At 39.2% G+C, this 144179-nt stretch overlaps 2 protein-coding genes across 5 annotated transcripts; one reads left to right on the forward strand and one right to left on the reverse strand.

Annotated features, from left to right (window-relative positions):
• Positions 1–436: 436 nt before the first annotated feature.
• SEPTIN7 (septin 7) lies at positions 437–64198 on the reverse strand (the record flags this gene model as incomplete). Its single annotated transcript, XM_059819082.1, has 14 exons — positions 437–1458; positions 2000–2139; positions 4147–4282; positions 6953–6973; positions 11483–11608; positions 12545–12596; positions 14697–14793; positions 16009–16101; positions 17894–18011; positions 20996–21130; positions 21711–21811; positions 27691–27797; positions 61130–61232; positions 64172–64198. Coding segments are annotated over 14 exons (1296 nt in total), but the record flags the coding sequence as incomplete, so codon positions are not given.
• A 51900-nt stretch (positions 64199–116098) lies between these two features.
• HERPUD2 (HERPUD family member 2) lies at positions 116099–137614 on the forward strand. Of its 4 annotated transcripts, XM_009820724.2 has the most exons (8): positions 116099–116336; positions 122105–122182; positions 125508–125621; positions 127712–127869; positions 133656–133778; positions 134104–134427; positions 135633–135747; positions 136088–137614. In XM_009820724.2, the coding sequence occupies exons 1-8, from the start codon at positions 116190–116192 to the stop codon at positions 136247–136249; spliced, it is 1221 nt and encodes a 406-aa protein (XP_009819026.2). In that variant the 5' UTR covers positions 116099–116189; the 3' UTR covers positions 136250–137614. The 4 variants fall into 4 exon arrangements, with proteins under 4 accessions (XP_009819026.2, XP_059674407.1, XP_059674406.1 ...); XM_059818424.1 differs by lacking the exon at positions 125508–125621; XM_059818423.1 differs by lacking the exon at positions 122105–122182.
• Positions 137615–144179: the final 6565 nt, after the last annotated feature.

Here is a 144179-nt window from a genome sequence, read left to right on the forward strand (position 1 = left end):
CACCTAAAAAGAAAGAGAAAACAAAAAACCCCACCCTTGCCAACAAGCCTAACAGAAGCACCCAAAGAGACTGCAAATGTGTTATTACACAGCAACCTCACTAGATAGGCAAAAAGGCTTGCAGAAGGCGTAAGAGGCAGAGCGGAAGGGGTGACTGCTGAAACCGCAGCTCGCGGGACGCAGCACAGCGGCATGGGCACTTGGTGCCCTCTCCCGGGCAAGGCAGACTCATGTCTTACCAATCCAGAGCACAGCCACTGAAACGGGATTCTCTAACAATTCCACAATGCAAAGGCATTTTCTAAACCTTAAGCTAATACCTCGGACAAATCAAAGTCTCAGGTCAATCCAGTCCAGATAGAAGACAGAACGTTCAAACATTTCCCCGAGAACTATTCGGCTGTTTTAACGCCTTTAAATTTTCCTGACACAGCAGTGTGTTACATCACAACATTGTTTATTATGTGACTTTTTACAATACAAACAAAAATACAGAAATGCAGTATATGAATACAGCTAAATGCGAAATGGTGATGTTTTTCTTGAGGCCATATTCCCATTTCTAGTAAAATAAAGAAAGACTGCACACAGGTAGAAACAGGTTGGTAGTTAACTCCACAATTTTGCCTAGAAATGACCTATAAATGTATTTTCCTGCTACTTACCATAAAATGTAAAAAGGGAGTTAAAGGAAAGTTTTACTCACTGGTTCCTACCATATGAAAGAAGCTATATTCTATTTAGGAGGGCCAATATATGGAAAAATATCTAAATTAAATGTTATTACAAAAAATGAAGCAGTAATGAGATCCTTCTGGCTAAAGAAGTTACTAAATGAGAATAGCATATATTTAAAGATTCCAAAACATAAAAGGGTTGTTATAAAAAGCTTAGGTGCACTGTAAGCCTACAACTTTTGTTTTTCCATGTGTACTTTTAAACAATGGAAGTGTCAAAAATAGGGTCAACTGTGTTAGACTAAATTACATTATTGTATATGCTGCACTGAATGGAATTCTTGTATTATAATAATAAAGAAGCATTGTTTGCATCATATTATGGCAATTTATCCTCACTAAAAACCGTCTAGAGTCCTTGCATTTTTTAATATCCTGTAAACCGCCAAACCACCAGAACATGATTGTACAACAGTAAAATGTTTTCTTTTGCATTAAAATGACATCTATTTAAAAAAAAAGAAAAAAGGTACTTAGAGCTGTTATTTTTCCAAGTACACAACACCCTAGACAATTCAAGGCATCTCATTCTCCATCAAAATTAACAAAAATTTGTCATGCTGTTAAATCCATTACTATGGATACAACTGGTGCAAAATTGGTCAAACGGTTCCAACAAACACTGATGTCCAGGCTGGCATATTGGCAACTAATACATAACTGGTGGTCAAAATGATGTGTTTAAAATATCTTCCCTTTCTTCTTATTCTTTTCCAAGGTTCTAAAATGATATAAAAAACAAGTTTGTTAAATAATGCCTATGTGCTCTGATTTTTTTTTTAAAATCACTACTGTGTATCTTTTAAAATATTCATTTTATAAAGCTTTACTGGTTGCAATACAATGTATGAAATTTAGTACACACTACTTGTACTACCTGAAGTCAAGCAATGCATTTATCACTAGATTTCCCCTTCCAAGGACTAGGAGCATTAAACGCTTTTATTCTCAAAGCTTTAACTCTTCATCCCTCAGAAGTCTGATGCAATCTAGCTTTCAAATACGAACATAATTTTTTTTTAGAAAAACCTAAATAAACAGTGTTTTAGCAGATTAAAATCTACTTTAGGAGCTAATAATCTTCCCAATATTTCTGATATATGCTCATTTATAACAAAAAGCAGTTCAAGATTTTTCCTGGTTTTTAAGCTACGCTTCCCTTCGTGGTCAACCACCATCGACCATTATTACTACAGAAATTGCCTTTTAGCAGAAAGCTACAGAACATTTACTGTGAACTGCAGGACAAGACTCCAATTTACCTGGAAGAATTCTGTTGTTCCAAAATACGTTGTTGAGCTTCCCAGTTTGCTTTCTCATCCTCAAACTGGCGACGCTTTTCCTCTAATTCTTTGTGTTGTGCCTCCAAATTCTTTTTCATTTGCTCGTGGCGTCGCTGCAGCTATAGAAAAAGTTATGAACAGAGTCAGTAAGCGCAGAAAACACAGCAACTTTTGGAGCTGTAGTAACGAACATCAGCAACTATACCAATGCAAGAAAATGTAGTATTATATTTTCTCTTCACAGAAAGTAACCCAGACCAAAACCTCTAAGGTTAAAGGTATTGCCAATAACAGAAACAAAAAGCATATTAATCCCATAGCCACATTTTACAGTTAACAGAAAACATCCCAGCTGGCCGAGGTACAAATAGGAGTTTTAAGCAGCTACATGTGGCAAACAAAAGAAAATTCAAGAAAACATTTGCATCAAATATCAAAGTAAAGAAGCAAATTGGAGAGCATGTGAATATCAGTAATACATAAATTAGCAGCCTCTTTGACTTTGTGTGAGGAAAAAACCCCAAACATTGGTTTCATCTTACAGTATTAACTGTATTAAGGATATATTTGGGACAACATTATTAAATGGATTAATTTATTCACAAATTAAATTATTATTAGTATTATTTAAGTGAATTGTCTGCGCTGCCAGAACAGTATAAGAAGTCTCTCCTGCAAGTTGATGGGACAGACTGACAATCAAACGTGTTGCATGTGAGAATGGAGACATCATCAGGAAAAGTGATTCCTTTTGCATGCTGTAACACTTTTTTTTTTTTTTTTTAATTGAGTTAAATAAAACTCCCTCTTTCGTGACTCTCTTGCAAGTCCCTGTCTTACACAAACCCTTCAAAACATATGTCCTTTTACAGATTTTTTTTTTTTAAATGCTTTATACTCAGCACTGTCTATTGCCTACTCTTCTACATTTAGAGAAATACAACAGAAGTTTACGAAGTCATGAATGGTGAAGAAAAAAAAAGGACTGAATTGCATGAACGTTTAAAAACTGGTATCACAGGATGCACTCAGTCAAAAAGTCATCAGGTAGTACACGAAAAACAAAAGAAAGATTTTTGTGTGTTTGGTTTTCATATAACAAAAGAGAGTGTGGAGGCCAGAAGTATAAATGGGTTCAAAAAGATTTGAGACAGAAATTGAGGAGGATAAATCCAGTGACTAATTCAACACTGTGATCCAGACAAAACATATAGCTTTAAAATCCTCAAATTGCTGATTGGTATATCTTAGCATTTATATCCTTATCTCTTTGCTTCTCCAAAAGAAAAAAAAAATCTAGATTGATTTTTTTTTTTCCCTCTGATCCAGTATGCCTTGGCTCCTTACAACACCTAGGCTGCCAAGCATTTCAACTACCCTTCCAAGTTTCCTCACTTTCCCTCAAATTTGGAGCCAAACTTTCTTTAGGAACTTTGACAGTTTTGAACTTCTCTATTAGGCTTCTTGTGAGAAGCTGCCTTCTCAAAACTTAAAATTAATTTTCTAATTAAATGTAATTTTATAATAGTCTCTTAAAAAGGTAATTTCAAGAGCTGCTTGAAAGCCCATAAAAACAGTTTCACTGTGAGGACTTCACCTGGAGATGACAGAAATTAGGGTTAAGGATCCATAAAATTTATGTATGTTCAAGTGACACCAAAACACTGACAACAACATATCCCTGATTCTTTCTTAGTGTAGTAACTCTCATTTAGATGTTTTCTTACCGACATCGTATCAAATTCCTGAAATACTTTTTTAATATGCAAAGCAAATTATCATTACTACATTAGCTTATGTTAACCATTAAAGTCTCAAGAAGTTTAAAGCACATGGAAAAAAACAGGCATAAAATATTCCAAAGAAGAGAGAGAAAAAGAGGGTGAGTAAGAAAGTGAAGGAGTATTTTAACATACTGTGAAAATAAAAAGAGAATGCATGTGAACATTAAAATTACATTTTAAGTTTGGGCTTATACCATTTTCAGCAAAGACAACAAGCTGAGAAAGAATAACTGAGTCGACTCAATTCCTAGACAGAGGTTATGTTGCAAAGTCTTGACAAAAAGAGCTACCTCTACACTTGTTCAGCCTCAAGCATATTGATGTTTAAGACATTTCAATTACCTCAGCTTCAGAGTCCTTCAGTTTCTGAACTTTTTCTTTTACTTTCATCTCAAACACCTGTTCCATTTCCATTTCCATTTTTTTCATTTTGGCTACATGCTCCCTCCTTTCCTCCTCCATCTGTGCCAATGGGCTCCTGTCATAAATCCAGAAGAAGACGTTAGCTAATAAGAACTTTTTTCCTGTCTGTTACATTAGGGCATCTGTAAAAAACAAGATAAAAATGCTGAAGCATTAAGATAAATAACATCACTGTATGCACTGCTAGCTTAAATTCAATTTGCATTATTATATGAACTGTTTAGTTAAGCTTTCCTCAAAAAGATATTTCATACAATATCTTTTCCTCCCCCACAACTGATCTACATTACATTTAGGTCAACAGAAACTCTTAACTTTCTATCTTTAGTAGAACCTGGTCATGGGAAGAGAGGAAATTAAAGTTACAACAACAAAAAAATAGTATCTTCCAAGGGATCTTCAGGCTTCTTTTTCTTTCCCATTCAAATATATACAAAAATTAATGGACATAAAAAAAAACTTTAAGAGCGTTGCAGACAAAAGTCCCATTTCTTCTCTAACTCTTCACTGTTCAAAGTGAGCCCAAGAGTAAGTTAACATTACAACTGTCTTGAATGCTGTGGTCGTACTTTTGAAGAGATAGCAACTTTGCAAAAGAAGATTCGGGCAACTGAACATCAGTATTTCATGGAAGTGTTAGTTGGAAGATTTTCGTTTAGAAAGCTATTAATAAAATTTTTGTGTAAAAATGTACATTATTTTTTATTTTTCTATACACTTTATGGTAACAACTTCCCTGGATTCTACTGAATTTTTAAAGTTGTGTAAGTCTGCTATCCTTGTTATGGCGATACTGGTTTTAAATAGCAAGTTTCACATTAAATATCTAGTTAAACAAGATTATTTTTATCAAGTAATGATTGCTATGTACAGTCTTGTAAGACTCTTCTGCTGTTCAACAAGGAGCAATCAAAACAAATCACTGGCCTCTTGTTTCAGTTTTGAGTATGTAAGTCTTAAAATGACAACGTTTTAACCATTGTGTTCGTAAAAATGAAGAACTGAACATATTTGGAACTGTTACAATCAACCAGCAGAGGATATCTACTGTAATGTATGCAAAAGTCACTCAGACCAGCAAATTGTAAACTAAAGGTGGAAAGCCTAAGCCCTATAAAAAAGTAAAATCCTTGTTCTCAATTTCCTGAAAACAAAACAAAAAAACCCCTGTTCTGATTCAAATCATGCAGAAAAAGCATTCTAAAAGGAGAAAGAATTTATTAACTTTCAGTGATGATTGAAACATAATTAGCAACGTCTATTTTGATTCAGAATTTGCCACACATCCTTAAAGGAATGGAGGTTATATATCAAACATAGTTAAGATCTGGTTTGACTATTAACAGTTCATTTTATCCTTCCTGCTTGCCCATTTTCACCAACTAACCATACAATGAAAGTAATCAATGTCACATGAACTTTTTCCTCAAATAACAGTATTTTAAAGGTGACAAGTGGTGGGGGGCGGAGAGGAAGAAAATGGTGTTCCCATTTAAAAAAAAATCTGAACTAATAGTTGCAAAGCTTGGATTGGTGAGTAAAATGCTGTATAATATATGGAACTGAAACTGATCCTCAGTCTAATGTTTACTTTAGCCCTTTAACAGGCCAACTGCTAGCAACTTTTTTCAAGAAAAAAAATGGTTAAACACAGGTGAAGTACAACAATACACAAAAATAAGAAAAATGAAGAGGTGAGTAGCAGTACTTGTGGAAGCTAACCAGCTGTCAAAACAAGACTATTTTCTTGTTGTTACCTTTTGGAAGTGTAAAGTTCTCAAATGTATCTGCTCTTCAAAAATAAACCTAGGAAGTAGATCTGAATACTGAGAAATCATTGCTGCAGTTTCTACAGACTTGAAAGGGGAGCAAAACTATTCTTCTATTGACAGCTTAATAATCTAATGGGGATGTCATGCAAGCTGTACTTGAGAAAGTGGTAAAAATCAGTCTGCACAGAAAATTTGGTAAACTAATAAGTGAGCATTTACAGCTGAGAGCTTTACAACATAGGTCACAACTGGTTTTGTTAGGTCTTAAGTACATCACGTGGGTAAAAGCACATCATCCTGTATTTCAGGATAAAACTATACAAGGGACTTGGACAAAAAAGAGCTGAAGGAAAAAACCAAACCACTAAACAAAGATGTAAAACATTTAACTGATTTAACAGGATGTATGTTAAAACAGCCCTCTAAGTTAATCTGCAAAAATTGAAAATTATTCTAGATATGCGCAAAGTGGAACCTCTGCAAGCCAGTAATAAGATAAAACCATGGTCAGAAAAGACTGAAGTAACTAATATTCCCCAAGCCAATGAAGAGTTGTAAATTTACAGATAAGGATGAAAATTCCACTAATTCTTTATAAGCATCTTTATAAAGGTGATGGAACTACGAATAGAAACTGGGGGAATTTTGCAATTTGTGCACTTCTACTCATTGTTGAAGTTTGACCAGATTTGTCTTTAGGCTTAGCCAAAAAGTTTCTAAAGAGGATAGGTTTTTACAGAGATATTTGTCACTGAAAGTATTTATAAATTCCTAAAGTTTACATTAGCACAACTTTAGAACACAAAAAAAACTGCTAGGAAAAAAAAAAACAATGCCAAGAGTGGGATAACAGGAAACTGTTTTAAATTTGAAACATTAAACAGTGAAACCCTTTTTGTGTTTATAAAATTTTTGTCTTTAAGTTTTTTGGAAAAATTTAAATGACCACTTACATGCCTTCAACTGTGTCAAATCTAAAAAACAAAAAATACAGAGGCTTAGCTTAGCATGCTTAAATAAAACCACAAAACCAAAAAGCAATAATTAAAAAAGTAAATTCATTATTAATAGATTCCTAAAGCTAATTATGTGCTCCCCCAAAAGCAAATTTTTCACAGTAAGAGGAAAGAGTGTTAGTGAAAGCTTGTTATATTTATTTCAAATTCAGTTAGTTAATCACTACACCATGTAAATATTAATGCAGGTTTGATGTGCACATACTGTCAGGAATAGTTTCCCTAGAATATGCATGCTTTTAAAGCAGTTTTAAATCTTTTAGTGACATGAACAACCACTTGCTCTAAATAAGTTTTCGGAATCCAATGCCATATCAAGCCTTAGCTGTTCATTTAAAAATTGTCACCTAGTAAAGGAGATTGTATTAAAAGCCCAGGAATGTTCTTGTGCTACAAAAAGAGCACCTGACTGCAATGGCCAGCAGAGGTCTCACCGGCGGCGGAGCTCAGCTCTGAAGAAGGCTTGGCTGCAACCTCGCCTCCCCACCGCCTGACGCCCAGCCCGAGCGCGCCTTGCCCTAGCACCTCACTGGTACTGCAGGAGGGGAAAAAAGTCTGAAAACAAGATTCTGCTATCAAGCCTCACCGTAGAATGGCTAATAACATTAGAACCGATTCACAGAATTCGCTAAGAATATAGGCAAAAGGAGTTAGAATCTAAGCTAAGCAGTTAGAAGGACCTCTACGCATTGTGTATTTTGTTACCCTGTGTGACAGGTTATTGAACACATCGGTAGATGGATAAGGCTCATCTTTACAGTGTACAATATGACTTTCAGTAAAATAATGGTTTACTTTTAAACTCACTAAAGATATCAGCTTAATGCAGCAAACTGAAAAAAGATTTCTCAAAAATTTTAAATTTCACAACTAATGTCGATTTTCACACGTCACACAGTACTCGTGTGAAATTACAATTACCACATAGTTTGAAGAGACAAGTTACCCATATATGTGAAGATTACTCTTGACATTTTATTTTATTTTTTAATGGATCGGATGATGTTGAAAAATTGAAGGAATCAGACACCAAACCTAAAACACAAAAAGCTACATAATCATGGAAAACACATGCTTCAGATTGCTCTCAGGTCGACGAGTTACTTGTAGAACAGTCAATCAGGGTTTCACCAAATCAAAGGAGACAAATCAGAGAGAAAATTATCAACTGGACAGAAGAAACTGCTTCAATTCATCCGCACAGTATTATTAAAACTTGTAGTACATACTTCTGTTTGTTTTCACGTTTGCATTTTTGTTCAAAGAAACATGTTAACAGTTCCATGAAAAACAAAGATCTGCTAAGATCACAAAGATACAGCTGTTTTAAAGGTACAAAAGGTCAATCCAGTCTCCAACAGCTGCCAGTAGGAGATACTTGTGGAGAAGTGCAAGAACCACTGCATGTACATCTCTTACGTGTACCCTCCCAGCTTACAAAAGAACAGCAGCTTAGGAGTTTCCAGAGCCAGAGGCTGTATCTGTGTTTACCAGTATGCTTGTAATACCACCAGATAGCATCAAAGCACATCTCCATTCTCATATAGAGCTATAGGATCTGTCTCCCTTGAAAGAAAGCAGATTTCCAGAGGAAAAGTCAAATATTGCTCCATTTTGAGACACAGACACTTCTTTCAAAAGGCAAGCAGGCAAGCATAAAATTACTAAGGGATGCAAAGAGAAACTGTTAATATCTGTTCTTCCCTCTTTCAGTTAATTTCCAGGAAGACACATGGTTATTAGGAAGATTCCTTCTATGCTGCTTCAACTATGCTAGATTCAAAACTATCAAAACACACTGAAGCCAAAAAAGCATATTAAAGCTTAAAAAAAAATGCTGCAACTCAACATATGGATAAGGCAACAAGACAAGAATAGCATCAGCTGCTTCATAACCAGTATATGCATTCAAGAATTTTATTTATTTACTTATTAAGTCACCCTGTGTTTGGGGAAACAAACTCTAAGGAAAGGTTCAAAATATTTATTGCAAGTTTGGAAGATGGCAAAATCTACTGCAGATGGTTAAATCAAACAAACTGTGATAATTTATTTCTTTTCTTGAAAAAAAAGAAAACCTGATAGCTAAGAGCACCGGTTCTGTTCATTCACTTCCAAGCTGCAGTACCGCAGTGTTTGGAGTGACAGATTTCTTATAGAGAAAATTGTTCCAAAAGGCATGTTTACCTAGAAATATTCAGGTGGGACAGCACAGCGACCTGAGATGGCAGGAGATGCAAAAGTAAGCATGCTTCAGAAAGCATGAGAGTAATTCCAGAGTAAACGCTTCAGAGAGCATGACAGTAATTCCAGACCCTCTTAGCATAAGTTCTAGCTAAAAAGGAAATGCTATCAACAGTTGATTGGGGGGGGGTGGGGGGGGTGGGGGGTGGAACGAGCAACATGAAAACAGTTTTGAAACCTTCTGGCAGACGCTTTTTTGTATAAATGCATCTTATGTTTGCAATATGGGAATAAAAAATTTTAAAAATCATTATTCTTTAAGAAGAATGCAGAATAATCAATTCTTACTTGAATTAGGTAACAGACTAAGTCCGTAGGTGCAGACTAACACAAATCTAAGCAGGCACAAAACAAAAAGTGGTGAAAGTGTTAACGCTAAAATTAAGATTTTTCTGGATCTAAGGAAAACATACTAAGATTCAGAAAGGGATAAAAAAATAGTATTAAACAACACAAAGAAAAAAATCAAAACAACTTCCTCTGATATCCAAAATTGCAATGAAAAAGTTTCACTTTTCAGTACAGTAATAGCAAATAATAGTACAGTAAGAAGTACAGTAATAGCAAGTTAGAAGTCCTGGAGGAAATGCAGAATTATCTATTCTGCACTACTAGCAATACACTATCACCTCAGCAAAGAGAAAGTTGACTCAAGTTCTTGCACTCAAGCACATTTTCTTCTCTGATGTGCCCACCTGCACCGTTTTGTTCTCAAATGTGCAAACTACCTCACATGCCCCCCACCCCAATTTTTCCACAGTGACTACCTCATTTAGTAATTTTACTTCTTAAAACTCCTCCTTTCCCTACCACCAACACTGTACTGTTGTGAGAAGAAGCGTAGCCTGATAAGTATTTCTAACATACTTGCTATATGCTTTCAGAAGCCTTAAGATGCAAGCCAGGGATAACATGACGGTAAGAAACATGACAGTGAGAAGTAGTAACAACTGTGTTATGGATACACATATTTGAAGACTATTCTATAAGACTTGACCTCACTACAAACTTTACCTAAATTTAAGTACACTCTTGAAGAGTTGATATAACTGACATATACTATTACATTTTTTGTCAATGCTGAGGAGGGAAGCCTCATGTAGGCTCACAGTAGATGAAACTAAATCATGTCCACTTAAACAATTCCCTCACAGGCACTTTCAAAGCATTAAGTTAGTGTAGAATAGACACTGCTTTAGTGAAAAATGGTTTTGTAGCTGTCATACAGGTGGGAACAGAAGATATTTCCATCTAATTTCAGGGATCTTTTTCAGGGAGAACAGCTATAATTTGGCATATCATTAGCCAAAAAGAATACTACTCTATATTTTGGTTGAGAAATTTGTATTTAAATATAGCGCAAATAAAAAAAAAAATAGTATCACTAATTACTAATCATTTAATCACTAGTTATTGTTTATACAGTTGACACTTAGAGCAGGAAAAACACTTAAGAGTGTAGCTATTGTCAAATAGCATTAGAAAATGAAAAATACTTTAGAGTCTACTTTTAAATCTTCCAATAATTTCATCAGGTTGGCAAACAACTTGCTATCAGAGGTAATTGAAACGACATACTAGGGTTAAAAAACCCAGCAACAATAAAACCCAAAACCCCTGCATTGCAACTCTCCTCTCACAAAAGATAAAGATGTTGCAATAATTTCCCTGCCATGATAAGCAACCCTAGAAGTAGCTAGGGCAGCATTTCAAAGACAACAGTGGTGAATCTGGATTTTCAAAGTTTCTAAACAAATGTTAACCCGTTCTTCTCAAAAACATGCCTGACACTGAGTATTGAGCATTCATACCAAGAGCCAATAATTCCAAAAGTAGTATATATGCCAAAATAGAAACAATAATGCACAACAACTTTGCAAAGTAAGTACCAGTGAAATAAAATTTATAAACTGAAATAGTAATGTAAGGATTCTCTTCAGAACTGAATCTAATTAAAACCCAGTTATTTAACATGTTCATATAAACTAGTGCAAACCTTAGTGAAATAAAAAAAACCCCAAATCATAAGTAAACCAGAAGTCTAGAGTGTTCAGACCAGAACACAGTGAAGAGGCAACTGACTGGAGGATAAATACAAACAAAATCACCACCCCCCGAAAAAACCCACAAGCAAAAATCCCACCACACATACACAAAACCAACCAACAAAAAATAAACAGAGGAAAAAGACTAAAGAGCAATACAACCTTAACAAGAACTTACTTTGTTAGCTGCCCTTTATTTTTGTTGTTGTCAACACCGTTGTATGTAACAGCTGCCAGTTTTCTGCTTCTGTAGTTCTCATAATGTACATTGTTAGTGACATCCTTCAGGTCCTGCATATGAGTTCTGTCAATAAGTGTAATTTATCAACTTAGTGCACAAATATAAAATACTATCTGAAAAAAAATCAGTCCATGTTCATTTTGCAAATTGACTTAATTATAGCCCTCCATTAATGTCCCATTCCCCACAATGTTGTCATTCTTCCATTTAAATTAGAGCTGTCAAGACAGCAAAGTCACAGAAACGCCAGATTATTTTGCATTGAACTATGTCAACTTTGCAATATTCCAAACACTAACTTACAAGACCAATTTTTGGAAAATTTGAGTTCTGTGGATAAACTTGCAAGTGTTTGGAGAACAGATATGAAAAGTCTGTATTACTACTGTAGTAGGTGTGCCAAAGCATGTCAGGCAAGAAACAACAAGCAAGCCAAAACTTCCTAGTTTTTATCTTTTAAGTCTGCAAAAGCTAAATGTAAAGTTCAAGACTAAAGTAGAAACGTTAGCTTCCTCTAATAATTTTCCATCGTCAGCTTGGAGAAAAGTGAAGCTTAATAACCAAACCAACAGTTGTTACAGTAGATGTCCCTTACTGAACTGCTGTGAGTATAGGATTCAGCACCTAACACAGCGAAGCACAGGCAGTCTTGCTTTAGACAACTGCAGCACTGAAAATTTTTAAAAAATCTCTACAACTAAGCACACACCAGCACTACCAGACAACTCAGGCTCCTATGTTTTATCACAATTTTTAAGAACAAGTAATCAGAAAGTAAAGAGAACTATTTTTAAAAAAATCATCACCACCACCGCTTGCTAAATATGTGGTTAAACAAGATATCATACAGTGTAAGATACTGTTTACAATTAAAAATATGGGGATTAATATGAACTCACTAGCTCAAATCCTTTTTTCTCTCCAATATATGACTTTCCAATCTCTCAGACATACTAGAAAACTTAATGTTAATTAATTAAGTTAATATAAGTTACTTACCTTATCAACATGTTCCTCAGAATTGTGAAGTCACAGTGTTCACCATTTTCAACTACAGAAAGAGGTAAATTTTTGTTGAGATGCCAACCAAAATAAGTGCCTTACACAGAAGTAAGGCTTCTTTCTAGATGTCACCCACCTCCTACCCCCATTTCAACAACAGATTACTTCCAACCTTTCCTTACTCAAACAGTATGTGTTTTGGCGGTAGGAGAACATTAACGATATAACTATACCAATATATCTTACCAGCAAAGTTCCTGTGCTCCTCTAAGCCATAATGGCAAACTGTGCTCCGAGAGTCAGTACAGCAGATTAAGCTACCGCAACAGAAACAGTTTTGCCAGTTTAACTAACTTCATCATCCTTTGGAGGCCCTGCCTGCACAGTTGTTTAGTTAAGGATCAGACACTAACTAATGACCTCAATCTAGGTCCAGCTATATGCAAAACCTTTAGAAGACAGACTTAACACAATCTGTTTTTCCATGCCCCACCAAATGAGTTGCAAAAGTCTTCATTTTAATTTTAATTGAATTTAGTTCTTTATTAACTAAGGAAGGGAAGGTTGTATATTTAATTTGATGCACCTCCCTACAGACAAAAAGAGAGCATTGGCAGCCGTCATTAGGTGTCACCTATTCCACCGTGCCTATCATCCCATTACTGTAGAAGAGCTGATGCTGTGAGTGGCATTTCCCTGACGGATAATGAAATGACACTGGAGAAAAATGCACACCCCAGAACTCTCCGGCGTGCAGACAGAGAAAGGAACACACAAAGCTCTCAGCGCACACAAAAGAAAGGCATGAGGTATGTTCCAATGTGCCCCTGAGGTAAAGATGGACATTTTCATGGGAAGGAGGAAGATAAACAGGATGAAGGAATTTAAATAACCCACGTAAGTTCAGTGAATCCTACAGAAAAATTAAGCATGTAGCCTCTCTGTGTGTTCTTCTTGTATTTGTACCCCTGCATTATTTTATTGCATGGTTTTACACAAAATGGTAAGTTCCTCTCTGATAGTACATGAAGACATACTCCCAAAAAAGCATCATCTCCAAGTATTCTGTCCTTAGCTGACAGACTCAAAGCCATTTAAAGAGGTTCCTTTCAGTTAGGCTAGTTCTTCCCTTCCAAAAGTTGTACAATCACGTGAGTGTGAAACATTTATGAAGTTTGTTTTAAAATAAAGGGAAGCAGCACCATTTTGTACATCTCCAAATGCTAACACAAAAGCCTTAAAAGAAGCTTGATCCTCTCTGGTGCAGATGGTTTTTACTTTCTGCCAAACCTCATTTCCTGCCAGACACGCACTTCAAAGTGCTCCAGCATTTCTCTTTAAAGTATCGGTCCATGCACTGCTTGTCGGTTGGGATTTTTTTTTTTTGGTCTATTTTACACTGCATCAAGTTTACAGTCCATTGCCCTCGGAAGGCAGAAATAGTAAGAAAAAAATCTTCTCTTTATTCAATGCATGTGCACTACAAGGGAAAAGTTCAATGATCATGGAAAAAACAGTTTAATAGTGATTGTTTCACTATACAGCATGGTGCAAGCCATGCCATGTGCTGCTTGAAATAAGTGAATAGCATTAAAGCACAAGCAATGGTTGCCAGAAGAACATGCAGTTATCTTCAAGCCTCTATAACAGAAGAAACTAAGTTTTAAATGAATATTAAACCCCCCAAAAATATCAGAAGTATTCAATTCATTACCAGGTACCTTCCTGTTGCTACACCCCAGCAATTAAGACTCAGATGTTTGGGGGAAAAAACCAAATTCTTCCAGAAACTTTAAATTGAATTTATGCTAGTCAAGCTGATCAAATTAACATTTATAACGTGAATACCCTAGAAAGAAGAATTTAAGAAATACATAGTTTTTATATGAAGAAAATTAGAGTAAGAATGCTAGCAAACAGTTGTAATCTAAGCCTCATTAACTGCAGTAAGTTACTACAGGTTTTACAATTCCTCAGTGAGGCTTCAACAGGAATCTGCTTGCGAAGTCACATGTTGCTGAACCTTTACCTTGTTCCAAGACTGCCAGCATAATAAAATGGTATATTCAAATTAAGGATTTCAAACATTTCAAATACAGACTAATGTCTAATAAGTTTTAAATGGATAAAAATCATGAGAAAGCCTTACCTTCTGCAACACCCCACGGGTACTGCCTTCCTCTAACTCTCTTGCCGTTGACTTCAATGATCGTATTACTACCTACCACAGCAAGAGGTAAACGGTCCTACAAGATAAAGTATTACTTTAAAAATCAAAATTTCTACTGCCAAAAGATACTGAAAGTATGTCCTTGTATAAACTTGATGTAAGCTAGTTTGGTGCTATAAACACTGCACTGCAGCTTACCCAAAGTGCAAGAATAGTTATGTTTAGTGACCTCTGCCTAGTTTATATACACACATCCCCCTTTGAAATGCCTTACATTGTTGTATTCTGTCTGTTTCTTAACTAGATTTACATTACTGTTACTTAGTAAGCTAAGCAACAGGCAAACCATTTCCTATTCACTCAATTGCACAGTAATTATTTATCAATTCATATTCCCACTGGCTACAAGGACTTTTACTTTGACTGGATCTTGTACCCAGTTTTCAAAGGTTTGGCAAAGAACTACTTCAAGTTCTTGTTTTCAGCTGAACCAAAAATCCCTCCAGTGTAACAAGCAACAAAGGAGCCAAGAGCAGCTTCAAGTAGCTGAAAGGAACAGTGTACGAAGCTAAGTATTTTGGACTTTTGTCCTTGCTTTTATTCTGCTCTTCTCCTTTAGGCTTAGCCCCAGAATATCTTCCATTTGTGCTATTTGTGATTATCTATCCTAGGTGATTCCCACAGTAACAAAAAAATTTAAAAGCTCTTACAGGCTGTTAAAGCTACTGAACAAACAGAAGCAAGGCTCAAGAAACATATACAAGACGGACTCAAACATAAAAGAACAAACCAAAAACACAAGTAAACAAAGAAAAAGCCTTTCAACAGCCTGACAGTCCTTTTGATTTTCTTTAGCCATTTGTCTCCATTAAGGTTTCAGTATATCAATTAGTCAGACAGCTATTAACTGTAACGCACACACTCTGTGCCACTGCACACCTCTGTCTGAAAGACAACCCTCGCCTCCTTCAAAGCTCAGAATCAGACAAAATGTGGTAAGTGGATAAAAGTCAAATAGAGATGGAATAAGAAAGTGATCTTTTAAGAGTTTATTAAATGAACATGTGATCTAGTGCACTCATTCTGAATTTTAGCCATTAAAGGACTTAAGTCACCTGTTTAAGAGTGTCATTCATTGTCTCTGCTGAGAAACAGTGACTCTTAGAACAGCCTCACATCCGATTTTTATTTTCTAAATGTTTTGGTGGGCTCTTCATTAGTGACAAAAACCTTTTCACTCTCTACCCTCCCCTCCCCCCAGTAAGCAGTTTTTCAAAAGAAAGTTATTTACCTTTATCTTTTTAACAATCTTATTTTCTTCTTCATCATCTGTTTCTGGAAATTCATATATTTTAATTTTATGTTCTTGGATTTCTTTCATTATCTAAAAACCAAAAATATGTTATTTGTTTGAGGAAGTCATACTTTGTAATAACTATTTCTTGCAGTAATCTGATTCTCCCTCCTTTTGTTTGCTATGTAAAATCCTTGCATATTAGGGCGACTAAGTTACATCACAAAACTTGCACGTTTAACACCACCAGGTGACCCCAAGGGATCATTAGTATGACCATCTCTCCTTATCCAGGAGAAGACAGGATCAGAGCCAGAGCCTCACACCTAACAGAATACTATCCATCAATACAAGGCAGCAAAAATCAACGTCAGTTTTCTACAATGGGGCAAACAGATTTACACTAATAGGAATTCTACCTGTATATGCAAAACCTAATACAATACAGCTTAAATTCTCAGACTAGTCTCGCAATTGAGTCCCTTAAAAAAAAAAGTTAATAGATACCTGCAGGCACACTTCAGACCTTTGAGTTCCCACAACAGCTACTGTTGTCAGTCCTTTTCTTTTCTGTTTCTAGCTCACCTGAGCATCAGTTGCTTGAAGCAGGATCACATGCTTATTTTAACAGAGCTTGTGACTGATGGATTGACTAGCAGTTAGTTGTGTTGAAAAATATTTACAAGCACTAATGAAAATTTCAGAATAACTGACAGTGTCATCAAAAATGAGACTGCGCTGTTTTGGTGCTTGATTTGTCTGAAGGGTATTTTTAAAAAAAGCTGATTAGTTTTCCAGAATTTTAGAATGGAAAAATATTAGACCATTTAGCTGACAGCTACACTGCAGAGCCCTGGGGAATATTTCTGGTTCATGGGTTTGCAGTCTTATAAAGAACATAAGTTTCTAATTGATGTAAGGACTTATTTTCAAAGTTTGATTTGGGAAAGTCTCCCCTATTTAACATGAACTCATTGATAAAGCTGCTTATATATTAAGAAATATTCTGCATTTTACCATTTTTCCCCCCTTTACATAAAAAAATCAACCATGAAATGCAACCAAAACAGACTTCAGGTCTACAGCACCTTGCTTAAGTTTCTCCAAGGCAGAAAATGTCCTTTAGTTTTTAATCTTAAATCAAGAGTTTTGCACACAACATCTCTTAATGCCAACTTCTTTGCAGAATTTGCGTTCTTCTAAACTAGGACTGGACACAGTTCAATAAAACAAACTTCAAGCCTTGTCTTGTCCTGTTGTGGGTGCTCCTTATCTTCCTCATAGAATACAGCAAAGCCTAAGTGTTCTACTCTGATTATGTAGTTGAAATAAAACATAAACCACTTGGAGACATTAATACCAAATTTATTCTACAAATACAAAGAAATTATATCAGTTGTATCAATGTTAGAATTATCTCACCATCTTTAAAATGCATTAACACAGCCCAAGACTGAACAACAAGTATACTGATTCTCATCTAATACCTGAGGCATCTTTAATATAGTGCATCAACATGAAAGCGAATACCACTATACAATCAATAATACTGTAATACCTTTTTTTTTTAAACACTCAACTTCTATTAGGCACCTAAATCTTGAAAGCTCCCTTCTTCCCTTACTGATTTTTATCTCAGCAGTGAATTATTTCACTTGCCAAGAACCATACTACACTTGAAACCTCTTCCCCTGAGGATAGAAACAAGATTATTTCACCAAGAAATATAATTAAATCTAGAGATATAAATTACTTAGCTTTGCTCTCTCAAGTCGTTGCTTCAGGGTTTAAACTTTGCATGTAAGAAGTTAAATCTCAGCATTTCCATAGGGACCAACTTACTAAATTATTCCATGTTGTAAATATTAATCTTTCAACTCACCTGTTTTTTAAACTGTTGGCATTCCTCAGGTGTAAGTGTGTCTGCTTTGGCAATAAGTGGAATGATATTCACTTTTTCGTGCAGGCGCTTCATAAACTCTATATCCAAAGGCTTAAGTCTGAAAGACAGCATTAAAGCTTTACAATTTATATTAATTAAGCAAGAATGTACAAATGATTTGAGATTTGTCCTGACAACCACTCTTAAGAAACTGATTTATGAATGATAGATGCTTGAATGAAATTCAAAAGGCTACCTGCACCTACTATAGGAAATCCCCTAGAACTGTACAATACCAGAAGAATAAATCGTAAGTTAATATTACTAGCAGTCATGAGACTTCTGCTAGCTGAAACTACACTCATTTAAGGAAGTGATAAGAACTCTCCTACAAAGGTAGTAAAGCTCATGTCATTAGCTGGAAGATAGCCCCATTTAAAGCCTGACTGAGAAGAGTTTACAGTTGTGAATCATGCTCTGTTCACATGCGCAGTTTCAGTTTCTGAAAGTAATGTTTATTTGTATCCTTCTTCCTGGGAGTAGGCTGTGAGATTTATTTTTTTTTAATACATGGGATTACTGAAGACTGTAAATTCTGTGGCCTGTGTACGAATGAAGTAGAAATATCTCATCTCTAAATGGCTATATATAGCAAAAAGACCATTATGAAAGTGGATGACAGTGACATGAAAACTAAAACACCCACCATATGGGTATACAAAACCATCAACTAAAGTAAAGCCACAGAGGTTTTGATGCATTAATGCTTCAGAAATACAGCAAGTTTAGTCAGGCTTAAAGGATTCACTTAAAGGATTTAACAAGATTATTTCTCATATAAAAGAAATTAGGATTAGGAACATTAAACCAGATTCATTTGGTACTCAAATTTAGCTTCTTCTCCAAACCATATATAAAAGAATAAAAGAAAATGTTTAAGAACACATACTTAACTTCACTTGAACATTTTCTACCTGCCACTGAATTTCTCAGCTTCTCAACACATTTCCATTAAATAGCTAACATTAATGCACATTGATTAAGAGCACTGGTTTGGCTATCCATTCAACTTAATGTGCTTTCACTCTCCTCGCTTCAAAAAGCTACCTAGGGCAACACCAGGTTGAAGGACAGCTGCCAAAGTGGAATAGTTCAGAAAGACAACAGTGCTCACCTCAAGGTCTTGAGCTTACAGTGGAGACTGAAGCAGGAAGCCTTTACATAAAGATCCTAGAATTGCAGAGAGAGGCTGCAATTCATTATCACCCCACTCACTTACCTGGAAGGCTTCTCCAGCCCCTTCACCTTCTCCACCTACCCCCACACAAACTAACCCATTAGTTCAGATGTTTATGAGCATACCAGCTAAAAATAGTGGTATATGTTAAACGGAAGGACCTAACCTGCATTTTTTTTTTTCTTTATAAATTGTAACAAGCTGGCTTTTACAAATAATGCAAGTCATAAGGACAAAGAGAAGTAAATTCACCTACAAATGCTTTATTTCAATGTAAATACAATCATACAGTAAGAGTAAAGAGTACACTACTTGATGGGTTACATGTGCTGCTGTCTGCACAGGAAACATGACCGAAGACTGCACCGCCACAAAAATCAGGTAGGAAGTGAGCAATGTCCTTTCAGAGAAGACAGTATCTTAAAAGAGGAAATGAATGCTAACAGCAGCACCAATTTTCTGTGCTCCATTCATTTCCTTAATTAAATGACAATTCCAAACATTTACTCCAGTAATTGAAAAACACTATGCAAACCTAGCTCAACTTTACACTTTATTTTCCCCAAGAATAACATGAAATACCTGTAGAAGGAACATACTTTTCCAGCTTTTAGCCTTACAAATTTAGTGACCAAAACTTATCTAAAGCAGTACCTTTATTTTTCCTTACAAACAATTTGTACCTCCCACTGGTTTAGAAATTTTTAACAGATAAAAGGGGGGTGTGAAGGGAAGATGAATGCTTTTTGAAGAATCTGAAAGTTAGTTCCAAAAAGATTGACTAACACAAGGAACGGATCATCTTCCTTTCCCATTTTGATTTCGCACACTAGTAAAGCAGTGTATGCCAAGGATTCAAGTGTTTGCATTTAATATTGACATGCGTGTTGAGCAAAACTGATTATTACAAACATGCGTGTTGAACACGCAATTAAGGCAAGTCTACATAAGAAAAACTCTTCTCCATCCGCCAATATTTCTTTCCAAATTTGAGAAGTCTGTCTAGTTCAAAATGACTAGAACCATTCCAGTGCTAGCTACAGAAGCTGAGCATCATAGTTGGCATTTTTCACTGCCTGAGAAATATTCCTCAGAATTCCTTCATTACTCCCTTCAAGTTTTACTACTTTTGACCCATACAATAGAATAGGCTACTTAGCTTCTCCTCCTTCCAGTTTTGAAGGTGTAAATTAAGAGTTTGAGAAATTTAATCAGTTATAATACCACGATAAAATGCTAAGCAACCAATTCCAGATACAGTCAATCTGCATCTAACACATCCTGGAAATGCAGTTCCTTCTCTCTACCACTAGATAGAAGTCTGATCAAGTTAAAAACTAAGCAAGGGTGGAAGACTGCATAATAATTGAAAAAATCCAAAATGCCAATATTGGAATTGCCACTACACAAGAGTTTACACCTAAAGTGAATTAAATCATGCTTATAAGGATGCATGAAACTTCCCATCTTCAATTTATCATTAAAATCAAAGGGAGGGAGGAAGAATGAAAAGTTAAAATCATGTTGCTTGAAGTATAAACCAGTTTCTCCTTCAAATGTGAACAAAAGACATAGATACAAATAGTCCTGGCACTTATGAACACCTGTGTATTTTTAATTGTTCTAATACTATTTTTCTTGTTATGCAATTAATGTGCAATCATGTTTTCTGGTGTTCTAACTTATTACTTGTCTGGCTTGCTGATGTTTGACAAGCCAAAGTAAGCTCATCTTTGAAATTAAGCATGGTCCGCAGGCCACTAAGAAAATCCTATTTGGAACTTTACATAACTAAGAAAGCCAAATTTGGATGTTTATCTTGGTAAAAGACAGAGAAAGGAAACATAAAATACATTAATACAAACCCATGTCCTGAAGGAGCAATGAAGTATAAACAACACTGCACTCTATTATCTGGCATCTGACGTCTGTTCACTCGAGATTCTGCATTCAGGTAGTCCTCAAATTTACTGTCAATGTAGTCGATAACTGGCTGCCAACTGCAGAGGTTAAATGAATAAAAACCTGTGAGTTATATCATTTATGTAAAAAAGTCTGTCTTTACTAAGAAATAGATGTACACTATTTCCCCATGGCTTGCTTTGTTTGTTTGTTTAAAATTAAGAGACTTCAACACAGCATATTTTGAGTGACCAGCTCCTCAACATACATAGCTCTAAAGATACAATCTGTGAGTTCACTGAAAAACCCTTTCAAACACAATTACCTTCATTGTAATAGCATTAAATAGAACACTTAAGAACAGTAGCCAAAGGAATACGCTTTACTGGTCACATCTGGTGACAGCACAGAAGTGGGTTCTGCACACTGCATGTGTGGTTAAAGAGCCAAATGCTCCATTCACTTTAAAGGGAACAGCTGACAGCATTTCAATTGAGTTATAAAGGTACTTGGAACTACAGTAGTTACAGTTTTCAGCTAACTGAAAAGTTTAAAAGCGTTAATATTTTAACTGAAGATCGAAGTGTGCATTTTAAAAAAAGTCACAAGGTATTACATCTCACACACAAAAAATACAATTCGGAATTACTGCGGGAGAAGATAAAAAGAATGTCTTACCAATTACTATTATCCACAGCATCTCCAAAGCCTGGTGTGTCAACTATTGTAAGTAGTAACTGAACACCACCCTCTTTGATTAAAACTTTTGACTGCTCAACCTGTAAAATGAATAAGGTAAGATTAAATTTTTAGCAATTTAGTCACCCATCCTAAAACACTGGGGAAAGCATTCAATGAATAAGAAGTCTCACAAAGAATTGCTAACTTTTCTGTTTCAGAGGGATACTGGGTCCATGTTCTACTTATAAAATCCCCATAATTTGATAATCATTCATTATTTTTTTTAAAGCAAAAAAGGGTAATTATTTAAATAAAGTCAGTGATAAAAGAACCCATCTAAGTATATAGGATATCTTAATATTTTAACTTCTGTCAAAACAGGAAAAACCCTAACCAACAATACTAATGCCAGTATTAAAAAAACCACATATGTTCTGAGATATCCAGACATTCTGTAAACCAGGCATTGGTTATACTTAAAGATGTGAACTTTGGTCACGTCAAAGAAAATTACACTTTTCAAAACTAATCCTCCCCCCAAGCACCTTAGACACTACACATTTCTAGTCCTGTTAATGTATTTTTAAGAATACATTTATTCTTCAGCCAGTATAATGCTTGGGAAAGGAGTCACAGAAAGCGATGGTTTCCTGTTACCATCAGATTGATATTGGAAAGTAATACAATCTAGCTGCAATCTGCTGAGATAGACTTCACGTGACCATAATGGATTGGTTCCTGTTAGCTCGGGTCACTGATGGAAAGCTGGCTCAGAAGGTAACTGCATCAGCACAAGGCACGATGCAAGATCTGGGCGTAAGAACGCGTGCATCGAGTTGCGACTGTCCATCTGCAGCACAGCTCAGTCAGTTTGCAGTAAGCATGTCAAACAGATTAAGCATATCATGACAGAAAATTTAGGCTAAACAGCAAATAGGCTGCTACCCCCTTCTTTCTACTAATATCTCAGTAATTATTAATCATGCCAATGTCAGGTGTATCTGCCTGAGAAAGTGCTGTACGCCACTGTCGTATCCATCAGTCTGATCCACAGCAGTAAGAAATTACAAACTCATGTTAGCATGTTGGCTCTTTCCAATTGCTCACACATTTAATGATAGTTTTTTCCCTGATTTTAAGATAATTTCTATTAAATCACTAGTGACACTGTTTTCTAGATATGGATTCAAGGAATCAACCATGTAAGCCATTTATTCAGAGCCACACAGAAGTTGGCAGACATTGATGCCACCTTGTTGCTCATTGCTTAACATTTCTTAAGTCTCCTGAACCCTAACTGAGGACAGAAAAGAAGGTTATATTTAACTAGGTGAACACATGCTAGAACATTCAGTAATGAACTTTCAAAGAGAGTAGAAATTTGGATAATAAATACTATCTGGATGGTCTCTTGACCAGCTCAAGATTTGAGAGAGATCACATCTATGCTGCTTAAGCGCTTGTACATGCATAGTTATATAGATGAAACAGACTCTCTCACAGCCACACCTGAACATTGTTGTAAACATTTTGCAGTCACGGGTTATGTGATGCAATGTAAACCTAAGAGATAAATTAACACTCTGCAGAAAGTCAAACTAAATACCTCTTGCACAAGCAAAACACCAATTCTAATTCAGAAGAGAATATACAGAAACACAGAAAACAGTAACTAACTGCAAAGAAAGCTCCACATTTAACCTCTGAGTATGCAGGATGCTGTTTTTATCTACTAATCGGTAGGGATCCTATCCGAGCTAGATCAATAGCTTTCACTGCTTGGTCTCAGAAAGTTAACTCAGCTACACTATGGCTGTCTGCAGCATGCAATTGTCATGAGCTGGTTCCTCACCTAACCAAAAGACAAAAACCCATCATTAAGGCAGCTTCATAAAACAAGACTCCCCAACACTGGGCTACCCAAATGCTTGTCACAGAAGAATCCAGGTTGGGGTGGACTTCAAGGCCACCCAATTCCATTTCCTACTTGAGCAGGCCTTACTGCAAGGTTAGAAAGGTTTAAGAAATAAAAAAAACCCAACACACCAGTGTAAGACACTACCAAGTTACCCTTTCACTAACTGTACAACACCTATCCTTCCTTAAGCGTCCAGTCCAAAGCCATGAGAAACTAGGAATACATTCAGTGCTATAAAAACTTCCATTTTAATTGTGGTGAATGTATTTTTCACCCCCCAAGAGTTCCACAGAGAAATTTTATTGTACACAGTCAATGCCAGAACTCAAGACAGTAATCCCCAGCCACAGAGTCAACTCAGCCAAGAGTTTACTACTCACAAGCTTTAGCACACAGGAGATTAACTTCTGATTCCTCGCATTCTTTTTGCTATCTTGCATATAGTAACCACAAAGTCCTCCTATAACCAAGCTCTCAGCAAGGATAAGAAACCTGTAACATTTTCAAAATACTAGAGATGACAGTGTTAAGAGCCGTATTCTTGCCAAGTGCTAAAAGGTATTAGCTTTATTCTCCAGCACAAAAATTCCCAGCAAAAACCATTAAATTATTAAGCACTCACAGTGGAATGCTTTTACAAAAGAAGCAATTAATAAAACATTATCTTGAATGTGTGTTTATAACAAAGGAAAAGGAAGGTCAGGAGATCCTCAGAAATGCCACGCCAAACATTTTTCCTGATTCTGTATGCTTGTAAAATGTAAGTGTGGCTGAATTTGTGGAGTCACCTTCTGACAAATGGCCTGCAGTAACTGAATCTCTGCAGACAGTGCTAGTAACTTGCTGGGTGATGAGGATTTAAATTTATTCTTACTTTTAATAAATTCATGTAGGTATCCTGCTATCATAGCAGGGTTTTCAAAAACCTACAGAACAAGAAACACTAGTTGATCAAATTCAAATGTCCTATGCTTGTGTTGTGGACAATCAGACTATATCCACCATATATTGTAAGTGGTAGAGACTACTGGTAAGACACCGTAGGTGAAGAACCTGCCACAAAGCTTCTGTAAAGTTGCATTTTTCTAACCTAAATGGATGTGTCCATACATGGTCAAAGACAGAGAAAGCAGCAACATCTGGAAAAGATCCAGAAAATCACTGTAAACTAGTGTCATTCATAGTTAAGCATCTAACTGCATCCTATCATCTGTTTTACAAGTATTCCTAAGGGATTCATGGAAAACATTAGCTCAACTCTTGGAATTTAAAACTTTTTAATAAAAGTCTCCTCCAAACAGCCATTTTCCCATGCACTGTAGTCAACTGGGTCACATGGGTCTCCCTGGCAGTAACTACACAGCATTCATGACATGATGCTTGTTACAGCTTGACTACTTTTAATGGATTAAACAAGCCTTTACCATACTCCATTTAAGACAGTCAAATAATGATCAGAGAAAACTATTTCATACCCCATCATTTCTGAAGTTTCCTTTGAATTCAACTGACATCATATCACTTACTAGTAACTGTTTTTCTATGTTTTCCATGAAATTAATACAAAGGACCTGCCTCACAAAACAACTTCAAACTCCAATTGTTTTCAAGCCCAAACCACAGTTTGTATTTATCTATGTGAGACTCTGTTACACAATTCCTGATCAATAAGTTATTCCCACCACATAAGAGCAGGCGATTACCACCAAGATTTTAGGATGCTCTGGTGGTCTGTCTCATCTCTACCCCGCAAAACCCTTCGCACCCTCAACTTAGAAAGGTTTACACTGGCAAAGAGTAAAAGTCCCATGGATCCAAAAAAGCAGCTCACACTGTTAATTCTTTAATGTTTGACTGGAATCACCTCTACATCATACACAGTTGCTAGCACACACAATTTTCAAGGTTGTAGGGGGAAACAATTTTATCCTCACTTAGACATTGACACTGAAATAAGACTGTTTCAGTTTCCTTCTTAAAATACTACACTTACTGATTTTACATTCATCACAAGTAACTGAAAGCAAAGCAATGTTGCACTACAAGTACAGTCAAAAAAATACTCTTTAAATAAAAGTAAGCAATGGTTTCTAAGGGAGCAGGTGGTCTTTAAAATATATTTTATTCCAATTGTATTATTTGCTAAGTCATGATAGACCCCAATTCACTACTAAAAATGGTTTTGGCTCGCTCTCGGCCACCCTCAGGCTTTCGCCCACCCAGTGGAAGTAGGAAAAAATGCAATGGCTTTTCAGCCAGGGCTCTGTTCAAGCCCTTTTTTCCCTTCAGTTTTACATGCCTAAAAAAAGTTAGGTAGAGCTTCCTGAAAAGCATGGGGGTTTTTCTGTTTTTCTTCAACCAGTACATTAATAAAAATTAAACCACCTCTGAAGAACTCAAAAAGTCAGGATGAACAGATCATCTAATCTTGCCACCTAACAGATGAAAATACTTAACTCAGATTCCAGAAGCTACACACACACAGTTTTAGTTTAATTTTTCTTACACTGATCCACCTTTAGCCAAGGTGGGACTGATTTATCTTTGAAAGGTGTCGTCTTTTTTTTTTTTTTTGTTAGTTTGTGTGTAAATTCTTCCTGTGACTTTTCCCAATATAAAAAAGTCTTCCAATGACAGGGAATCCAACCCACTGTTAAGTTATTTAAACTATAATAACAATGAACAGAACCTGAATTGGTTTAGCTTCCTCTAAACCAGTGTGTAATCAACAGTAATGAAATCACACATCTCTCTTCCAATAAAAAAGTAGTAATCCTTCTGCTTTGTTTTCCAACAGTCACTGATTATTTCATTAATATATAATAAGTATATTATACCATAACTTAACTATTTGCACACCTTTTCCATCCCACTTAACATGTCTTTGAAGCAGGTACATAAATTCAACCCTTCTAATTCAAATAATGGTTAAATGCCCCTGCTAACAAGCTTTAAGTCCATTTTGTCAGAGTCACTATGGTTTTACATTAAGCTGATAAAAATAGCCTAATAGACATGAGCAAAGATCAGAAAAAAATAAATATATTGTTAATCAAACTCAGGATGTTCAAAAGATTTTTTCCTAATTAGAAAACTGATATTCTGCAACAAATGTATTTTGTATTAGTATTCAAGCTTTTGATGTTGAGCTAACAGACAAGCAATGTCATTTAACCTTCATAGTATGAGCATAACTAACTTTTTCCTGGCTCTGTAGTAATTATTCAGTGTTCCGAGATTGGAATAAAAAACCTTACCCAAAACCCCAAACAAAAACAAACCAAAAGCCCCCCAAAACAGTAAGGTCAGTGGATCATAGCATCAGAGCACAGTTATTCAATTCCATTGAATAAAAAATGCATTCAGTTTTACAGCTTCTGTCTAGCACCTTTTGCATACGCTCCTAACTTAACACAAGGCTTAGTCACTTTATGACAACTCTGTAATTGCGCAATCACTTCAGCCACAGCTGAGGTGGTCTGAGTCTGTCATTTTGCAGCTGGAGGAACTCTGCTGGACAACAGCAGCAACGGTGAGCATGCCCAGTCCCCATCTGTTTGAAGTTAGATTATCACATGCTATCTTCACCGAAATCTTAAACAAGTGTCTGATGCGCATCAAGAGAGATGAACAGAGCTCATGCATCCTTATTCAGCTGCTCACCCGCAGAGGCAGAAAATACCCCACTGAAGCGTAATGATCTCCTAAACTACCCACGACAAGGGGTTTTAGGGCACATCTATATATTTCTACAGATATACTCAATATTTTAACAGATAATAAAACATTCCATTTTCAAACAGGACTGCACCCGTATGAGGTTTCTAAAGTACAGGCAGCACACAAAGTACTTCACTTCAGGGCTCCCACACTTCAACAGGCTACAAGTTTCAGAACCTAGAAGTTTTGTATAGCTAAGGTACACTGAATATTTCTTAGTGGTTCACATCATAGCTAAACTTATTTGAAATATAGGTGCTTATGTGACAACTGTATCACCCTACATTACTAAATTGCAACTTATATTGTTCAAGCTGCAGTTTTCTCCCCCGAACGTACCTGTACAGTCTTCTTAATTCTGTGTGAAGGACCTGGATACTCTGGGGAATACAATTCTGTTAAGAATAATGAGTTGATTAATGTTGATTTTCCCAGTCCAGATTCACCTGGAAGAAAACAGAACAGTTTCAGTAAAACCAGGAGTATCACACTGAGTATAAACATTTAGATCTACATTTCAAATACCCTTGAAACGTAGTACCTGAAAACATGCACTGCGCTCTAAGGCTTTAAGAAACTACCATCTTTTCCAATTTCAAGGAAAACCCTGCAAATCCAGCTGTCACTGTTGGATTCTACAGACATTCATTTTTCTGATCACATTAACTACTGAATGCATTTAGCATTTCTCCATTGCTCCTATTACAACACACAAAGATGATATTACCCCACATTAAATATTATAAACAAGCTATCTTCCTGGTATGACTTCCTATCATAATGCCAAAGCAGACTAAGCTATCTCCTTTACTTCAATTATTATTTGAGAGTCTTATTGTCAGGGAGGGGATAAAAGATGAAGGGGGAAAGGGGGAAGAGAGATTGAGATTAGTCTGGGCTAACTACTAAAGCCACAAGAGCTAAAATGAAGTTTCAGAACTATGTGGTTTGCCTGGGAATTTTATTGTTGTTGGGGCAGGGAAGGGGGATAGGATTTTGTTTGTTTTTTGGTAATTTGTTCATAAGCAACAATAAGTCAGCCTTGCTAAAGAATCTGGAGACACTACTGTCATGACAATCCAAGCAAATACAGTTACAATTCCCACAGCAAAGACTACTCCCCATTTACAGCTCCACAGAGACAGGAGCAAGAATTTCAGATCAACTACTCACTACAGTGTTTAAAAAGACAAGTCTTTTGCTTAGTTTTGGATTGTAAAGAAACTACTTCAACACAATTCACACTGGTATGAGAACTAAGGGAAAAAAATATACAAAAATGATGCTTTCTGTTTAAGTTTTCATATTCATGCTGTTAGTACATTGACCTAAACAGAAACAGTCACACAGAAATTTGCTCTTAAGCTAATGAATTTTGGTGCAAACTACACACTTTCACTGAGGAAGGAGAATAAGCTACACTGCCCCCACAATTTGAAAAGACAAAACCTAACCCGCTAATCCCTCCATCCCCAACAAATAATGGTTGATTTAGAGACTAAACTCAGAAAGCTTCAAAACTTGTCTCAAGATAAACATCCTTGCTTAGTGCAAGTAATCGAGAGTTACAAAACAGAAAGTAGTTACGAACCTCAGTAGACAAGACCTTGTCTCCACTGTAATAGCCGGCTCGATTTCATACACAAGCTAGCTTATACACATCAGCCATCTCGATTACAATGGTGTAGCACAAAGTCTGCAGTACTGAACAGAGCAATCTGATTAGCTATACTGTAAATGGATTAGCAGCTGATGAAACATTGCAACTAGAGCTCCTGCAGGCTGGCTACATTATTAGTAGTGCTTGTTCTTGAAACCCCACCCTGTCCAACAGATGAGCTAACCCATGCTGCGAGCAGGGTCTGGCTGCAGCAGGGAAGATGGGCTGCAGCAGCCAAGGAACAAGGAGATACTCAAGTTATGACCTCAAGATAGCCGTGCTGGGAACACTAACCCCAGTGTGACAGCTCTGTGTGAGCCAGAAGGGACAGGCTTGCTGACAAGCATTTCATCACTACTGCTGTAGATTTTGCCTTTTTCTGTGGTCAGATGCATTAGACATTTCAGAACTACGCAGTAAATACAGTGCCTAAAAGTGTCTGGTTGTAAGGGACACACGTCATGTACTCTGCGCTTGCAAGATCTTTAGGGCAGGGTCAGCTGCAGCTGAGAGGCTTCCCTACCAAGTTTGCAATAGAAAGAAGCTTCTGAAAAGCACAGCTTTCCAACCTCATAGCTGCAGCCAGTTTGAAGCTTAACTTTCTCCATCTCACAACTCTGCTCAAGATGCATGTATCATTCCAGTTAAACTGAAGAGTATTTTATCCACTCTACTGAACTCCTCAAGAGGAGGGCTCTGCTTTTGCAATGTACAATTCATATCCTTTCAGCGAACACCACTTTTTTAGTTGACCATAATATTGCAAAAGGCTCTCCACTATTGAAGAAAGACTTGTGTATCAGATTCTACTTCAATACACAAAAAGTGTTCTCCCTTCTATTAGGGTTATTGCTGGTCTTAACATGTTACAGAATTTGAAGTGGAAAACTCTCAGAACAACCACTTCTCCCAAAAATCACAGTGCTTGTCAAGTTGCCATTGAAATTCAACATACGGAAATAAGATTTTCAGCTTTGAAATCACATGACGGAAAACCAACAACTCGCCCTAGATGGTTCCTGCAGCTGTGGCATTCCATACCAAGTAGTTTCCAAACTGCTCAAGCATTACATCCTGATAGATTTGAGATTTGTTCCCCCCACATACACCCCTTACGGTAGCAAGAATGGAAGAGCAGTTTTGAGCTGAAATTAGTGAAAATACAAGTATGCTAAGGATATTTATGCACCACCTTGTTCCCAAAGGTGCCCAGCCTCCTAGATACTCCTACCCATGCTAACTTTAATCAATCAGTGCAGATTGTAACAGTTTAGACTGCTTAATTGCTACCAGTAATTGAGGTATTACGTGTAAGAGTTTGCATCAATATATCAATCCTGGATGCAGTTGTGCCTTAGACCATGTAAAAGTCAACACCTATGACAGTAGTAAAAGGCTATAATATCAAATAAAACAATTACACTGAAACTGCAAGTAAAAACCATAACTGTAACATTCAATATTGTACTATGTGGAGTCATGTTGCTTCCACTGTCATCAAACTGGAATTTCTCTTCTGACTACAGGGGAAGGAGAATTAGAGAAAATAAGTGTATTCGAACAATTCTAGCAGCCTTTTTGGACACATTAAAATATTCTGATCTTAGCTAGAAATAAGGGGGGGGGGGGGGGGGGGGGGGCAGGCAGCGGGAAGAAACACCCAAACAAAACCCTCAGTTATTCCCATGTAGAACCTTGCTCAACCGAAATTCACCTGAAAGGATTCCCTACTGGAAAGACTGGGAATACAGATTCCAAGGATACAATAGGCTACGAATATGACAAAAAAACCCCACAAGAGAACAGGGAAAACAAGTGGAATTTACTTTGCCTTAACATTAAAAAAAAAACAAAGACGCATCCCAAATAAAATGCATCTTCCCACTCTCAGTAAGCATTTCTGATAAGATTTTGCCCTTTCACCATTGCATGAAGTGGCATAAGGATGCAACATAACAGAACCATTTCAGCAGTAATAACTTCCAATCACTCAGTGCATCATCATGCAGTTAGATCTAGCTGCCTAATTTAGAGTGAGTGATTTTTAGAAAAATCTTACATCTTCTGTTTTTGAAACAAAACATTTCATGTTGAAAAGAAAAGAAAAAAGATACTTTGACTTTGTAGGGTAATCCTGAATCCAAGAGTTTAATTATTTTTGATATCTAGCTACTGCTTTTACCTTGCCCTCACTCGCCCACTAAATGTTTCATATACACTTCAAGTTCTCCTGAACAAATACACTGTTCTTTTTCACTATTTTGTGTCTCATGTTTATCAGCAAATTAGTGTTTCAAAATTTTAACATTTTCTCAAGCTGTTTTTCCTCTATAGTCACATACAAATACATGGAGCTGGCCACTCTTGTTGGTAGAAATAGTCATGTACTTTTACTAACACTCTCCTGTCAGTCTTGCAAAGAACAGAATCTTTTGTCAGCCCTTACAGGACTAGCAAAAGTTCCAACTCTTCTTAAGTCTACGAACTTCTAAATGGCTGTACAAATATCGGAGCTTTTCTTATACACTTGTGTTAACAATTACCTGTCGCCAATTAGCATCTTTATACAGATGGCCCATGGCACATCATTTAAAATTAACCTTGGATAGCAAAATTTCTTCTTCTGTGAAGAAAACACTGATGCAGTACTTCCCTTTTTCTCTACATAGATGAGACTAGCTGTAACATAAGAAGGGAGACGAAAAAACCCCACCACCCCAACACATTCTGCTTTTTCTTTTATATCTCAAACACCTTTTTGGGGGTCAAGAGACCACCGGCAACGGTATGCAAACCATGGTAAATACTCTCCAGAATAATATTAAAGCAGATAAGTACGGAGAATTAATAATTAAAAAACTGGAACAATGAAGTGCAATCCATGGAAACGGGGGGAAAGCAGTGCTCCAAAGATGAAAAATAAGTAACTCACTCAAGTGAGTAACTCAGGTTGTTCTCAACTGAGCTACATAAATCTTTCACCTTCATTTCTGAATCACTCCCTGTAAACGAAATCCTAATCTGTGATAACCAGTTCGAAAATATACTCACAGCTAAGTTGCAAGTGTTCAATACTTTTTTTTTCCAGTTCAACTTCTATCCATCAGCTCTTGTTATGACTTCATTACTACAAAGAAATTTAAAGTGCAAGCATCTCATCCCTATGATAACAGAAGTGAATTGTTATCCTTAAATCTTAATGCTGCTGCTTTTTTCACCATTTCACTGTTGTGGCACATTGAGAATGTGGCTATTTCCAACCTCCTCCAACTTTTCAGCCTCCGCCATGCTTACTCAAATACCTACAACAGAAATGGACAAGCAGTCCAGTTCAACCCAGCTTCCAGCTTTTTATGTAACTCCTATTGGAGACTGCTATTTTCTCATTCATATATTACATCTCCTGATAATGCACCACACTACATCATCTAGCTACCACACCACTCTGAAAATCCAGGATCAGTTTTCTACTGTATTTTTAGGTTCTTGTTTTCTAAAATCCAGGCCCTGAACTTAAAAGCATGCCTTACATTCTTAGATTTATGACCCCATGCGAGAGTTCATTAAACATATCAAGTGATCAAGATCACCAACCAATATGGAACATTCTCAGTGTGCTCTCTGCATGTTTTATTTCTTACCTCTTCATTAAATAAGGAAGAAATTACTCTTGCAGAAATCACCAGAAGTTTTTCTATTCTTCACTAACAATTACTTGGCTATCTACCAGTCAAACAACATCTCATGCTCATACCCTGTGCCAGCCAACTGCACTGCTGGGAATGTGACCACATGTGCTATCTGTACTTAGGAATTTCAAGTTGTTTTCCCAAGCCCCAGGTGGGACTACAAGACCGCCTAGGAACCACGCCCCTGCAAGGAAAAAGCTTTTGGCAATCGTAGCATCGTAAACCAAGACTTCCGTTAAATTGCTCAAAGTATGCTTCATGTATTGTCACCAAGAAGGTGACTCAAGTCTCCATCGCTGTCTCTCTTAACTGAGAACAGTAGGAACTGCAGATTCAGAAGGTGCACTAACTGCTAGCAAATCTGGTGGGTGAGAGAAGGTAACTCATCCCAGGGGTAGCTTATTAGAGACAAGCCACCAACACCGTATGTCCCAGGATAAACAAGTTTTTTTACAAATTGCACAACTTTTTTCAAAGCTTCCACTGCATTCTAAGTAGAAATCTGTACTTAGAGTTACTTGATGCAAACAATCAAAAGACAAGCTGCAGTTGCTTTACTGTTTTATCAGAATTAAGATATCCAACAACACATTTCTTCTCTGATGTGAAGGGGCAGATATTTTTAGTGCTTTTAATAGCCCCAAAGAGTTATTACAAAGGGATCAAATTCAAAAGAAAAATGTTGTACTTCTCCACAACTTACATATACAGAATGTTTACATCAAAGCATATTTTATTTTTAGCAGGTGAGCCAGCTTTTTCCATAGAATTTTTTCCATTTTATAAATTCTAATTATTATGACAGTTTTTGCTTAAAATAGAATCCCATCAGTTTGATGCTGGTGACTCAAAGAGGGGTAAAAAGCTTGTCAGAAGTCAAGAAAATAATGCGTTCCATTTTCTTTCAGCCTTGTACAATTCACAGCTTATGTGCACGACAGCACCTGCAACTTTATGTAGACGCGCAATAGCTTTGACGGCACTGTAACACAGTTTTTTGCTTTTATACAGAAGGGAAGCTACATGAATAATCAAAGAGTCTGAACTACACCAAATAGTATGATGGAAATGTCCTCTCGCTGAGGGGGAATGATGCTCTGCCATGTCATTATAGATGACCACAAAAATGGAGACTACAAGATGCTTTTAATTTTAAGTCTGATTTTAGAAGCTTTCGTAAAGACTAGTTCCTGCCTTCAGCGCTTTACAAAATACGAACCAACATTTCGATAAACATACAAAAACATCCAAATGAACCCCATCAGGAGCAGGGGTGGGAGCAGCACTGTGCTACACAGCTGCTCCCACATATCTGCAGTTCCATCATGTAGGACGGTGTCCTGTGAAATCCTGCAAAAAGTTCAACTTTGTATTTTACAGACTTTTATAAAGGAAAGAAAGCCAAGCTCCACCATTTCATAACTTGAATTTGGAGCATAAATCATGGACGTAGCATCTGTTAGAGCCACAAAGCTGATCCTAGCAAAACAGAGTAACAGGGAAGTCTACAGCAATAAATTCACTTTTGCCTATGAGCAACTGCATCAACAGCAACAAAATTTCAGCATTCAGGATGCAACAAGACAATCTAATCAACTTTCTTAGAGCAAAATTTAAGTTTTAAGTGCAATAACTGAAGACAGACTCTTGGCATATCGTTCTTGTCACAGATACCCTTTAAATAATTCAGAAAAGCCATTAAAAAAGCAGGGAAGAGAAGTACTTCAGAAGAAGATTGTAAAAGATTCTAGATGGCATTTTTCAAGTACTGTTATTTCCCCTCAAAGCAGAAACAGTTCATAGCTTTCTGTAACTGGCAGATTAAAACAGCCACGAAACAATGACTTAACATCACAGGTGAGATTTTGGCTGCTGCCAAAAGAAATGGTCCCGTGCTCCCAACCTACCACTTGCACTAGAATTACTAATGCAGCATGGTGAGGCAAGAAGCAATCGAACGAACCAGGGCATTAGTGGCTTGAGGATGGGAAAATGAGGGAAAGAAGACACCAGGCAGATGAGGTAAGTCAAATCTACAGATTTCCAAAAAGAGAGGATGGCAGATGTAAAAATCTGCATTTAAAACTAGACCTCTTCTCTGCAAGAAAACAACCACCAATTCACAAGTAAAAGAATTTGTGGCACTTCACAAAAAAAGTCACATTTGTTTTAATTACCTATATAGGCTTTGCTCCTGGTAAATAGCATGTTTGCAAAGTAGCAATTTAAAATAGGGTATGTTACTTCTTTAAGCATGAGGCAAAAGAAGCAAGTTTTCAGCATTTTAAAAAAAGTTCTAGTCTAGTAAAACCAAGGAACCAAATTCACAAGTTTCTCTTCATTTTTAGTTCTTCAACATGACTGCAGATGAAAAAAATACACCCCAGGGCATTAGTCCACCCATATCTAGTACCAACAACAGCTGAAATGTGACAACCTGGGCTTCAGCATCCAACCCTGCATGGAATTACAAGTATGTAATTAGCAGCTGCAGCCCAGGCTTGCCAAAGCTTACCTTGCTTTGTTTTCTGTATTACTTAAAAGAAAACTCCTATGTCTGATCAAGCAGTAGTCATACTGCAATGCAGTTTCAGAGGCATTAGAGGCAACAAGAAGTTGTCAAAACTGACCTACATGGAAAATCTGAATGCACAAGTTACCCATGAAATAACTGGGTTAAGAGATTCAACTGGAAATGACAGAAGCTGCAGAGCTCCAGGACAACAAATCTTTTATGGTTAAACTCCGTAACGAGCATGTACCTTGAATTTTCACAGGCTTTTATGAAGCCAAAATAAAAAGCCTTCACAAGATAAGACAAAAACCATATTGCTTCAAAATGAAAGAAAGAGGAACAAAAACAGTTGTGAAAGATGCTGAAGGAGGAAGGAGGACACTCTCTTTAAGACTAAGAAAACATATATCCAAGACCACCACTTGGTCTGGAAGAATTACCTGTCTAGAGAAAGCTGCAGAGCTGGACTTACTCTCTGGAGACATACACAGTGACAAATGTAATTTATTAAATTCCCCAATTTGCCATCTATACATTACTATTGACAACTAATTCTACAGCATTTCCAATACATAATTTCTAACTTCTGCTGACTCAAGCATGAAAGGTATATTAATCAACAGATCACAGATTAATTAGTCAAAGTAGGATCTTTCATTACTCGGGCAGAAATAAAACCCACACAGCTATCTGCCTGCTGATATAAAAATAACAAAAGAGTGATTGGGTTTACTTAACCTTTTAGACTAAAATACTTGGTACAGATACAGGGTCAACACCTTGAAGACAGTATAGCTTGCATTACTCACATTCTACTTAAGAACAAGAATTATTAGATCAACTCAAGCAAAAGGAGAGAAAGGTGAAGCACATCAGGCAGGATGTTACTCAAAAAACCACTCAAGTGATACATCTAAGGCATGAATATCACAGAAAATTTCAAAAGGGCAAAAAAGAAAACTATTTTTATTAACATGGAAACTAATGAGTCTCTACATAACTCTACAAAGAGCACCTAGCTTGACTTACTCAACACTGCATCAGCTCTTCCCTTGAAAATTTATGCATGAACACAATAAAAACTACCTGAAGTAAGTGTTGAGTGCTCTCAAAATAACTCAGGTGGGACATTCTGCTATTAAGCCAATCCACAAAAATCTGTCAGAGAACTGAACTTAGAAGATTCCTAGTGCTAGTCAAAATTTCTTTCAATACCTTATACCTTTGTCTCTTGATGCCTTCTCTCCTTAATGTCTTTGGAAGCACTTGTTATTGCAGGCAGCACAAAGGAAACTATGTTAGGACAAGACACTTAGCTGGCACAAGTGGCATGAGAAAGTTACAACTAGCGTGATAGAGTTCTGCAAATTTACCCCAGTGGTATTATTTTGGGGGCAATGAGGAATGAAAAGTTAGGGCAATGCCATTTGCAAGTTAGGATAATTCTGCTTTTCAATATTTGATGTAGTGTTAAGTCAAACAAGGAGTGAAAAGATCGCAGAGATGTGCTTTGCTGGATACACTGCTGCCACTTCTAAGCAACCTTGACAAAATACACAAATTTGATACCTCAATTACTTGGGGGCGGTTACATGCTTTTGTTTCCATAAGACAGCTTCCATTGTAGTCATAAAAATGGGTACTTTATCTCTAACAAAGGCTGAGGTAGGCTGGAATAAGCTTGTGTTGTCAAGACTACACCCTTTTAATATGGAGAGAAGAACTGTTTTGCTTAAGTGCTAAGCCATTGCTTCCAAATTGCTGCCACCACTATTTAGTTTTCTAATAATTACTTAGAGGAAAACTGAGCCACTTTTGTAGCCAACAACAGAAGCATACATTTACAAAGCTGAAAGGAAAACAGATAGGTTTGATAAGGTGATATCCTAAGACCTGCCTAGTGAGCTTGCTGTGTTTTGCAGTGGATGAGCTTGAAGGACAGACACGGGAGGTGGACCAGGACTCCTTCTGGTATTCCTGCCAGCTAGGGAGGACACAGCCCAGAGCCAAGGACGCAGAATCGGGTAAGTCACAGGCTTGTCCTTTACAGAAGGTGAGGATGATATGCAGTAAGTTTAGGCAAAAGAAATACAAAACATAATTCTTAAAGTATTTTCTCACATAAATTCTTAAATCATTCAGTCAAATGCAATATAAAAAAAACCACAATACTGACTTGGTAAGTTAGTGAAAATCTGTCATCCTCCCTTCTCTCTCAACATCTGCTGAGTGCTCAGCTATTGGTTTCTGCTATGCCTGGCACTGATGTAGCAGAAAAGTGGTGAATAAATACTTGCCAATAGTCAGTTTTCTCTAAATTAGCAACTTTGTATATATTCCACATTTTTGTCAGGACTGTATGCTTCCAAGACCTAAAAAAAATAAAGAAATCTTGCAATTTCTCCTCCACTACAGCGTAACAGTATTCCTTTAAATTAGCCTTTTAAATGTAAAATATCACAAAAATCTCACTTCATCTCCTATTTCAATATTTATGCTACTCTAAGGCTCTGAGTTTCACTGTGCATTTTAAAGTTACTTGCTTTTGTAGGGCTAGCAGCACATAAAATATTTAGTAATTTCTACATTCAGTAAGTTAGAATATGAGGATACTACCTTTGCAGTACCATGGATTTTCATTTTATCTGAACTTCAAAATCTGAATTGAAAAAGTCTCATGTTGCTCTCCCACAGCAAAAAGCTTCCCACTCCTCACGTGCCATCTTTAAGAACTTGCTTGGGTAATTGTCAGATTCCTATTCAAGTTTGTTGTTGTAAGTGGTATCTCATATACTTGTTCATACTGAGATAGTGATTCTACTAGTGAGACTTTTTAAGAAAAGCTTCAGTGATGCATGGAAGTCCAAGTAAGATATATCTGATTAATATGTAGTTATTTATTTACAGTTTAACATATGTGAAAGCTCCCCATTTAATAAAAACTTGGGAAGTCATTTGAAAATATATACAAATAACGTTTCCATACCCCGCAAATGTTTCATTTGAAACACACATCCTAAACAACTGATTTAAAGCCAAGACTGTAAGCATGCTAAATGATGTGTCATTTACAAAACTAAGTTGTTCTTTTTAAGACAAAGAACAAAGACTTGCCTTCACCCTACATCACACTGGGCAGCTGCAACAACCAGTATTTCAAAAAAGTGTCAACTCAAAAGCATGTCGCCAAAGTGTAGAGTTATGCATCCATTAACATCAGCCAATCTGATGCATGACTTCAGCTGAGCAGTGCTACAGGTTGTGCGCTTCCCCTGAGCTCTTAATTTCAGACACATACAGAATCCACAAAATACAATTTTTAAACATGTATCTAGGAATATTTTTCAATCACATCCTCCAAGACTGACTTGTACATAGCTTCATTTAGTATTTTTAGTATGAAGGTATCCTTAAGATAAGCTGCTCTTCCAACTATAGAAATCTTAAAATTCTTAAGTAAAACTCTCTCAGGCATAAACATAGATCCTTCATTACAACCACCACAGTATAGTTAGTAATTACAATGCTGAAGATTCTTAGCCAAAAGCAAACATTATTTCAATGCAACCGAGGCTCACTTTGACAAGTTTCTGAGACAAATACCTCACTGTCATATCAACCAGTACTGCCACCAAAAAAACCAAGTTAAACCCCAGCCTCCATGCCACCCCTTCTTCATGCCAACACAAGATTTTTCTTTTGCCATGCTGCAAACTGACTGAAGACTAACCTTCCTTGGAGCTCCTAGAAAACTCTCCAGCTGGATTCGCATGCTAGTGCTATTAGTTTGGCCCAAATTATTGCCATTTGGGCCTAGTGCTATTAGTTCTTTCAGCAGCAGCAGGGACTTAGGCCAGGTTAAAATCTGAACTTCAGCCTAGAGGAACAGCTGCTATTGTTGGATCACAGTTTTTCCTAATTAAACCAGAATGACACTTCATAAATGCCACTGAGGCCAGTACGCCTCTTCAAGTACTTAAAAATTATGGTGAATCAGTTCCATACTCTTATTTACGCAAGTGACACCCTCTACATCAACCAAACTTTCCTATTCAAGCATCTCCAAAAGGTTGTCCACTGTATTAAGAAACAGTGTGAAAAAGGAATTCCAGAATCTAAAAAAAAGACGACTCAGTAAAAAAAGCTCTACAGAACAACTAGTCAAAAAAAGGCTAACCACATATGGAATGCAGAGTTTAATTTTTTCCCCTTCACTTTGTTCTGTTTTTCATTAAGCAAGAAAACCCTTCAAGTTTTTGGTTGGGGTTCCCCACCCCCACCCCAGCAAACAAAAAGTACTCAAGTCTCATTTTCCTAAAAGTCACTGTAACCTGGTTTGGGAAAAGACGCTGACAAGTACACAATACTGAAATGAAAATACTCATTTAAATTTTACAGTTTTTAAAGATGTGCAATGACTGAAAAGTTAGAAAAAACGAGAAAAACTGCAAACCTTGAAATAAACAAGTCTAATAGTGACTCCACTGCCACATTAAAAAAGTGGTTTTCTGTACAGTGTTTTATCCATTAACATCTGTGACGCTAATCGTCCTTGCCATGTTCCAATGGGAAACCTCCCAAAGGAATCAGCGATCTTGGAGACAGCAGCTCTAGTTATTTTCCAGTGGTAACTTCATGCTGGTCACATTACAGATCTACCAACATTAAAATGATCGAAAGACGACTAGAAAAAGGCAGTTTGCTGCATGAGATTGGTCGGTGGAAAAAGAGTCGTGTCAAAGAAATTCACTGGTATCAATACGAAAAAAAAGCAGTCAGATGAGGTAAAGAATTGCAAAAGAGGGTCATGGCTAAGGCTGTGACTGCCAAGGAATTTGCATTGATTCTAAGATTTTTGAAAAGGAAGATGCTAGTCTGGACTCTTCCTAGCTGCTTCCAAATGCTACAGCTAAAATAGGTCATTGTGTAGTACAACATCCTTGTAAAAGGGGCGGGGGGAACTTTTATAGTTTCCATAACATCAGTTAATTCAAACTTACTATGATGAAAAAAACAGGGCAAGTTTTTGTACTTGAATATCCATAGTGTTATCAGGAACTCTGTTCTCAAAAGTAAAGGCAAGACAACAGCCAAGTCAAGATCACAAAAATGAAGGCCTAAAAGAAGCAGCCTAAAAGGCAGGGAATTAAAAGGATGAAGCCAGCAGATTTAGTAATGTTGCACTGTAAGGTGTCTCAAACATCAATACTCATGAGAAGGTAAAGCAGCATGCAAGCACACACCAGAACCAACAGAAAACCTGGGGTTGGGATGAGGGGAACTTGGAGAAGAGAAAGTTGGAAAGTCTTCAAAAAGTATAAGGAAGTTTGAATAAAATTGAAAAATAATCTGCTAGCTATATCTGAAAATGGTAGCTATGCGTAGGCAGCCCAAATCTACACTGTTTCTGAACACAACTTCTCAACAGCGAAGCACTTAAGCCATGCAGACTAATCGGAGAGAAAGCAAGGACAGAGTCCTAAATCAAGTATCATACCAGGAGAGCAGTACTAGTTACCCCAGCATTCAATTATGCTGGACTGAAATAGTCCTACAGAAAAATCAAAGCTGTGGAAAATGGTTTTAGGCAAGATTCAGACTTCAGCAAAAAAATCTCTGCTGCACCGAGCTGTGTTACAGTGTACATCAATAAGTCCTCTGCTCTCCCAAGAATATTCCTTCCAAAAATAAACTCACCATGAACAACCACAGCAAACTTCCTCTTTACATTATGTGTTTCAGGTTAACTACTCTTTACAGTTTGAACTAAATTCATCTATTTGTTTAAAATAAAGATCAAGGTTGTCACTACCACCCCTGCAAAACATCATCTTTCCTTACAAATTTCCATGAAGTTGTTTTTTTCTTCTCTCATAATGCTTCATTTGAATCATAGGCCTAAATTGCTCCAGAGATAATTCAGGTGCTGAAATGACCAACATACCATAATCAGACATAACTTGCTACTTTTACCACCAGTTACATTTCACAACATCCTCCACCCCCTCAGTCGGAGATGCAGCACTGCAACCTCTATTAAGATGCTGTACTTTTTCTTTCAACTATACAGGTAAGTTCAAAATTAAAAAAAAATCCTTCTCTATTAGCTAACTTCCTAATTACTAGAAAAAGGAGCATCCTCCTGCCTCTAGCCCCCTGCAAAAAGAATGAGCTGCATAATCTTGTCTCTTAAATCTAAGGGCTTCCCCTCGCCCCATCATGACCATAAGCTGTGTTTTCTCTGCTGCTTAAAACAATCCTGAAGGACTGGACAAAGTTTGCATATTTCTGGGTCAAACTTTTTCTTAAAATATACCTAGTTATGATTCTGAAAGGAGTAATTTAAAGTGTATGCAATAAAGATTTAAGTTGAAATACTTTTTGAAAAATAAAGTATTTCAAGTAGCCACTCCTGAAGTCCTTGTACCAGGCCTACTGAAGGTATTTCAGCAAAAAGCATATGCCAAAGTTGGTTTTTTTGGGGTTGGTTTGTTTGTTTGGGGAGGGGGGCAGGGAATGGACAAAGATGGACAAAGCATGACACACGTGGTGTTTTTTAATTTTAAAGGCTTCATTGCATGAGTGAGGGAGGCCACAGTGACCTGGATGGCTTTTTCCAGTCCCAAAGTACAGATATTTAAATAAATAATTTTAAAAAATAAATTGCCCATAAAGAGCTATATTAAGGTCTTTAAAGTGATCGGACAACAGCAACATCTGCAGCACAGGAAGACATATAAAAGCCATTTTCAGTGATAGTGCTTCTGATAGCAGATACAAGATACTCTTTAGCATTAAATTTGTTATTTCAAATCGGGTCAGATTTGCTCAAAGCTACATTGATTTCACAGCATTTGTATAGACGCACAAAAAATTTTGGTCACATCTTTATTAGTGACTATATTTTAAAGAGATTTTCACTGGTTTCTTTTTGCTGTTAGGATCAATTTCCTAATCTTAAAAGATCATTACAACTATTGGCCTTTACTCAGCAAACGTTTGGAAGCCCCTCAAGTCTACTACAGACATACCATACCTATGTTCCTGCGTGCTTCTTCAGTGTTTAACTGACCATCTTCAAATGTCACAAATGGGAACAAACAGGGTGAGGAATATCATTAAAAACCCACCATCCAAAGAGGAAACAGAACTATCTGCTGATTTCCTCATTAGGAAAAGCAAACACAGCAACCCCACTGCAGACCCTCAGGTGCTACCTGTCTCTGCTAAACACCTCGACATTTATGGAATTAAGATGAATAAGCCTGAAGCTTTTACCACTGACAAGTTTGCAACAGTTGACAAAGCAATCTATCAGTAAAAAGCAGTCAGAACTACTCTGGCTAATCCAATTTAACTTGAAATGTTTAAGTTGCAGCTTACAGCCTGCACATTAAATATGTCACATGCTTTTATGGATTCTCAGAGTTTCTACACACAAAACCCCCAGAATTCTAAAACTTGCTCCTGGACACTTTGCTTCTTTTTCTCCTTTTAAAGAAATTAGCATCACTTCACAGAAAATATGAACTACTTCCTACATACAAGAAAAGCCAAACACTACAAAATTTGCATAAAAAGTTGTACTACAGGAACTAAGACTTGACTACACACCTAAGGCCATGTTTACGCTTTTACTGGATCAACAGCTATGCTCAGAAAAATTGTCTTCATTTGTAAACAGTTAATATGGGCTTAATTGCAAGTATATACTTACGAAAGTGTTTATAAGTTTTATGTATTATTGTACAAGTTGTTCCATAACTGGCAAAACCAACTTTGGTTTTCTAGACACCAGTGTCCGTCACTTCCTACCAGGCAGTTAGCGCAGGTTCCTCTTTCAGCCCTCTTGCCGCTCTCTCTTCCTGAAAAGGTCCTCGGTGTAAGCCTCAAGGCAGTCAGACTGAATGCTGATTAGCAAATGGACCCTATTACATGTAATCCTTGACAGAATCCTCCGATTTAGTATTTTTTCTGAAAGAAATCAAGTTCACATGCTGCCAGGCTGCCCCACGATGTGAATGAAAATCCAGTAAATGGGAACTGGGAGATTCACTTCAAAAAATGGAATTAAGCTCAGAGCTAAGACTCCCTTGTAGATCCAACTATCTTGCACACTGTTTTGCCAGACCAGAAACACAAGTGAGACTTGCTAGCCAGTAACACTTGTGCTAACTAATCAGCCAACTAACACCAACTGTAGAATAGAAAAACCTTATTTACATTGTCCCCCAGGGAGAGAAAGTCAAACAATCCTGTAAAAATTTTGCAAGAACAGCATCTATATAGTTACATGACATTTCTAGTCTTTGACACCCTTTGCAATTCTTCAAGAGGTCCCAGTGTCATCTAGTGAGGTGGTGGAGTAAAAGGGATCTGATAACAGGCAGCATGATCACCATGTCTTGCACCCGTAAGGAAGAACACCAAGTGTTCTGCTGCCAGGCAAAAGGTATGGGGAAAAAACAGCACTCATACTTCCCCAGTCTCAAGGGGCTCTTTTTCATGATCACTGCTGGTCTTAGTTATCTAAAAGCTTTTTCCTAGATAAACTATCTAATTATAGGGGTATAATTTATATTCAATCCAGAAAGGAAACAAACCTCCCTTCTCCCCTTTTCCTCAAAACTTAAGGGTCTGTCTTCCCACACCCAGGGGTGGGAGTAAGGAAGTAAGCTTTTTTCCAACCAAGAGAGGAACACACCCAAAACAGTTTTTTCCTTATATTATATTTCATATACATCTGTATTAATGCTTTGGGACTCCAGCTTCCTTACACAGAGCCTTGCTGTTGGTCTGTCTACTCCTTTTCCCTCCAGGTGCAGAAGCATTGTTTCATTTACAGCAGAACAGTACTTTTAGTCCTCATCCCTTCAGACTATCTAAAGCAGCCCACATTGAGTCAAGAGCCACTTTCGCCGGCCGCACCAAAACACGGTGGTGGTTTGCCAACTGAGGCAGCAGGATTCACACAGAATAGCAGAGACGCTCCCCCTTCCAGAGCCAAAGCTGAAAATTATAACAACGTTGGTGCCTTGGAAGTGGACTGTAATTATTGGGAGCAACCAGTTGACTCCACTATCAAAGAGGGACTAGAAACTAGTTCTCTCAACCTTCTATTCAGGAATTCCTCTCAAACAAACCTGAAAAAGCCTAAGTAAAAACACGCAATTTTTGCAACCATGCTCCTACTCTCAGATTTCATAACCCACTGAATACATTTTATTTACAATTCTAACGTTAGTTCATTGACCCAGGCAGCAACAAGCTGCAGAATATGGTTAGGCTATTTTGAGTAGTATTTTGGCAAGTATATATGAATGTCTTACAAGAAAATCAATTTAGCACCTTTGGATCATAGGGGAGGAAACTTAATGCAATCTCTGTCCTTACAGTTCTGAAAATGAAGGATGGCACAGTATGCAGCAAACATACTCCTAACTGGAATGTGTTATTATGCACCAGATCTCATAAGACTTCATGAAAAACAACACATTTGAGAACCTTTTAGCATACAAGCTTTATGTAAAAACTAAATAAATCAGTACTACTGAAGAACAAAACAAAAATCCCCACACCACTGCAGCTTTAAAGTTGTCCTTATCTTTTTCACTCCCTTCTTTCCAAAAGCACTGCTGGACCCAAAGCATAGATAAAATACTATTTTAGAACTTCAGTGCATTGAACTGAGAAGGATCAACATTAAACAACTACTACATTTCATATACCCTCAAACAAAAAATGCCAAGAAAAACACGCATGTAACAAGACAGAAAGCTCTATTAATTCATCCTGTTCATAGCATACACAAACAGTACTTAGTTTTGATTTATGACCAATGCTAACTACTAATTAGCAGACTTAGAACCAAGATATTAAGAAGCCTATTCTGAAAGGCAAGCTCAAGTAGTTTCGACAAGCTTGAAGTTAAATTATCAACGTAGTACAAGTCATAGTCACTAAGCAGAAACTCAAAATATGGCCAACAGGGAATACAGACATTGTAAAAAAAAAAAAAAAACCAAAACCCCACACTACCTTTCAGAAACAGCATTACACAGCAACTTATACACACAAATAAAAAAGGTAAAATTTTACTGCATTTTAGCGAAACTTATACTTTGTTGGGAACCTTTTTTTATATGAAGTATTCAAAGTTTTCTTTGCTACTTCGCAAGAATCTTAGAAAAACAGCCAAAACACAGAATCATAATTTCCATATCCAGGTTTATGAAAAAATATAAAATCCATACTCCTATACTGAAGTTCTCTGTAACTAGCTTAGAGTGAAATTAAATGTCTCAAAATAGCTGAAGAAGGCAAAGAGCTTAGGAATAGCTTCCATGTATTCCTTTGCATTCTTTTCAGTCATACTGGACTCTGAAAGTAAAACCAGTATGATCTTCTGTTCTGGATGCAGCTGATTTGTTATGACCTATAGTTTTAGATGGAGACTTCAGATTAAAGTGTTATGCCAAACACCCTTCACTGAAACCAGTAAACTGACCCACTTCTCAACAAGCTACATGGCAAAAAGTGAGAAAATCTTTCAGAATGGCAGTAGTCAACAGATCCATAGCATGATAATGGACCACCGCATCTGTGCAAGAACCAATTCTGCACTTAACCTTTAAGGTGTATGTCTTTGTTAGACACGAATCATCTAAGTCAGAAAAAAAAAGTTACCCAAAGGATTACCGGATGTATTTAGCGATACTTTGATGACAGAAAGGGCAGGACCAAAACACATGTAAGCCTTCAAGAGGAAACACCCAGTGAGCTCACATGTAACAAAAAGGGCAAAAGCGCTTCTGATGAAAGAGCTACGGAGAAGAATTTACGCTTATAAAAAGGCCTCATGATACAATATTGAGACCAATTCCAAAAGCTTAAGCGGAATATCGGCAACCGCATTCATTCTGAACAGAGCGTCTACGCACAATGTCCTAGGCACCGTACCCACCCGACTCAGCCAGCCAGACAACAAGCCTCCCCTAACAGATCTGCTTTGTAACAAACCGTGTTGTGGCAACTCACTTATCCTAACGTTTTAGCAGAACACTGTATACCACCTCCACTTCTCTCAACTGCATGATTCCAATGTGTCCTCTTATCTTCATTTACAAGGATTTCAGTCACCTCAAAGAAAGATCAGAGGCAAGAGGCTGAACAGACATTCACCTTTGTTAGCACATCTGACCAAGGAAACTTCTCCATGAAGTACAGCTCTCTTGCTGTCCCTGCCTACCTTAGCAGCAGCCAGCCACACAGTTTCCACTTCTTCCGCAGCACCCAGTGCTAAATCTGAACTGTGGGATTGGAACCAAGAGGGCAGTACACAGCAGGAATACCTGTCCCAGTCGCATTTCTCCACCTTTTTATCCATGGAAATTCAATTACTAATTATTTTTGCAAATCAAAATTTACATCTCAAGACTAAGCAGCAATACAAGAACTTTGCTTTGTCTTTTCACCTTCCCTTTTAGTTCTTTCCCACCTTCACACCCAACATAACAAGTCCTCACTTTCTCCCAGAATAGCTTCAAAGAACCACAGCTTTTGCTTGCTTTTGGAAGCAGAATAACTCTGAAGCTATACATATGTTTTGACACATGCAGTCACTTTGTTAGAATATGTGGAAAGAGCTAAAGATGTTTTTGAACAGTAAGTAATAAAAAGCCTTCTGGAAAGGGTCCAAAGTACATCAACAAAAAAGCTGCAGCCAGAAACATCAGAAACAAGATCTCTACAATTTACTGGACATGAAAGGATGCTAAATATACTCAACAGTACTGCTATGACACAGCAGCTTGAACAAAACAGGTAGAAAGGCATGTAAGATATGGCCCTTGATCTTCCATACTCAGAAGCACAAATACAATCAAGGCACAATTTAACTAAAAAGTCATACATGATCTTCTACAGAAACAAAGATTGAAATGGTATAAAAGCATTTTTGTAGTTCAGCCTTTTTTAAGGCAAAATGAAATTACCTAAATGGTAAAATGAGAAAGCTGAATGATAAAGAACCCTATGCAGCATCTCATCCATATGATGAATCTCTAGATTATGATGTTGTCTGTCTCCGGAAACACTTGGACTATCAAGTTAACATCACAAACTGATTTGACAGAAACATTTGTCAAGTAATTTCAATAATCAGACTGGAGAGCATATGTTTCATCAGAAGTTCAAGAATGCAACAGATACCAGACCACTGTATACATTAATTTATTCAATATGACATGTGCATGTGTTGGACCAAATACGCTCTACCATACCTACAGGATTAAAATATGACTGTACAGTGAACATCAGCAGGATAGTCCCGCTGGATTTGACTCTTGGCTTTCCAAACAGTGCTGTACAGCAATAAAATAACCTATAGAAATATGAACCGACATTGAGCACAAACTCAGGATTTTGCTTTTTCCTCGCCTTCCTCCACTTAAAATCTACATTGCTTCCCCAGATATTACATAGCCATAGGTAACATACAAAAGACCTTTCAGAAAACTCCACTATCAAGTGTGACCCCAAGTACAAAGCAAAATAAAAAAATCTAGCCTGAAACACAACTGCTCTTTCAGCATGAGCATAAAGTCAGGCAATTGCTCACTAACATTTTAAAAGAATTCAATAAGCCTTTTCAATAAAAGCTATAAACAGAACTTAGAACCTTGGTCTGACCAAGTGCTCCATACCAGCACCTTCCTGAAATGCTCATAAACTGTGACTTCAAAATGGGACCCAGCTTATTTTGTCTAACCCAATATCCTCCTCCTGATAGAGGACAAAAGCAGATGCCCAAGAAAAAGCACATGAAAGTGTTTCAAACAGGGACTGGACCAGATGACTTAAGAGATTCCATCCAACCTGAACTATTCCATGATTCTGTAAATAGGCATGCAAGCAAGCAGTGATATTTCCTTGAAATACCCTTTATCTCCCAAAGTTTATGGCGCTAGTTGATAGAGATTTTTATTTTGACCTCTTAACAACATGGGCTTGTGAGAAGTTACAACTAGTAAATGAAAAAGCAAACATCATCTACAATCAGGTCCTGATGCTATTAAACTCAAAATTTATTTCTCAAAAATTAAAGGCACCGACTTCAGCTAGTCACAAACTCTGAGCAAGAAATGGCTGCTTAACACTTATTAGCAGGGGGGCTATTCTGAAGCCTTTTAAAAGAGCTCTGTAGATGCACAGACAAGAAACTGGAGGAGGCACACAGCTGAAGAACTCTTCACCCATCTTTACAGATACCTGCTTTCTCCAAATCAGTACCATGTCATGATTCCAGGTATGTCATTATGCTGACCCTCCTTCTGATTTCCTGTATTTTCTACTTACCCTGCTGTCCATATCCTTGCCTGATCCCAGTCAGCCACTCAACACAATTTAATAGGCATTAGAAAATACAACTACATCATTCTACATTGTTCCCTAAAAGCAAATTACTTCTAAGAAATTAAGTTTAATTTTAGCAAAAGAACAGACAGAAAACTTCAGAAGAGTGCCAAAACTGAGGGACAAGAAGAGAGATATAAATATATACTGCCTACAAGTTTGTCTGGTGATTATATAGTACAGTTGATGTTTTGAACCTGTAGGTATCAACTCCTTTCTAATTAGACAGGTGTATAAAAATGTTTTGCAGTTAGCTGCAAAATAAATGCTTTTGTTGTTACTTAAAGCACAAGTTGGTTTTGAGTAGAACCTCAAACAGTCCAAGTATCTGCAAAGTTCATAAAATACTTCCTGAACGCTTGCCATTTGACATAAATCGACCAAAGCGATAAATTCACAGTCAGATAAAAATTTGGACACTGCCCTCAGTTCAAACCACAGTCTAACAGAGTATAAAATTCACGTTCTTTTACTTATTGTATAGACTGAAATAGCTGTGATAATTCAAGCCAAATTGTTCCAGTTCAAGGAATACTTAAGGCTAAAATCTGCCCCAGTCATCCAAGTCTCAACCCATTTCTTTGCATCCAGTCACTAAAAGTGTTTGATCATAGAGTGACCCCACTAGTAAACAGTTCAACCACAGCAGGTAAAAGGACAAAAATGTCCAGAGCAAGAACTGCATTTCAGAAATAGAGTGTGTATTTCCTCATAAGAGAAGTACATTAATTTAGTTTTCCAACCACTAGTCTGTGTTACTCTATTAAGTGAATTAATAAGTAATGTGCATTATTGGATTAAGCTCTACCTGTATTGTAGCAGCAGCAGATACTGATTTTGCAAAATCACTGACAGACGACATTTCCCTGCAGTGGTAACTGGTTTAGTTTTTTAGCCTCAACTACTCAGGAAGAAGTAGGAGACAAAAATATACCCTTGAAATAATAATTCAAATAAAAATTTTACATACCGAAGCATCCCAGACCATAAAAGAATAAAAAAGGAAAAATTCCAGCACAGTTTTACAGAACAAGTTAATGTAAAATGCTATTTTTATTGATACCGTAATCTACATACAGGAGGGGATTTGGTATAGCAGGCAAGACCATGCTCTTCAAGGTCTGACTTCGCTAGGGTTTCACTAAAGTTAATCAATGGCCCACAAATGGTAGTGCTGTGGAACATACTTGGGGTGTGGGACAAGAGACTTCACTCATCTTGCTCAGGCTAATCTCTGCATTAGTCTCCTCACACAGGCTCCAGAGTACATAGAAACAAGGTGGTTAGGATTTTGTTTAACGCTATTTCTTTCTGCATCAGAAGACTCATACTAACAAGGTTACCTTTGGCATTTTCAGACCAAGGAGTGTCATACACTAAACATCTACAAAGAGATGATACAACATCTACAAAGAGATGATACAACATCTACAAAGAGATGATACAACTTCAGTTCTGTTGCTGGGAGCAAAGAATGGTTAGCCACAAACCCATGCAACCATCTCAAAGGTTTCTACATTCCCTGAGTCTTTTGCCAGAAGTTTGGAGATATAAAATTAGAATTCTGGTGACCAAAATGTAGTAAGTTCCGAAGGGAAATCCCCCTAAAAATAGTTACAATTAAACTTGGACACTGTTTTATGTTGCTAACCTCTCCACAGGTCATTAAGAAAAACACCACCACATGTTATCCAAGACCCAAGAAAACTGATGTTCAAAGTCAAGCTTGTCTTCAGGTCCTTTAAAGAGCTCCTTCTGTTACTTAGTTGTGCCATCCTACATGAAGACAATGGTATTTTTACTTCAGGGTATTACATTAATTGCTCAAAGGCCTCTTTGACATACTGTGCTATTTGTCATGTAAAGCATTTTCTTGGGGTGAAAAACAGAAACAAACCAAATCCTCTTCATCAATGGCAGGTGTAAGTAGCTAATAAGGAAAACAGTGAAGGAAAAATAACCGGAAACTGACAATAAACTTCCAAGAACAGATGGTAAAAGAGAATTGAGGACTTTCAAGACAAACAAAAAAAGTTTACTCTCAGAAAACCTACAGCTCCCTTTTAACTGCAGCATGGGACAGAAAATTTAACAGTATCTCCTCATCAGAAAAATCATGTAGCTGTGAAAGCAAATTAATGGATCACAGTTTAATACAGATAAAAGTAAATGTTTTACAGATTTACATCGTTGGGTTTGAGGAGGTATTTATAGATGAAAGCTCAACTAGCTCTTTACCAGAATATTATATCACAGGTAAACCATTCAGATCTTTCATGAGACAACTTCAGAATATTCCTGAGATTACCTCATTTGTAACAAAAAACCCAGATTATTCCAAAATAATACAAATCCAACTACATTTGGTGCAATAGTTCAAAAATCCCTTAATTTAGTGAACCGTTGGTCTGACTGGCGACAACCAAAACCTTGATAACAGGCATTACCACCACAGTAGAACAACATAATATTTTGTTCTATCACTGGCAAGTAACATTTAAGGTCAAAAAATACAGGTCTTAAATGAGAACAGATCAAGGACAGCAAGTTCCGAAACACTGGAACAAACTGAAGATCGATGTCACTTGCTTCTAAAACACACGGTTCCCTACCATGCTTTTGAATACAAAGCATAGTATTTCTATCTTGAAAGACAGAAGACGTGGGCAATATGGATCAAGGCCGTAATAATAATTGATGCATGTGTGCAATGAATTCCCTTTGTTGCTCCATGCCATTCAAGCTTATTAAGTGTCACCAACTGCTTATCTGATAATTACATTTTTCAGCAGTGGATTGTTTCACAGTTCTTCATTTTAACACAATGCTCATTAACTTGTACTGCAAAGCACTCCACAGACATCCAACAACTGCTTTCAGATCACCGAATTACTATTTTTAACTGACTTAACAATAGAAAATGGACACAAGATTCAGGATTAGCCCACAAATTCAAAACTTAACATATAATGACTTCAGACTGCAAAATTGCTATTTTAAAAAGCACTGCTATTTGCAGCTAGAGATACCACCTGGGAATGCTTCACATTCTTTTCAAATAAGCAAGCTGTCACCTTACATAGAAAGCACCACCACTTCATGCATCCCAAGTAGTAAAATACCAGAGCCAGATGCTGTTAGGACTGACAGTTGCTGTCCTTACCCGGTCTGCATTTATTTGTGTCCTTCCATTGCATTGCCTCTCATTCTGTGGAAGGCCAAGAGTTTAATTCCCTTAAATCACAGACTGTTTCTGCCCTTCTGGAGAAACATCTGCCCCATAAAGAACACTTGTTTAGCCTAAGTTTCATGAGAAGAAGTATCAGAATGATGCATTTTGCATCAGCTTTGACACACCTGTAGTTTTGGTTCTAAGATGTCAGCATAATTTCTGGCTTAAAGCCTCATCAATGACAGAAGTCGAAACTTCACAAGCAGTTCTGGCTTCGTATCACTGAAATTAGGAAGTCAGGACCCCCAAAAAACTCTCACTTCAAGCTTAATAGAGGGAAGGAACTACATTGAATGGCATCGTTACACACTTAATACAGCTTATATCAACACTGACAGAAACATTCCAAGATAGGGTATAAGAGTTCTTACATTTGTGCTCTTGGTAGGTCTAACAAAACTACTTCCATCCCAATTTTTCACTGTAGGTAAAGGCTGACAAGAACTTAAACAGAAAAACTAATTTGATGAAAACAGTCAGCTTCAGCAACCTCTCTCACCTCCAACCACTGATAAGTCTGAATAGTCTACCTTAAGTATTGTATTATGGTGAATGACTGGAAAAAACAGACTGCAACACCAGAATAGAAGTGAGAAAAAAATTCTTCTTCGAACATGTTCGTTCTCTTTAATAAAAGAAATTCTAAACAAGAGTATGGTATAAACTCTAATTTGTCAGTCTATGTGCTCAGAAGCTCAACAGAAAAACATCCGAAAAACAAAATGAAATAGTGGTGTGCAATAGCCATACTACATACGGAAAAACACTGGAAAAAGGAACAAAATTTAACAGCTTCAAATGGATTCACAGTGAAGATCTGAACTGACTATTGCAAAATCCGCCAGAGGGAAAACATGCATATTGAGTCAAAAGAGTCACATTTAATGGGTCACAGTGGCTTTACTACAATTGGATATTTAGACCACAAATACTCCATCCAAGAATATCACTTTGGTTACAATATTAACCTATTCATTCATGAAATTGTCAGCATTTCTTGATACAGCAGGCAAGACTAACATTTTCAGCCAACAGGAAGAAAGAAAAAAAGCAGTTTTCAATTCATATATCGTATTTATCTATACAAAAAAACTGACTTCTACTTTGAATCTCGCTCCGGCCTTGTAGCAAAGATGGCCCCCAAAATAGGCCTGCAGTAAACTGGCACCTGATTATCCAGGGCTAAGGAACTGGAAACGGTAGTAGTGTGACTTTTAACAGGTCATTGCTTACAAGATGTGCAACATTTAGCTCACACCCTACCAATGCACCGTAACAGCTCAGGCCAATCTGTCGACTTGTGAGGGTAGAATCAAAACAAGTGTTGGCCACCTGATAACCAATTTAAGAAGTAAAATATATCCATTAGTTAGGTACCTTCTCTAAGATGTGTTTAAGTTCACACATTAAACACCATTACATCTGAGCACCTACAAAAGCATAGCTAGAACGTCATGCAGTGACTCATTAATCTTACTCTAGTATCAAATAAACAGGTTCATTCATTTCAGTTAAATTGTGACCTACAATCCTGTCACCAACAGGAACAAGGACGAGGTTCAAATGGGATCTCACCATAATGAACAAGCATACTGTAATATATAAAATACCAACATAGTAACTGTGTGTTTGTGTGCATGTACGCACATATTCAGATATGTAAAATCAGCAAGGACATTTATGTTTAGAAATAAAATGAAAAACTGGTAAGCTAGGATAAGAAAAACCACCTACAGCAAAAATGTTTATGTAGTTAGAAACATAGCAACACACTGGCCTGAAGACAGCTAATACCGTGACAGGATTAATTATGTAGGTAAGTACTGAAAAACTCCACAAAGCTTAAAAGACGACAGTAAAGATGACACCTACACAATGCAGAGCATAGTGTCTCATTAGATGGTTTTCATGAAATTCCCTGAATTCACCTATTAGAGACCCAGTTTTAAATACAGATAGAAGTAAAAGAATTCATACTATTTGTTGAGACTGACAAAGAAATTATATATGAAATGGAAAAAAAGAAAATGTTTCCAACAGAATCATCACTTGTTTAAAGAAATAAAAGCCAATTAGGTTACAGGCAGATTTGTGCCAAATTATGGGTTCACATCCACACACTTAGGTAGAAGTCTCTTCCTTTGAAAACCTTTGCCAGGAAACCAACAAAGAATTTTAAAAGAGAAATTAGACTGACCAAAATGCTGCCACAGAAGAAACAGTTCAGTTTAGTTTAAATACAACCACCAAAGCTTTACAAAACTTTTCCTTAATTTTTCAAAGCAGTATTTTAATATAATAATACTTGGTACTCAAGGTTAGTTGTCAGGACTCAAGATTAGTATGACAGCAAGCATCCACTAAGAGATACCATATTGAAGTTGGCTTTCATATAACCTACTCAAGAAGCTTTGCATCCAAACAGTTAAGAAAATAAAACCCCACAGGCTCTTTAAAAGTTGTCCAGTAAGCACTACAACTCTAATGTTGTAGTTGCAAACAATGAAAAATTGAGAATTGAAGAGCAGTATTTTTAAATACCAGCTTCAGTTCTGATCATTAGAGTCTTAAGCATCCTTCAGTACAAGTCTAAGCTATTGCACAGTGAGAGAAATGTTTAAAATGAGCTTAACAAAAATTAAGATAAAAATTTTTTTTTTCATATCGAGTGTTTAAAAACCACTACACTATGAGCAACTTGTGAGAGTATTTGGAGAGCTATGGTTTCTAGATAAGGTCAAATAGATAGATTAACTGACTGTCCCCACCACTCAGTTTCAACAATAATACACTGTAAAAAGTTTCTCCTTCTCCATCAGGTTTTAGACTTTGTGCAGGTTTCTTTTCCCCAAGACTAGAAAAAGGCACAGGAAAATAACACAGAAGAGGCAAGAGCAGCAAGCATACTGCAAACTGTCTTTTGTTGTGTTACAAAAGAAAGAGAAAAAGAAAGGAAAACCCCCCACCCATACTACGAACAAAGAAGTACGAGACATTTTCTAATTGAAGCCAAGTAGTCACATGAATCTGTACTTCAAGCTCTCACCTGAAGGTAACTCAGTGGAAAACCATGCACTGCAGGCAAGTAAACTGTTAGATTACTGCCCTTTCACTTCTTCTCCACAGAAAGATCTTCAGAGTTCATCTACTCTGCCTTCTCAAAAAACCTTTCCACAAAAAGGAGTGATGTGCTATTGGTGAGACATTACTCCATCAATAAAGATTACTCCAGAAGACTGTGTCATCTCTAGGAATACCCTGGATCCTTTCTGAGTTCCACCAGTTTTGTATTTCTTTCATTTTTATCTATGCCAGCTCTCCTGAATTCAACATATTTTGCCTCAGCTTCCCCATCACGTACAAGTATTAAGCTATCAATTTGAATACTCTGTAGACATCATCACTGGAACACATATCCACAGAACCAGAACATGAAACACAGTATTTTTTTTTTTAAGGTTACAAAATTCTTCAAAGAACCTTTCTTATTTCTGTACTTCACTGAAACCTCATAACCCTGTAAACAGAACACCTGCAACTTAAAATCCGTTTTTAAAAATTTTTTTTAAATCTAGTTTCTTAAGGGAGCCATACCTGCTACACAACAGTTGAATCCAGACCACAACTCTTCTTTACGGAAAGAGCATCCTGGGAACTGAGAACATGTTGTCTAACCTGGCCCTAGCCCACTGGCACAGCAGGAGCAGACAGGCAGTCAGCCATCACACAAGTAACTCAAAAAGGGCTGCAGCCAGAGTCGTAGCATGGAACACGTGACAGTTTTCAGAGGATGAGAGAATTAGAGGAATTGAGGTATTTTGAAGAAGTGAAGTTACAGGACAAAAGGAGGCAGGACACATTCAAGAAATAAAAAAGGCTTTGCTAGTTCTTTTCCATAATACAGTTTTTCTTTTTAAGACATGTATGCCAGTGTACACCTCGACTGTATACACGAGGAAAAGCTCCATAACTGATAACGCAACAATTTAGCCCAGGGAAGCTAAGAACTGACTGGAAAGGTCAAAACTCACTTTTTTCCCCCTCCAGTAGGTCTAAAAGAAAGCATGTTTTAATTTAAACTAGATTTGTATGGTAGTAGAGCCTAGAGGACTCTAAAATAATGGCAAAGTTAGGCAACGAATACCCAGCAACGATACTTCACTGATCCTACGCAGCCAAGTATGAAGGTCACACCGAAGGCCAAACACATACTCAGATACTGTGGTAGTAGGGACACTACAGAAACCTTAATTAAGAGGATTTCAAATCACAAAAGGTCAACAAGAACTGGGAACATCCCAAAACAGTTTCTACTAAATTGTACTGCCGATCCACAGGTTATTTTTCACTTAATTATTCTTCCTATCCTGCCATATGCTTAATGATTTTGTTCTTGACTTTAAAATTGGGGGGAAGAACATCAGACTAGCAAAGAACAAGTAGCTGTGAGCATCTGAGGCACTTGGTACCACTGGTTGGCTTGATAAATAATCTGACCCAGAAAGTGAGCAAATTAAAGGGGTAATTCTAATCAGAACATGATCCATCACCAGAAATACCAGTATAAAGCCAGTCCAAGTTTTCTTCAGTGAATATTAAAAGCGTTTTAAAATCAGAATGTGCTTTTTCTTTAACATAACTTCAAGTCTTGCAAAAGACAGCCCTTTCCTTTGTGTCTGTGCCAAAAAGCCATGTTTAAACCAAAACATGAGTATGCATATAATTACAAATGAAACACGATGACAATACTGCATGACAATTTCCTTTAAATTGTAATCTACAGGTGACCTACACGGCTAAAGTGACAATTAGAAAACAAAACAGACAATTTACTATAGGAGACGTTGCAAAACAGCTTTCAGAGTTGAAGCTACCAAACAGTTGTTCAAGAAATAGGAACTGTGTAGAAAGGTCCTCTGGAAAGTCACTTAACTGTAAGTGTTATGCACTTTGCAAATTAGATTATTTAATAAAAATAAAATAAAATTTTAGAGTCCAACCTCTAGCAAGGCTCATGAAGCCTGAACACCTTAAAGTATATAGGTCTAGGAAGAGCCACCCCCAATAATTATTCTTAAATACATAAAGTTTCTAGGAGAAAAGAATTCTTAAAAATTATGACTTTGCATCTACTTGGGTGTTGGTTCAAATCACATGTTACCAGCGTAATTTCAATACAAGAACAACAAAAGAGGGATTTCCTGATTCAGTGTTTAGAAAATAGACACACTGAAAAGCAACTCTGTTTGTTCAACACCTCATTACACTAAAACAAAAACACACGCCCACTACTTAAACAAGTATAATTATATTAATAAACAGACATAACTACAATTTTACAATTAAGGTTTTCTTTAACTGTGAGCTACTAACCATGGTAGTATTACTTCTGGAAGTTTTCTTTTCTTAAGCATCTGACTTAAGCATGTACTTTCTTCCAGAAAACCTATACAGCAGAAAATACAGAGAATACACTTTGGATTTCAAACAGACCAAGTATTTATGTTGGGTTCAAGTATTTCAACAACTATCTTATACTTGAAGAGATTACATAAGATTATGAAGGAAGCATCCTACCAAGGCAAACTTGACATTTTTTCCATTGGTGAACTTTAATACTTCAGACGTACAATTAGTTTCTTTAAACCACTATTTAAATGTCTTCTTTTGAAAGCATCAAGAATGAAGCTCAGTTTAATGCTTATTTCTGCCTACTTTATGTCTTATCTTCAGAAGAGGCACTTGTTAGTTTTTATTCTACAAAACCAAGTTGTTTCAGAAGTAGCATGATTTAAACTACTGATTAGCCTTTTAGAATATGACTAATATGAAATTCATTGTCTCATGAAGATTTTAAAGACAAATCAATGTCCAATGACAACTGATCAATAAGGAAAACAAAGGGCTACCTCAGTCTTCAGTTTCTTAAGAAAAGTTTAGAAACATTACCAAAAGAAACAATACAACTTAGAGAAAACATAAATACAGTTAATGAGATAGAAACATTGAAATGCTTATTATGGCTAAATATTATAGAATAACCTCTGTTCCTATTAAGGTTACTTTTCAATGATTCTTAAAACATTAAATATGAAAAGGATACTTTAACATCAACTTTTCATATTTATATATGCATAGTTCATAAACACTTTACCCTTTAGTTACATTTACTGTGAATACCAGAACACCTGGAAATTAGCAGCTTTATTTACAGAAAAGCATTCACTAGCATTATAAGCCTCAAATAAAGTAATCTTACTGAGTCCTGACTCAAAGAGCAAGTTACAGGACAGAGCACTGCCCACATAGCTGAAATGGAGCCACTTCCACAGCAATGCCTCCACCCAGGTTAGATCAGCTCAGGTAAGAAGCACCTGTGTCCTGAACCGGCTCCAGAAACCATGCTCTAGGCTATTCAACAACACCTTGGCTTTACGCACACCCAAATTTAAAAGCCCCCTCTCCAACTTCACAGGCACAACAGAAGCACAGGAAGCCACCACACACTGCTATGGGCATCCCCATCATCTCCAGGGCAATGACAGTAACTCAGGGGCCTGGGGAATATGCTTTTTATGGAGTACATTCATGCTTTATGCACAAGAAAGGTTCTGTCAAACCGATCTATCTCCCTGCAAAAATTCTTACTGAAAACTATGTCAGATCTGTTGGATGCTGTACTTACTACTTCCTCAGCAACAAATATCTTGCATAGTTAAAACTGAAGACTGAATTATTTTACAACAGACAGTACAGATGTACAACCATATTGGCAAGTCCCCCCCAAAACACTGATCCGGTGACTTTTTATACTACGCATTTCAAGACAAAGAAGCCAGATATCACACTATGCACATCTATTAAGTTTAACTGATAATTCCAGACTAAATGCACAACTGGAAAATAGTTCTATACAAAATAATTAGCTGCAATATCAAGCCTCACAGATAGCTGAAAATAGCTGGACACAGAGATCGCATATCCCAAACATGATTTGTTTTTTTCCTTGTACCTGTTTAGCAACAACAAGCATTGTTTTTCTCATTTTTTGTTTCAGAACAAACAGGTAACACACTGACACTGAAGTACCTATAAATAAAGCATAGCCAGCAGACTAGTAATTGTGTAATCTACAGTAAAAGGCAGCCATGCACGCATGATTCTTGGTAGTAGAAAAGGCAAAGGAGTATTTTAGAATATCTCCAAGGGAGGATATGTACAGTATTCTTATTCAGTCAGCACTGACCATATACAGATTAGCACTATATTTTAAAACTTAAGTTTTAGCAAGTAGATTATAGATAATTCCATTTACTATTACAGAACTATGTATCATAACATCAGCTGAAGACCTCAAACCTCAGAGTACACTATCTCAAAGAATTAATGCAGCAATAAATAATTACAATTCTAAGAATCTAATCGCACACTACATTACAATGTTTATCAACAAAAGTGATCAGTAACAGACAAACTAGTTCATCTTCGTATTTAAGAGACACATTTTTTCAGGGCATACTATTACCAGACACATCACAAATAAAATCACTTCTCTCCCCTGCCCCTCCCCAGATGTTAGAGTACTAAAAGATCAGCCATCATTTTGTTTAAACACTCACTTTCAAGTATCTGATTTCTATACTTGGGGGTTAGAAGGAGAGAATTAGATGCATTTTTAATTTAGAAAACTACTTCCAATTCCCCCAGTAAACTTCCAGACAATAGCACAAATCCACATGCAAATGAATTAAGTCTTAGTAGTAATTACAAAAATATTAAAAGTAAAACTAGTAACAAAATCTTCTGATCAACATCTCATTTTCAATCTAATTTTGGACCAACCTTTCTTCTCAACGGCCACAATTTTCTATAGTTCTCCTAAGTGCAATTGCGTTAGACAGTACTACAGGCAAACGTAAGAACAACAAGGTAATTTTACACACTTTATTCAGTTCTAATACATCACTACATCTACTACTTGTGCTTTAAGTGACACGGTTTTTGCGAGAATGAAACTTGGAAGTACAAATTATACCCCATTCTGGAACAATACTTTATGAAGAAGTTCCCTCCCTTCCTCCTCCCTTTTTCCTGTAGATAGGAGAAAACCAAAACTTTAAGACTAAACAGTTTTGTACCAAATAATGAACTATGTACTCGGATGCTGGATTACAAAGGAAACTGTAATCAAGTTCCAAAAGAAAAAAGCAACCCTCAAATTTTAAAATTCTAACTCACTTTGTAATCAAAAGAAAATTATAAGTGATCTACAATGAGTTTTCACCAATTTGCCCTTGATTTCTAACTCCGTCAATAGTACTATTATGTAACGTGCTACATGTACATAATGACTGCACAAGATAACCATTATATTGATGACAAATCATCAAGGCATTATCAAGCTAGCCAAATTACAAAAGGTAAAGGAAGACATCAACAAAGACAGCTGGCTATTATAAAACACTTTTTAAATTATTATTTTAACCATTAGCATGTCAAAACTGAGTCACATATCCAGTGTATACGTGTCAGTTACACACAAATATACCCAACCTTAATAAATGTCTACTATCATACCAGTACTCAAAACTGGGGGCGGGGGGGGGGGGGGGGGAAGGAAATCGGATGTCCTAGTAGGAGAGATGACAATTTGGGTCATCTCTGAAGCCTAAATGAACCGTTCTGCACAGCATTATTCATCCATACTAACTATAGCTTCCCATTCTCTGTAGTCCATAGGGAACGTGCTGTTTACATTTGGTTTTCTTTGCAACCATACAAACTAGAAAGGTTTGTTTAAATTAAAGCTTTCATTTTGTAGCATAGTTTTGTGGCCACAGAAGTGCAGCACATACAGGATCCTGCTGCCTGGTTAGGTGCAAGGAAAGATTCCAGCTTTACTTTTGGATCCCAGTTTGCCATGTAAAACTGTAAAAGCAGTTTACTTTTGTTATTCAAATGAAAAATCCAAGTTTAAATTGCTTCTATTATGTCATACTTGCAAGTCACATTTTAGACTAGATCCACAAGAAACTTTTTTCTTAGACCGTATGAACTATACAGTTCTCATTCTTTCTTCTCATCCTAATCTACTTGCATATAGGACAACATGTTCTTTTTAAGCACGCTAGATTTAACAGTCTAGAAGAGGAAGATTCGTATTTTCTCATGAGGTCATGCAAAACATATTTACATCATCATCATAGATTTTAAGAACTATGTCAATATACTTCCAATGATCACCACTCAAAACAAAGGAAGAAACTTACCTACTACCATGAGTGTGAATTCAAATCCTCTCTTCACAGACTTCCGGTAAACTTGATTTGGAAGATTTGCAAACCCCACATATCCTTCAAGGTTCTTCTGTTGCTAAGGCAAGAGATATTTAGAAAAAAGTCAAAAGAAAAGCTTGTAACTTCTTACTTCTCTTGTATTTTTTTTTTAGTTATTTTAATGTTCACTTGTTTTCACATTTGTAGAAAGGTGCTATTTACCCAAACTCTCAACAACCTAAGCTGTCTACACCAAAAACAGTGCAATGAACTGCAACAATAAATAAGAAAAATCGATTTTTTTTTTTTTGACTGGATAGCCAAAAGACTGGCACAGAAAGTTAGCTATGCTAACAGCATTTTGAGCAAGTACAATTACCAGATTACAACTATGCGAGCACCAGAGTGTACAAGTGCAAACAGATTAAAATACAATCAACTTTGTTCCAATGCCCATTTGAAACACAGGCAAGTTGGGAGTATACAAAAAGCTACACTCATACAAGAGTCACGGTACTGCCCCAGTATGATGGGGACTAACTTGATGCCCTCTATTTCTGGGTCACACAACTGGAGGCCTTCGTGTTAAATCTACATCTACACTAATGCAGCATGCATTGCAACAAACCCTCCATAAAGGCAAAACTTCAGTTGCCTTATACTGTGAAGTAGTTATTCAAAATATTGCCTACTATGAAAAGAGAGGAGAATTCTGGATGTTAGCAATTACTTCTTCTCACCACATTAATGGAAATGTTGAAGGTGTTTAAAATGCTTCTCCCTCACTGTACTAAACCCGGCGATCCTCAAGAGATCAGCCATGCTACTTTTAAACTGCTCTTCCAGTAGAATCCTAGAAACGTGTTTGATATCACAGCAGGTCTGAGGATTGTCTTATGAGACAAGACAGTTTAGTTCTTCTACAGAGAACCTGAAAAATACTTTCAGAGACAACTGTCTACTTAAAGCAACACAAGGTACTGTTTCTCATGGAGCAATGACTTCAGCCTTTAGGCTTCATGTCCATCCACAGTTGAGAGGATGTGATCTGATCCTACCTCAATTTCAGAGCTCGAGAGAGTTATTTACATCCATAGAGCTGAAGTGCTGTCTACAAGTTTAAATTCCCCTCCCTAAGATTATCTTCAAGAGGATAGAGGAATTGTAAGAAATAATTTAGAAAAAAAAAATCTGTTCTACTACAGGCACTATCGCCTCACAACTTCTCTGGATGGGATAATTAATGTTAATTTAAGTTTGGTATGTGGTTGACTCATGCTTATTTGGATGTTTTTTTCTAAAATTGACAGAATGAAGTTACTACTGTAATGACTCCTAGAGTTTAAAATTTTTTTTTTTTTCATTAAAGCAAACATTCCTTGCAAGGATATAAAAACACTATCCCTTTTAAAGCATTGAATGCAAGAACTAGCTTCTTTGCAATCCAACAGCTCTAGTCAATGAATTGACTCTCTGCTTTAAGTCACATAACTAATTTCTCCATTGGCAAACAAACCATTAGTCTCAAGCAATGCTACACTGCTACAAACACATACTGGTGCCATCAAATTTAAATACTTCTGAAAGTCCAAACTTAGAAGGACTACTTTGAAAAAGATAGATTTAATCCTACTGCAAATTAGTATCAGCTCCCATTTAGTGATAATACACTGCATCAATTCTCCTTCAAGTTTTAAAAAAGGCAGTTATCTTTAAACTTACTAACTCATACAGAGTAAGAGAGGAACATCTAATGATAGCCAGCAAAGCTAGGTGTTACAGTTTCAAGCTCAAATACACACAATGCAACAAATGTTATTACTTGTCTAAATGCAGGAATGTTTGCCTTGTGTCATCAAGAAATGCTTTTTTTAAGATGCTTTTTGTTTCAATATCAGCCTTTGGTGCAGCAATAGTCTCAGCTGAAAGGTTTCAAAAGATTAAAAAAAATCAGCCAGGAATTTAAAAATCCAAAGCCTGTTTTACTTTTCCAATCTATTCCTCCAATTAAATGTGAGGAATACAATCTATGACAATCTAAAACCCTGAACAGGAGCCAATGCTTCAGAGGTATTACATGACATGCAGGTGGGTTCTTTTTAAGATATTAAAGAGCTCCTTAACAGTGCAGGTTCTTAATAACTATTAAGAATATGCTGTTGCTATTCATCCTACCAGATGTAAAATATCTAATCACAGTCAGACACTCCTTATAGTTCTACTTGTCAACCACCTGCATCTTTTAATGCCTACATACCTTTTAATGTATGTCATGCTTACCAGAAACAGCTCACCCCTCATTAAATTTAGGTAATATTTCTTTTGCATAAAAGAATGGGTCTACATGTAATTCTTGTTGTAAGTTATTTTTATTTCTCTTCCCTTCACGTATAGCTCCACATTTAGGATAGTTTTACTACTAAAAACTTTAAGAACACTGCATATGAAATGCTAAACAAGAATAGATGGCAACTTGTGGGTTGTTTGCTCTGTTAAGTGGGTCTACAGCATTATATCTACAATTTTATATAATGAAATATAAATGTTACTAACCAGAAAGGTGTATGAAGTGTTACACTTGGCATTAATGCTGTATTTAATGTGAGCATTTATACTCCATAGGAAAGAGCCTTTTAAAAAACTTAAGTTGGATGCCAGATTCAGATTTCTGGTATACCAATTAAAATTGAAGCTTTCAACATACTGATTTTTAAACAGCTGCATTTGTTCATAACTTGCTACTTCTAAACAAACTGACACAAACTAGGAATTGAGTTTCTTAAATTCTTACAACAGCTTTTAAAGGAAGTTACTCATTACCTTTTTTGTTGAAGCACTGACTTCCACTGTACTGATCATTGTGCCAGGTGAGATCTCATGTTTCTAATACTTACAATAGCTTCCCCTTAACTTTTATCCCTTCCTGATTTTCAACGAGCTGTTACCTAAGCTCAGTTTCAGTTCACTTACTAAAACCCTAACGCTTCTTCTATTTCCACAATAGCTGTAATACATCCTTATCAAAGTAATACTTACAGCTACTTTGTAAACAACACATTTCCATCATTTCCAGTGTTGAAGATACCGATAGAATACATCGAAAAGTATTCAAAACGATGAATTTGAACCATTGCAGCAACGAGTCCACGCAGGTGCAGCAGCAATCCAGAAAGAGAAACAGGGGTGGTGTGAGGAGAGAAAGAAAAGGAAAGAAAAAGTTACTTACATTTGACCAAAGTTACCCACAATACTTTTAATCTAGTATGCTTAGCATACAGTGGTTTATGTAACCTTAATTTAGATTGTTTCATACTCATGACAGCTTCATTTCAGGATAATACACTACATGATCTCCACACCATTTAATGATCAATACAGGTAGTTATTTGATAGTTCTTTTTACTCTAGTTATTCAGAGTGCTTTTTGTTTACTATATGCTATCTGAACCTGTAATAGGTTCAAAGGTAATTATTTTCTTCAGAGGTGTTCACCAGAAGATGAAATCTCATTTCACCACACTACTGCACAATATTTTTATTTTAGAGTGGAAAAGGTACAAAGATCAAAGCCATCATCATCACAAATGTCTCTCAGGATTTTGTATTTCTATGTCACTTTATACATTCAGTGAACAGTGTCAATCCACTTCATTTGCAATACTGAGCATTAGAGCACTGCTGCAAATTAGGGCATAAATGTCATGGTTGAATAGCCAGAAAATAAAGAACAAATTAGGGGGCACAAGTCAAGTCTCTGTTCAGCATCACCTAACTCTGTGGGTGACAAGAGACCTATGCTAGCTCTCCAACGTGGTACTTAAAGTATTTTAACTACAAACCCATATCACAAAGACCCCTTAAATTTCTGTTTTGCACTAAACATCTTCTCATGCTTGAGTACTTCAAGATACCAAAAGAAAAAAGAGGGGAAAAAAGTTTCAATACCAAGTTCTAGGCCAGTAGTCAGTGATGCTTCTGCATCCTAACATCTAATTTTTTAATCAGTCCCATATTCCCATGGGCTCAGAGCCTACTTTCAAAAAATTTACACTGTGATGAAGACTACAGTTCAAACTGGCAATGGGCCCCCCTTCTTTTCTACCTAATGGGATATGAGCCTTCTGTTTTTACAGTCCCCCTCATATTCTATCAGTGTCCAGAGCTGTAACAATTCAGCACAGCAGGTACTTTGTTGCTGCACTTTTCTGAGAGGACAAAAAAAGCAAAGCACTGCCAATCAATTCCAGTCCCTCTTGGTGCCCTGCAGAGAGGTGGCACAAGACGCTCCATGTAGCTTTGGGAAGAGAACAGATGCGTATGCAGCAGAACTGGAGCAAGCTGTACGGGCTGGGATACGACTAATACTGCAGATCCTGCAGCAGTATGAATGCCCAACAATTTCGATATCAACCACCTTAAGCACTATATTACTAGCATATCAACCACCTTAAGCACTATATTGCTACCATTTATCCCATTGCACATCACTACTTTCAATTTGAACAAGTTAGCGTTGTCAAGCACAGATGACTTCTACATCAGTTCATCAAGTACACGGGGAGCCTGGTTCCTACACAAAAGCAGTATTACTAAACAGTGTAATTTTAAAACCGTCATCCAGCAAGAACAGCCACATGGGTCAGACCAAAGTTCCTGCCTTCAAGAGTGGCTAAAAACATACATCTAAGGTAGCGCATACAACTGAGTAAACAGCAGTATTTCTCTAAACACCTCTGCAACCACCAAAAATCTACCTCTCAAAGTATTTATTAAGATGGGGGTATTTTTCCACTTAAATAGCATTTGATTGATTTCTCTTCCATGCACTCATACACTCTTTTTAGCATCACGTAAATGGAGCATCCACAAAAGCCCCTGTACCAAGGACTCTCTCTGATCTCCTGTACATTGTTAAAGGGAGGACTTTATAATTTCAAAATCACCCTGTTAGTTTAATTGCTGCACAGTACTACCTGTGTTGGAAAACAGCCTTAATAATCTAGCATACTTCATTGAAAAGAAGCTGTTTTGTGCCTCTGATCGCCTCTGCTGATCTTCTGTAATGCTCTTTTAGTTCTGTAGTCTTCTGTAGAGGCCAGGGTGAGAGCTACATGCAGTATCCAAGAGGCAAAACAGTCACAGATCCACAGTCTGATCATGTGGTATCTCTTGTTCTCTGATCCTTTCTTACTGATTCCCAACATGCAATTTGCTTTTTTGACTACTTCCGAGTACTGAGCTGATGATACTGTGAACTGTACACAGGCCCAAGACCTTGCTCCTGAGCTTTAACAGATGTTCACAGCTTATCACTGAGTATACAGCACAAAAGCAGCCCATGTATATATCACTTTACGTTCACTTACACTGCATTTCAGCTATCATTTTATATCAAGTCTTCTAACATTTTTAAGTCCTTGTAGTTGTCCATCAACTCTGCTCTAACTTAACACAAATGAAGGCAAGCCATACAAACAATTATAAATTTGGCCTTAGCTGACTTCTGATGCATCCACTCTGTGCACTCAGTGTAACTTTAATGTAGTTCTCCCCCAAGCAAAATGTCAAAGCCCACATAAACCAGCTGCAGAGCTGGCATTTTTAGATCCATCGTCTGAACCAATGGATTAATAGCCAGCAGCAAGCTGCTGTAACTATGCAAATGAGTGAAAAGAGAGAAAGGAGGCACCACCAGTGGCTTTCCAAGGAGTTTTAAGGACGAACACTAACAGTCAAAAAATCCTCTTTTGCTTGTTTTCTATCAAGTCTGTCTACCATCTTTGCAATTGCCCATACACCGTAATTTACATCTCTCTTTTATTCTGTGCTGTGTCCAGGAACGATAAATCTAAAGTCATTCTTCAGGTACTACCATCTGGGCCAGAAGATGACAATCTCTGGAATAAGGTCCATTGCCTGACAAAACAGCATACCTTAACCCTCTTATCAAAAGGATATGCAAATACAAGGTGAGCTAAAGCCATTTTTTACCTCCACTACATGCAACTTGAGAGCTCAGCTCACACTCTACATGGGTAAGTACAGCTGCTGTGCACTGGTAGTAACCAGCTGCCTGTTACATGATGTTATGAAAACTCTTCCAGGATTTATGACCTAGCCAAACTAGCAGGAAATATTAATTTTTCAATATGGAGGCAATACACAAAACATACAGCTAATACATATCCCCATCTTGTCCTGCCACATCACAGAGGCAGACTACAACTGCACACGTCTTAACTGACAGTTTTTGTTACCACATTCTTAAAATAGGAGCTTCAGGTAGCAGTATCTAGTGTAGTAGTTTTCTACATGCCCTGAGCACTTGTTAATATAACAGATTAACATACGTACAATCCACATTAAAAAAAAACCTACTGAATTTAAAAAGTATGGAAATACCAATACAAAAGGCGGAACTCATCAGCTCTAGCTGCAAAGTTAAACTTATGCTGAACATCTACAACCATGTTTCTCCTTTCACTATTCAAAGTAAAGTAAAAACATCTGCCAGGTCAATAATGATGCTATAATCTGCATGGTAGAAGTCTAGTACTGATGGAAAGAAAATCAGCACTTTTATTCCCTCAAACAGGTGTCAACAACAGACAGCAGAAACCTATTAAAAGCCGCCTTTTATAGTAAGACAAATTGGCTTCCAAGTGCGAACCCAGGGTCTTGCCTACACTAGAAAAAATTAAAACTATGCTCAAAAAGAAGCCAAAAAGAGAAAATCATTTCAATGGGTAACCACAATTAAGAAATCAGATCTCTTTCAGCCTCTAGGAACAAGCTGATTAAGTTAATAATCAATAACTTCGATTGTTGATCCAGTGAATGCACTTTCAATTCCACTGTTCCTCAAAATCTCACTGGGCATAGTGAGTGAGTCAGTATGAGTAAAAAGTGAGCTTTAGACTCTCTCTTTTCCTGTGCCAGACGCTATCATCTGTTTTATTAGCAGACAGTGTTGAAGCACATGTGATGTCTAAGAGCAAAAGGATTCTGCAAGAAGGATTCTGTACTGTAAAAGATCAGAAAGAGCAGACAGCCTAAGTCCATCTGTTGAGCTACAGGCAGCATGTCCAGAAAAGCAGAAAACTCTGAAGGAAAACAAAGGGGATGTAGCAAGCACACTAGTAAACCTTAGCTCACCTGTTAAAAAGAAATTTGCCAGCCTTCAGAGCCAGCATACAGTATACAAGGGCATGCCTGAGCAAACTGTGCACAGACCACAGCAGCTATAGTGAATGCAGCTAGTGCTGCAATTCTTACGGTGGCCAAAGGGGTGCAAGAAAGCAGACAACTACAGGAAAAAGAAGTCAGTTAACTATTTAGAAAAACAAAACTAATTATAAATAGATGGGGGGAGGAAAAAAAAGGCATCAAACTACCAGAGCAGACCCATGTAACTACAGTACACAATATTAAAAGAAGTTCTACCCGTGATGACTCTACAAAACATTCAGGCCAGCCACCTATAGTGACAGTTTTTAAGTAATAGTTCATTCTTCACTAGAATTAGCTAGACAACTAATTCCTTGAAGAAAAAGTAAGCCTTTTTTGTGCATTTTAAATACAATTTAAAAGTAGATTAACACAATTTTAAAGCTTCTTGTTCTTTTTGTGCATTTTCCCCTTTATTCTGGCTTTAAGACAGCCTTGGTCTGCCTGCAGAAAGCAGCACACAAACCACCATCACATAGCAACTCACATCTAACTGAAATGACCAACTCAAAATCAAATTTGACAGTAAAGTGACCCATTATCTTCCACTCCATAAAGTAGGGGTCAAAACAACTACAGCAAGAAATGGCACAGAAGACAGGGAAGCCTAGAGAAAGAGGTCACCAAAACAGCAGCTGGGAAACTAGTGTCAGGAAGAGCAGCAGATCAAGCATCAACTGCACATCACTTGGTGTGTCTATCACCACTTTTAACCTTCCTTCCTAACTCCTCCTCCTCAGTTTTGCTATCGTTGAATGTTTATTCCAATACAAATACTGAGACAAGGGTTGAAGATCAAAGATGCACAGGAAAAATATTTTGAAAAAAGCTATGAAAGATTCCTAGATACAAAACATCCAAGGGAAACGAAAAAAAAACACCCAAACAAAATAAAACAGTATCTGTACTCCACTTCATATTTAACATGTCTCTTGTCTATTTAGTTTGTGGAAATTTCCCAAAGAGATGTAAATAAAGATTTTAAAATAATTAAAAAAAAAACTGGTGGGAACTTTCAGGCAGTTTTATCTCACACTCCTTTCATCTGCTATGAAATCAACTAAACCATGGGTTTGAAAAGAGCCATTTTTAAGGAAATATAAATTCTCCACAAAGTAGGTTAGTGCCTCAACCTGGAGACCATTTCAAGAGTCTTAGTCAGCACTGGAAACATAGTAGAAAGAAGCAACAAAGCATAGTAAGTATTAAGAAACACATTGAATTATCATGCTGTGATGTATCATTTAGTTCCTTTGCCATTTTCTTTTAACCTAAGTTACTGTTGACCATTTTTCAGTTCCTTCAGGTTCACCTTAACATTGCCTTTTCCTTCAAAATTTGCATACAGATTGGTCAGTTAACACAAAGACTCAACAGGTGGTGATAAATTATGGTTTATAGGTTTAGACCTATTAAAAAAAAAAAAAACAAACCAACTGATTTCCTCCCTCTCCCACCCCAAATCTCTGGGTGAAGCAGCAGCAACAGCAAGGGCATCTCACACCTCCCCAAGCACAGAAGTGAATCTATCAGGAAGAGTAGATTCCTGCAGTCCAGCTGGCAGTATTTCAACCAAGGGACTCAGAAAACGGCATTTGCAGGTGTGCACTCTGCACTCCCTTCTGTTCTATGCCTTGAATACCAACAGAAATGAACTCCCCAGCAATGTATCCCATTCTCCTCATCAAGCAGCTGTAAGGATGGCAATACAAGAAACAGTATTGTTACATTTCTAGCCTAAAGGGCTCCTATCAGATCTAGTAAAATTTCTTGAACACAAAGGTACAGAAATGCTAATGAGAGGTGAATCACTCATGCAGAAATACTCAAATATGTTCAACACACCCTGAGTCAAATGTGTTCCCCTTAAAATCATGAGAAATTACAGTATTTCACCTCTGGTGCTCCTGCTAACATGAGGAATTCTCACTTAAAGTAACCAGGGTGAAGGGCTTTTACCATACATTTCTATATGGTGGATGCAACTCGCTGCCATATGGAAGCCATCTGTTTTTCTGAATATTCTCTTACTTTCCTGTACTAGTTTCTATGCTGAACACCTCAAGCGCTGACTTACAGAACCCTTCCAAAGCCCTGTAGGTTTCACCAAGAAAGATATTTTGAGCTAAAATTTTCTAAGACACATGTCCCTGTCACTTGCCTTTTAAGGTTCATTGTATTTTTGTGCCGTAGCAAACTAGCAGCCCAGAACAGTGAAACCCAAGTACTTCTGCAAGCACCGATCCTTTTGTCTCAGCCAAGCAATTTCTTTGGAAAAATTAAAATATATCTTGAGACTATCTCATCATTAACAAGCTGTTACCAACCAATCATTTAAAACACACATTTATGAAAAAAGCATAGTGGTAGTTCAAAGTTAAGTTACTGTATTTTTTATGACTGGAAGCAGGTTAGGTATTTTTCCACAACATTCACTTCCCCCCAGGACAGCACATTTTAATGACACTAAAAGACAGAAGTTAGACATTTAATTATAAACTGAATTTCCAGGATGCTCTGAAATCATCTTTTTTTTATGTTTCAATACAGAAGTACTGAAGTACAGAACTACAAGGTTCATCAAATACTACCAAGAGAGGTCTTTAAGGATATTATTAAATTACTAATACTTAGAGGATTTTACTTTTTAACTATCTCCACACTGTGTGAGGAGTTCTGTATTTTTATAATATAAAGAACTCTAATGAGACCAAGAAGATAAAAAAAGAGACACAGGTGCTATTGTAAAGAATTATGCCAACTAATAAAAACCTGTCCATGTGTTAAACTTAGCTGTTTTGAAACACAGCTGGCTGGCTGCATTGTTTTTAATTGTCTTTATTTTTAAGCTAGAGAGATACCACAGAAAGATAGCTCCCATTATAATTACTGTGTAAAGAAGATAGTAAGTAAAATGCAAGATTGTTTCCCTGCGGGTTGCAATGGCAACTGATACAAAAGAATGGTCCATACTGATAATAAAATGTATCATCCAGGTTTAATATTAAAGACTATTACCATATACAAGTGGTATAATTAACACTCTTCTGTAGTATAAGTTGGCAGTTAGAAACCCTAAGTTTTGATTTCATTTATTCCATGTCAAGGAATTAATTTTTAAGTTGGCATTTAACTACATACATTTTTCAAAGAGGAAGGCAACCCATTTGAGAGCATCCAGAACACCAGTAGTCTAACTGCCGTGGATGACAAAACTAAAGACTGTGAGGACTGAAGCCATAGTTCAATAGTAAACCATCCTGCTGATCAACAGCGCCAAACCTGATGGTTTCTCAACTTCCCAAGTACTTTTGGTTTTGGTTTAGTAACAAAGCTGGCTGCGAAGAGCATGCATTACATGGTCTAATATGTATACCAGCAGAGCAGCTATCCTGCATGATTAGCCATGCAAAATTTCAGAGTGGGAATTAACTCCTCTCCGTACCTGGCTGCCACACCAGAGTACTCAACAGCCAAGATTCACAACTGGGAACACAATTCAAAAGAACAGGAAACCCAGAATCATTTTTGCTAACCACAGCGACAAAAACTTGAACATAGCAAGAGAGAGTCACCTTTACCTAAGGGGATATTGGCTGTCTTGCAGGCATATTGCTAGGCAAGAAGCCAGAGACACAAAGCTAGGGCCAAGTGAAAGTCATTCGGCAACCAGGTTAGGGGCCATCCACTGAACATTCCTTTGGAGAAACCGTGTCTTAATCACTTTCAAAGTCTTCTCCAAAATCAACTCTTGCATACGGCTGGACAAAGACGTCAGTGTCCCCTCATTACTACGGTATTAACACCCAAATAACTTCACTTGGTCTGCATAAAATACTGAGTACTGATACAATTTTGAACTCACCTGCTGAAAATTTCAACTGTCTAAGGATTCAGAACACAACAAATCTTAAAGACCTTTTACAGAGGCCCTATTAAACACCTAGAAAGGAACACCAACCGGCTCAAAACTTAACTTGCTAATTAAATTTGAAACTGCTGGTAAGGAAAAACTCCCAGCTGAAATTCTCAGCTTTCCTTGCCAAATTTTTGTAGGATGGGGGCTCATTACCCCTACCTTCTCCTCCTTTCAAGCATCTAGTCTTCAGTATTGTTTTGAACTTGTAACATTAAGACATCTCTCCTTTGACTGATTAGAAAGTAGATTCCTTTTATTCACAAGCCGCAACTTCACAACATCTGAAAAAGGACTGAAGAACCATATGCTCTAGTTTTTGCCCCAGTCTCCTTAAGGCCTTGTTCCCCATTGCTTCAGTCTGTCACTTACAAACTGCAGGTTCCTTCCACAGCTCTGAAAACTTACAGGTTTGCAGATGTCCGCAAATAAGAGCGCTGAAGGTCAATACTTGGCACAGCTGAACAGCAGGAGATGACCGCGAGCTTCAGTAACTAATACTGCAGCAGTTTGCAGACTCTTCTCCTCTGTAAGTTCTCCCTCAACTAACTGCTAAAAAAAGAAAGAACACAGAAGAAGGCAGCAGGATGGCTCCCCTTTACCCACCATCAAGAGATTACTCAGACCTTGGTTTCTCACCATCTGGCAAAGCCTCCCCAGAGGAAACTAATTTAATCTTGAATCTGTTGGTTTGTTAGTATACCTTTACTAACTACAATTAAGAAACACGAGAAATAAAAAGACGGGCTTCTTGGCCTCATTCTACTTTGGAAATTTTCACCATCCCAAACTTTAAAGCATTCAACTACATTTAAGCCAGCATCTGGAACTCAGATTTTGAGTCATATACTGAGTTTTGCATTCTTGTTTTAAAAAGCTACAGTGAGTACTGGTAAGATTGCACAGCCAGAAAAATCTCTGCTGGCAGAAAGCTTCCAGAAAAGTTACATTTCTCTAGCAACAGCTTTTAATGCCTCACAACTGCTTCATTTTTGACAAGAAGTCAGCTAAAACTGGTATCTCATCTTACTTAAGATATCATCACAGTTAGGATCTGATCAGGACTACAAGACCCTCTGCACTGCCAGATTTCTGCAGCCATCATTAGTCAGAGCTTTAGTCTTGCACATCACTCAAGAAAGCCCCAATGCTAATATTAGTATTACCATAAACATCATAGGTAATGATGCAACAGCAGATAATAAAAAGCAAGTCACCTCACCCATTCAGTGCTCAAGGAGTAGATAGCAGCTGAAACAAGAGCCATTAAACTTTGCCCACTTGTGTTTATCTTCAGCTAAGTCACCAGCTCAGCACCGAGGGGAGAATACTACCTTCTTAACCAGTAATTCCTACAACAGGATAAGGTTTTCCTCTTTTCCTATCTTAACCACTGGTAAAGTAGAAATAAACAAGTTGTACAACTAGATCAACCACCATGTATCTCCGCTGCCTTGGGCAAACTACCACAACTTTCAGCCTATGTTAGGATTCAGTGTTAGGTTAGGAACAGAAAATCAAGCTTGCTTCTCTTTGCAGCAGTGCCATGTCACACCAGTCTAAAAAAGGCACTAAATCAGGATTGCACATATCTGTCTACTACAGAAACGGTCAGCTGAAGTTCCATCTCTTACCTAGAGCACACTTACATTTCTTTTTTCATGCCAACACTTCTGTGATCCCATGATACGAAAGGTTCAGGGAGCTCAACAGTTAGAAAGAAAAATAATCGTGGGGAAGAAAAACTAGGCAAGGGTGGGGAGAGCAGCAGAATCACCTCCTTTCAAGCAGCTGGCCAACAGATTCACCCAGCAACTGCAGCGTCGCAGGTGAGCTTAGGCTTCCCTCGTATCAGTTCTGGTAACTGTTCAGGTAGACAAGTCATAATAGATCATATATCCAGCTCAAAACTACCCTACCCTAAAGTTAACTTTCAGTTGCATCAGCAAGCTCATTTAATCATATCAGTCAATACATAAACACTAGAAGTAACACAAAGGAGAAGAGAGGAACACACAATCAAGACAGTATTTTTCAACTGCAGTCCAGTTATACCAGCGTAAGCTATGAAATCGCATGATAAGGTGCTTAAGAACAGAAGGGAAAGCAGAGGATACTGTTTGAAAATATGGCTGGGCATACTAAACTTCCTGCAAACTGTGAAAGAATTACACATAAACGAGATTAAAACACTCCAATTGACCAACACTGGAAAAGGTTTGATTTAAGCTTCATGTTAACTTAAGCATTCTTGGCAATTTTTACCATCTCACTAGGTCAAGTTTCATTTCATTTAAAGTTCAACTTGAATCATTACATGAATGGTCTTTTAATGTATGAGATATAAAAAGAGGTAATATCTCATATATTCTTCTAATAATCTATTTGCCCATAATACAGTGACAACCACTGGCACCAGTACCAACATTCATGCCATCTTACATTTTTCTCAGCATCAACTGCAATAACCTACAACGCTTTTTCAGACAAATGTCACACCAGAAATTCTGCCATCAATGACTTCAGCTGCCTTTCTGAAAGGTCTCTTTGTAATAACATTAATGCATGATAGACTGATTTCTACATATAATAAGACTATTTTAATTGGAATTTGATAAACTGCTACTTTGTAGCTCAACACTCACCAACAACATTAAAGAGCATGCCTTATATATGTAGTTTGCATTTCTTTTTTTCTGGTCATTGTTCTTGTCATGCTTTACCCCAAAAGCACTGGAAAAAAATTAGTCTGTGATAGTCTTTCCTTCGGAAGTATGCTTTCAAGACCACTGTCACCCCCTAGTCTATTTTGTGATCAAATGAAAGACGAGGCCAAAGTCAATTTTTTTTTTTCTTCTTTCTTCAGGTCTCGCATCTTTTGTGAGTACGATGTAATCTTTCCATTTAAAAAGCTCTATTTTTAAAAATGCTGACACCAAAATTAGGTGCTGTATCTTAATATTGATCCCCCTAAAGCTACAGTGGGTCAAAGGAGGGAGAAATCTCCCTAATGTTTTAATCAATCCTCCCCCTGCTTCTAAGTCCTAACATCTTTGCTATTCAGGTTAAAAAAACCAACCAAACAAAAAGCACACAACCGTTAAAACAGGAAAAAAGCAACTAAAAAACCTACACCTTGAGATGTGATTTTCAGTGTTGACAAAAAAATTTCTAAATCTTCTGTGCTACTAAGAAATAATTCAGTTCTATTTTACTTGCTTAAGTGTTTCTAAATGTAACACCCATAGTGTTATTGTTCTGTAATACAGCTTCCAAAACTATTTGCAAATGCATTCTGACCTATCATTGCGTTAAATGACAGAAATCTGGCATGAAAATGGCCACACAAAGAGCCATTTATTTGTAAATAAGATACAGAGCAAGAGCCACTGAAGAACAGACCCCAGTAAGTGGCTTTAAGAAGGGCTATGGGGCAGTGCACTGCCCTGTGCAGCGGCACTACCAGTCCAGACACCAAAGTCAGTGTGTGACTGGTGGGTTTCTGTAAGGCACATTTAGAAGCATGAACAGTGCTGATGCACAAAAAGCAGAAGTACAACTAAGTGGTTTTTGTGGGAAGGAAGTCCAGGATGTACATCAGAACAAGATTTAGTCAGGTGTGTGTTTTACATACCTCTAACTCAAACTCTCTCAAAAGGAAAGTGGATACATACTGTCTTCTGAAGGGCTTATGAGCCTACTGGTTACTTTTCAATTTTTAATGTAACACAAAGAATGTCATAGCTTACAGTAGCTTCACAGCCACGCTCGTGCAATGCAGCGAATGCCTGGTTTTGCAGGGCAGCTACATTAAACTAAAGCAGAAGGCAAAACTACAAGTTATGTAAGTAAATATTGATTTGATTCTTTCCTATTAAAAAAACCCCACAAATACAAAAGAGCTACCTGATGACATTACAAAGCTATCACAATGCTACCATTAAACCAGGGCTGGAAAAAAGTCCAATTTGACTCACCCCCGACATACGTGAAACTCACTCTGGTACGGTGAACAGGAAGTCATTGGTTTCTGTGAACCGAGTTTCTGGCCCTTGCAGTTGAGAAATATCTTTACCTCACCTATGCCACTATCCCCACCTCTGTAAGACATCTATTCTATAAACATCAGTTCAAGACGTTCAAACCCTCCTAGAGAATGGTTTGTGTCCGCCTACAGTTTAACACTACCCCAAATTTGAATTACTAATTTAAACGAGACTTAACTAAACTACTTAAATGGTGACTAAATGCCATTCTAATTACAGAGAACACATTTGCAATTAACTAGCTTATTTCAGGAGCTAGAGCACCGAGTTACAGAAAACAGAACGTCGCTCATACATACGCATCTCTGGTCTAGACGGGTTAAGTGAATAGTCTGGCAATAAATTAAAGCTAAAAATGCATGTCACACTACAGTTCTAGGTAGAAATCTCTCTCCTACACCTTCTCTAAGGCAGATGTTCCTTCACTGACTTTGTGTTTAAAATGAGGTTTTGAATCTGTAGCCACTGTATTTTATAACTATTTGTTGTCTTAATGCATAGTTTAAGATAGTATTAAAAACACCGCCACAGCAGCACTGAACTACTAGAATAGAAGAAATTAAGGTACAAGAAGTATGAGCACAACCCATGGAAGAGAGTAATGAAATTACCACTAAGTTGCCAGCCAGTTAAAGGAAAAAAGAAGAGAGTTCTACTGTGCACATTTGGACGTTTTTATGCAATAAGAAAGCAAAATCTGTTGTATTTTAGCTTACAAAGAAGACAAATCTGATCCTTTATTTCCGCATAAGATAAACAATCAAGTTTTTATCCATACATACACAAACACACGTTTGTTTGTCACACTGACTATATATCTGAAGCACCATTTTAACTGAGACTCATCGCTTGCCCTTGTGGGTAAACTGAAGGAAATACTGTGAGTTATCAGCACACAGACTGATATGCATAGTTCTGGGTACATTTCCTTCAATTTCAGAATGACTAAGTAGCAACCCTTTCTTCCATAGTAGCAAACACAGAACAGGTAATGCTCTTGCATTTCAATTCAGGTTTCAACACAGACAAGGCAACAATTGACCTTTAAAGCAATGGCTTTTTGAAACCTGCTGTCCTAAGTAAATTTCTATTTATTGGTTTTTGTTATTCACGCGTCAGCTTAAATTAAAAATATATATATATGCAGTCATCTGAAGCTAGGACAAAATAATGCTTTTATGTTCACAAATCACCAGCCAAAGATGCCAGTAATCTCATAGAACAAACAAGACTCAAACAGTATGAACCAAGCGGGTATCAAATGAAAGATGTTAAATGCTATACAAAAATACATCTTTCCCAATTTCCTAACAATTCTTGCCTGCAGAACTTTAAAATATATGTAGACAGGATTAGAAAGGAGAAATACTTTACAGCAATATTAGTTTGACATCTCAGTGAAAGTTCTAGTCAGAAATTAAGTTACCACTTAGCACTGGAAAGCTACTACTACAAAAAAATCTTGCATAGGAAGGTATGGTCTATCTTTTAGCCGAGATACACAGCAGTGGCCCATCTAACTTCCAAGGGAGCTGAGCCTGCATATTCACACAAGCTGACACTTTTTTGCTCCCAATATTAATACAGATAATAAGTGTTTTTACATATGGAAGCATTTCTTTCACTGAATGTAATCTAAAGCCACTGTCAATCAGAGGGAGATTCTCATGGCCAAGCCAAAACATTCAGTGAATGGGTACTTCTGACAGTCTTCTGTTCACTGCTTTTTCATCTGCAGGAGGCGGCACACAAACTGCAGACAGAAGATTCTTGAACGTTGTCTTTCACACAATTACGTTTGTACATAACTGGTTCAGCGTGAAGTCAACAACTTCATGCTAAAATAAGTTGAGCTGCTTTTCCTTAAGTCGCCCATTAAAATTTTCATCTGTAATCGCGCCTTTTCCCAGTCACCCTCCTGAAACGCTAAACCACCCTCCAATTTATTTCGCAGGACTGGTTGGCGAAAGGAAGGGGATGACACAGAAACCGCTCATAAAGCATTTCATACAGATTTCCGGGGCAGCTCTTCGTAAATTGTAGTTTTTAGTATTTTTTCGTTTTGTTTTAAAAACGACCGGCCAAGGCCCCGGCCCTGTCCCGGGCCCTGTCCCGCCGCCGCTGCAGGGGCAGGAGCCGGCCGGGGCAGCGCGGGCGGGCGCGGAGCGGGCTCCCCGCGGAGGCGTCGACCAGCCCCGCGCACGCCCCGGCGGGCGGCAAATAAAAGCCAGACCCGAGCGGCATCAAGCCCTCCGAAAGAGCCCTAAAAATAAAGTAAAAAAATAAAGCTAGAGAGGCGGGTAGGCGGCCGGCGGGGAAGCACGCCGCCGTGCCTTCGGCCCTCTCCGGCTGCCACACACGCACCCACCCACCCGCGCACAGGCGCCCCCTTCTTCCTCCTCCTCCCCCCGGCGCCGTGATTTCGGTCCCACCCGCTCCTCTCCCGCATATTTGAAGGCTGCTTTAATTCCTGCAGCAAATTCCTCCCTCCCAAATTTGGGCGCAAAAGGAGAAAAGGGGAGGAGGGATGGGGGGGAAGGGGAGAAAGCGAGGGAGAAGAAGTATCTCCGGCATTTTCGCCGCCTGGCTCCCCAGCTCCGCGCAGGCATTATACAATTTCGGCGAGGCAGGAAGTGACTGCGGGGGGGGGGGGCGGGGAGGCGGCGGCGAGGGGGGCTGGAGCCGCATCTGAGGAGGAGGAAGGCGGGGGGCGGCGAGAGGGACGGGGGGCCCCGCGGCGGGGCCGCCGCTCCGCCGCCGGGATAGGGGTCTCGGCGGTGCCCGCTGCTCCCCCCCACCCCACCCCGCTCCTCCCGCGCTGCCTCCCAGCCCACCCACCGTGGAGACCCCGCGGCCGCAGGCTCCCGCCTCGGGCTGTCATGACCCCCCCGCGCCTCGGCCCCGGGCTGGAGACTCACCCATGGCGCTGGCCGGCGGCGGCGGTGTCGCTGCTGACGCTGGGCTCCGGCTGGCTGCCCGCCCTCCCTCAGCCGCGGCGGCACCGAGCGGGCCGCCCCCTCCTCCCCGCGCGTCTCCCGCCAGCCAACCCGGCGGCCGCGGCAGCGATTCTCCAACGCCCCCTACGCCGATTCCGCCGAGCGGCCACGGCCCTTCCGCACAGCGCCTACGCGCGCCCGCTCTGGCGGCCGGACGGACTTAGCGGCGCGGCTCGGCTCGGCTCAGCTCAGCTCCCCCCGCCGCCGCCGCCGCCGCCTGCTACTGCTCCGCCTCCTTCTCCCTCGGCGCCTCCGCCCCGCTTCTCACACGCTCGCTCCTTGCCCGCCTCCCCGAGCACGCAGCGGGCGGCTTCCGGCTCGGCCCCTCCGCTCGGCGTGGGGCTCGCCGCGGTCCCCACGTCTCTACCCCCGCCCCTCCCAGCCCGGGAGCTGACTGTTATTTCCTCCCGCTCCGTGTCAGAGAAAAAAGGGACCGCTCGGCGGCCATTTTGAAACCGGGCACGCTCAGGAGCGCGAAAGCCCCACGGCGGCCTCCGGGCTTTGCCCGAAACAAAGATGGCCGACGACTTTGACGGGCTGGGCGAGGCGGTTACAACGCCCCCTCATTCTCCGGGGCTATTCTCGGAGCGTCGCTAGTCCGTACGCCCCTTGCGGAAGCCAATGAGCGTTACGGTGCCTTACGCTCCCTCCTCCCGCCCGCTCACGCAGTTGGCGTGCGAGAGGCCGGCAGGGGAGGGAGACCCGGGGACGGGGAGAGGGGTCGAGGTCCCAGCGGCAGCCCCTGGGCCGCCCGCTACGCCCTCCCGCAGCCCCTCGCCCGCCCGCCTGAGGGGGCCCCGCCGCGGCGGGCTGGCGCCTGGCTCTCCCCCCCGCCGCGGCTCCGGCGTGCCGGCCCCCGAAGGAGGCGTTTGGGTCCCATTCATAGCCGCCGCCTCGTTCACGGAGCCGCCGCCTCGTTCACGGAGCCGCTCCCCGCCGCCGCTGTGGGCCGCAGCGGCCAGCGCGCCGGGGCGAGGGGGACCGGCCCCTTCTCCCCGCAGGACGCCGGCGGCTTTCTGGCTGGTGTGGGCTCCGCAGGGCGCGGAGGGGAAGGTGCCGCCCAGCCGGTCGTTTCCCCACCGTCAGACCCGCAAATGGGCCCGAAGCCTGGCCTCTCCTGCCACCAGCAAGGGATGATTTGGTGCCCAGGTCCCCCCAGATGAATGAGAAGGCATTTTTAAAAAAAATAAAATAACAATTTGAACACAGCTGTCGGCAGGCACCAGACAGAATCCTTCTAGGAGGCCGGAGGGGTGCTAGTACGCCCGGGGAATCGCCCTGAGGAGCCCTAACGCTTGGGCTGGCCTAGCACCTCCCTGAGACCCTCATTTGGCTCCTCTGAAATGCTGCTACGAGTCGGGGTAAACGTCTGCTGCAGTAAAGAAGTGACACTGGAAAAGGACGGACTCCAAGAGAGGCATAAAAATTACTTTTGCCTTTCCAATTCCAATACAACTCTCAACATGGTATTTCCTTTTCATGTTTGGGACCGGTATCTCTGGAGCTTTTTAAACTCTGGGGTATTTTATGCCCAAACTGAAATACTGGAGACCTGTATTTATGATGTGTGATTTGAAACCTAACATACTTTATTTTGTGTTAGGGATTTCCGAGTATGGTCCGTTCCTTTCACACAAGGCACGGTACGCTTCTCTAGTAGGGAAAGGTACTTGGCAAAAAGGGAAAAATCTATAAACTTATTGTGCCTATGACATAATTTGCTTCTGCCGTTAGTAAGAGCACATTTTAAGAGCATGCCCTGGTACTAGAAGGATGAAAACAGCAATTTCCAGCAGCAAAAGGAAAACTTTCAATAATGCAGTATTTCTGTAGGTAGAGTCATAGCAAGGCAGACAGGAGAAACAATGAAGACGCTGATTGTCCGTGTTTCTCACCGATCTCCATCCAATTCCTTTTTGTCTAATGTCTGACTTTCCTCTTTTGGGTGCGTTTGATAAACAAATACTTTTTACGACAACAAGGAAAACGCATCATCTTTCCAGAAAGGTATGCAGCCCTGCACAACGTGGTTCAGCACTGTTTAAGATCTGGAAGTGTTACAATATACTGTGGTTCTCAGATGCCCAAGGGAAAGAGATTTTTATTATCGTTGGTCACAGGACTGCCAAATGCTATCTCATAAATCTGTGTCTTTCACAACGGATGAGGTAAGAAATAACCTTTTTTTTCATTCCGGTTGGTTTAGGTGGTAATGTCCATGGCAATGAGATATAGCTACATTGCTTTCGTGGTTATTTGAATACTAAAAAGAGGCATTTTACACCGCAGAAGTTGTTCACTGAATACAAAATATGGTCCCCGCAGCTCTCCCATAAAAATACATTGTGGGAAAGCAAACAATATGAATAATACTTTTTTTCTCTCTTGTAGTAAGGGCTTCAAATTGCTCAAAAACATTTATCCCGGTTTTCAGATATGCAATGTTGAAAAAAGAGTATGTAGCTGATGGGGATCTATTCAAAAAGGGAATGATGCTTTTTGAGTAATTTCCTTTTAAGTAAGACATTACTTCATGGATTGATCATTGGAAAAACAAAAGTGAGCTTGCACCTTTGAAATCTACTGCAAAACTGGTACGGGCTTAATGAGGAAGCAAGATGCCAGCCAGTGGGTTTTATGTGAGGTTAATGTCCCATTTTTCTGTGTTGTGAATAGCGGGGGGGGCGGTTCTCTTTTCATACGGTAATTTACAGCGCTAGGAAGATTCTGCAAAATTGTGCTTATTTTGAGAAGAAATAAAGCAAATGCAAATGGGTCCCTGAGGTTTGAAGAATACTGCGTTCTGTGTACAATATAATAAATCCAAACTTTTCCATTCCTGTAGCAATCTGCTGTTCTTCCTTCAAAAGGAAAAGACTTCACTAAATCTGTCACTAAACTTCAAAAAACTGAACTCGACAAGTAAATTTCAAGACTCTTTAGATTCTATTTATTTGATTCTTTCAAAATTTGTGAGTGCTTTTTGTGAGATTAATAAAAAGCTTTGCAAACTTAAATGTAGGACGCTACCTGCCATAACTCAGAACCCATCTGTGTCCTTCTTGTCTTCAGATACAGAAACAAAACCCACTCACCTTATTTACAAAATCTGCTAACTAGGGTTGCCGCCAGGTTGGTTCCCAACCAGCCTAGCCAGTTTCAGTGTCTTCTTGCCAGTGAGACATATGAAGACTATTTTGTTTTCGGGGTTTTTTTAATGCAAGCAGACGTGACTCACTAGGTGAATTTGCACATAGCATTAGCTCCAGCATGGGATGTGGTGGAATTACTGCGCTTGTACCCTGTTGACTCGCTCCTGCACGGCAACTCCAATACCTCCTGGGTTTGTAGGGCACGTGGTGCATCTCCAGACCGAATCGCGCTTGCTCAGTCAGTCCAATGTATGCAGCATCCTTTTGAGCTGCAGTGCAAGTGTAACAGATCTTTGCATACCAAGCAACCCCTTGCCAAAACAACCAGTTTCATTATACCAACTGAGTGAAGTCCTAAGCTCACACTCCTGCAAACAATCTAGCCCTTGCAAGATAGAAGGCTGAGGATGCTCACCAGTGAATAATAAGCACAGTATCCTCCTTCAAACCCATCCTTAAGTCTCAGCTTTGCAGTAATGCCTACCAGCATCTTGACCACTCTTTGGCCACTGCTTGTCATCCTGACCAGAAATGTTTCCCATCCTTGTACTATATTGCTTCTTTGACATCTGTTGCCCTTTACATTGGATGATCTTTTCGTAAATGCTGCCATTTTGCTTTGTTCGCTAGCACAAGAAACAGACCAACAGAATGGTAATACAACCGCTAACAATAGTATGAGGCATCTGGTGTCACATCTAATTGGGCCCTGTTGTCCATCAACCCTTTCCTATTTTGAGACATACCAAGTCAGTAGAGCCGCTTGTCTGAATAAAGGTTTCCAGAATCCGGCACGTATTTGTGGCACTTTTTGTATTCAGAGGAGGGCTGTCATGCAACAGAAAACCCTTGCCAACTCACAAGCAGCACAGTAACCAACTATCCTAACTATTGTCGCTGCCATCACGGCTGTTGTCTTTGACTGCCACCTAGAACATTATTCTACGAATATGCAAATGAAGAAACATAAAATGTATACCTCTTGGCCCCCTTTTAAGTCTCACCATTTACTATTTAAAAAAATGTTCTGCAACAATAAGAAAGAGCTATATTCATCAGCAAATGCTTATAAAATGCTGTAAAAGTTATGAACACAGGCTTCTATTGAACAATTGCTATGGGAAAAATACAGCATCTCTTGTTTTGTAGTGTGTTTACTGTATCGTCCTGGTATACATCCATTACTTCAATTATCTAAAGAAAGAGGCTTTGATAGATTATGACCCAATGATGTGATCCTTGTGAGAGGCACACACATGCACTTATTGTTTAAGGTAGAAAATGGTTGCTTTGTGCAGTTATAGTTGTGTAGCGGGGAATATAGATCAGTAGAAGCAGGAAGACAGCCTAACCCTTAGTCATGTACTCACACCAATAACAATTACTTCCTTAAGTGAGGTGAGATACAAACTTCATGGTAGTTTCCTTCATCCTTGTGAAGGACTCGTGGGTTGGGTAGTGCAGCAGATTGCCAGTAATGTTAAACTATTTGAAAAATGCACCATCTAATACATTGTTTGTACAGCATTCACAGATGCAAGCCGGTGAATTGACAGATCGCAAGATGTATTTCCTACGCCAGGGAGTCGCAGCATTAAGCAAAGGCCCCTCTTGCCCTTCTGCCCCTCCGCTTGCAGGCACTAGCAGCGACTGCTCGGATGACCGGGAGCAAGGCGATTGTGTGCGGCACGCGTCCTGTAATTCCAGTTCTCCGTTTGTTTATTTGTTAATAAGTAAACCCTGCTGGGGTTGGGCAGGTCTCGGTAAATCCTTAAGAGGCTTTCTATATACCCAGATGTGTAATCATTAATACCCAGCGCTGCAGCCGAACATATACTGATGAACCACTGTATCTGAGCAGAGTCGGGTGGGCATAGAGGGTCTGCTTATACTGCTGCCACTGCGAGGGCAGGCCTTCGAAGAGTTGGTCTTACTGCCTATTTACATTAGCAAGTGCTTCCTAGCGTAGCATAAGGTACTGCTGTCATACTTTGCATATTACATGAGGAAAAAAACCACTTAGACAATGTGGCATTTTATTACCTTTTTTTTTATTTAAGCGAAGGAGTTATCCCCCCACCCCCGAAAAAATTGTTCTTGAAATTAATTAATGAGCTTAAAATGTAAATGCTAGACAGGGTTTTTTTTCATTCCAGAAATAAAATATTATAGAATAAAGAATAGTAAAATTTTACAGAATGAAAACAGATTAATTCTGTATGTACAGTAGTCAACTCTTTATTCTCTTTACTCATATCAGAACATGGTTTCTACAAAGGTAAAGTCAATGACGGGTTCTGATAGGAAAGAAGTACTGTGTACCCTGTGCCACTGCAGTCCCAGCAGTCCGGCTTTGTGTTTTCCAGCTGTCTCCTTTTGATTAAAGGACATCTACATCACCCTAGGAACATTGCCTTGGGCTTTGTCCTTGCAAACACTAAAGTGGTAGTATGCCTAGTACTTGACATGAGACTTGAGGTAGCAGTGTGCCACATCAAGGCCTTGGGTACAAATGTTGAACAACTGAAGCGAAGTCTTGCAGATTGTGCTACTTACTGGCATTTTAATCACTTTGTCACTTTGTTCCATCTCCTTTACCTGTGAAAATGTGACTCTAGCTTCTGACACGGTTGCGGGGCTGCCTACAGTCTGGAGTCCTTTCCAAACTCATCCCAAAGCGATGAGTCTCTCCCTTCGTACTGCAAGTCGGACCAGCCCAGACCCTGCTCCCTCTGGGTGGGCAGGTCCTGAGTTCACCGCTGCACTTACTCTTCTGACCTGCACATGACTGAGCTCCCCCCCAGATCCACCCTTTGATGCTGCGCCTGGCACTTAAATGAATCGATTAAGCAAAATGAATTGCTTATCGCAACCATCAGGAGTGCAGCACTTCACAGAGAGAAGGACTTGAACCTCCGCACCTGTCTAATCTGCCGCGCATACACATGTAACTTGCCCAAGGTAGTCAGACCATCTTTCCTGTTTTTCTGACCAGCTGCTTTGTATGAACAAAATTATTGGTGCCTCAGTACCAGAACATGCACCCTACACTTCCTGAAAGTCACTTTTCAGCTATTCAATTGCACTTCTCAATTTCAGATATTCCATGTGCTTTTGATCTTTAGGTTCCAGCCTAAAAACAGTTGCTGAACCCTTGGGCTAGAATCAATGAATACAGTCTTTACAGTTCACTGCTTGGCTTTATCTCCTGCTTTTGTCAGAGGATGGCTTATTTGTACCTGTCTTTTGGGCTCTGGTCATAGTTTATCTGGCGGCATAAGCTGATAAACTGAACGCGGGAGCTATGTATGTAGCTCCAGTTAATCCAACAGAGCTACTCACTTGTCCCTTGCAACAAAAGGTGGTATTAAACAGTTATTAATAAGTAAAAAGCAAACCCTATTTTTTCTTAAGCCATGTGTAAGGATTGGTGTCTGTTTACACATGGAACTGACTGAAGCCCACTGCCACTGATGGCAGTGGGAATTTTGCAGTTGGTTTTAAGGGTTATGCAATCTCCTACAGTCAAATCTGTCTATTATGAAAAAAAATTCTCAAAACTATGTTTTCTAAGAAAAACACAAACAGCTAAAATATTAATATAATGGTATAGAAATACTCAAAACACATTAGAGTTCAATCCAGTTAGTTAAATTATAGGTGCATAATGTGGAAAAAATTTAAAACTGAAATGTAGATCAAGGAAGATGCTGAAACTTAATTCAGATTACTTTTTCATATTTGTATTCTGAATTACATCATGCTGAACTTCTTTTTTACATAAGGAGAACAGTACTTAGTGATTTTGCTATGATGACTGAGCAATACTAGAAATAGAGCACAGTTCTGAAAGAATCTGTTATGTAGACTTTTGGGATTCATAATGGAAGATAATGGTCTTTTTGATGATGAATCCACTGTATAAGCCAAGAATATTTCAAGAGCTTGTTTCAAAGTAGATCCATTAGCATAACCCAAGACATATCCTCAGTCTCCCAGATAAGAAAAGTTCTTGTATTGTTGTAATAACAGAAAGTTAGAGTGTTAGAGTGTTTTGAAGAAATTACGTGCTTGTTACAGAGCCAAACTTCAGTCTCAGTTCTTTCAGTGTATACATTTTAAATGAAAATACATAATCTGTCCCAGTGTAGAAAAATTAGGGTTAGGGTTATTTGCATAATATCATAGATATGTTTTATGAAACAACAGATTTTTTCCTACTTTGGGATCACAGGGTCATTAAATGTCCTTCCTGGACTAACTAGCAGTGTGGACTCTTCCTACCCAGGATGTTCCTAAGCTCCTTGCCAACATTTCTTCTTCTCTTTTTTCCTAACATTCTAATGTAATGCCCAATGTTCTGTAAAAAACGTGGTTAAAACCTGTGGTTGAATATATGTGAAGCATGTACTGTTTGGTTATACATTGATAGCACTTTTTGATAGTTAATCTTGTGCTCTACAGAGTGCATCGAAACACCTCTGTTACATAATACGCTAAATAAAACCACTTTTTTTTAATACCTGGAATGCCTAGTTGCATGTCTTCATGTTTTATGAATACACAAGTATTTGTAATGCCCATGCCCATTTTCAGGTATTACTCATCTTCACCAAAGACACTGTGCCAGAAATAGTCTATTGGACATGACACTTGGTTACAGACTAGTTGCTGTGTGTTCTTATTTCTTTGAAATATCTAGCTGAAGAATTGAATGTTACTGAAAGAGGGTTCAGTTGTGTAGAAAGCAAATATTTGCCTACATTATCCTTCTTTAAAAAGTGTTTCCACTACTTCTATTGCAAAAAGAATGATAATATTGTTCTACCTGTAGCGTATTATTACGCAGCTCATGCAGTTACTGTTGTGTTGACTAGCTGGTCCAAAAATTCAGTTTATTTAATTCAAGTTTGTGAGCCAGTGATCTCCCATTTTATACCAATTTATTTCTTGGTGGTTTTCTAGTTTATTATATTTATCTCAACTATTTAAAATGTCTGCAAATATCCCCATGGTAATGGAATTCACTTGGCAGCAATATATAGTTATATGAATCATAACTAAATAAATGGTTTAAGGCATAACTAAATACCAAATGGAAGTTGATATGTTTGGTAACAGCAGAAGGTGCTTATTGTGAATATACCTCAACACCATTAATATTCTATCCTGGAAAACACTAGTTCTAGAAAAAGTTGGTTTGGGCACATTTGAGACTTCGGTACTGAGGTGTTGGGGGATGTCCCCCAAAAGAAACCCTTTCCCTGTGGATGGGTGGGTCTCCCCACAACTCTGTTGTGGCTGAGTCCAGAGAGCAAAGGTGTCTGTTTTAATTCTATATGAAAGAATTTGGGATCACTGAATTTTTATGATTATGGATCTGCTAGTGCTATGGGCTGTCCCTAGCAGATAAATGGAGAAGGTTCTTAGCTTGAGGCCATGCCTTTGACAGAAAACAGGCTAAAGCAGCATTTATGGACCTTCAACAGACCTACTGTATGTCCATGTAACTTCCAGTGAATAAACAAGTTGCAGGTTTTTGTAACGGCATGTAATGGAATAAGATGGCTGAATGCTTGCAGAGCATTTTTTGCAAGAGAACAGTATTCGATTTTCTTGGGCTACAATTGGCAAAGAAGCCTTTTTCAGAGTATTCATAATTACCACAGCTATGAAAAAAGTGTCCATTCAATTTAATGTCTTAGATGGACCCATTAGCTACTGATGTCTTGTTGCATAAATGCACACAGTTGCAAAAGTGACACAGTTTTTTAATGTAGGATGTCTTAATCCATTGTGATAGCTACATGGCTTCTTCGAACACAGAGGGAAGACTGTGCAGTCAAGGGTATTTTAATTCTATATCTAAAGTTCAGCAAATGGAAGAGAGAGCATTGAAAGACTTAAATAAACCACAATGTGATAAATCGTAACAGAGTACAAAATGAAAACATTCAGTTTATTTAGAGAATGTTCTCAAAGAATGGAATACATCAGTCTTGAACCAAAGCATCCATTTATCCAGACTGCTGTTAATTCACAGTTTATTTATAAAATGATTCCATTTTTGATAACATCTGTATATGGCAAGGTGCCTAACCTCTGGGGCACAATGGGGAGAAGTTATTAAGCTAGCATCCTCCTTCCTCTTTGTCTACAAGCAAAGAAGCTGGAAGGAATTGCGGTATTACTCTACTGATTGAGCTCCGGCAGCAGCACCAGGTGGGTCTTACTAACTTTCACTCATCAGAGAAAAGACAGAGCTCCTCTAAAATGGAGACGACAGGAAATCTTGGTAGGAGGTTCTGAGAACGGCCAGCCGAAAGCAAGCCAGGTACAAGACTGTAGACCTGTTGTGATATGGAGTCAACACTTTGACTTCAGTCATGGAGGAAACTAAAAAAAATTAATCACACAAAGTGACAAAATTAAATCAGAAATTACCGTATATGTTTTGCGTCAGTTTGTGATAAAAACTCCAGCTGTTCACAGGCAGCACAAAACCCGTGGTTATTATAATTCTGCTTTTGTCTCTGATTACTTGACTGGGAAAATACTAAAACATCATTTCTATTTGTGCAAATTTTTGAAAGAGCAGTGAGTGCTTATGAATAATGCACCTATAAGGTAAAGTACTGATCTGGACTGAAACAAAGTTCTTAAAATACATTTTTGTGTACAGAAATTCCATTTGCTGTACATCACTGACAAATTTAGTATGGCTGAAAAATAAATCTGATTGGACACAAAATGTTTTTCTCTAATAGTTATGACCTAAAATATATTTTTGATATTGGAAAAAATAACATATTGGTCATTTTGTCTGACGGATTTTACCACTTCCTGCCTGATTATTGAGGAATTCAGAATGCTTTTTGGCCAACGAGAAGTATGTCTACACTAGGGAATTTCTTGCTCTCTTTTCAGGAAACACAGCTACATTAGTGCTATTAATGCAGGCTTTCTCACCACCATTTGTCTAATGCTGTCTGGCCTCCGTCGCTTTTCTAGATCCCTCTTATCTGCTCCAGAGCGGGCCCCTATCCTGCAATTAATTCCACTTGGTACAGAGGTTGGCAGCGCTTGCCATGGGGTCCCAGCCGTTACAGATATCTGTACGTAAACACGAAGGAGATAGATAGCAGTACCTGAGATAACAAATACCAAGCCAGCAGCTTTCTCACGTTTGCGTGGAGATCAGGTTGAACTCCTTCAGATACGGTTACACAAGGTGACCATTCAACCCTTCAGCATGTGAGCCCTTGGGGCAGGGACCGTACGCTCCCAGGGCAATGGGGTCCCCGTCCTCACTGGGGCAAGTAATTAGAAAAAGAAGATGATACCTGGCTGACCTGCTTTCCATTACCTGCTGCTGTCTTCTCTCAGCATGAGCTGAAGAGGTACTTCACTCTCCACCCTGAGTTGTTTGGGTTTTTTTAAATAAAGTTTTAATTTTCTAAAGCATAACAATTTCGTTTAATAAGAAATAACGCATTAGCAAATGGAAGGGTGTTTTTAAGACTTTTCTCCTCAGCAGACTGGCTTTCACAGAGCATTACACATGCCCCTGGTAAATAAATTAGGAGATAAAGAGCATTAAACTCATAAAACAATTGCTGTATTTTGCTGACAGTTGGCATGCCTGCAATACAGCTGCTTCTCCCGGCCTCCTGGGAGCAGAAAAAGGGACAATAGCGAGCTATGCAGTGTGACTGACATCTCTTCTACCCCACCAACCTAAAGGGGCACACACATATTTACCCATCAGATCAGAGTAATTTGTATAGGTTTGGTATCATCTTAAAAGACTTTCTGTCACCCAACCAGGAGTCAATGGATGGTCAACGCAGGAGGTCACATAGGATGGCCTTAGCAAACTTTTTTGGCCATGCAATCTGTCACTGATTAGACAATCTCCCTGTATCTGTCAGAACATGTCTTTTTTCTTAGCATCTAGTTTAGCAGGTGCAGCTCTGCCTGTAAGCTGCCCAAAACAGCCAGCTGTGCTGCAATGAAATATTACAATCTGCGATCATCAGAGGACAGGAGTCCTCACCAGAGGCTGTAAATAAAAGGAAAAGAATGTAGTGGCTTTGGGCCTTCTGCCCAAGCAGATAAACCTTGACTGCTGTTGCGCCTTTGCTTTCTTAAGAAGCCCCAAGTGCTGTTTCTGATCAGAGAAGAAAGAAGTCCTCCGCTGTGACCCTCGTCATCGGCTGTGGCCGTTCCAAGCTGGAGTTCACGCTGAAGGCCAGCAGCGCCAGGACTGAACCTGCAGCGTTGCTCCCTTCCATGTGCAATCCCCCACACTGTCGTCCACGTGCGGCCCTTGATTGCTGTAGCCCGATCCTACGCGTTTCCTCCTCCACTGCTGATTTATGAAGGCTTTCCATTAGTCACACCCTGTTTCCCAGTGCCTGTGTCCTATGAGGAGCCCTCCTCATTAAAGTAGGTGTTGAAAAGGCAAGGGGGAACAGGAAGGTAACAAGTAACGGGGTGATGGTTAATTCAATTAGCCTTCCAGGAGCTAAGAGACAAGAAATCTCACACACTCTAAGGAGAAGTCACTCCTCAGGAAATCCTTACGGATCATTGTTCCTATGGAGCAGGAAAACAAGCCTCTCACAATAGAAAATATCTTTCCATCAGCAGCGTTAGAAAATGATAAAGCAACCAAACTGTGGTAGAGTGAGTCATCACTTAACAATTTTTCTTCAGCGCTTTCCCAGTGATTGCTAGCAAAGGTCATGGGTTGCTAAGCCAGAATTTGGAGGCTCTAAGATGGGAAGGGCCATCAGGAAGCCCTGATGCTAACAAAGATGCTGACTTCTAAATTTCAATCAAGCTCAGAAGTAGAGTATCAGGAGGAAGATCCATCTTCCCAGTTCTAAATTAAAGACTTGTGTTTTCACAAATCTGAGGGAAGTGTTGTGGTTGCTATGGATAAAATATATGTAGGGTCCAAAACTCAGAATTCACTCTTTTAGTAGACAGAAAGCAAAGAAGACAGGAGATGTTAAAAGAGTGTAGTCCTGTCATATCCCCTGCTGAGACATCCAGTTCAGGGTTAGCTCCAGATTATGACACAGAAAGTATCTTTGACTGCAGTGTTCCCCTGCCTGTCGTGATAATCTGGCCCTAGTGTCCTTCTAGTCCACTGAAGTGACTAAACTACGGAAGGTCTTCAAGCCATCATTCAGCTCCCTCTTCATTCCCTATTTGAACTGTCCAAGTAATTAGTTTACCACGTGGCAATCTGTGATAGTAGGAGGAATTACGTTCAAAAAAGGAAAATGGCTGCTTTCTGCTTCATTCATCTTAAAACTAAAGTCCTACCGAGGTGTCACGTTCCCTTCCTTCCTGCAGATGTAGCCTTGTCTAAAATAGCCATCCTCCCCTAACATTCAGTTATCTCTGGTGTACACCATTGCCTGTAGCAACACTGAGAACAATTAAGATAAGACATCAGTGTTTTATCACTGTCTGGTCTAACCTTACTTAAAGCAAGTCCAGTTGATGTAGTAATAAGAAAAATACCAACGCCTAACAGTACCTCTGCTGCCCTACAGCTCATATCACTATCAATAATCCAGCCACAAGGAAAGTCCCAACAACGGAAGATGTTCTGGAGGAAAGTCTAGTGGAGACTCAGGTTTTGGAGTTACAGTGGGGCAGCAGGTATAAGGAGTGGAAAAAAACTGGAACTAGATTTCATGTCCATTGTGTTCTTGTCTTTCTGCGATATCCCTGTGAAAAATGACAGAAAGGTGCCCAGGTAGTGTTAATCAACCACTAATGACCTCCTGAGCTCTAGGGGATTTATGGCTTTCGTGGAGGTCTCTGGCTCTTTTTTTCAAGATTACGGGGAGATTGTTTCATTTCTGTGTTTCATGGTGGTTTGGTTCACTGTGATTTCCCCCTGCAAGGGTAGAGCGACAGGCTGTGCTCGGGTAGAGCTTCTATCCTGAGAATGTCCAGACGTGCCCCATTCGCCTAATGAGATTATTTTTACTCTGTCTTAAGGGTATTTTAGGTCTTCACAGAAACTGGGTTTTAGCTGCATACCATATAGGCATATTATATATATATAAAGACCAATGTCGGCTGCATACAGTACTGCCTAAAGCATGTCAGAAATATGTAATGTATGATAAACAGAAAGATGTGCTTGGGGTTTTGATCATCTTTCTTCTTAGTGAGGTATTTCAGGACTTCAACTAAATGCACATGTCTTACATTAGAGAAGCTTAGCAGGCTCAGAGTGTGTGTATCCCCATTTCCCTTCAGCCTGTGAAGCTGCATTACTACCAAAGCTGAGTAAAGTATCTTTATTGAGTCAGTGTAAACAGCTCCTATTCAGCTTTCAGCCCTGCAATCACACTACTGGGTGGTTTTTTTTTTTTCCCTGCAGCTTTTTTCTTTTTCGGAAATAAGAACCTTCTCATGCCTGTTGATTTCATCATTCAGGAATTTAATTCAGCAGTCACCTTAAAAGGCCATTCATTTGGACTTTAGGGAGGAGTGCATTTGCTTCCTTGGCAAAATGCAATGTCAAAGCTTATATTTTTCCCCCCCCTCAATTCATCTTAAAATAGGTAACGCAGAAAGAGGAGGGTCCATGGTAGAACACAGCGCACATTTCTATGGTCACCTAAATGAACAGAGCTGAAAAGCTGACAAGTGGTAAGTTTCTTACTGAACGTGAGTACACTGGATGCTCTTTCTGAGGGTCACAGGTACAGAAAAAGGCATAACATATTTTGGCAGGGTGCTGATTCAAGCTTTTTAATTATCCAGCTAAAGAGATCAAAGAGCAAAAAGAAGTCAGATGAAAGCTAGGTGCTGGTGTGGCTGTAATTCCTCCCCTAACTATCTGGTTCCCAGATTACAATGATGTCAGGCTGTATCTGTCACAATTAACATGGGGAGGAGGAGGATAAAACAAAAGCCTGTTTACTGTAGGCTTCACCAAAACAGTTTTTGTATAGATTTCTCCAAATGAAATCAGTTATTGTAGGTGAGGCTGGTGGCTCCAGGTATTATTAAAGTTGTCTGCACATCTCATTTCAAAGCCCTGTTTCCAGCCGGTTGTAACTTCGTCTGAGTTCAGCTCCTAGAATTGAGCCATTCAGAGCTGTCTGGCTCTACTAGGTACACGTATGTACACGTGGCTGTAATTTTCAGATACAGGATAAAAGTGAAATGTGTATCTTGCCCAGGTCAAAGGGGTTTGGGGGGAGGATTTGGCCTCTGCAGTGTGGGGGGAGGAGGGAGGAAGTGAACTTTCTGAAAGGGCTCTCTCTTTTACAGTCCTTCAGCAACTTTTACAGTCCTTCAGCAAAAAAGAGGCCTTTGCAAATTTGCAGCTTGCACACGTTCAGCAGCAACCTTTACAATTTTAGCAGCTAACCTCACCGATGATTTTGTCTGCCTTGAGTACATCCCAGTCCAAATTCAAGATTTCCCCCCCCCCCGTACAGTTGCTATGAGCCTCTGTGGCAAGTCACGCTTAATGAGTGGAGGACACAGCCTGGTTTCCAGCCAGCATCTCCTGGCTGGCACTAGGGAGAGGAGGGGAAGGTGCTGGGGGCGAGGAGCCTCAGAGCAGCGGAACCTTGCCGTGGAGGTGGCAGGAAGAAGGGCGAGAGGTTTAAACTGGCAGCAGAGATGGGGGAGAATGCTGGCGCTGAAGCAAACTGCAAGGCAGAAGCCATCAGGGAGCTGGGAAGGGAGCATCACATCTGGGGGACCTGGGGAGTACCCATGAGCAGAGCCTGGGGCTGAACCCGCGTGAGGTGGCACGGGAGAAAAGGAGAAAGGCAGTGGGGACAGCGATGCTGAGCCAGGGAGTGGGTAACGGCGCTGGTCCAGGCAACGAGCTCTGCGTGGGGCTGTTGTCTGCAGTCCACTTATCTTGGATTTACTAGGGCCTAGGATTTGCTAGGCAAGAAGATTAGGACCTGGTGGCAAGTTTACAGAGCAGAGGTGAGGACTGGCTCAATGGGAGGTACAGGACTCAAAGCTGAGGGCAGGGAGAAGACGGGGTGCAGATAAATGGCCCCTGGGATTTAACGGCTGCCTCAGACTCTGTCCCCCTGCTCCAGAGCTCCTTGCACACCAGGCAAACTTTGCATATGGTTACCTGGAAGCTCCTCATTTCCCCGGTGATCAACTTGATGCCTGATGTGCGAAAGTGCTGAGTGTTCAGAGCTGTAACTGAAGTCAATGGGGGCTATGTTTTCAGTGTATACCAAAAAAAAAAAGTCAAGTGTTTAGAAGGATCACGATTTAATATCTCAGATTGGATGCCAAAATTAATTTATCTTTTCCCCCATTTTTCATCCACTCACCTTGGAGTTTTATGAAAAAAAAAACAAAACATTAACATTTGTGAGGTACTCAGATTTTATAATGTTAAATGCCAGTAAATAAGTACCTTGGGGAAAAAACAAGTCTTCCTTCAGAGCAAAATAAAAGAATACAGCACAGTAAAGTCTGAAGCCCCATTAAACAACCAGAAGAACACAAATCATTGAACAGTTGCTTAGTACATGACCAGCTCTTGTTCTGTGTACTGGCTGAAACACAACTACTATGAAAAAATAGTCACGTATCATGGTACTAGGAGCTGAGTCATCCATGGAAGTACTAATTGGAAAAATACCATCCATTTCTTTTCATGTAATCCTAACAGTAATAGTGTAAAAGCAGTGGTTTTGAGCTTTCTTCACTTGTAGATTCCTATATACTTTGCAGGAGAGATGCAGACCCTTGGATAGGGACAAGACAACAGCTTGTTCCTTAGTTACCTCTTCTGCAGCCCTTGGAAGTCATCTGTGGATCCCTGGGAGTCTGTAGACCACATGTTGTAAACCACTGTCTCTGACTATAGCTCACAAAGGCAAAAAAACCCTGTTAAATCAAGAATTGTTTTCTTGGTCTTTCCAGTAACATGCTCTGTGTAATAAGAACGTGTATGAAACATTCAACGCCCTTGCTGCTAGCAGTAATCTTGAAAGAAGGGAATGAGTTTGTTTTGACTTTGCCATATCAGATGTTCTGCCTAAGACTTGTCTCCTTGTTTTCTTTTATTTGTTTTCTCTTCCTTGATCACCAGTGCCGTATCTTGCATTTCTCTAGTTGACCATCATTATTATACCCCCGGTCAAGAGTTAGGATCCCAGTACACTAGCTCATCTCTGCCAAATTAGTCTAGCTCCTAACATGTGCCAGGTAGGGCTGCAAACCAGTTTAAAGGCTCACATACTCGAACGTTTCCATTCCATTGCAAATTGAGAATGTGATTTGATTCTGCAAAAACAAACGTGATGAAGGTGTTTCCCCTCGGAGTTTGGGAACTTCTGTCACCGATGTGCAAGGATCTGTAATTACAGCAGTGTTCCCTTCCATCCACCACAGCTGTCTCCGGCAATGTTCCCCCTCATTAGGAAACTATCCTATAATTTAAGATTAGAACTGGAACATAAGGCAGCAATTGCCCCTTTCTGTTCGAGCCTTTGCAGAATTTATGTTGTCAAGCTGAGGCGTTTGTTGTGCTTAAACCTTTCCGCCCCGTGGCAATAGGTCTTTACTTGAACTTCATTTCGCTTTGCCTCGTTTGCATCAGCAGTTCCCCTAGTTCAAATGCTGTGAGAGCTGGTTGTAGACAGCATTTGCTTCAGGGAAGCGCAAGCCTCTGATTCGCTTGATAATATCACAGCCACTGATGATTTTTTTTTTCCCCACCATCTGACATTCAGCGTTTTGCTACGTTGGTGCCCTGTGTCACTTTCCCATTAAGTTATTCTGGCTGTGAAAATTATGGAAGAAGAATTGAAAGTGATGCGAAGCGATAGGTTTATTCAGTTCCTCGTTCTGAGTATCTGCTCGTTTCTGGAATATGAAACAAGGCACATATATCTTTATTCACTATCCTTTAAAATGACACATCTTTTTAAATTTCGCTCCTTCCACCTATGCGATATATAAGAGATCTTCCTGAGCTCAGAATATGTCACTGCTGCCTCTGTATGACAACCTTAGTAATAGGTGCTGGGCTGGTGGCATAGGATGTAGCTCCCTGCTCCCTTATTTCTGCTTTGTTGTTCTTCTAAGCCCTGAGCCCTGTCTGCTCTCCTCTGAAAAACTCTGTGTTTGCTAGCAGAATTATAACAACACATAGATAATTTAAATTTGCCAGCAAGCTCCTTTTAGCTATTTATTTATTTTGATTTCAATTTGTGAAACAGAAGAAAGTATGTATTCCGGGCTGTAAGCACATTTAACACAGGATAAAAAAGCAGACCAAGCCCTAAGAGCTTTAGCAAACCACTAGCTTTTTCCCACATGCCAGGGCTCTTCCTCAGATTTTTCAAGACTAGCAAAGTGGACAAAAAGGGCTTGGTGTGGGTGGGCTTGGGAGGGAGGTCTAACATGTGTGAACACAGGCCCAGAGCACTTAAGCTGTTCCTTTCTCCGGTCTTTCTGCCTCTTGCCTCAGTGTCTGCGTGGCGGAGGTGTGTGCATAATACACATGTGCGTACACATGCGTGTTTTGCTCCAGGTGTATGTATAACAGCCACGTATTAGGAATTATGTCTTATGTATTAGCTGTTCCTGATGTTTCCAACTTTCCCCCATCGAACCACCAACGTTAAGTTACTTCTGCTTTACTGACAGCACACAAGACAATGAAAAGGATAAATTTTGAAGTTCCAAGGATAATTTATAACACTTTCTTTCCAATTACCCCCAGTTAGTGAGGGGTAAACATTTCCCCAGAAGACAAAACACTAAACATTTGGGTTTTCGCCTTGACTTTTTGGAGAGACTGACTTTTACAAAGCGATCTGCTGCTTCATGGGAAGAAGAAAATTCTATCCCCAAAAGCGTTTCTGAAAAAGCAAGCCTTTCTTTTTAGAGAAACCCGTGCAGTTTCCATTTGCTGACTCTCTTCATGTGTTGCCAATGAGTGGGGATGGCCTGAGCCTGACTTTTCCTTTCTCATTGTATTTGGTGCGTGTTTGCTTCCCTCGTGGGCTGTGTTTTGAATGTGTTTGTTTAGTTTCTCGCTGTTTGCCATACTGACTTCTTTATTCCTTCCCTTCTGAGTTTGCTGCATATTTTATTCCTGTTTTGCATCTGCACTCTGCTTTGCTTTGCTCAGCTGGGTTTAGCGTCCTGATTGTATGAGGATGTGCCTTTTTTGTCATTATAACCTCTTGAGGGTTAGTGCTCTGTTGAAGAGAGAGACTGCAGAGGGGAAGCCTAAAAATTAAAACCCTGCTGACAGCAAAAAGAAAATTAAAAAGCCAAAAAAAGTATACACAAAACTAAAATTAATAAAACAGGCACAGGATTTAAAAAGCTGCATAATTTCTTCCCACAGACATAATCCAGATGTTACTCAATAAAAGAATCACATTTAAATGTAAAAGGATCATATTTATTGCATTGTATAGTCACTGTATTTTTTTAGTTCAAGAAAAATATGAAAAATCCAGGTTCAGTAATGCACACCTTTCACAGGACTCCAAACCTTTCTTTAGCATGGTTTATGGCCATTGTGCAATATGATCCTCTTATCTCTGGTAAAAGTCTGCAAGGTTTATCAGCAGCTTTTGACACAAATGAACTTAAGATCTGGCTGCTTTTCCACAGAAGCTATCTGGGATCAGTGGGGTCATTCTAAAGATGAAAACTGTCTGCACTCCCCAGGGTCATATTGGTTATCTTCCTTGCTTCACATCCCCTTGTGGAAAGCTAGCTGTCAATATTTGCGTCAATGGGATGTCACTTGATGAGATACCTCAGATTTTTAAAATGAACAGTTGTATATATCTCATAATCTGTACTGAACATTACAATTATCCAACTACAGCCAAGCCTGGGAACAGTGAATGTCAGAAGGAGAAAAGAAGCTAACTCAAAATAAGTCTGAAGAGAAGATGAGTAGAGCTGACAGATGGTATAGCACTTTAAGGAAATCACGACTTTCCCCTTCTTCCATCAGTTGCTAAGGACAGATTATATATAAGAGAGTATCCAGAATATCAGCATTCAAGTAATACTTAATTCTGACCAGGGTTTGAACACCCATGAGGCCATCTTACACTTCATCTTAATCCAACCTGCCTCTTGGGACTGTGGTGTTCATCCCTGTGACTCTGTTTCTAAGATGGAAGATGGGAATGCTCTATCTTTTAAACTGACCAGAAAGCTGCTCAGAAGTGTTAACCAGTCCACCATGCAGTTATGCATCTCTTGAGCTGCAAAGGCAAATGGGAAGATGTCAGAACATATTTTCCTGCAGCTTAGTGACTCCCCATTCAGTAGCTGCTTTAAACCAGAACAATGATCTTTCTCTTTTCGGCTTTCCACGGGATAGGGTTCAACCCCATTAATGACTGTATTTCCCTCCCTACCACTCCAAGAATAGTTGCTGAGAGGGGCTGACGTAATTGTCATGACTGAAATGAAACTCAGATCAGTTGAGGAGACAGAGTGTGAAGAACACACATGTGCAACAGAAAATCATCTGGCAAAGAAAAAAAAAAAGAAAAAAATGCAGAATATCGTTGCTTGCTTTTTATATAAAAGATTGTAAGAAGCATATTGTTTACTCAAGCTTTATCTGGCTGAAGGGCAGAGCTCAAAGGGTTGTAGTGAATGGGGCTACATCTGGCTGGTCACTGGTCACCATTGGTGTTCCTCAGGGTTCGGTTCTAGGGCCAGTTCTGTTCAATGTATTTATCAACGACCTGGATGCAGGAGTTGAATGCCCCATTAGCAAGTTCACTAATGATACCAAACCAGGAGGTGCTGTTGACTCTCTCAGACAGGAGGCCTTGCAGAGGGATCTAGATAGATTGGAGCATTGAGCAATCATCAGTGGCATGAAATTGAACAAGTGCTGAATTCTGCACCTGGGATGGAGTAATGCCAGGCACAAGTCTAAACGGGGAGAGGAGTGGCGGGAGAGCAGCCCTGCAGAAAGGGCTCTGGGGGTGCTGTTGGCAGGAGGCTCAAGAGGAGTCAGCAGTGTGCCCTGGCAGCCGAGAGGGCAAACCGCATCCTGGGTGCATCAAACACAGCATGACCAGCCGCTCAAAAGAGGTGATTATCGCGCTGTATTTAGAGTTGGTGTGGCCTCACCTCTTGAGTATTGTGTGCAGTTCTGGGCTCCATGATCTAAAAAGGATGCAAAGGTCCTTGAACAGATCCAGAGGAGGGCACCAAAGCTGGTGAAGGGGCTGGGAGATGGCCTCTGAGGAGTGGCTGAGGACACGGGGCTTGTCTAGTTTGGAGACTGCAAACTAGTCTCTGCAGCTTCCTGAGGAGGGGAAGTGGAGAGGGAGGTGCTGCTCCCTGGGACCCAGTGCCAGGACGCATGGGAGTGGTTCAAAGCTACACCAGGGAAGGTTTAGGCTGGACATTAGGAAGCATTTCTTTACCGAGAGGGTGGTCAAACCCTGGAACAGGCTTCCTGGAGAGGTGGTTGATGCCCTGTGCCGGTCAGTGTTTAAGAGGCATTTGGACAATGTCCTTAACACCATGCTTTAACTTTTGGCCAGCCCTGAACTGGTCAGGTGGTTGGACTAGATGATCATTGTAGGTCCCTTCCCACTGAAATAGTCTGTTCTATATTCTATTCTAAGCCTTTCTTCAACAGAAGCAGTGATATATTGCCTGCTAAATTACCTCCCTCGTCTCCTACTTTAACTATATTATATCCACTAATTCTTCCAAAGACAAGAGAGACATTCCATCTGAGGGTGGACCAACACAATCCTCAGAGCCAGGTGAAGCCATGTTTACAACATCTTCCTCTTAAGTGACATTCAGCACGCTAAAAAAGCAGCCACGTCCCATCTTCTCTCCCATCTGAGGTAAAACTGGCCCTTGTTTTAGTAAAGTGATGCAATTGTGCCTTTTATTTGGTGGCTATACACAATAATGACAATTATGATGGGAATGCATATGAGTTAATGGTGAGCACTCTTACTTGGGAACTGAGACCCACCAACAGAAGTGCCTGCAGGTGTAGGATGGAGTCCCTCACCATGGCAGAGAAGGATGCATTTACATGCTGCAAACTAGTGTTTCATGAAGGGCCTTCAGGGAAGGGAAAAAGACCAGGCTTGTACATTTTTGCAATGAAAAGCACCAAAGAGAGCCCAAAGGCCCCTTAAGTGTTACTGGGAAAATCCCTTGGGCTGTAGTGTAGGTGAGGTCTAGGTGACTGGCAGCAAAATGTGCTGCAGACTAACTGCACATGATTATGATACCCAAAACGGAATGTATAGTAACAAGAGGCTGGGGGAGCTAGTAAGGGGGACAGGGACAACGGTGGTAGCTGGAGGATATTCATAAATTTTATGGCTAGAAAGGAAGATAAGAAGAAAGGCTGTAAAAGTGACTAATATGATTTAAGGCCAGTAGGGAGAGGGAGCAGAGATGAATGGACTACACAGTCACTGGAGGCAAGTTCTTGGGTCAGAGCACAACAGTGAGGGTGAGGATAGACAAACGTCACTCAGGCTTGTTTCCCAGACCTTTCTCAGAATGCACTGCCTCCCTTATTCCACATAACAAAGACTTAAGATCCTCCTTAAGATTCCTCTCCTTTGGCTTGACTTCAACTTGACTTTAATGAACTAACTTCCATACTAGCGCTATATGGCCTCGGTCTTTCCATTGGTTTTTGCTGTGTGGTCTATAACTTTCTCAGTCAGACTGCAAGCTCCACAGGAAACCATTATAGCGGTAAAGTAAAAAGCGCAGAGAATGACAGCACCTAAATGGTATCTAAAGCACACCTATGCTATTCTATGAATAATAACCTACCCAGCTGTAAAAATGAATTGCATAAAGAGATTAGGAAAGGGTAGGATGTAGAACTTGTACTTGTGGAATGGCTCCTGCAACAGGGTTGGAATACTAGCACAGCACCTTTTTGGGGGAAAAGTAGTGGTAAAAGAAAGCTAATTTTCGTTTTGAGAGGATCTCTGGTGCAACAAGAACCCGCTGTACGTCACGAGTGTGCAGAAGAGAGTGGTACCATCACAACAATACAGTGAACGAGATGCACCCAAGCTCTGGTCAAATTAAGATGCAGTCAAGAATTTTAAACATTATGCTACAAATTTTATCTAAAGCATTTAGCAGCACACAAAAACCCTCTTCACTTGGTGAGAAGCCGTGACGTATTTCTAAAGCAAGAAATATCACAGACAGAGCTGTCACCAGTGAAAAACAATTTGGACTCAAGTGAAAGCAATGGTAAAAAAAAGATGATAGGAAGCCATTATAGGACACTGGGGGAGGATGAGAAAGCAGAACAGGAAATGTTTATGTAGATAAAGGAAGCCTGCAAAACGACTACAACTGGGATCATAGGAATTTCAATCGGCCTGTCACTGAGGGGAATTGTAATTAGGAAATATCAAATCAGTGTGAAAAGCTGAAGACTTTATGTAGCCCTGAATTGTCTGCAGACAGTTTATGAATGTGCAGCTATAGACAGAGAAGCAACGGCCTCAAAAAGCTCACATCCTGGCTTTTATCTCCAACTCCAAAATAGTGCAGGTCTGAAAGAATCAGTTTATTGACCTTCTGGGTTATACTACTAGCTCTATTTTCTCAGGCCTTCTGCAGATGGCTGGGGGCTGGTATATTCACAGAGGATGTGGTTCGTTTAACTTCTGGGGATTGACTCTTGTCATGTTTGTAGAGGGCATGAACTATAAATTGTTGGGAAGACAACTTTGCAAGCTATGAGATGGTTAAATGGCTATATGTTTTTACCACCTGAGTTATTCTTAAATAAAGTTGGAATATATGATAGGCAATAACTAGTCAATTTTGGAAAGTACAATATACACTAACAAAAGTTTAGTTCCATTTGCAGTTAAAAAAAAATCAGGTACAAAACCCATTCTGCTGCCAGCAGTACCATCTTGGCTTCTGCGAGGTTTAAATTCTCCGCTACAAAAGTGCAGTTAAGAGTGTGAGGCTCTGGCAAAACTTCTCTGTGTTGCAGCTGTAAGAAAGAGCAGTGGAGTGAACATTCCTGGATGTTACTCAGGTGATGTTAAAGCATCAGGTCTGGCAGCACTGGTCTTCTGTCCATCCCTAGCTTTTGCTTGCCTTCTGCTCAGGCTCTGTGTGTCCGCTGCACCGCTGCAGGCCTTCCTTTGCCAGGGGTTTCCACCTGGTCCTTCCAGTTGCCACTCAAGTGCCCTTGATGCTTGCCTCGTCCAAAACCAGTGTGTTCTGCCATGGGGCCAGCATAAAACAAGTGGAAGTCCCCTCTGATGCTGGACTTAAACAGACTGAAGGAACATCATCTCATACTAACAGGACTGCAGCCAGGAAATAAGAGTTGCAAGAGTAACCACCAAATATTTACGGGCGGTAGTTCCAAGCATGTTCTTCTGAGAAGCTGAAGTTGTAAAATTTATTGCGCTAGACTTCATTTTTGCAAAGATTCATCTGAACGAGCATCTGGTATGTTCCGATTCGTAGGACGCATGTCTGCTAGTGTATCGTTCTGCACAACAACAATCACTTTAAGATTAGTCCTGACTTCATTCAGTATTACTACTGTAATGCAGATTATTCCTTGACATCTGCTAAAATGGCTAACATACTTTTATATTATTTTATCTTTTCTGGTCTTTATTTGTCCTGGTGAAAGATGATCTAGCTTGATATTTCTCAAGACATAATTGTTGTGTCTGGAGTCATCCTTGTTTATGTAACAGGGATTGCACTTCTGAGACTTGCAGAGGATTAGAATGAGCATTTTATAAAGACTGTGATTCACTAAGGTTTTGATGAAACCGTGGGAGAAAAGTGCAGATAGTTAATTGTACTTTCCTCTGGTTCCATGTGTACACTGGTCTCCAAAAGCTGTGCAGGGAGGTTTTCAAGAACAAACTCTAATCAAACCTTTTCCTAGCAAACTCTCGTTAGCAGCCTGCAGAAATGCCTGCTTTATTTTAATGAGCCCTTTAAGCAGTATCACACAACTGTTTTCATAATCTCAAAACTCCTATTTAAATAGCTGTGACAATCAAGCCAGTTATGCTCCCATGGACCAATTTTTAGTTATCTTTGGACAGCTTCCACTAAAAACATATTTGTGTCCCTTTGCTGTCAGCCGAAATATTTTTTTGGAATCCAGTATTATTTATCTCACTAATTACCCTTTAACTTGCCTTTGCTTATTTTTACAAATTTCCCTTTTTTCCCCCCTACTAGACTATTTATTTTTTTAAGGCTTACTACTTATTGTTTCTACTGATCTTTGGATCCCTGAGCCTATGAGGCTCTGGGATATTTTTCCTATTTAAAATCCAAAAGGAGACATTTCAGTTTCTTTTTTTTTTCCCCCAAATATTTTCTGCCAGCAATTCCTTTTTATACGACTGCTTAATTTTGTTTCTCCAACTCATAGAAATTCATGTTAAAATAGGAGTAGAGGAGATTCTTTTGGCAGCCTGCCTGCTGAACTCTAGAAATGCCACTTCACATAGTCCATGCTTTGGATGGTTGAGTGAGTTCCAGAGAATATAGCTGAGAAGACAAACCCACAGACTGAAGCCTGTTAATCTGAGGAGAGGGGAAGCCACCCTCTAAATTGCTTCATCCTGATCATCACATGTCTGTTTTATTCTGAGTGCTTCATCTTGGCAAAGTAATTCATTCTCTTCACTGCTTCATTTGTCGGTCACTGTGATAACAGCCCGCAGGTACTAATGGTGCCAGTGAATTTTGTGACACTGACACCCATTTACTAATAAGCGTATTAAGATATGGCATACAGACAACTATACGGTTATTAGATAGTAATGGCTTTAGACCTGTGCTTACCTGAGAGTCCTTTAAGACAGGAATCTGGCTGGGAGAGGATGGCTCTGTTGTCACTTCATGGTCATCTCCCAAACAAGACGATCCTAATTATATAACTGAGAAGTCCTAAAAGCATTTTAGTCTTTCCTAAGTGAAATTAAACTGCAAGTTTACACTTGGTCTTTGTATGGAAAATGTTAGAATTCACAGCAGGTTTCCAGACGTCTGCTTCCCAACTGTTTTTAAAATCTAGGTCATTATATATAGGTGGCATCAGATAAATCTCCATGGAAGTCTCAGAATATTTTAAACAGTAAAATGGGTCAGCTTTCTTTAAAGCTTGTAACCATCTAACACAAGTTTTTCATATGTGTACAGTCCAAGAAAGGTTAAATATCTCTCTTGACCCCTCATTGAGTATGAATTTTTAATGTTCCATGTTCTCATAGCTCTGTAAGGCAGCATTTTCTAGGTAAATACCCCTGCTATTTCAATCTGTTTGCAGTTTTTTTGCTATCCAGTATGAAACCTATGGCAATAAATAGCCTACCTTGTTCCAGACCTTGGTCGTTCATTTCCACATGCTGTGCAGACATTCCTTGACTGTAGGCATCTTCCACGAGCTGAAACCTTTGATGTGCCTCAGCTACTACTGTTTCTTTGATTTTGGTATTATTATTCTCTTCATTGTACTGGCCCAGACTGGGAGTGAAACAGCGCTTCCAAAAGGTGCCCCATCGCTGTGTGCAATTTTACACATGCTTGCAAACAATTTTCAGACTAGAGAGCAACACACTTTACTCTAAGCCATGGCAGAGCAGAGGTGCGGGATAGTGCAGTGCCGGAGAGGGCTACTGGATGGATGCTGCTGGGAGGTGGCAAAGGGATTGATGGGGAGAGATGGTTGCCAAGGCTGACAAGACCGTTGGTAGGGAAGCAGAGAGACATCGGACCCAGATGATTTTAGTGGCAGAAGGATGCTGGATGGGTAAGACATTGCTGGGTGAGGAAAGCAGTGGATGTGTCAGCTGGTTCCCTTGGCCTGGATCAGGTCCACTGCTTGGGGGCATAAACCAGTTACAGACAGGACATGATTACGTGCCTCAGGAATAGAGCCACGGGAGCCCCTCGCAGCCCCAACACAGAACTACAAGCCAAAAGCCTGCCACATTTTCCCACTGCCAGCCTGAGTGCCTGAGAACCCAGCTAAGACTCAGGCCAGCATGAGAAGGTCCCCACAAGCCTGAGTGAAATGCATGACATTTGGCAGCTCCATTGCTCTATGGGATATTGAAACCCATAAAAGCATTCCCAGTGCTTTCAGAGGACTGCGGATCCTGCTTAGAGGCTGCTTTCCTTGTGCCGTGACAGCACTCCAAGAACTCAGATAATATCATCACCTTCTGAACATAAATCCACCTGCATCTGAAAGTGTTTACTATTTTTTTTCCTGAGCTTTTTACATCTGCTGCTTAGTTTCATGTACTTGCTCACAATTGCCAAAGAATAAACTTGTCTCTTTTTTCATTTCTTTCCATTGCAGCCAATACAATCTCCTTGTGCCTGTTGCAAATTCCTCCACCACTGAGCTCTTCTGGCGTCATGCTGGCTTGTGTTTTTAGGGCAGAGGGGAAGAGGGTTTTGTGTGGTCATTTAATGCATGAGAAAACTCATTAATAGATTTTCTGGGTAACTGAAATGTTGTTTCTATCTGCAGAATAGAGAGAGCCTAACACTGCAGGCTTCCTCCTGATGCCCTGGCAGTCTCCTGCAATTCCAATTTGGTGTGACTGTTTTTTTGGAAGGAAAGAGTAGCACGAACTCTGTGCTTATTCATTCTCCTTGCTGGGGCTAATCAATGAAGCAATTGTATTTTTGGTGATGTGAGTGTTGGCGTGTTTTAAACTGACAGGAAACCATTCACACGTGCGATTGCCAGGCCTCCAGGTGAGAATGAGAAGGAACCAGGACAGTGACTATGAATACGGACCAGGTCTGAGCCCACAACACAGCTGAAGAAACTCACAGCCCACTTTTAAACAGCTGAAATACCCAGTTCCTCCGTAGTGGCTTATCTGTGATTTTGCAACCTGTTTCTGTGAAATTAAGGTGATGTCAAGAGCAGATGATAGTGACTTCAGCTAAGTTGCATAAAACAGCAACAGATACACTGCTCAACCAGAGCGTTAACAAGATTTTGTGCAACTAACAAATAATCCCATAAAAATAAATAGAGGAACAATACTGTGTGCAAACTGAACCATTTTAAAACAACAAAGTGCAAAGTCTGCATGCACTGTCAGTGAGTGGCTCCTTATATCCCTGGGGAAAGTCGCCCTCTTTCTTGGCCAGGGAAATGCGATTTTCCTCCCTGAAGGCGGCTAGAAGCAACACAGCCATCTACTGACTGACAAGGTTAACCACAGCATGCTTATGTGCTTGTCATTTAACGCGCTCTCTATTTCCATCCTAAAATTGTGGCCCGTGGAAAACTGGTTTTCAGCAGAAGCTAATTACAGAAGCACACAATTAATAGCTGATTAGTAACTTGCTGACTCTCCTTATTACTCATTGCTTTGACATCTGGTTAGGTAGCTGTGTGTATGAGCACTTCTAAGCATGTGCCATGTATTTTCCCAAGTGTAAGATGGCATCACATCTTGTAGTTGACATGCCAGGGCTCCATTCCCACGTCTCTGCTGCGTGTAGGGCTAAGAGACAATCGTAATCACAATACATTTCCACAGAAGACTGAGGCAAGACTCCCTGATGTCCGCGGCTATCCTGTTCCCTTTTTGACACCTCACACTGGTGTTTGCTGAACACTGATCACTTTGTAGGAGTCAGAGGAACACTCTGGACACCAACACAATGTTGATGAAGCAACCTGGAAAAATAAGGGGACGGGAGTCTCTGACTCAGGAATTATTCAGGATATTTAATTGTGTTTAGGAGCTGTTTGTAGGTTGTGTGATGATGCAGGTGTTTGAAAATGGAGCCTGACGTGCAATACCCTGTGTGTTAAGTGACTTGAGGGCTCACATGTCCTAAGACCATGGAATCTTGCAGGAAGTCCATGTCTTGCCACAGACTCTCATTAAAACAAATTAATGAAGAACATTTCAAGTTCATACAACTATAATGAAAGATGCAAAAACGGAAATGGAATGAAAGTGGTCGAAATGCTGCTTTTAAAGACAGTTTGTATTACAGTAACACCTAGATCCTGGACGTGTATCAAGAAGTTCCCTTTTACCAAAAGGTGTTGTAATCCTTAAAGGAAAATGAAGTGTTGGTTAATAATCATATAAGGCTCAGCAGGAACAGTGTCTGTGTCAGCAAACTGAAAAAAATACTGGGCATACTTGGTGCACAAGTAGCTGGCTGAGCAGTCCAAAAGGCACTCACAAAAACATAGTGAGGCAGCAGACCATGTGTAAATATAAAAACAGTCTTACACTGTTATGAAATGACTGTAGGGATCAAGACTGACCAGAGCAACCGCCTCTGCACAATGAGCCTCATGACAGCTTAGAGAACACGGTTTTCACAAAGGGTGAATGAAGTCCCACGATCCTTCTTAGGTTTAGGAGGAGCCGTGTAAGCTGCAGCGCTGCTGTGAAAGCACTGAACGCTCTGTAGGCAGAAGGCTGATTGCAGCTGCTGGAGCTAGCTGACCTACATATACATGCATGGTTCCTACCCTTGCTGGAACTGGAGCATCCAGATTTACACGACTAAAACTTCTCTTTGAAGTGTCACTATGAGGAAATTGGGCCTTTCCTCCTCCTGCAACCACTTCAGCACGGCTTGAAGTAAATTTTAACTATGTTTAATCGCTATTGCTTACATAACACATAGGCTGAAATCACCCTTTGCAATTTTTAGAACAACCAAAAGCCAAGGCATCAAGAACTACAGGCAAAATACCACTCCTAGGTTATTTTATTGTATCTTGCTATTCTAAATGAGACGTTACTATAGAGTCTCCGAACACGGTGTAAAGCTCCATGCGTATGAGCAACAAGCATTTGAGACTTTTAACTGAGACTCAAGACTCCCCTTATGATATTCAAGAACTCGTAAAAACTTTCTTTAAATAAGAGTGTGATATTTAACAGACAGAAATAAATACCATGCTATTATAAAATCTTATAGCTACAAGAATAGCATTTCAGGCTGAGAAAGGTTATATTTTCCAGAGCACAGATGTCAGGATGACACCTAAAAGCACAAAGAAGCACATAGAAGCATCTGGAAACAAAATATTTGGAAGCAAAACCTAAACTAGCTTGTTTCCACTCAGAATTAAATGAGAGTGTCATCACAACAGACATGAGACAATGGTTCAGACAGAACAAAGTATAAATATACAAAATACACGGATTTCCAGGACAACTGGATCTTGTTTCTGTAATTACTTATGCCCATGAGTGGACACATTGAGTTTCATGGGATTGTTCATGTGTTAAGTTATTAGTTAGAGTCTGTAAGTCTCCAGTCATGTGCAGTGACATTTGCAAACCTGTAGGACCGGAACTTCAAAAATGATAAATTCTTCTGAAGAGCCATGGTTTCTTTTCTACGGACTGGATAATACTCAGCAAGCATTTGGTCATTTCTGTTACAAATAATAGTAAGTCTTATATGTAAAGCTATAAAGCAGAGGCTGAGAAAAGATTAGACATTCCATAATCATTAGACTGGCAGTTTTTGAAGTTCTTCCTCTTCCCCCTCACGAAGGCACATTCTCAGCCTTGCATGCTCTCCCAACAATTTGTGAATTATTTAAGCGTCTGTTTTCAACCTGTGCAGCATTGACACACAGGGCGTATGGTAGCAGGGGAGAGAGAAATCCTGAGGGCAGCGCTGGGAGGAATACTGCCAGGAGGCAATGGCTACAACCAGAGTTGCAAGCAGAGAGGAGATGCCTTGCTAATTCCAAGCATTTTCATCACTGCGCTCCCTCTACCCTATTTCCACCCAGACACTTCTGCCATAACCCCACTCCTAACTCCATCACTTGTGCCTCAGATGCCACTGGAAAAAGGCAATGGTGCTGGGCCATGTCCGGAGCATGGCGAAGAAGGCTTGGAACTAGCAGTGCTGCTCTGCTCTGCCCTTGCCATTTCCTCACGCCATGTCCCCGGAGCTGGGGAGGCACTTGGAGACAAACAGCACTGGAGTGGCTAGTGGAAGAGCAATCCTTTCTGTAATGAAAAGCTGGGTATTCACTTACATATCTTAATTCTTTCCATGCGTGTCCTTTCTTGCCCTCAGCCCCTAAATTTTGTTCAAACAGAAAAACAGGAATTCGGCCTCCTGTCTGGGACTTCTGGATAGCTAGCAACCTGACTGGATCTGCAATACTGCAGATCAAATTATGGCTGTCCTGATAAATGGCCAGCGCACACACACAGATCAACTGCACTTCAAGTGAATATAAATTCGGAGGAATCTAGAGCACGTCGTGCTTACTGCACAGGTGCTAGTTATCTGAGTATGTGCCAGAAGATGCCTGCATCCACATTTCTGCTTGTGTTGTCCTGAGCTGAAATTAGAGATGCTGGCACAAACTTTACACAAGATAAGATAAAGCACTCTTAAAATATCTGACAGAGCCCTTGTAATGTAAATCAGCAACCTATCAGGTTTCAGAAGAACTTTTCCTTTGAGCATGAAAAATTATGGCTACCATCAAGTCGCTTGTTTTCTTTCCTAAGTTTTTAATCCTGAACACAGTCAGAGAAAAATTTAGACGATAGGAAGGAGTGATCCTTCCAACGACAGTAAATTTTACATTGCTATTGATCCAGATGACTCCATCACTGCTTCCTGGAGGTGGAAGGGATGATACCCTTACAGGCAATGCCTCAACTTACCTTGTACAGCACAGAGAATGCAACAGGCATCTTTTCAGACTGCCCTTGGGCAGTTCTTAGATGGGGGCGAAGTTACCCCATTTCCCCTGTAAGCTGTGCCCTTCCCTAACCAAATCCTTCCTGATGCTGCCCCCCACACTGGGGCTTGGCAGTATCTTGAGATACTAAGTTCCATGGACTGATTATATGCTATTGTAAAAAGAGCTAAGAAAAAGGGTCACATTGGTTTTAACTTTGTTTCCTCTGAGTTTAATTAAATATCGCTTTGTTCTCAAATTATGAGAAATCCCTTAGGACTTATTATTTCTACGGTTATGGGACCCAGAACTCTGGGGCACCACGCACCGTGCCAGGATGTAATGCACAAATAAGCCCGGATTCTGCAGACAGTTATGCCCCTACCTCATTTCATACATGTCTGTAAAGCACAACGAGCTAGTTACTCAGTCTGCAGCTGGGCGCTGTGGAGAATGGTCTCTGCCCCAAAGGGCTTATAACCTCAAAAGAAAGTCAAGCAAGTAACAGAAAACAAGGAAACCTTTAGAGTGAGGAACAGTATTTCAGGTCTCAGTGTCACTTTATCATATATTACCCTATCAGTGTCTGTGTAGGAACTGACTGCAATTTCTTTCATGTGGGCAGGCTGCTAGGTCCCACAACGTTAATGGGGCGTCACATGAATAAAGAATGCTGCGGATGAAAGCAGAAGCTGGATCACAGCACTGATCTCCTCAGTAGCCTCTTGTGGGCAATAAGGCCAAAGGCTTTTTGAAAGTTAAAAATCAATGGTATTAGTAGATTTTCTTTTATTCACTGCCTTGCAAAAGAGATCTTCCTTTGTAGCAATGCTGATTTGTCTCCAGTTTTTCTTGGTAGTGACTTAGAATTATTTGAAATTTAAAAAGACAAGGAATTTGCTAAATGGAAATAGTATTTTTTACAAAGACAAATGCTTTTCTAAAAAAAAATCATGATTGTACCTGGCTTTGCTAGATATTCCATGGCCATTTCAGCAATTTGTTTTAAATTAAGTATTTGAAATTGTGTTTCTTTAGCATTCCACAACAAAACAATTTAGACATTTTAACAACAGTTTTGAAAATGCTCGTAATGTTTAAAATGGATGAGAAATTATTGGGAAAAAAAGGTCTAATTTGAACCCATGCTTAGCAATAATTAATAGCACACCAAAAAATGCCAAATAAAACCCCATGCTAAACCTACAAGCAAAAAGCCATTCTATACAACCATAGTCCATGTCTGAGATCAAATCAGAGATCTGGTCTGCGCCCATATAACCCAGCAGTATAGCTCTTTTATACTGCAGTTTTACAGGATAAAGAAGAGTCCATTTAAGTTCTGTCCCAGAAAGCTACTGCTCACCGAAAACTTTTCCATCCCTGCAGCTGTTTAACCAGCATATTTACGGTTTGATTTTCCTTGAAACAGTAAGATACCGCGACATTCTCTTACCTGTTCGTCTCTTTTGAAGCACCTCACATGTAAGAGGGAAAATTTATGGATAACTGCTACTTCTCTTCAGTCTTGAAGCTATCATCAGGGCAAAATTATTTGCAGATGAATCACATTTTCATTTAACCATTTCAAGTCCAACGGGACTACCACTGCTAGTAACATGGCACCTAGTGATACGTGTTTTCAGGATTTGTCAATAAAATCATCTTCACACCCCCGTTAGAAACCAGATACTTGGTCTCGCAGGATTTTATTCCAGAAGTTAAATGTTGAAACTGCATAGCCCAGCTGAAGTCATTGGAAGTCCGATTCCATGTTGCAGTCCGTCTGCCAGTCACCTATTGCAGACTAGTGGGACCTTAAACTGCCATGGTCTGTACAGGTGATTTGCAAGTGAAAGCAAGTAGTTCTGTATTTCACTCTCAGCCTGCTCCGTTTGAATTCTCTGGTGGCTAGAAAGCTTTCTTATCAGTGGACACACTTGTAAGGTCTCTCTCTCTTAATAGCCCCTTAGTTCTTGAAACCTTCAGTATTGTAATATCCAAGACTGCTACCCTTTGTGAAGTTGGATGGAAATCGGCCACTGGGCTCAAGGTTAGGGGGAGGATCAGCTGGCACATATAGAAAACATCAGCGTGTAAGTCCTGACAAACAACTGAGAAGACCATTATTATATTTAAATGTATATGCATTTCAGCTTGTTTGCTTACAGAAATATCAGCACTGACAAATTGTATACCTCTTGTTCAAAGACACGTAGTCAAACCTGTTTGTCACTGTTGCTAATGTGGCAACAAGAAGAATTCCAGAGCCATTTTTGTTCATGGAAATCCATTACGGAAATTCCTACAGCACTGTTGGGAATTAGCAAAATTTCTAGTACAGAAGAGATGATATACACTGCCAGAGTGAGAAAACCCATGTGAACATGACCTTTCCCTTAGTTTTTTTCAGGAATAAACCTCTCTGGCTTCAAGTATACAACTGAAAGGAGCACAAACAGCACAAACCCACTCTTTCCTCCTTGTGCATCAAGTTTTCCAGATCATTAAATGAAACATAAATTCCGTGATTTAGAACAGAAAATCCTGGCAGGGGCTGAAATATCCATTTTCTCAAAGCCGTTTGTTCTGAAGAAGGAATGTGGGAATCCTTGTCAACTTTTCATGGTAAGGCAGAGTTTTTCAAGAGTCTTGGAGAAAACTGCTGTTTCTGAGCATACAGATTCTCAAGTTCTTTCTGCTTGTCATCCCACATACAGGTCAGTAATTTCACATGACCCCAACTATTAGTAAAAATAGCAGAAGAGGCTGAATTCGTTAGTTACAGCCCAGCTTGTAACTGCTATGATTTTACTTGGTGTTACAGTGCCTGGGCTGAGCCCTGCTGGGGGGGGGGAAGCAGAGGAATGAAAGAAAAAGGTGATGCAGAGTTTTTAGACTGTACACTCATTATCCTATCAGAAAATAAATAAATATTTAAAAACCCCAAGAAAGACAGAAGCTATTTTACTGGCAATAACTTGAGATTTTGATCTATTCCAACTTGATAAATGGATATCAGCATAGATTAATCACACAATGTATCTTCTGTGCCTAACTTAGTTACAAACCTAGAGATGTAGGATCTTACATGCCCTTGAATTTTCCCTTGGATAGTCTAATGGCTGTACAGGAAGCCTCAACTCTCAAATCAAGTACCTGTTTTAGCTACCTCAAGAGTCCGAAGATGATCCTTTAGTCTTTTATAACATTTTAATGCATGAATTCCTTTATTTTAAAAAATTAATGAAGTTTTGGCATTCTTTAGATGATTTGCCATAATTTTTCCTCTGAACTACAGAGGTGTCACAGACAATACAAGTACGCAAAAAGATTACTGTGGCTTTGTCAAGGTATGTCAACTCAGACAAGTATTAAGAATAGCGACATCATTTCTTGCATGTTAAAATATCAAATGGCCTCTTGGTGTGATACTTCACAATGTATAGTCATAAAATGTTTTCTGGAACGTAAATTACTGTCGAACTATTTTTACCAGGTCTTTAGTCCTAAACTGAGATCACTGCAAGTGTAATTCTGACCCCTGAGGGCCTGTGCACAGAGCAGGGATCTGCTCATAGAGCTGGCACAACATGCAGCTTCTAAAATGACACCAGAGAAGAGACCTTACTGTTCTCAGGTTGCGACTCAGGAGATTTCTTGGTCATCCCAAGTCTGGAGTTTTTTAAAGTAGCTAATGGGTGTGTTATAGAAATATTATGAGTATGTGGACGGTCAAATTCTCAAACAGTAACATTGCAACCATCCTAAATGCAAAGTTTAAAACTTACCCTTTGCCTTGATTTTTGTTTATTAAACCTTGCAAGTGCTCGTCTAGCTGATGCATTTCGGTGCATCACCCAATGTACAAATATTTGACTAGTGCTTGGAAATTCTATTCTATTCTTGGAAATTCTTGGGAGCTCCAAGTTACATGCCCTGGTAATGACAGCGTGTTCAGAATTTCAAGTGCAAATAATTGTTCTTATCTAACAAGGGAGGGAGCTGGGAAATCGATATGAGTATGTCAAATATTAGATTTGAAGGTGTTGTCAAGCACCAGTTGTCCACATTTATGATTTGATAAGCCATTTCAAGGATAACAGGTGCTGTAGAAACACAGAGGTCCCATGCTCCACCTCGAACATGAGGTATGCAAGGCAATGGTTGTAGAGGAAAATAATTACTTAGAAGTCAATAAATGTAAAAATTAAGACTATTTTCTCTGCTTTTGCAAAGTCTCACAGTAGCTATTATCTGTACCCAGGTTTTATTTAAAAGGAAGAATTAGGTCCTGGGTGCTAAGGATATTCCTTCAGGCTCTTCTTTTTATCTTTCCCTTCAGATGCTGGAGTTCCTTAGGGTCCTGTCTTTATTAGCAAACTTTTTTCTGCCTCACTCCTTACTCATACTGCAGACCTTAATGAAAGCAATGACTCTTTGGCATTAAAGGCACACTATCTACTTGAAAAATCAAACCTGTCTGAAACTCTTGTGCCTTCTATAGTTACATATAGCTTTTGAAGACTGAAGAAAATAGGAGGAAAGTATTGTTTCTTGATTCTTTTCAAGAGACAATTTAAAGTATTTTTTATAAGCAGTTTTTTGTCAAGTTAATGAGGCCAACTTTTACTGCAGAGATCTTTGGCAGAAGTATCACGAACTGAACTCTTCTCTTATTCATTGTAATTTTATCTATCAACTCAAAGGTTATCCTTTAAAGGATTTACTTTCCATTGACCGAAAATCACGTAAGATGATCAGAAGTTTACAATGCCAACCCGGGACTTCAGAAACTTGTTTTATGATTTTAGACAGGCGAATCTCTTCCTATGCCTCCATTCTGGTTACAAAATAGTATTTCCCGACCAAATATTATCGCCAATATCCGACCCAATATCAGATATTGGCGATAAATACTCTGAGGTGCTCCCACACAGTGGCGATGGAGGCAAGACACACAAGTAATGAAGTTTTATTTCCGCTGCTGACAAGTATTTAACCTTTTCAGTCTGAGGCATCTTGTGAACCAACATCTTGACGCAAGCCAGTTGGTAGACGCCCCACATCCTGCACCACGGGCCTGCGTCCACGGCCACAAACCCGGAGCCTGGTGAGACCGAGGACCCGCGCTTCCACCAGCCCGCTCCTCGGTTCTCCCCACACACCACCCCGCTGCAGAGTATCGTTTCAAAACGCCCGAGCCCTGCCCTGCCGGCACAGCTCTTCCCCTCCCTTTCTTTACCACGCCCTCGGCAAAAAGCCGGAGGAGCTGCGCGCCTGCCCGAGGGAGAGCCGCCTCGCCTGACCGCCCGCCTCACACACCGCCCGCCGCCATTACATCACCCGCGCCCCCCTCCGCCCTCGCCCGCCCGGAAGCGGAGCGCAGCGCGCGTGCGCCGTGCGCCCCGCCCGCCCGGCCCGCGGGCTCCCCCCAGCGGCGCATGCGGGGAGCGGCGGAGGGAGGGGGGACGCCGCCGCGCTTCCGGTCTCCATTTTACGCAAACGACAGCGGGCCGCAGGTGGCGGCGGTGCCGTGGGTGGAGGGGCCCAGCCCGGCGGGCGTGTTTCGGGTACCGGGCTGTCCCGTCTCCTTTCCTTCTCCGTGGGTGCGGGCGCAGCGGGAGGGTTTCCGGCCAGCGGGGTGGGAGGCGGGGGGTGAGGGGCGTCCGCTGTCCCCGCGCGAGCCCCCGTCGCTGTGGTTACCGGCGGGGGGGTGCCAGTGTGTGACGTGCTAAGCCGGCCCTCTCTCTGCTTGCTCCCCCCCCCCCGCTGGCCGGGCAGACCTCGGCCGGTGCCGCCGCCCTGCCCGCGGTGCGAGCGCCAGCACGGGGATGGGCTCCCCCAGCTTCCCCAGGAAGTTCGCCCCCGGCCGCTGAACCCGCCCGGAGCGCCCAGAGGTCCGAGCGGCTTCGTCTCCCCGGCGAGAGAGAAGGGCAGGGCCGGCCGCCCCTGCGAGCAGTATGGAGCAGAGCGTCGTGGAGCACCCGGTGACCCTCATCATCAAGGCCCCCAACCAGAAATACACCGACCAGACCATTAACTGCTTTCTGGACTGGACTGTGGGCAAGCTAAAATCTCACCTGTCTAAAGTCTACCCCAGTAAGCCGGTGAGTTGTTGGCCAGCCCTTTTGCTTCATCTTGTCGGTAAGACTGGCATTGCAGTGACTTCTGGACACACGATCAAGACTTTCCTTAGGTACTCTGCAAAATAAACACGGAAGAGCCCTGTTGCCAAAGAGCTGTCTCTGTAAAGGCAGTGGCTGGGTCTCTGCTTTCAGGGAACTTGGCAATATAAATAGCTGCTCTTTTGTATGGTTTAAGAAGATCACGGTGTAGAATCCTGAAAGGTGGTATTGCTGAAGACACTTACCAATGCCCGTTTAACTTTTTTAGTAACTGGAATTTAGGTATCTCAGTTAACTCAATTTAAGACTAATTTCTGTAAATGTAAGAGTTCTGTCTAAAGTAATGACAGTACTTAAGCAATATAGCTAAAGTTACTACGATCTAGTGAATTTACTGAGGTGTGGAGCAGATAGATGTTTAGTCATAATGTTATTTGAAACATGCAATTGAACAATCTCCAGAATTATTTCTTTTTTTGCCTCTTTGAAAAGCCTTTTTTTTTGAGGTTATGCTGAAAACTCTGCTCTCAGATATTCTACAAACTTGTATGACAGTTGTGACTGTATTTTGAAAATATAAAGGCTTACATTTCCGCTTGCTCACTGAGGAAAATATGATTTATTTCTAAATTCTTTTAAGTTCTTAATTTGGCAATTAAAAAGAGGCTATGAAAAACCATACAGATAGTAATAGAAGGATAATACTCTACCTGTTTAGAATGGCAATCATACAGAACAGTATATTTGGAAATTTGTTCCAGAAAACTATACAAAGGGAGTGACTTTGCCCCCACATTGCAGCAGCATGTGAGGCCTAGACCTTGCTGTAGAAAACATTAGACAAAGGTTGTGTTTGTATTGTAAATGATTAATATTCACCTAGCTCAACAGAAGAATTATTGGCATTGTTGATTTATTTTTTGTTTGGGGGGGAAGGCAAAATAGTTGCTTTGTGTTTCAAAGGGGGTTTCTGCCTTTTGGAGAAGGCAGAAGAAAAGCAGTCAACGACTTAGGCTGTGTCAGTGGTACATTGAGATCAGTTAAGCAGTATTTGAGAGTTTGTGGATTTAGTTATTGCTGTGAGTAATTCTCTGCTGAGAGAGCCTATCTGCTGTGAAAGAAACAAATATATGACTTCAGTGGATTGCTGCTTCTTCCTCCTCACTAGAATCTCCTCCTGTGACGTATTTGTGTTTAAAGGCTAGTTTTATGACTCATCCTATGACCTTGCTAAACTGGGCTTCTAGGAAGAATCCTTAATGAACAAGAGGTTTTTGTGTTGCACTGTAGGTTTTAACTAGTAGCATAATATTAAATTTCAGTTCTGTGGAACATCTTTCTTCTGTTGAAAATTGATTCCTCAACATGCCTCTCATTATTAAATGACTAGTTCAGAATACCCAAAATTGTTTTGGGTTAAAGAATGGGGAGTTTCTTTAGTGAAAACTATCTCAGTAATTCCAATTTTATTTGGATTTACTGTACTTGCAATTAAACTAGTAACTTAACACAATATTTTTATTTCATAGAACCTTTCAAATTAAAGTAATAACATGGGAAGGGAGAAAGGTGTTACATAGGACACATCCTATTAATAGTAAAATTGGAAAGTGTATTTTTGGCTTGATAATGTTTTTGATGTTGAGTGTTACTGCTTTGTTTCAAATTTGTTTAAATCTTTGTGCTTTTAGGAGCTTTTTTCCCTCCTTTTTTTTTTCTCTGTAAACCAGATCGGTGTCAAAAGCTTGTCAATCAAATGTCTACATTCCCTGAATGTGATAGGTCCTGGAAATAACTTCTATTACAGTGCTATTTTAAGAGTGCAAGAGTACATCAGAACACAGATGCTCTTTACAGGTATTGCAGTGTTCTTGAAGTGAAGGGTGTAAAATAGAAATCAGTTGCTATCACTGCTGTACATAGTCTTTCAAGTTTTCACGTGTGACTTGTACCTCATTCTCCTATACGCATCTGTAAATTAGTTGGTAACCTGATGGTAACTGTAAATGTTGTCCTTTACATTTACATTTACAAGAATGTATCTTCAGAAAATTAGATGGTTAAAATAGGCAAGCAAGAAGTTAGTCCTTGAGGCAGTGTTGGTTGTGATTTTTCCAGATTAATTTGTGTAAATTACTTAGCTAAATATATACAAATTCCAAGTATAGGCAGATTTAAATTGGTTTAGTCATTATTAAAGGTGGTATACTTACTGAAGTAAGTCACTGAGTAAGCTAAATGGGTTTAAAACAGTGTTAAACTAGTTTGTGGGTCTATACTAAGGTTTACGTTCTTCAATATTTTTTTTTCCCCTGACTGGACCAATTTTTCATAGCTAGAGTACTGCAGTTATAGTGTCCCTAAATGAAATGTTTATTTAAGAAAAGAAAACTTGGAAGATCAACCTGTATGTCTCAGTCTGGCAGATCTTATGTTCAGTGCATTAACTGCTGCATCGATTACACACATAAACATTAATTTAAAACTGCTGTTGCTCATTTCCGTTAGTACCTGTCAACTAGCATATACTTTGCCCACGGTTCTAACCAGATGTGGTTGTTTGGATTTTTATTTGGTTTTATTTTTTTTTTTGTGGGAGAGAGGCTGAGTGTCCAAAATAATGAATGTCTTGTAGCTGAAACTGGATAGCTCAGAGATTGTGTTTCTAAAGGAAGTTGCTGCTTTAGCTTAGGTTTGGTGGTTTTGGTAATGTGCTGGGCGTAGCTGACTTGGACTAAGCATTGCAGGAGGAGTCTTGCTTGAAAAATGGAAGAAAAAAACCACTAGCTGATGAATTCTTGGTTTTCAGTACATACCAGTTTTCAGATCATAATCCAAATGTCTTCCAGCTCACTTCTAAACTTTAGGTTCAAGAATAATTTTATCTGATGCTGCGTGCTTGCTTCTGAAAATGGGGCCACTCTAATTACATTTTTTTTTTAAGTCTTTTTTGCATCACAGTTCAGTGTTTGGGCTAGTAGGGAGTGTGCTGTCCCTTGAAGCAGGAGGGTGTGGTAGTGAACTACTTCTGGCAGAGGATGAGTTGAATGTCTTTTCCATTTGCTTTGGCCTATATGTGAATTACAGTGTTTTCACATTTATCACCTCTTCTTCCATCTGCGTTTAAAAAAACCCCACATTTCAGAATTCCAAGATGGCTTTCACCTTGAGAATCACAAGTGGTAATCCTGTAGTGCGCAGTTAGGTATTTAAGTTACGTAGGGAGGAGCATGGGGTTTAAGGCCTCACCTTCTTCCCCCATTAATGTCTCTAGCTTAATATGATTAACAGCACTCAGCATATGTGTAACCTTTTCTTTTGTGTTTTTGTAGGGAGCTGATGCGCATTACTGAAGGCTATGTAGTAGCCAGCTTTGAGAGGTCATTTTAATATAGCAGTTTCTTCTTTGTAAAATATTCATATTAAAAAAATAATCTGTACTACTTGTATCATGTTTGAGGGGGTACTTAATTAGGTGGAGTTGAGGGGAGGTTAGTATATAAGGTACTGAAGAGAAGAATCTGAGTTTGACCATGCAGAAAGCTGTATTATGAGTGGGACAGGCAAAATAGCACTCCATTGCTATGTTGGATGATGGTACAAAGATTTGGAGTTTGGGGGGTTTCTGTTGTTGTTTTGCTTGTTTTGTTTTAACTGTTTAGCTGTTCTAAGATTCTCTGGAGGTTAATATATCAAGACCCAGAAACAAGGTTTCTGAGACTTTTCTTCTGTCTCCACCGGTCATTCTAAAGCAATAAGTTTCTAATTTACAGGAAGTCAAAGTTTTCTGTAATCTCGATGCATGCTGCAAATTCTAGTTTTTCTAAGAAGGCATTTCCCAAAATGCAAGTAAGCTTGTATTCTGTTAGCAGACTGTTCCTGCTTGAAAGGAGCAACCAAAATGGTATAGTTCAAAAGAAATTAGTCTGACATGAGAGACAGGCATTTTTTGGTTTTGTTTTAAACTTAAATAGAAATAGTACAGCATGATGTTGAATTCATTGCAGTATTTTCTCCATTGGAGCTGCAGATAAATAGTTCCCTGTGTTGTGAGACTTACAAAAATAGTGTATTATGTCACTAATTAAAAATACAGAAAAACACCAAAGAATATAGAAAATTATTTTTCAGTAGAAGTGATGAACAGTTCTGTACTATATGTGGGAGGTTATGCACTCATTTTTTTAATGATATGTATTTAATCGTGAACAGCTAGTGTGAATTTGGGGAAAAAAGTTAAAGCGAAAGTTTCTCAGATTTAATGTGTACTTTTTATAATTATTTGCTTAGAGTATCTGTAATTTTTTTCCTAGTGATATGACCAGATTTTTTTCAGGGAAAAAACAAGTTCTGCAACTTTTCTATGTTCTGCTGAGTTATAGGGAATCTGTAAAAGGTAATTGCAGGAAAAAAAAAAAAATCTCAAAACTTCTGTGAAAGCTTTTTCTAATCACAGAGATCTGTATCTCAGGTATTTGTGTCTTAGTATTAGCATGAATAAGACTGCAGAGTGGGCAACAGAAGGCTGAGAGAGAAAGAGGAGAGATGTTGTAAGACTAGCTGTTTGCATGATGGGGAAATTCTTTAAATATTTCATGCTGATAATGCATGTCTGTTCCACTGATGTTAGGCTAGATTTCTTCATTTAGCATCTGCTTATGTTAGCGCTTTCTTTCAAGTGATAAAGACTATTGTATTAATTTAGGATGCAAGCAGTAGTTCAACTGAACTGATGTAGCAGTTAGATTCTCTTAAATATTCATCCATATTAAAAGAATTTTAAGGAGCTTTTTTCAAAAAAAGAAAAAAGGGAGCTGTTTATTCAAATAGTTACAGCATGTTAGTGACCCACTAGTATTAAGTGTATTTAAAACTCCTTCTGACAGCATGAACTGAATTGAGTGGGGTTGGGGTTTTTGTTTGTGTTTTCTTTAATCAAGTAAACTGCCTATTGCTTTACTGTACTGGACGTCTTACTGTAGATAGGTACCCCAGATAGTTTCCTTTTTAAAAGAATTTCGTCATTATCTCTTCTGTGTAGAATAGTTAAGAGTTATTACCTTATGAATAGTGTATCATGTGTTTTTTAAAAACAAAAGTCTGTGTTTGCTTTACTAAGGTATTTTAAACTGTGGACACGTAAGAACAGGCAAAAAAGCTTACCAAAGTTTGAAGGCTAACTTAAAAAAAATCCTTTTGCTGCTTCATGCTTTTTAATGCCTTCTTCCTTGTTTCCTCTTGTGACTTTTTTTTTTATTTCAGGGGGAGGGGGATGGAGTCAGGGACTAATAACATAAATTCCCTGTCGAAGAAGATTGAAATTTGTGCCCTTCTTCATATTTTAATTATCATTCCATCATTCTGCTAACTATTTTCTGGTTTTTTGGTTTTTTTCTTTGCCCCAGCCACTTTTCCATCTACTTTTTCAGCAAGTGCCTGGCAATGGGGGAGCAGGGTAAAGAGTAAATCTTTAAAAGAAAAGAATTTTTTAATATACTTGCTAGTTTTCTTGAGCAGCACTTGCCAGTTCAGTGTTGTTAATTGTTATGCGCTCTTGCTGAGTGCATAATAGCAGAATTCTTTTTCACAATTAATTTGCGAGTTGGACTTGTGAAGCCTCTGAAATGTTTTTAAGGCTATCTGTTGGTGGTTGGAATTATAAGGGGTTTTCTCATCTGCAAATGTTATCTCCAGCTGTATATCTGTACAGCAGGAAAAAGCTAAATTCCTTTCTTTGTCCCATCTCCTAGTCAACAAAGGATCAGAGACTGGTGTATTCTGGCAGACTGCTTCCTGATCATCTGCAGCTGAAAGATGTTCTCAGAAAAGTAAGCTTTATGTCAAAACCATATGATACTCAATCAAAATCCCTTTTTGGGAAATTGGAATTTAGATTTGTGTTGTTTAGCTTCAAATTTTCATTGTTGTATTGAGAGATGTAACCATATAATGCTGATACGTTCAGGAAAATGTATTTTTAAGTATCTCTTATATGTAGGATTGTGGTACTTGAGGATTGAGGCATCGTTCCAATTGGTGTAAGAGCAAGTAGGCTATGTAAGTCCCAAACAAGTGGTACGTAGTGTAGAGTGATTTCTTTGGACAGTTCCTGCTATGACCTAAACGGAATCATTTAACAGATTTGTGTTGGTTTGGGACATCATTTAATTTCTTGTACATACTTAAATTCAGGAACTTGCATTATGCAAGTGCCATTTTTAAGCAAATTAAGGTTAATATATTTATATGCAAAACCAGAATTCTAAATTCCTGAGTGATTTTGCTGGGAAAGCTATTTGTTGTCCTGGTTTTATTCATCAGCTATTAACCATTCCTGATGATGTTTGAAAGTTTGTTGGTTCTTGCGTTTTTGGTTTTTTTAATTATTCTGCTGATCTGTCTTGGGAAAAATAATTCTACTAGTCTAACTTCGGATTCTTCATTCAACATTTATATTAAATCCAAATCCTGAATACACATGACATCTGATGTAGGAGATCTTGAAATACATGCATTTGGTTCTCAAATTGGTTCAAATAGTTTGGATTGATGCTACCAAGTAATAGGGACTTCCTAAAGTTAGTAAAGTTCTTAAAAATGTATAGAATAAGATGATATTTAGAGCAGATTATCAAGAACTTTGTTTCAGTTTCGATGGTAGCAGAAAACACAATGCATTATGTTGAATAGCCTTTAAACTCCTTATAAACAGATCGGGATGCATCAATAGCTATATTTGGAAGATACTTTAGGTCATTAAACAATTATAGTTTTTAATCCTATGAAGTAGGTAAACTCTGTAGTGCAGTACCTGGGTGTTGGTAGTGATACTTTTTTTTGTAATAAGGTAAAAATCAATGTACAGACTGCAAGAGTGGGTCACACTTCAACATGGAGGAAAGTCTCTAAAGGAGAATAATGCTTTAGTGAAAGCGGGCAACTGAACTTCCATATTAAGTATGGAGAAACCGATGTAGAAGAATCTTGAGTATTGCTTGAGCAGACCAACACTGTTGTTACTTTATAATCTTCGTTCTGAAATAGATTTTATTAAATTGGATTTAACTGCTTACCAAACAACGATTGAAACTTACTAAGTATAGGTTTACTAGAAAACTGGAGCTGGACTGTTGCCAACCAGTAGATATCCTGTACCACTTAAAGTTGATGAAAATGGTTATATAATTTATCTCAAAGCTTGCTTGTTAAGGACAAAATGAAGTCTGAATCCCTTAAATTCACTTGGCCTGCTTACAGCAGACTACTTTTAGGAAACACAATTTCAAACCTTGCTTATATGCTGGAGGAGAAACTTTGCCTAACATCTTCCTTCACTATACAGGGGCCATATTTGACTTTAAAGGCATTTTAGTAGCTATAGGCCTTGGGTTTAGTTAAAGAAATTTTTAGTGAGTATAGAAACATACTCATCAGCCTTAAGCACAAAGTTAAAAATTTGTGTTGGAATAGGAGGAGTGTTTTGTGCTCAAGATTTTTAGAGCTTTTGGAAAAAAGGTAAGATTACTCTTAAGTTCAATCTCATTCTCTGCTATATTCTTCCTACTTGATTAGCTATAAATTCCTAATATTATCTGAGGATTTACTAAATCTCTCAATTTTGTGATACTTGTGATACTTGCTCTTTGATACTGAGCAATGTCATTTCGCTGATATAAAATACCTTGAGGCTGGAAGTTGTGGCAGTCTTCAAACATAGTGATGTCCAACACATTATGTATAAATAGAAATATATTACAATAATCTGTCACATTGAATAAAGCTGTACACTGTAAGCTTACAAGTAATATGTCTAGCTTCCTTTGCCTTTGGGTGGCATAAGTTGTTATCTAGAAAAAAGGTAACTAGTTAGGTTAAAGGCTTTTGATGTGGTTGGAATGCTGATCACCTGTGTTCAGTGCTCTCTGATCATTGCTTACTACCACCAACTAGTAAGAAATTACACTTAATATAATAGTGAGGCTGTTCTTGGGGCCAGAAACTGATGTAGAGGGGGTTAAATGAATGTGGATAGGCTATGCTAGCACTAATGCACAATGGTGTATAAAAGCAGTTATCCAGTTTTTTTTATTCCTAAAGATTAAAACTTAAAAATGAGAAAACATGTGTTTTAACATTTTTTTTTTTACAGTTCAAAAAAACCTCCAAACCTGGTATTTCTAAATGTCATCTCATTAAAAACTGCAGCTTGACTGCACCATGCTGATTTCAGAAGAGGACAGAGGTTTTCTGTTGCTTTTCTTGTTTAAAATTTGGTTACTGAGGAAGCTGTAGTGTGCAGTTTAGATATACAGTCATAGCTGTTCTTGTTGCTATGGCCATATAAGCTTCAGGCATGCTGATATAATGGGTTGTTTTCCTATGGTACAGAGAAATAGCTTCAGATTGAAGTTGTTATGGCATCCATGTTGGGGGGGAGGGGAGAGCATATTCATGGAGAGTTGGTGTGGGTTGATTGCTTGCATCATGACATGGCTTCAAGTGGTGCCACTCATTCACTTCCTCACTTTCAAATATTTAGGAATATTCAAGTCCTATCTAGCGCTTCGAATAGCATTCCCTGAGTCTGGAATGTCTGCAGGGGCTCTTCAGTTGGGCATCTGCAGGTTAGACTTGAACCAAGCTTAGATTGGAGTGAGGTAGAGGCAATGGCTGGTACATTTTTCTTATCTTGATCTGCTTGTGGAATTCCAGCACCTACATTTTTCATTTACCCTGATGTCTTTATTGACTAACACTCTTCATTAGATCTCAGTGCAAATATAAGCATTCTTAACTTTAGGGAAACTAATCCCTGTAAAGGCTTTGAGATTTTTCCAAAATAAAAGTTAAAGCTTATGATATACTACCTCATGTTTCTCCGTGTGGTCTTCCACTGGTTCTGCTATACTGCAGTTCTAGGGAAAACTGGGGGTTCAATACGTTATTGTGGACAGCTGCTAAGAGAACATTAGTTGTGAAACAGTAGACTTCTCTTGTGCTGGGCTGAAGTTTTGCTTTATGGTCTCTCCATTTTGTGTAACGTTTCTTTACAGATTGCAAATGCAGCTTTAAAAGTGGATTTTTAAAGACATTTTTTGCTTGTAAATTTCTCAAATATTGTTGCTTTAGCTCTTCAATTTCTTTAATTTTTAGCAAGATGAATATCACATGGTTCATCTGGTATGTACTTCCCGGACACCCCCAAGTTCTCCAAAACCCAGCACCAGTAGAGAAGGTCACGGAGCTTCAACCTCCAGCAGTAGCTCAGTGAGTTTTTTTTTTCATACACAGGGTATGAATTTCTTCTACACTGAGGAAGCTTTCCAGGAATTTTTCTTTTAATTTTTAAAATTCAACTGTAAAATAATGTGGTGAAAGTAGAGCATGTCATGTGAATTTGTACAATTAGACTTGATTATTTAAGGGTGTCACTTTATTTAAATAAAGATGACCTTTTTTCAAATTGTAACACAATTATGTTTATTAGATGATAAAGCACTACTTTTTCTAAGCTATTCTTCAACACTTTTTCTTTATCAAAAAGTACACTTTCCTTTCTCTCCGTATCCCTGTATCTTTGGCAGAAATTGAGCAGTGTATTCAGATTTTTTTTAAGAAAAACCCCTAAGTTCTGATATATTTTGTGAAAAATTGTACTGCTGAAGAGAGACCAGTCAAATTAGTGCCCTTGTGAGGTAGACAGGAGGAACTTGGCCAGCGTTCATTCTGCTTGACAGGAATTGGCCAGTACTTATGTAGTAGCTTCAAGTTAGTCATAGTGTTTGTAAGACAGGGAGAAGTAGAAAGTGTTCTTAACGTTTTATTAGTTAAGCTGCTCATAGAACACTTGAGGGTGTTTTGAGTCTTCCCCTCTTCACACCCTTGAAAAATGATGATGTTCTTTGATTGTACTCTGTTTTAACAGAAGGACAGTTAATGTGTCTGTTGATGACTTGGTAGTCACCACTGTAATTCTCTGGGCTTTTCTCTGGGCAGTATCTATCACTAAGTAACCCTTGAAGGTTAGTCAGAAAGAAACATATACAATACCACTGTAGGTACTTCTCATCTGTGGTGTGTTGATTATTAGCATATGGGAAATACCCGTCCCGTAATAAGCTGTCTGTCTTCGTTCTTCTGTTGATACGGTACTGTTTCTGACTGCTATGTGACAGTCAGAAATACCAGCAGTTCAAGCAGTAGTAGAGAGTGAACAGTGGTTGCATCATCTTTTCAAAGGCTGTAGTTATATCTCCGTTTGCAAGCAGGACACAGGGAGCCTCTTTTGTGAGTGTTTTATTGCTACATAGATCAGATGTAAATGTTGTATTTAAAGTACTCTATTAATGACGGCTTAAAGCAGTCAGTATGCACAGTGTTAAGTTCATAATACTTTGAAGGAAACAGCCTAAACCCAAAGCTTGAATGGCCTTTGTTCTTCCATTTGTTTTTTTATTTTTATTTCCCCCCACTGTCTAGTGGTAAATTTTTCTTGTTTTCCTTTGTAGGGCAAATGTGATATGGATGTCTTAAGTAATTGCAGCTCCTCACTTCCTGAGTTGTCAAAGTTGAAGAGGATTTTCTACTGAGTAAACGTTACAGTAATGCTTAGCAACAGGATTTGGGGATTTATTAAAACTAAAATAATGCATCTCAATGGCCAAATTGCAGTCTTGTTATGGTGACAAATCTAGGAGAGCCAGCTGTTGTCCTACTTCCAGGGTTAAGTATTGATCTTGGAAAGCATTGAAGGTCTGACACACTAGTTTTAGGTGTGTTTATAGGAGCCTAAGTAGTTCCTAGCTACTTCCCTATTCCCACCTCCTGCCCCCTCCCAGCAGTGAGCACAGCAGTTTGGATTGGGCAGCTGGCACAGCAAAGAGGTTGATGAGTAGAAGGGGAAATTGAAGACAAGAATAGAGGAATGGTATTTTAAGCCACTGCAGGGACTGTTGTCTCTGAATGTAAAGTTGTATCGTAACGTTGTAGTTACTTTTGTTAACAGTAGGCACTAGAATACTTTTGCTGCTAAATATTCTTTGGATTAAGCTTTAGTTTGTTTCAGCTTTTTGAAACTGTGATTCCCACTGACTTGTGGTTTTCTCTGGGACCTATCAAGTGTTGAGTCTTTCTGAAAACTTCACTTCTTTTTATATGTGCACCTGAATGCAATTTTGAATTTCTGTTTTTACTAAAGGCTTGCCAGAACCAATAAAACCCCAGATGACTTGCCTGGTGCTTATATTCTCAATAAAACTTGTGACAAAACGTTAAAGCAAATAGTTTTTTAAAGCACAATAGTAAATCTTGTAACTGTGGCAAAAAGATCCCCAACCTCAATTTAATTTATTTTTAAGAATTTGGACCATTCTGGATCAACTGCTGCCTCACCCACAAACCAAGAAGCTTCATCAACATCGTTGAACACTAGTGCAGATGGAGTGAGGCATCGTAATCTTCCACAAGCACAAAGCAATCCCATACCAAGCCACCAGTTCCCTTATTTAATGCAAGGGTAAGTGAGACTGAAACGATCCTCAGCTCTTCGATACTCTTTAAAGTACTTTAAATGTTCAGTTACAATTATGTTTCTTTCACTGTCTGCAAAATTATTTGGCTAGTTCGTCTTGAAGCATAAGTCACGTTTAGAAACATTTTAAATATGAACATTAATGTTTTTAGCCAGGAGTCAATCAGAGAGTAAGTGTTCTTGGTGCTCCCCTTCAGGCTGTTTTTTATTTTTTTCTTCATGCTTTCTGCCCTCAATTTTCTGTTGATAAGTGCGGCAGTAATATTTATCTAGTGAATGTAGTTAGTAATGTAACTGATAAAATTATTGCTTCTTGTTGCTTTGTCTAGTTCTTTATTGTAATCATCAACACTGAATTCTTATCAGAATATGATGGTTCTTAGGTTTTTGACACATAAGAGATGTAACTCTTCACTTCTCCATATGGGATTCAACTGTAGAAATGATAGGCAGGTGTTTTGAGTACATGTACGTGCTTGTGTATCTGCAACAGAATTTAAGTATATTCATACATACCGATGAAATGTAACCAGTGTACATTTCTAGACCAGATCTGTTATATAACTTTCAAGATTCTGTCTTTTTTTTTTTTAACACTTAAAAAGCAGCTGTAGGAATTTTTAACCCATGTGACCTTTGCAGCTTCTTAAACTTTTTTTTAATTTTCTTCCAAGGGGAAAACAAGAGGATAGTGCATTCTGAGATGATAGGTGTCATTTCCTCAGGGAATGCTTTAAAGATTTCTTTCTGACAAGGCATTCTCCCATTACTGAATAGATTCTAGAGATTTTCTTTGGAGAATGTTGAAACAAAAAAAAGGTATGAACCTGCTAACAGTAACAATTCTTTCTGTCATTGGAAAAAAAACAGATGGCAAGAACTGTCGAAAATTTATTTAGTTTCAGTTCAATTTACTTGCTCTCTTGTTAGAGTTAACCTAGACTTTACAAGTCTAAACTGGTTTTCGTCCTGAATTCTTTCACGTCCTTTTTATTATTTATCTGAAATGTACTGTCTACTGGGAAGAAATTGTCTTTGCAATGGGTGGAGCACTTATGTTATTCTCACTGCATGCACCTCCGCAGAAGTGGTTATACTTGCTTTTATGACAAAGCTAGGTGACACTAGGTTGACTGTCAAGACTGCTGTTTGGTGTAATGTAAATTAATTCCGGAAGCAATTTATTGTGTGTTGTGTAAATTACTAATCTGTAAGAAGTTTTAATGTTTTTCTAATTGGCTTTTCACATAAGCATACCCTGAGAGTGATTTTTTTTTTTTTTCTGTCATTATGCATGGTGTACTGAATAACCTGTGAACTTCAAAAAGGCAACAGAACCATTGTTCAGTCTTTTAGCTGAAATAATTCAGTTAAAATACAGTGGGAAGCATCAGTTTGGAAGACATTACTGTGTTTGAAAAAAAGACTAACTTTAAATAAAAATGTAATTCTATGTCTGTATTAGCAAGTAATGCGGATTAAGAGGAGTGGATCTGTAGACTGAAAGAAGTGCTGAGAACCTGACATCAATACTGCACACATTTCAGGGTTTTCTGCCTTATTTGGACTATCTCTGGTTTGGTCACCTGGAACAGGTGCTTGTTTGTGGCTGAAGAGCATTAGCAGTGTGCTTAAATCACATCTTTCAATTTAGTGTAATCCAGAAGTAACCCAGATGGTGGCCCAAGACCATTCTGCATGATGCAAACAAAACTGTAGTAAGACAAAGTGGTGGGAGGTTTGCTTCAAAAATGCAGTCCTGACCTGAAAAGAAATGCCAAAATAAATGAACTCTAAATAATCTTAGGCCTTTTTTGTAAAAGTAATTTAATGGAATGCTATCAGAACTTAAGGTAGATCTTTGCTGCAGACTGCTGGACACTGGCTGTGCTCCACTCCAAATAGTCTGTGCCAGTGCCTGCTGTAGTTTGCTGTTGTCTTAAAAAATTATTTTTAATGCTTTCAATAATCTTCTCAGATGCATCTGTTTTTGCTTCAGGGCGCTGCTACTTGTATTCCAGCAGTAGGAAATGCCTTCTGTTTTTTAGCTGATCTCTTAAACATCGTTTGGGGCTATGAAATCTAGCTTTAATGTAATTTATACGCAGATTGGGACTTGTTAGGAACAATGAAGATTTGTAGCTGAAATTTTTGTTGCCCTGTGGATTTTTCTTACAGTTTCATGACCAAACACTTATTCTAGCTGCACAATGAGCTATAGGCTCTACTGATGGGGAAAGGTCTCCAGATGTTTGAAAATGTACGTGAGGGTCGGTTTTCTGGAGCATTTTGCAACACTTTCATTGGTCGAGTAATTTGTACAAATGAGTAACATGAATGTTAGGTGATTAAATGTGATTTTGATGGTTTTTCAGTTCCTGGCACAAAGCTTCGGTGTGTGAGTTGAATACCCTTTGGGAAAACAGATAACTCAGATTTGTAAATTGCTTCCTCTGTAGTATTTTAACGCTTTCTGTTGCTTTTCAGCTTTTGTAAATGCTGTTTTCTAAAAATCTAGACTTGAGGTGGGATTGGGCAAGTAGTTTGTATGTCTACCAAGTCAGTCTTGTGCTGTGGAGAGCAAGCACAGCATTGTCTGCTCCTATGGACTTAGTTGTGGATCAGGGTCCCACTGTGCTGTGCAGGTACAAAGAGAACAGATGGGCTCAGTCCTGAAATGGCTTGCATTTCAAATTGGAGAGTACTTGGAAGTGGTAAACAGACAAGAAACATCAAGGCAGTGAGATTATTTGTTAAGTGTGGGCAGCCCATCTTATGAAATGTTTTCGTGTTGTGTACATAGTGATGTTTGAAAGCGAACAACCAAATGACATACTGACAGCATGCAGGACATTCTAGCACATAAATATCTTGCTTCATCAGTAGCCTTTGCTCACTGTTACTTTTTTTAAAGTAGCAAATAACATAGTGCTGGGTATTGGAGTATCAACTTGAAGTGATATTTCAGGCTCATATGAGAATAACACTAAATGAGATGTCTTTGTGGGTCAAGGTCATTAAATGCAGTTATTGCCAGTCATGCAGATGAGAGATGGAGCTTCTAAGTCTGAAGAGAAAGTCTTATTTTTCCATTAGTGGGGAGCAGTATCTTCATGATGACACTAGCTAACTAGTCTGACCTTACCCTCAAACTGAATCCCAGTTAGCTCATATGGTATCTTCCATAGATGAGAAGAAGTAATTGTGAGCTTTCTAGCCATTTAAGGAGTAGCATGCCTCTTTCTTTTCAGAGTATTCTGACTCTACCTCTACCATTTGAACCTTAAAAACTTTTTTCTGACTTACCTAACTGTTCTTCTACTGTCTGCTCTGCTTTGTTCTCCAATCTTGGAATGCCTGTGCCTATCCAGTTTGCTTCTCTGCTGTCATGCTGTTGCTGCCATTCTTTTGAAATACTCTGCTTCCTGCCTCTCTTTCCCTCTTTTGGAAAAAGATGAGGAGAAAGCACGTGCTACTTTCCTTTTTTTCCTAACAGCAAGCTGGTTTGCTTTGCTGAGAAGGGCCTCTTCCTTTGGAGAGGTTCTTCTCACTGAAATACATTACACTGTGTTTAGAGTGGTTCCTGAATTTCAAAAACTAACTTTTAATACTCTGGCAGCTGTAATAGCTGTATAATAGACAACATCTGCATCATTCTGATTTTTGATGAGCAAATAAAATACTGCTGAGCTAGTTGGCATTCTAAGGCAGAAGCTAGTTCTTGAATATTGGTGTCTACTTTTTCTCATTAATGGAGTCAGATCTTGAAAAGTTAAGTCTTGCTTCTCAGAAAGTCCCATCTCCTAAAAAAGCTGTTGGGGGAAAAAAAGAAAAAATCCACCAAAATATTTGAATGGGAAAAGAAAGAATGTGATGTCACTGAAGTCTTCTGTGGTTTGTCTTGGTTTACTGGTTTCTTAATCTACTATTAAGCTTTAAGACATCAAGAAAGCAACTTTTAAAAGAGTTTAGAAGAAGGTAAATATACTCAAATACTGTAATATTGCTAAAAGACATATCTGTGAGGGAGAGCTGTTAGCCAAATGCCTCTCAACTTCCGTTGAGCTCAACTTAGCAGTTTTAAAGAAGAACCACCCTAAAATCTGTAACTGATGAGAAAAAGAATTGGTGAATTTCTGCAGAACTCACTCAGGCAAGTTGGGTAGCACTGCTTATTGGTGACTGAGCTGGAGAAATAGGTGTGGTTGAACAGTGAGTGGTCGTGTCTGTTCACATCCTCATGGGATAGTCTACCTGCTCGAAATTGAGACATTGCTCAGTGATTTGTCACAATGTAGTACTTAACGACACGCATGTAGAATATTTGAATCATCTTTATGTTTTGAGGGTCAGTGTTTTATAAATTTTGGAGGAGTCTTATTTCTCAAAGTGTTTGCCAGTTCAGGGGATAGAAAAACATATTCTTAAAGCTTGCAGCCATAAAGATAAAAGCATGATTGATGTTTTTCAATAGCAGCTTGACAGCTTTACTGTTCCAGCATGTTAATTATGCATAAATAAGTAGCATCAGCAGGGCTGCCAGTTCACCCTTGCAATTTTTGAAAGAAACCTAGAGTATTGCCTATGATTATCTCAGTTTGTATGTGGTATCAGGAAAGTAGCTTTTGCTTTCTTTTCCTTGTTTCCCCGAACTACTGTCAAAACAGGCTATGACTAAATACAAACATGACAAACAGTTTTAGCAGAGGTCATGGAGTTGCATGGCAGGCTCTTGTCCAGGATTAAGTGAAGACTTATTCATGTGTAAGATGGAAAAAAGATTTTAATGTCTTCCACCCATCTTTCTTTCTGGGCATGTCTTGTATATCTGAATGCCTGGTAGACTAATGAAATCTCTTGGTGATATCTTTGCAGGGAGTGCCTTACTTAGGGAACAGGTGTAGTCTGCAGTACAATTACAGCAGTCACAGCTTTTGCTACCTGCAGTCTGAATAAACTTTTCTTCATGCTTTATACTCTCATGCTGTCCTGAAAGATGTCCTGGTTTACTACAGTTCACTACATCAAAATCTTTGGGGAAAGAGTTGGAAATCTTGCCAAAACATGCTATATGCTCTAGGAGGTAAGAGAGGCTAAGAAGTTTAAAAGCAGATAAAACAAACCTAAAACTTACGTGTAGGAGCTTTATATCTCTTGCATGTGAACCGGCATTAAAAACCCACAGGGACAAGAATTGCTTATGCTCAAAATATTGAGGGGGGAAGTAAGTAATTTTCAGTGCTCTTAGTTGCGTTCTTCAGAAGCTGTATCTGAAAGATTAGTTTGTTGTCTTTGCTCATGTTCATTTCTTCATGTCTTCAATCACAGTAGTATTTCAATATTGCTTCTAAAAGAAAGTTATAGAAGCTAGTAAGTATTCCCTTTGCAGGTCCTGCAGTGCCTTTAAGGGTGACCTCTGAATTTAAAAGGAATTGTATGGAAGAATTTCTGCAGTTATATACACAATTTTGAAAAATTTCCAATATGGTTTTGTCCCAGAGATGCAGCTAGTGACACATGTCTAAGTACAAAAACATAAATCCTCTTTCTATAGAAATAACTTTGCTTATTAATTTCTTGTATGAAAATATAGTGCTTTTTTGGAATGGGTGGGATGATCTCACTACATGTTGTTTCAGTGTTATTTCAGTGCATTATTGTAGGGGGACAAATGAGAGGAAGAATGTGACTTTAATTGTTTTTTTAATATTAGTGTATTTTATAAATGTGGCAATTTAGAACTGAATATTTTTCTTTAAATCCTTTTATAGCAATATAGGCAACCAACTTCCAGGCCAAGGTGTTCCTGCTGGATTTTCTATGTATCCTGCATTCAGTCCCCTACAGATGATCTGGTGGCAACAAATGTATGCACGTCAGTACTACATGCAATAGTAAGTCTGCATTATCTGAGTAACACTAATGAAAGAAAGGTATTAAAAACTTAAATGTTGTTTGCAGGATCAAAATGTCTGTGTTTATTTTGTCTGGCTATGCTGTTTTACGCTAAGTTTTGTCCGGCAAATTGTAAAATCCAGTTTTGGATGGGAATTAAATTAATGTATTAATAAGTAAAGATTTAAGGGAAAACATAGTTTGTTTTGGCATGTATTACATCTGAAAGTTTTTGATTTTATTAGTGTAGAAAAGAAGACAAGAATAGGCTCAGAAATTTTGGTGCATGTTTTTGACAAACTAGTTTTATGTTTACATTTTTAGCCAAGCTGCTGTTTCAGCCCAAGTGACTTCCAGCACTGAGCCAGTGAGATCTTCGGTTGCCCAGGCTGTAAATTCAGAACATGCTCCTGCAAATGAGCCTGCAGCAGCACCAAATGTAGCTGTGCAGGAGAACAGGCCTGTAAACCCGAATGTTCAGATGAATGCACAGGGTGGCCCAGTAGTGAATGAGGAGGACTTCAACCGGGACTGGCTGGACTGGATGTATACATTCTCTAGAGCAGCAATTCTTCTGAGCATTGTATACTTTTATTCTTCCTTCAGTCGATTTGTCATGGTAATGGGAGCCATGCTGCTGGTTTATTTGTGAGTACAACAGTTGAGTACAGCTGCAGATCTGATATGTGGAGTATCGTGCTAGTGTATAATTCATTTAAACTGGGAAAAATTGTCCAAATACAAAAGTTTAGGTACTGTTCCTTTACAGTATGGTGTGGAAAAAAATAATAATTGAATTTCAAACAAGCAGAGAAGCTGATATGAAAAAAGAAATAATTCTCAAAACATTTTTACAGTAAGTTGGATACCACTTAGTATTGTAGAAATGTAGAATTTTGGTATGGAAATTTAGAAAGTGGGGGTGAGGGGAAGGAAGTTCATATAGGTCAAGCGTATGCTTGCATAAACTTAAAACATTTACTGCTTGGATATGAAATGAAAATTGCAGAGCTAAGCTCATCTATATTTCAAAAATAACGTATGGGATTTGTGCAGTAAATTGCATTAGGCAGAGTTAAGGTAGTGCTGCTGTAACAGTGGGTACCAGATCTAGTAGAATTGCAGGGACTTAAAAATTTTTTTGCAGTGCATCATAAAGACCTAAGCTCTCTATCTGTTTTCTTAAGAAATACCAGTACTGTTGTCATCACTTCCCTTTATATATGAAAATACCTTAGTGATGTAAATGGAAGTGAAAAATAGCAGCAAGGCTTGATTGATATTTTGGACTGATGTAATTCATGAGAGTTTCAGTACACTGTAGTCTTCATCCTCACAAGGGCTATTCTGTTTCTTACGCAGATATGATAGTTGAAATCAGAGTATAGACACTTGAAAACGTAGGATAGGCTTATTTAATTTACAATGGTAATGTGGTTCAAGCTTTGGCTGAAGTTTAAAATTTTTTTTTCTCAGAAAATCAACTTTAAACTATGAAAAGTGAGGCTGCCTTTGAAAATTAATATAACTCAAGTGCTTAAAAATGGGGAGGAGACCCAAAAAAAGTATTCTACATATTTAATCATCTAATCATGGTAAATTATTCATCTTCTGGAACCGAGGGCTGTGAACAGCACTTCTGAAACTTAAAGAACAGCTCTTAGCAAGACCCTTCTTAACCCAGACATCAAAGAATAGCCATTCAATCTAGAAGTAAGACTTGCAGAAAAATACATGTAGCTTTATTAATTTGAAAGTACTTGAAGAATTTACTGCAGTAGTTAGCTGTAGCAGAAAAATCTTCTTACTGCTTTCAAAAGAGAGGTTTTCAACTGTTGCATTTTCTTACGTAGACACCAAGCTGGATGGTTCCCCTTTAGGCAAGAGGGAGGCCAACAACAGGCAGCCAATAATGTGGAAGCGAACCGTGAGGGGCAACATGCAAATAATCCTGATCTTGAAGAGATGGTGAGTAAGAACAGACATGTCTTTTGAGACTCATATGTATTATATTGTCAAGTATGCTGTAACGTCTGGACAGCAAGTCAATTTTTATGAAATGTAGTCGGTTTAACCAGAAAGCTTTCAGCATTGTCCTCAGTGTTGTGCCTGCTGCTTAAATTCTGTATTTTTCCAGTCTGACAGTTACTGATTGTCTCTACTTCAGTCACAGACTTTCTTCATGCCTAGTTGTTCTTCAGGAGGTTGTTCTGAGTGAAGTTACTTAATGTAGAAAGATGCTACTGGTTACCTTATGTCAGAGCTCTGAAAAGAAGCAGTTGAATTGCTTCAATTTCTGTTTTTAAAGGAACGACTTATGGATGATGGGATTGATGAAGACAGCGGAGAAGATGCAGGTGAAGATGCCAATACAGAGCAGCAGCCTGGATTCATGGCTTCTGCTTGGTCCTTTATCACAACCTTCTTCACATCACTCATCCCTGAAGGGCCTCCACAGGTTGGCAATTAAAGTGCAAAAGGAACTGTGTCAGGCAGCCTCAGTAGCCATATGTAGAAGTGGAGCAGATTCTAGAGAGTGTTTTAAATACAGTGCAATTTCTGAAAATTTATAATGTTATCTTTTTGATCATGGTGTACAAAAATGTGTATTTTTTTTCTTTTGGCTTTCTCATGCGTTGAATATTTTAAGCACAAGTGGACTACTAAATGCTTTCTTTAAGATTCTTCTTTTTCTGAAGAATAAAATGTAAAGATACTGGTCTTCCATGTTTTATTTTAATTTCAAATGTGTATTATACTGAGGCAAAAAGCTTGTACTTAATCTGCACCATTACCTCTTTAAAGAGCTGTTAAAAATATGAATGTTGACAGACCTTTCCAAATGCTGTCTATTCACCTGAATAACTTTAGTGTATCTTGTGTTAGTTTTATGTGGGGTATGAATTACCACTTGGGATTTGGAGTTTATATGATTCCTGAAAGAATGCTGTAAACACAAGGATTACTTGTTAATGGTGTGTTGTCTTCACGCAACAAAATAGTAAGCCTCTTCTCATACCTTTAGAAAGCTAAAAGCTTTTTCTTGAGGCTATACTGAAGTTCCTTAAAGTTGGAGATGTTTGACAGCTCTTCAAAGACAATTGACAGTGATGGGATAAACCTTAAATGTTTGATACGTACAGTACTTTTTAAGAAAAATATAGCTGTACTGGGGAAAAACATGTACATTAGGTTTTTTAATAAAAACTGTTATGGTAACTCTTTTGGATGTTTATATGCATATTTGAATGCAAGCAACTAAACAGTGCATCATTAAGGATAAGAGTATGATAGATTGGAGAGTGGAATAAAGTTATCCTGGTGGCATTACCGATATTGACTAAAGTGGTATGTTTGTAGCAGTGCACACACAGTTACGGGTATGGTCTCAACAGCAGAATATCTGTATTCTTAAACTTAACCTAATTGAGAAAAGGAAAATTGTACATAATAGCACAGTGCTACTTCAGTTTGGTTTTTGGTTGCTTTCCTTAGATTTTAATCATAGTCAAGAAGTTTCACTTGGTTTTGTTCCTAATTCTGAAGTTATTGTGTGTTATCTAACTTCAAAATGGCTGCAAAGATTCTGTTATACTACAATCAAAAGAAAGCTTATCCAGTTTTCTAATTTCCAAGTACAGGGCAAAGCTCTTAAATAGGTCTGAACAAGTGAGAAATCAGGGTTTATTTTTTGCTTGCTCATGTGAAACTGCTGAAGCTCTGCAGTGAAGTTTTAAAGCTTAAAAAATTTTCTTTGGGTTTATACTTTGAAATGTTTGTCAGGATTTCTAGGGCTTATTGAGAGTTGACTCTCAATTGGAAAAAATAAATTTGAATAATAATTTTACTATAAACAGCTTAAATAGAATGTTTGAGTTACAAAATAATTTTCATTTACAAATCTGTCGAGGAAAAATAGAAATGTAAGTCTTATAAGCATCAATTATTTTATTTGCTGTATAGGCAGCAATGATGAATAAATCATGTTTAATTACGATGTTTTATTCCCATGTTATTATGGAGAGCTGATCTCAATTTAGGTTCTTTATGTTTTAGGTTCTTTACTACATAAAACGTGTAGAATTGTCCAAGAAATTTTACCCTTTTAATTTGGTGGATGGATCTAACTTGACTAACATTTAAGAACTATTATAAAAACTTAACATTTTTAAAGGAATGGCACAGAGTGGCAGTCTTGCATGTCGTAAGACTTACTTCTAGAATGCATTGAAGAGGTTTCATCTATTTGACCTGTGTGTTATCCCTCCTACTTTTCCCAAAAGTTCATTTTCTTTTTTTCCTGGGGTTAGTGTATCTTTAACCTGTGCAGTTATGACCTACTGGTATCCAGCTATGGACAGCTGTTAGTTGCTTCTTGCTGTCGTTGTTCAGGTTTCCTTTGTTTTCCATGCTACAGGAAGTAGTTGGTGGTAGCTCTCTGCTATTAGCCCTGACTTGGTTAAAAAGCGTAGAATTGTCACTGCTTGTTTGTATTCAGACAAAGAGAAATTTGTTTATAGGTTACACAAGGTTGAGACAGTGAAACGGGAGATCCTGGCAGTTACTTAGATACTGAGGGAGATGTTCTGAGAGTTTTAATCAGATCATAGAGTTGGAGCAATGAGTTGAAGCCAGACTTCCACAAGAACATTTTAAGGTCATTGAACCTTCAAGCTTCTAGAACCATACCAAGATCCCAGAAAGGAAAAGCAAAAAGATGGTTATGCAGGAAAATAAGTGAGAAATAAGAATGAGATATGAAGCGTTACCAAAAAGTAGTGAAAGAGTTGGAGGCAGAGGAAAGCCAGTGGGAGGAGCAGAGATAAGAGAAGGTGTGATCATGAATAAACATGAAGCAAGCATGGAAGAGCAGATTGAGGTAAGGGAGGTGCATTTTTTTCTTTTCAGAAAAGAAAAGAGCTTGTTGAAAATTAGTCAGATCAGGTCTTTGTTTTATGGGTTTCTGATCAACTCAGGTATAGAATTGAACAGCATGAAATATGTAACAGGTGGTGATGGAATAGGAATGAAAACCGGAGGAAAACAGTTGCTTTTTCTTACTGTATCCTTGTTGTAGGAACTGTTCTATAGCATAAAACAAAACACAATTATGTACTACATGGTTGGAGGCAAAGCTAAGATGCTGAATTGTAGCAAATCTGTAACACAAGAGGGAACAAAAGGCATGAGGCAGCATACGATGTGCCCCAGTATTAATGGTTCTGTAACATACCTGTGCATCACCCACTTTTACAACTTTGTATACAGAAAAAGTGATTGAAATTCATTCTTTCCTTTACCTTACAGGAAGACATGACATGACAGATACCCTACATTTAGAGAAAGTCCGTGTATCTAATAGCAAGTCTATGGCAGCGTGTGCAACAGCCTTACAGTGTGTTGAGGCAGAGACAGTCACAGTAGAGACAGACAGGAGATCAAAGCCTATTCCATCCGTAACACTGCTTGCTGTGAAGAGACAGGTGAGATCAGCAGTACTGATGGAGCAAGTGTACGAAAAGAGTAACGTATAGCTGCTCATTTGCATAATTTCTCAGTATGTGCTTATCTAAAAAATACTTTGCAACTGATGTATGTCCCTACACACATCTGCATTGACCTCTTGGCCACAATTTACACTGTGTTTAGCAATGGGACTGTTGGTTTAGCAAACAGGTATGATGTAAACTCAAACTGGAGAATTCTTGGGTGCAGAATAGTGGTCAAAGGGATCCTTTCTCTGCTGTTAACTTGTGAGCTCGCAAGCTCTTCCTCATGCTACTGTTTGGTTTGGAGACCTTGACAGGCAGCATTGGCTTTCCAGTTGCTCCCTGTTGCCCTTAAATTCAGGACACTCGGGGAAATTATCACATGGTACTTCAGGAAAAGGCTGCTTCTGTCTCAGACATAGGCTACTACCACCTTACTATTGCTGTGGCAGAAGGAAAAAATACCATTGTATGTGAGGTTTGTAATGGTAACAGGTGATGCAAAATCACTTCATAGCCCTCATGTCATGTAAATAATCATGTTTCTGCTGCTTGTTTCCTGTACAACGTAAACGTTTTCTAGCATAAGCCTTTTTTTAGCAGCCTTCACTATTGCAAGGAAGCAGTTCAGAATTTACCCCAGCATAGTGATTATGAACTTTGACCTTTTTTTTTTCTGGATATGTTCAGGCGGGTGATCAGAGAGAGAACTGCAGCCCAGCTGGATGCACCCCTGTTAATTAGGTGGCAGGCCAGCATTTACTCTGGTGCAAGCTAGCTGCCAAAGTATCCAGGGTGATACTGTATGACTTGTGCTGGGAAAGCTTTGATGCTACAGGTGTTCCAAGTTAACTGAATTAATGCCAGTGTGGCTTTGTGCGTGGGTGATGTACTCTTTCAGATTACAGTGTTAGTATAGGCGGGATGATGCGAACTGGGAATGAGTTACTCTATCACTCACAGCCCTTGTTTGCTTCAAAGCTGCTGATTGTCTGAGTAACAAGATAATGTAAGCTAATAAATATGTTTAATCATGTTTCCCACCCCAAGAAAGGGGATTCAGCCATTCTGCATGGCAGTGGCTCTGCGTGAGCACTAGGTCTAGAGAGTCTGTTCAGCTGCTTCCGCATGGGAGGTGCTTTCTTGCTCTCAGCTGGATTTATTCCCTTGCAGCTGTCATATGCAAGGTCTTGCTTTTGAAAGAAGCCGGGGTGACTACTGTGAATGCGTAGCAGTTTAGACTTACTCGCAAGATAATCTGCCCAGTAGCACTGGTTGGAGAGGAAGGAAGCACATACTGGAACTGAAAGAACTACCCATAAAAAGGCTAGGGCTGGCTAACTTTCTTCTCTTGGAATTTACAGAAGAAAGCACACTGTATAGTGGGAGAATGCCTAAGCGACATAAACAGTATTTCCACTTCTTTACCAAGACATGAATTTGTGCTTGTTTTAGAGTTTTATACTTTGTTTAAACAACATGAGGAAATGTTGCTGTATAACAATAAATACTCATCCTTTTTTTGTTTTCCTTTTTTTTCTTTAATGTGTATCTGTGATACTGATGCTATTTCACCACTTGAATTGTTGTCAGGGCCTGGGATGGTGAAGCTGAAGATGTGCGGTCATTCTGTTGATCTCTGTTTAAGTTTTCATTTAATACTTTGTTCTGTGGGCCTTAACGACGGTGTAGTTGTTATGTGCCATTTCTGTAATAAAGCTGGTCCTAAAATTTTTCAAGGCTGTGGGAGGAGTAGAAGGGAAAGAAGGATTGTATTCCTAGAACTTAATTTGGACCTCTCATGAAACACCAGGCACTGTTAACTGGTTTTCCTCATCCTCACATAGTTTTAGCTGTCCTAGGAATAAACTGCAAAATTACTGGTCATTTTTGGAGTAGGGAACTTACACAAGGGAAGCTGCAGTTGTATTTTAAATCTCACAGTGGTGAGATGTGTGTGTATAAGTAGGACAAAACTTACAGAAAGACGGTTGACATTTTTTTGTAGAAAATCCAGCGAGGGAGAATCTAGATGTGAGGAGTTTATGGGACAGAAGTAAACGGAGTTTTGGGTGTGTTAATTTTTAAAAATCTGTGGGGTTTTTGTGTGTACGTGTTTTCTTTACACATTCAGAAGGACTGTGCTGACCTTAACTGCTGTTTGGAAAGGTGTGGTGGGAGAAGATAAAACAAAAGGCTTGTGGGTTGAGATAAGGACAGGGAGATCACTCAGCAATTACTGTCAAGGGCAAAACCGACTTGACTTGGGGAAATTAGTTTAATTTATTACCAATCAAATCAGAGGAGGGTAATAAGAAGTAAAAACTAAATCTTAAAATAATTTCTCCCTATGCCTCCCTTCTTCCTGGGCTCAACTTTACTCCTGATTTTGTCTACCTTCTCCCACACCAGCAGCGCAGGGGAATGGGGGTTGCGAACAGTTCATCACATGTTGTTTCTGTTGCTCCTTCCTCCTCAGGGAGAGGACTCCTCATACTCTTCCCTTGCTCCACTGTGGGGTCCTTCCCATGGGCTGCAGTTCTTCATGAACTGCTCCAGCATGGGTCCCTTCCCTGGGGTGCAGTCCTTCAGGGACAGACTGCTCCAGGGTGGGTCCCCCATGGGGACCTGCTCCAGCGCCGGATCCTCTCTCCGCGGGTCCGCAGATCCTGCCAGGAGCCTGCTCCAGCGTGGGCTTCCCGTGGAGTCACCGCCTCCTTTGGGCATCCACCCTCCCTGGCGTGGGGTCCTCCAGAGGCTGCAGGTGGATATCTGCTCCACTGTGGACCTCCATGTGCTGCAGGGCACAGCCTGCCTCACCGTGGGCTTCACCAGGGGCTGCGGGGGAATCTCTGCTCTGCACTTGGAGCACCTCCTCCCCTCCTTCTTCACTGACCTTGGGGTCTGCAGGGCTGTTTCTCTCACATATTCTCACTCCTCTCTTCTCTGGCTGCAGTTGCACAGTTGTTTTTCCCCTTTCTTAACTCTCTTATCAGAGAGGCGCTGCCACCATTGCTGATTAGCTTGGCCTTGGCCAGCGGTGGGTCTGTCTTGGAGCCGGTTGGCATTGGCACTATTGGACATAGGGGAAGCTTCTGGCAGCTTCTCACAGAAACCACCCCTTGAGGGCCCCCCACTACCCAAACCTTGCCACGCAAACCCAGTGCATTAGGAAAGCCAAAACCTGGTCTTTGTGTTAAAGTTAGCGTGTTGGGGTGGCTTTCTTCAAGTGTTTTGGGTAGTAACCTGGCGCAATGTTATATGGTAGTAATGAAATAACCGCAGCCCTGTGACAATACACTGCTGCGAAAATAAATGAGCAATTTGTCTAGTCAGCGGGCGCTCGATGCTCTAATTCGCTAACCAGAGATAATTAAGGAAGTGAGTAATAGCCAAAATAAGAGAACACGTCACGTGTGACGGGATCATTCGGGAGGAGCCGGGACCCCCGCTCCCGCCGGGGTACCGTGTGCCGTGCCGGCAGGGCGCCGGGGCGGCGGCGGGCCGCTAGATGGCGCCGCCACCCAGCCCCGCCGCCGCCGCGCCCGCCCGGGCTGTCGGCGCACCGCGGGTCGCGGTAGCCCCTGCGGGCGGCAGCGGGAGGGGACGGCAAGGCGGTGGGAGCGCGGCCGCGGGCGGGCGGCAGCCCCCGGTTCGCTGCTTGTGGAGGGAAAGCCCGTTGCGTGCTCGTCCTCCTGCAGCAGCGGGCCACGCAAGTTAGTGGATGTTCTGAGCGGGGGCGTTGTGTGTTTAAAAAGGTGCTGCTTTCCACTTTGACCAAGCGTCTCTGCGAGCAGCTGGCGTGGCGTTCACCTTCGTGATGTACCCCGTGCTTTCAGGGGAGGCTGGGTAACCTTCCCTTAAAAAATACCGTCACTAACCCAAACCCTTCCGCGGTACCCTCAGCAGAAGTGAGTTACTGCAGTTGGCGTGAAGGCTGACCGCTCCGCCGCCGCTAAAAGATGCGAGTCCCGCTTGAGATAGATGGCTGAAGTATTGCAAGGAAGCTGTGAAATTCCTCCCATTGTTGTATCTCTTCTCTGGCTTGAGGGCTTCAGATTCAAGGCTGTCTCCAAACGGTCGTGTCTGTAGCTTGCCTGTTCCCCAGCAGTTTGTTTCTTACATTCAGACGCATGTGGTAACGCTGCTGCTTGGTGAAGCGCCGCTGTGACAAGTTAGGCACCCTGCTGTCTTCATCTGGCTGAAAAAAACCAGGCTCCGGATTATGCGACATAGAGCTGGCTCTGGGAGATGTGGAACCATCCGTTTATTGGGCTGTATGCTAGTTTTCCAAAGCGGTTGATTTTTTAATTCCCCCCCACCCCACCCCTTGGCCAAAGGGATAGAGTGTAACATGTAAGTTCCAGCACGAACATCATTAACTAAGATGATTATGCCTGACTTGGTCTTGATATATCTTAAATTACTCTTCCTACCTATTAATTATAATGCAAAAAACAGCATGGGTTTTCCTAGCAAATAGCTATGATGTATCATTCTTCAGAGCAAGTATTTTTTTAATTGCTGAAGCAAACATTTGTCTTAAGTCATCTGAATAATTTTTCCCAGCTGCTGCTGGTGGAGGACAACAGATATCTTCTTAACACTGTTTTGCCAATTGCATTTCTTTGGTGAGGGCTGGAATTCCTATGGCCTCTTGATAGAGGGCTTTTGAGGTCATACTGGTGACATTACCCAATGTTACAGCATGGCACCAGGCAGGGACTGAATCATGTAGAGGTTGTCATTTTTATGGGGTTTGCAAAGGCTGAATCAGTTCTCTGGTCTGATTTCCAGCACAGGCACATGAGCAGATGGCCCGGTGCAATGGAGGAGGGCAGCATGGCATGGCGTGAGAGCACCCTCAGCAGCAGCAGCAGCAGCATCTTAAGAGGATGTTGCTGTCAAAGA

The sequence above is a fragment of the Gavia stellata genome, chromosome 6 (assembly GCF_030936135.1).
Source record: "Gavia stellata isolate bGavSte3 chromosome 6, bGavSte3.hap2, whole genome shotgun sequence".
In the NCBI taxonomy this organism is placed as follows: Eukaryota; Metazoa; Chordata; class Aves; order Gaviiformes; family Gaviidae; genus Gavia; species Gavia stellata.

Bases quoted from the DNA above. Each gene is read 5' to 3' on its own strand.
- HERPUD2 (XM_009820724.2), top strand. From the start codon at position 116,190: ATGGAGCAGAGCGTCGTGGAGCACCCGGTGACCCTCATCATCAAGGCC. The intron at 125,622-127,711 runs GTGAGTTTTTTT...TTTATTTTTAAG, and splicing joins CAACCTCCAGCAGTAGCTCA to AATTTGGACCATTCTGGATC. The intron at 133,779-134,103 runs GTAAGTCTGCAT...TTACATTTTTAG, and splicing joins CGTCAGTACTACATGCAATA to CCAAGCTGCTGTTTCAGCCC.